Source organism: Phragmites australis, chromosome 22 (assembly GCF_958298935.1).
Source record: "Phragmites australis chromosome 22, lpPhrAust1.1, whole genome shotgun sequence".
Lineage (NCBI taxonomy): Eukaryota > Viridiplantae > Streptophyta > Magnoliopsida > Poales > Poaceae > Phragmites > Phragmites australis.
Window position 1 is genome coordinate 2721625 of NC_084942.1, and position 140087 is coordinate 2861711.

The 140087-nt window shown below is 45.5% G+C and overlaps 11 protein-coding genes and 1 pseudogene across 14 annotated transcripts; 6 read left to right on the forward strand and 6 right to left on the reverse strand.

The window, feature by feature from the left end:
* Positions 1-618: 618 nt before the first annotated feature.
* LOC133904388 (cation/calcium exchanger 5-like) lies at positions 619-4602 on the reverse strand. Its single transcript, XM_062345858.1, is given in 2 exon segments — positions 619-1407; positions 3866-4602. Coding segments are annotated over 2 exon segments (1236 nt in total). The 5' UTR covers positions 4337-4602; the 3' UTR covers positions 619-642.
* Positions 4603-12786: 8184 nt separating this feature from the next.
* On the forward strand, positions 12787-16771 carry LOC133904364 (protein trichome birefringence-like 10). The gene is made up of 4 exons (XM_062345830.1): positions 12787-13356; positions 14625-15020; positions 15546-15704; positions 15968-16771. The coding sequence occupies exons 1-4, from the start codon at positions 12920-12922 to the stop codon at positions 16344-16346; spliced, it is 1371 nt and encodes a 456-aa protein (XP_062201814.1). The 5' UTR covers positions 12787-12919; the 3' UTR covers positions 16347-16771.
* Positions 16772-19937: 3166 nt separating this feature from the next.
* On the forward strand, positions 19938-22836 carry LOC133904687 (uncharacterized). 2 transcript variants are annotated; one of them, XM_062346167.1, is made up of 5 exons: positions 19938-20619; positions 20738-20899; positions 21578-21788; positions 21895-22230; positions 22333-22836. In XM_062346167.1, the coding sequence occupies exons 1-5, from the start codon at positions 20041-20043 to the stop codon at positions 22482-22484; spliced, it is 1440 nt and encodes a 479-aa protein (XP_062202151.1). In that variant the 5' UTR covers positions 19938-20040; the 3' UTR covers positions 22485-22836. The 2 variants fall into 2 exon arrangements, with proteins under 2 accessions (XP_062202151.1, XP_062202152.1); XM_062346168.1 differs by having other exon boundaries at positions 20738-20890.
* Positions 22837-24088: 1252 nt separating this feature from the next.
* LOC133904686 (pyruvate kinase 1, cytosolic-like) lies at positions 24089-29725 on the reverse strand. Its single transcript, XM_062346166.1, has 16 exons — positions 29387-29725; positions 29176-29272; positions 28981-29078; positions 28685-28840; positions 28322-28399; positions 28051-28182; positions 27775-27855; positions 27487-27555; positions 27315-27404; positions 26614-26758; positions 26377-26465; positions 26137-26232; positions 25941-26008; positions 25764-25863; positions 25173-25232; positions 24089-24500 (listed from the first exon to the last, which is right to left on the reverse strand). The coding sequence occupies exons 1-16, from the start codon at positions 29453-29455 to the stop codon at positions 24348-24350; spliced, it is 1581 nt and encodes a 526-aa protein (XP_062202150.1). The 5' UTR covers positions 29456-29725; the 3' UTR covers positions 24089-24347.
* Positions 29726-50178: 20453 nt separating this feature from the next.
* LOC133905384 (uncharacterized) lies at positions 50179-52202 on the reverse strand (annotated as a pseudogene).
* LOC133904389 (DDT domain-containing protein PTM-like) lies at positions 51665-60702 on the reverse strand. 3 transcript variants are annotated; one of them, XR_009907480.1, is made up of 10 exons: positions 58899-60702; positions 58121-58792; positions 56711-58001; positions 54931-55219; positions 54710-54834; positions 54158-54618; positions 54026-54054; positions 53266-53877; positions 52146-53175; positions 51665-52059 (listed from the first exon to the last, which is right to left on the reverse strand). XR_009907480.1 is itself a non-coding variant. In XM_062345859.1 (9 exons), exons 1-9 carry the CDS (start codon positions 60212-60214, stop codon positions 52202-52204), a joined length of 5769 nt encoding a protein of 1922 aa, XP_062201843.1. In that variant the 5' UTR covers positions 60215-60702; the 3' UTR covers positions 51665-52201. The 3 variants fall into 3 exon arrangements, 1 of the variants encoding a protein (XP_062201843.1); XR_009907479.1 differs by having other exon boundaries at positions 52142-53175; XM_062345859.1 differs by having other exon boundaries at positions 51665-53175.
* Positions 60703-62623: 1921 nt separating this feature from the next.
* Positions 62624-64578, reverse strand: LOC133905122 (uncharacterized). Its single transcript, XM_062346835.1, has one exon. The coding sequence runs from the start codon at positions 64509-64511 to the stop codon at positions 62892-62894; it is 1620 nt and encodes a 539-aa protein (XP_062202819.1). The 5' UTR covers positions 64512-64578; the 3' UTR covers positions 62624-62891.
* Positions 64579-80245: 15667 nt separating this feature from the next.
* On the forward strand, positions 80246-81015 carry LOC133905137 (uncharacterized). Its single transcript, XM_062346846.1, has one exon. The coding sequence runs from the start codon at positions 80344-80346 to the stop codon at positions 80776-80778; it is 435 nt and encodes a 144-aa protein (XP_062202830.1). The 5' UTR covers positions 80246-80343; the 3' UTR covers positions 80779-81015.
* A 685-nt stretch (positions 81016-81700) lies between these two features.
* LOC133904801 (DEAD-box ATP-dependent RNA helicase 52B-like) lies at positions 81701-84689 on the forward strand. Its single transcript, XM_062346355.1, has 6 exons — positions 81701-82472; positions 82582-82670; positions 82810-82909; positions 83166-83420; positions 83844-84013; positions 84203-84689. The coding sequence occupies exons 1-6, from the start codon at positions 81786-81788 to the stop codon at positions 84468-84470; spliced, it is 1569 nt and encodes a 522-aa protein (XP_062202339.1). The 5' UTR covers positions 81701-81785; the 3' UTR covers positions 84471-84689.
* Positions 84690-95560: 10871 nt separating this feature from the next.
* On the forward strand, positions 95561-96507 carry LOC133904802 (phytosulfokines 2-like). The gene is made up of 3 exons (XM_062346356.1): positions 95561-95827; positions 95939-96021; positions 96164-96507. Exons 1-3 carry the CDS (start codon positions 95701-95703, stop codon positions 96275-96277), a joined length of 324 nt encoding a protein of 107 aa, XP_062202340.1. The 5' UTR covers positions 95561-95700; the 3' UTR covers positions 96278-96507.
* Positions 96508-108793: 12286 nt separating this feature from the next.
* On the reverse strand, positions 108794-115877 carry LOC133904803 (PAN domain-containing protein At5g03700-like). The gene is made up of 2 exons (XM_062346357.1): positions 115204-115877; positions 108794-110021 (listed from the first exon to the last, which is right to left on the reverse strand). The coding sequence occupies exons 1-2, from the start codon at positions 115815-115817 to the stop codon at positions 109130-109132; spliced, it is 1506 nt and encodes a 501-aa protein (XP_062202341.1). The 5' UTR covers positions 115818-115877; the 3' UTR covers positions 108794-109129.
* A 12867-nt stretch (positions 115878-128744) lies between these two features.
* On the forward strand, positions 128745-129907 carry LOC133905385 (seipin-1-like). Its single transcript, XM_062347140.1, has 2 exons — positions 128745-128778; positions 129029-129907. Exons 1-2 carry the CDS (start codon positions 128745-128747, stop codon positions 129691-129693), a joined length of 699 nt encoding a protein of 232 aa, XP_062203124.1. The 3' UTR covers positions 129694-129907.
* The last annotated feature ends 10180 nt before the right edge of the window (positions 129908-140087 follow it).

Here is a 140087-nt window from a genome sequence, read left to right on the forward strand (position 1 = left end):
CCAATCCACAACGACGAAGTTACGACCATCGACCGTGTAGCGATGTCAGGGTGTTCATTGTTTCAAGATTGCACGGACTTGTTCGCCGTGATGCACTTGTTGGTGAAAAACTTTGATGCTTCTTCGTCGGGGCAGGATTTGCCTTCGGGCTCCAACCAATCTTTGGTGTTGCGGGACGTCAAGCGGCGGCGGCGGCGACAACCTTGCGGACCCTCCTAAAGATGACCCTGGGTACTTGGATGTAAAATTTCTTTTTCACAGGGTCTGTTGTTGTAACATGGGGATGTATTGTGCTATTGTTTTAATATAATTCCATCCCTCCTAAAAAATAACTAGCATCTGCGATAATCCTAGTGTGTATAGACACGCGTGTGGTGTGAATGTGTAGATTGTGTACGTTCCCTTATACCCTCTCAAATAATAAAAAATAAAAAATCTGCGACAATCCTGACAGGCGACCCTCGGCGTTGTCTCCCAGGATAAAAGAACAAGGGTATTTGGAATATATTCGATCAAGAATTATACAGACATGCCACTATTCTTAGGAGCATGGTGAAGTTTGCTTTCTTCCACCCAAATTCTAGAAAGAAATCACCCAAATAGCATAACCTGAATCTGCTGTTTGTAAAAGAAAATCAAGTATCATCCAGCAGAGCTCGCAATAGCAATACTCACTATGGTAAACATGATGTATAGCCCCATAAGGCAGTAGCCCCAAAATCTGGGTACCCGAAACCTAGCCCAGCTGACCACCAACAGGGCGCCCATCAAGCTTAGAAGAAGAAATACAAATGCAACAACGATTCCAATATGGAATTCGAGTACATAAGCTTAGGGATACACTCTTGCTGTTTGTACTACTAGGGCAGTTCCCAATCCAACCAGCATATTGAGCATTGGACCAGCAAAGCAGCCAGCAATGGCGATCGTAGGTTGGCCAGCCTTGGCTAATGCCACATCAGAGACGAAGTCACCCACAGAATTCCCCCAAGCCAAGACCGTCATGCCAAGTATAGCCGGAGGGAAATCCATGATACCTCCAATTGCTGCGAGGCAGTTCAGGGGCTCTCCAGCCATGGTTGAGATCCAGATGACACTCATTATGAAAGAAATGAGGGTACTTGCGATGTGTTCTGTTTCTAAGGCTTCTTTCTCAAAGAGGACGTGGGATAGAGCCAAACAAAAGCTAGCAAAAAGCACAACAGACCATAGAGGGAAGCGGATTTGAGGGAGAAGAAACACTATTTGGGTATCCAAAGGAATGAATGAACTGAAAGAATACAGGAGGATGAGAGGGCATAGACAGATGTTCGCACAAATGTAAACTTTGTTCCATTCAGAAGGAAGGGTTGATGGTATTGTAAGCTTCAGAACAAATGCAATGGGCCACTCCCAAACTTTTGTTACCTGCCAGAGGTAGGGATACTAATCAGTACCGTGAAAAAAATGAAGAGAATGAGAGGAAAATGTTAATTCCCACAACCTCACAAGTTGAGCATACGTGAAGTGATGCAGTGTGAGCTTTGTTCCATTCAGCCTCACGGTTCTGAAGGGTTTTCTAGTAGTATATATTAGCATAAGTGCTCCATCCCGTCAGCTCATAATGGATGCAAACAAATCTTTTGCCAAGTTGAGCAATGTGCAATCTTCTAAAGCTCCATAAACTGCTAGAGAGGAACAACAAAATCTTATATTTGCTAGGGGCCTAAGCTGGAAAATACATGTGCTGGAAAATACTCAGCTATTGATGAATTTGGCAGAAGAGGAAGACAATCATAATTCACTTCTATAGTTCTATGCCTCTCACTTTCCCTCTACAAACATTTCGTTTTCTTTATAGTTGCTCCATCTAATCACCAAATGTCCAGTTTTTCTAGAGGAGAAAAAAGGGAAGGCATGAGGTCCAGACAATAGTCAACTTACCCCGAAACATACTAAAACCAAACACCTAACCTACCCATGCAAGAGTTGGATAAATCATTTGTCTGCTCATCAAAACTACGACTATGAGCAGAAAACATAAAAAATGTCAGCAAGACTATTGAATATTCACCCGTTCTAGATATAGCTGATACTGGCAAAGTTCATTTGCCCATAAGCTTGATTGGCTAGGTTGGGTGCTTGGTTTAGTAGTGATTCAAGGATATGTATTGGACCTCTTGGGAATAAGCGAAGCTGCAAAGTGGGTGGCATGAAGAAAGAGTAGTTTGTGATGCTCATCCTCATTCCAGTCAGTTCATAAGTTTTTTATTTGAGTGAAATCCACCAGAGGTCCCTAAATTTGTTCCGCATTCTCATCCAGGTACATGAACTCTTAAAATGCATATTGTGGGTCCATAACTTACTAAATGTACCATACGAGGTCAAAACCCCCTGTACCCCCTTGGATGTTGATGTGGACATGGCAATAATCTAGTATTTTCCTTTTTTAGCCCAAATTCCTGATGTGAAATGACCGTCTTGCCCCTTCCTCCTTCCTCCTTACTTCATCCCCTCTCCACCCTCGTCTTCTGTGAGACCTCGCCGCCGATGGTGCCCTCTTCAGTCTTCACTCCCTCCCTATCTAGGCCCTACCGCCGCAGCCCCTGAGCTGAAGATGCCCACCTCTCCCTGATGCCACTTGCGGCGCTAACCTATGGAGGAGGCTTGGGACGGCGGTGACCATGGTGAGGACTCTCGAGCGATTTGGATCATCATTCCCACCTCGTGCTGCTCCTCCGGTAGTGCCCCAACAGAGATCACCATTCCCACTCCACTGTCGTGAGTTGGATCTAGGCACTTGCCCATGCACCGCATCTGGTCAGGTGTACGGCGAAAGAGGGAGCAATCGACTTCGGGGATAACCATGGTCGCTTCGCTGCTACTCAGTTTTGTTTGGCACGACGAGGAGTGGCAACGAATAGCTAGCTCTCTGTTACCGGCCATGTCACCGTCAGGTAGAGTGGAGAAAGAGAGAGAGAGGAGCAGAGAAATGAGAGAGTAAGGAGATGTCCATGTTGTCAGAAGTCAACATGCCATGTAGGTGAGTAATGCTGACTAGGACATTTCGGACCTTACGTGGTATATTTAGCAAGTTTAAGGGCATCAATCTGCATTTTAAGAGTTTATGGACCTGGACGAGAATGCGGGACAAGTTTAGGGACTGTTAGTGGACTTCACTCTTTTTATTTCCTGTGATTAAGTAACATTGCCAAGTTGCTAGTGGATTAATACACTAAGGATTATGTCTTGAGGAATACTTTTCTGGCCAGCATGGAAAATGTATACCTCTCTAACTATTTACATTTTAGTGATCTTTTCCTGGAGGTTACCACTCTGCAAATTATAAAAAAATTGTTACCAGCTACTGAGATTTCTCCTAAACATTTGCTGCTTGGGGTAATTTATTTGACTGTTTCCCCACATTTGAATCCAGTCACTAAGTGTTCAACCCAAGCGTCAAATGTACTCCAGAAAAAGGGGGAAAGTCAACTAAGTGATGACAGTTGCAGATAAACAATCAACAACTTTCAACATTTTCAAGTGAGAACGTTCCATCTGAGGCTACAAGCACAACCAAACAGATTGCCTACATTAGAATCTCTGTCCCTGTCTACTACTAACACATTGGACATTAAAAACGACTCAAGTAAGCACACAGACTAAGGCCTTATTTGTTTTTTATTTTGATTCTAGATTCTAGCCCTAAAAACAAAAACAAAAATAAACGGTCAAAATATATAAGCTGATTCTCACAATCCATAAATCAAGTTGTATTGCGAAATTCCACAATCCATAATCTAAGTGGAAATAAGCTTCTATGAACTATATTCTCACAATTTGAAGCTAAAACAAGCATGCCCTAACTGTCATGTTGGATGCATACTTTGCTGAGCACCGCACACAAAGCAGGGTGTTGTTGGCTTGTTGCTTGTGATCCTCCACTGTCCATCGCAACGCGGCCACTGCCATTAGCCATCTCCAGCTCGGCGGCGCTCACGGCCTTCCCCTCCGCACCCAAATCCATGTAGAACACTAACCCCACGAAGACGACGTAGAAGAGCACGAGCCCCACGGCCTGGCACAGGAAAATCTCGGCGCTGAGGCAGATGTAGAACAGCCCGGACGCCGCGAGGAGGTAGAAGACCAAGTCCCGCGCGAACGACGCGGGCGGGACGGCGAAGGGTGCTGCGATGAGCGCGACGCCGCCCACGACGAACGCGGAGACGAACGCGCCGGCGGAGAGGATGGCGGCGAGCCCCGCCCTGGGCATCCCTCCGGCGCCGCCGAGCGCGGTGGCGGAAGCGAACGCGTCGGGCGCGCCGTTGCCGATCGCGAGGAGCGTGACGGCGGCCATGGAGGGTGAAGGGGCGAGGCGGGAGACGGCGGAGGTGAAGCGGGCCCCCGCGGCGGCGGCGAGGAGGCGGAAGTGGAGTAGGAGGAGGAGCGGGAGGGAGAGGCGGGCGTCGCCGCGGAGGAGGCAGGAATGGATGGCGGCGTAGTCGAGGAGGCCCGGCGGGTTGGCGAGGGCGGAGGAGGCGCTGCAGGTCTCCTCCGCGGGGGAGGCCACGCCATTTGCCGATGTGGGATGCCGAGCGCGTGGGGAGTGGGCCGAATCGAGGGATCAGAGAGGAATCTCGGGAGATGGCGCTATGGCAGCGACGGGAAGTTGGGGGGAGCGCCACGGACGCCGACGCGTAGGGCGCTCCCAGGCAGGAGGCAGCCGACCGAGTGGCCGCTGCCAAACTTGGTGGTGGTGGTGGGTCCCGCGGAGGAAGAAGGTCGTCCCAGTCTGACCCAGTACCAGGTTTCTCTGACCAGGAAGCAGAATTCAAATGGGCCTTTTTGTGGGCGTGGCTGCACCTATTGGGCTTAATCCTTCGGGGCTCCTGTTAACGATCTGGGCCACTCTGTCATTGTCGTCGTCATCATCATTATCGAAAAAATAAAAATAAGATCCTTCCAGTTCAGTTCTTAGCGTAAATAGTTGACTTCCTGCGTTGACTACTTTCCCTCTTCATCTTGATATATATTTAATGTGCTATTTAACATGATGCGCCTTAAATAAGTATTTAAGGCACCGGCGCCTAGACCCGCTCGATCCCGCCGAAGCGAACGAACTTGGCACTTTTCCGGTTAACTGTCAACATTTTTCCGATTAACAACCATGTTTTTTTAGTTAACGGTTAACATTTTTCTGGTTACAGCAAACACTTTTTGGTTAACGGATATCACTATTGGTGTTATTGTAAACCCATTAAGAAATCAAAAACCCAACATATGTTAACAATAATCACTTTTCTGGTTTACAGTAAGCACTTTTCCGGTGAACGGTCGTCACTTTTTTGGGAATATATCCATTGCGTAACCGGAAAATATGCTACGAAGATGAAAACAAAAAATCTGCACTTATAGATTCATTTGATAGCATCACAATATATGGGGTATAAGCATAACCACCTGCGAGATTTTCTATCTAAACAAGAAAACTAATCACGTAATTGAGAACAATATCTAGCTAATCAATGAAATAATCTTCAGCTAATTTGGTCGGCAATAATAGCCTATAAGATTTCCTCTCAACATAAGGAAGCTAATCATGTAACCTGAAAAACCATTCCCAGCTAATCAAGGAAAGGAATATCAGCCTCTAAGATTTCCTCTCTAAATAAGGGAACTTGTCACATAATCAAAGAAACCATCTACAACTAATCAAGAAAATAATCTCTAGCTTACCATCGTGTCACCACTTGTACCGATGATGGACCTCGATACCCGGCAAGCACCACAAGGACCATGGGTGGTACCACCATGGCGGTGCCTGCCAAGGTCTAGAAGCGCAGACATGGCCGAGCAACGCACCCGCCATGCCATCGTCACTGAGTATGTCGATTGGGTCCAAGGTGGAGATTGAAGGCGTGTGAGCAATGGACAAAGGTGTTGATGGAGATTTTATGAGTACAACCGCGCTTGCACCGATGGATGACATCTTGGCTCGTCGGTGAAAGTCGAGGAGCAAACACAGCAAGATGGAGAGATTCACGACCTTCTCAAATCGCTGGCACTAGCACCGGCTATAAATCCTAATTTGGAGATCTTCGGCGGTTTATAGGGTATTAGAGGAGAGAGAGGGAAATAATCGCTATTTAAAGGTTAACGGGATAGCTTTTTTGTTGTGGGAGTAAAATTACGGTCTTTTTTGGTTAGAAGTGATAGATTTTCCGGTTAACGACTAGCGAGAGATTACAATATTCATTTCCAATTGCACGACGTGCAAATCACGAAGCCAGCGGTTTTGATCGGTTGTGGGAGTGAACTTACTACTTTTTTCCAGTTAGAAGTGATAGATTTTCCGGTTGCTATTTAACTCATGGCTTTTTTTGGTTGCGGTAGTGCTTTTTCCTATTGCGGGATCGCTTTTCCAGTTGTGAGAGTAAATTTACTGTTTATTCCAGTTGCGAGAGTGGATGGTGCGTTGAATAGGAATACCTTTGATCATTTTTTGCCTCCCCCCACCTCCCACCACACACACACTAACAAATCAGAACCATCATCCCAAACTTGATGCTATCAAGAAATCGTCGAGAGCAACCAATTACTAGCAATAGCTTGTGAAAAATCAAATCAGCAGAGCCAGAACCCGTAAGATTACTGCAATACCGAATCTCACATCAAACACAAAAAAATCAATTGAAAAATCGACGAACAGACCTTTGATTGTTGGCCGCCCCCGATGCCTTAAAAACCTCGACACGGGACCGACCAAAACTCGAGCCACATAACCCTAACCCTAAAATTCGCAACCACCTTACATGTTGCCTGTTGTCACCACGACTGCCGCCGTCCTCATCGCACCACCACCGTTCGATGCCACACACAGCTGCACTGTTGTTAGGCCACCTGTGCTGCCCTGCGCCACCTACGCTGTCAGCTGCAGCCACCGGTCTCAGCTAGCCACATCGTTGCCCACCTGTTGCTGCCTCTTGCGCTGTCGAGCCACCCACTCGTTGTCACTCGGCTTCAACTAGCCGCACCGGCTGAACCACACCGCTGTCGTCGCCTGCCCACACCGTCTCCGGTCAACAAGCCTGCGGGCCTCTAGCCGCTATTGCCAAGGGGCACTTGCTCTCTGCCATCGTTGTGCAGGAGCGGAAGAGAGAGAACGAGAGAAGCAAGGAAGGGAAAAGGGGAAGAAAGAGAAAGGAAGGGAGGAGGAAAAGGAAAAGAAGAAAGAAAAGAAAAGGAAAAAGAAAGAAAGAAAAGAAAAAGAAAGGAAAGAAATAAAGGAAAGGAGAGAAATGGAGAATAAGGGATTTTTCGAGAATTTCGTCAGTTTCACGGATAATCCGTGATCTTCTCGCATAAGGTTAGGGTTGTGTAGAATAACTTAGGTTGCATTCAAGTCTAAAATAATAAGTATTTATGACTGATGGGGAGCATGCCACTTATTTTGGTAGAACCAGATTATAGCTTGGCATATTAGCTGAACATAGATATTAGTATTGCAACTACACATACAAACATATTTGTTTTAGCATATAGCAGTACAATTGTGTACGCATTTCGGATGGTCAGGGAGGAGTAGGAAACTAATCCTACAATTTCATTATGTAGTTTTGGGGCCTCAAGCAGGGATTAACTTTAAATCTTTGTGAAATTACTATTTCCCCAATAAACCTCTCGGTTTGTACGGTTTTCAATTTTTGGTTCGGTTTACAGGAACCTTTGTTTTAAAGACTTCAGTTTTTTCAGTATTAGCCAGCTGAAAACTAATAAATCGTTTTGTGTTGGGCCGGCTGTTACTGTTAGACCATTAGTCGTCCAGTCCGTTGTCTAGTTCTGGTGTTGTAGTGGTGCTGTCGTGCTGGGCTGCTGCCTGTTGGGCGTTGGCATGCTGGTGCGCTGCTGCTGCTGCCTGATGGAGTGCTAGGCGCGGGCATGCAGCATGCTGGTTAGCTGCTGTTGCTGCTGCCGCCGTCTTGGCTGCTTGCTGTTGTGCCTTGTGTTGCTGATGCTGTGTGCCTGAGTAACTGAGTAAGTGAGTAGCCTGACTACATGTGTGATTGTGTTGTGCAAGTGTGCAACTGTGCTGTGTAGTGTTCTAGATTTTTTAGTAACATTCTGTGACTGTGTATAGTTAGTCTAGGATTCGTGTCTTTTCAATTCGTGTCAACTTTGGTACGAATGGTATTAACTGATCCCGAACTGTATTTTAGAAAGTAAATTGGTATTTACTGATCCCGAATTGTATTTTAGAAAGTACCATATTAACCGAAGTAACAAAAATGTATTATACCAAACTATTGTATACACCGAACCGAATTAGCTGAATTAACCGAATGAACAGTCCTACTTAAGGTAACATCTTCTTAATTCCTAGTTGTTCGGAAATGGAATTTCGATGACCGGACTCGTCATCAAAATTAGGGATTATTGAACCAGTTCATGTATAACAGTTTCATATGAAATCTAGGGTTAGTTGAGGTTAAAATCAACCATGTGATTAAGAGAAACCTAGATTATTGGTCCAATTTATCGAAAAATGATAGAATCAGGGATTTTAGGATTCAGATAGAGAGCGTAGCTCGGATACTCAATGTATAGTCATGTTAACTTTTTTGGACAAATTCTGAGTATAATATATTCTTCAGATATAGGAAGTGTCAGTACTAAAGGTGTGAAGCCGGATCCTAACCACGGTTAAGGAAAGTGCATGACAAACCCGTGTTATGGCATGATTCGCTCACTGAATGTTTTATTAATCCACTTAAATTGTTTTCTTTCCATATCCGTATTCCCTTTTGTATTTTCTTATGTGTTCACATGTTTCAAGTTCATGATTGTGTTCATTTCAAATTATCAAGTTGCAAGTTATTCCTTTATATTTCATTCAAACGCCGGTGATACCGGAGGTACAATTTGGTTCTTATGTTTAGGATCCTATGAGTGAGTGTTAGCCCCACTCACTTGGTTTTACCGGTAAATGCAAGAATATATTCATGTCTACCCGTTTCAGGCGGAAACTATTGTTTCATTGCTATTTTTAAGAAAAGAAAAACTTTATTATTTCTCGTTCTTCATTGATTTCGGCATTGAGTTATTCTTTTAGGCTCTAAATTTTACTTGCTAAGTATTTTCACTTACTCCTATGTTTTGTTTGGTTTTTATGTACCCTATCATCTCAGCATGTTCGGAAAGGGATGTAATATCATTTGGCAGCATGTGCCAGCACCCATATGTCAATATATATGTTTCAATAATGTTTTAGCTAGTTTGACTAGTTAAATAGTTTGGGTTTTGTTTTTGTCAGCATAGCAGATCATAATCCTAGGTGGTGATGTTTACTTTTTGCGCTCTGTCTCTATATATCTGTGTGCGTGTGTGTGTGTTTGTGAATATAGTGTGTTTATTTGTTTGGAAAAACCAGCAGATACAGGGGAAACTTTGCCAAAATGTGTCAATAAACTTTTGTTTTGGCTAGAAATAGGTGTTAGTCAGTAACTAAAAGGATAATAATGTCACCTAGAGGGGGTGAATAGGCGTTTTTGAAAACTTCCTCCCCTTGTTTAATAGTCGTTCTAAACTTCCAGCAAATAAAACTAATGGATTTTTCATAAGTGAAAAATATAAATATGCTAAGCTCAACTAGTGCATAATCACCCTAAATAAATGTGAAGGTTATAAGTCTAGAGTGATAAGGATTATTCAAATATAGTAAGATATACGAGAAACGTTAATCGGAAGGTCCGAACCTACTGATCGGATGTTTCGATACTATTCATCAAATGTTGGTATTGTTTATCGGATGTTTCGATATATTTAAAAAATAGCTAGATTGAATCTCATAAAATTAAATCAAAGCACATACAAATAAGCATACAAGTAATTAAATCAATGTAATGTATAATAGTAAGGAAATACAGAGATAAATGATTTGTTACCGAAGTTCGGATATCCACCGATATCCTATCTCCGTTGAGGAAGCTTGATCACACTTCAGCCAGGTTTCTTTCAACCATTTTCCTCACGAGGTTGCACACATACACTCCTCATCTACACTATGGCTCACTCTTCCTCCATTCTAGAGATAGTGAGTTCCGCAACCACTTTCAAACCTCCTCACAATCTTCACTTTAGGAGATCGTCGACAATCCACCACCAAGCCGTCTAGGAGACGGTGGTCTTCAAGAGTAACAAACTCCCGAACTCGCGCTCGACCAACACCGAGTGCTCAAACACACAACTAATGCACCAACCATAGGCCACAAAGGCGCCACACCACTCTCTCTACTCATTAAGCCACTAAGGTCTTGAATATCACAAAAACATCCTAGAGAGAAGGGGAGCACTTAAGGTGGAACAACAAGTTCTAACACCTCTCAAGCCTTTGCAAGCACCAGAAAAACACTTTCAAACCCCTACAAAAATTTGCCCCCACGTAAGGATGCAAATGGATATAAATACCCTAACTCTAAAAACTAGCTGTTAGAAAGATTCTGCACTGATCAGAACTTCCAATCCTCATATTAGAACATCCGATCCTTCAAATCCCAACGATCAGATCTAAAAAAAACAACACATTGGAACATTCGATGTATGGATGAAAGCATCCAATCCAAAACTAACTCCAAATAGAGAACACCGACTTTCTTAAAATTGGATATGCCGACACATCGAAACATCTGAACTATTTATCGAAACATCTGATTAGCATAGTTGACACTCAGAAAAACAACGATAACTTTTGATCCTAATGTTCGATTTCGGTAATTTTAGATTCTATAAAAAGCTTATTCAGAGGGCTACACATCCTTATTGAATTAATGATCTCAACCACATAGGATCAAAACTAAGAATACTCTGAAAACCGATTCAGACACTTCCAACCATTGTACAAAGCTTAACCCTCAAGATTAAACTAAGTATCACATGGATCAGTAAGGACCACTCCACTAAGGCTTGGTCACAACTTCTTTTCGCTACTAAGATCCACAACAACAAAGGGTTAAATCTAAAACACCTTTTACATACCCCAGACTCCTAAAACGAAATCTCAACGCAAACCCATCCCATACTAAGCACATGATTTGAGCGCTCAACACAACAGTCGAGCAAGATTTTCGACAGCACCTCTTGAAAGTACGGCTATCGATCCTATAATTTAATCTCCCACTAAACTTCTTAAGACTGACAAAACTAGGAAACCTATTCTACTTATACTTTTACCTTGAGCAATCCCATCGAACTTGACGAGGATATCATTCAAGCCCCGATGCTTCTCATAGATATTCAAGGATCGTCATCAACTTATCTTCTCTTGATGACGATGATCATCACTTCTTCCTATCTCGATCCTCTCTTAATTTTTTGGAAGCTTAATGAAGTTCACTTGATTGTTTTCTATACACCAAGTGTGGAAGACTTCTCTTTTCACATCATATTTATTTGTTACACCACTAAGGTGTGAACTACAAATATCAAGCATACAAATTATCCACTAAGATTGTCTTGATCTTGCTCTTTCAACTTGGCATATTGACTATCTCAATTCAATTCATATATTTTTATAAAATCTAACCCCAACTGACTCTCAAGTACAAAGCATGTGGGTTAGTCTATAAAACCTAGTTGATAATTTTATACCTTAAGTCACTTGATCTTCATAAGCAACTTGGTCTTCACTCTTATTATCAATCTTTATATGGAACATAACCCCACTCACTCCAAAGCATATAGCATATGTGTTGATCCATAAAACTCAATTGACAATCTCATATATTTAATTACTTGATCTCCATAAGTAACTTAGCATTCGTGCCTATTATTAATCTTATTGAGATTATCCTCAACTTCTGAGATCCCTTCCACTCTAGCTTCTCCTTCATCATACGAGCATCATATATAGCTCATTAATCTTGATGCATCTCTCTTGATTACATGATTTTTCTTAATAAATTCGTATTCAATCCTCCATGCATCATATATGAAATAACCTACTAACAATTCTTAACATAATTATTATTCTATAGATATTGTCATTGATTACCAACACTACACTTAGAGACTAAGATAAACATTCAGTAACCTCTAGATAAGTAGATATATGAGGCGTTACGATTACTAACCGATCCTATTAGGCTAGGATTACCCATGATGACGATGATAATAATGATAATGAGGAGTATACTTAGATCATCTCCAACCATCTCCCCTTCATTTCGTTCCCTTCCCGATTTATCTCCCCGTTCTCGTTTTTTTTATTTTTTTCTCATCTCCAACAGTTTTCCTTCAAAAGGATTTATGAAAGAAAAAGAGAGAGAATTCCGTCCTAAAAAGAATGACCTTAGAAATTCCTTAACGATAGAAAATATGAAGAGGAAACGTTAAAATACTAAAGGGAACGAAAATATGTTTATAATTTTTTTTTATTCCTAATAGAAATCCATTAGAGGTAGTCTGAACAGCACTCCTACCTAGCCCGGCAAAGCCGGCACGTCCTAATTCATAGCCTCCTCACCCGGGAAGGAATCCACTTCTGCCTTACACCCAACCGACAACTGTACCGTAAATGGCGAATTGCAGCAAAACCTCAACAAATAAAGCAAATTTTACTGCAGTAAATTAATGGCAGATGCCAGTGCAGCAATTACTTCACCAACACCAAATGACGAAGCCCACACTTGGATCTCCAAATCAAAGCAGAAACCGATACGCTTTCCCATCGCCGTCTCATTAAAAAACACGCCGCGCCACCTCCGCCGCCCACTTCCTCGTCTTCATGTCGCGCACGCGCACGCGCCGCGACTCCTGCTGGGACTAGCCTACCGCGGAGGGACGAAGCGGGGCAGGACCAAGAACCCAAGTACCCAGGGGAGAAGCAAGAAATCCTTGCTTCGTTGCTTCTTCCGCGGGATCCTGTTCTTGGCATCTTCGGGCAGCAATGGTGTTGGGCTCGCCGGTCAAGCGGCGGGCCGTCAAGGGCCCGCTGGAGAAGGCCAGCCTGGCGGGCCTCGCCGCGGTGGCCGTCGCCGGCGCCGCGCTGCTGCTGCTCGTCTGTGCCGCCTCGCTCCGCTGCTCGGCCGCCTTCGGGTCAGCGCTGTCGGCGGCGCCCAAGAAGCTCTGGAGCGGCGGGGTCTCCATCGCGGCCGAGGCTTCGGCGGCGGCGGCGGCGGCAGCGGAGGCGCGCGGGAAGGTGGCGGCGGGGAAGGAGGAGTGCGACCTGTTCGACGGGGAATGGGTGTGGGACAACGGTTACCCGCTGTACGACTCCAGGGACTGCCCCTTCCTGGACGTCGGGTTCCGGTGCTCCGAGAACGGCCGCCCCGACGCGTCCTACACCAAGTGGCGGTGGCAGCCATCGCGCTGCGATCTCCCAAGGTTGGTTGGATTTGTTACCCAGTTCTTGCTTGCTTCATTGGCAGTTGCCACCCTTCCATTTGCTTACTGGATTTGGGTAGTTTTGAGGGTTTAAGTGGGAACTGCTTAGAATGTCTGGTGAGAGGAACCTACAGTCTCCGTTTAATTGGCAAGCTTGTTGGAATGAAGAAATCTGAATCTTGCTTCAAATCCCGTCACATTTTGATGGAATCAGGACTATTTTGACAATGCTGGTCCCAGTTTCCAATAAGTGCAATCTGTAGTTTTCACTGGTACTACTTAGTCAGATGTGGATCGATGGTTGTGCAATTTAAAAATCGGAATCCTTGTTAACACGAATCTGTCGACAAGCACCCCACCTCGGGAAGGCGTAGCGCGATTGGAAACTCAATGCTCTTTGCTTGCCACTCGGTCAGAAAACAATAAATGCACATAGTCAGTCCTGGGAAGATATATTAGTTAATTAAACGGTATTGCCATCTTGCAACCTCTGATGGAAACAATACTATGCACGTAGTCAGTCTGTCATGATGTTGCCATCTTGCAACCTTTGATGGAAATGTGGCGTCCACCCGTTATTTGTTGAGACATCAGTTTTCTGTTTACCTTTTTAATCTCATGTTCAACTGTCTTTGTTAACAGAAACGTTTGTTGCTTATGTCGCTTAGTTGTGAAATGAACCCATCATCTAATTCCAGTATGCCACCAGCAGCATTACACTATATATCACAAACTAACAATAGGGATTTACAGTGTCGGTTGCGTGGTGCTAGCATCAGTCATAATCATGTTGACTCGTCCATCACCATGATTGCAAAAATAGCAAAATCACAACAGATTGTGCTACTCTCTGCTACCATTAATTGGGCATGCCTTTCATTTGAACTGCCGATGGTGGCATTTAGTAGAATTATACATGTTTAGGATGTGCAGGCTGCATACTACAGAGGGCAGGTGCAGTTGCTGGATGATCTTATATAATGTATGGACAAAAGTTGCAGTTATGACTGTAGTAAATAGTTCCTTATGCTTAACGCATTTGTGTTACTGATGGACAGATGAATCATGATCCTTAATGGGTGAAATCTGGAAAATAGTGGCTTGTATTGAAACTGAAAGTAGTACGCAGAGTTTTGTGTCTTCGTAAATCATGTCTACCTGGTGCTTGTAGTTTGGGTTAAGGAACAATCTGGACAATCCACATTTCTGCTCTAGAATAATTGATTTTGTTTTTCTAATTTGGTTGTATTTTTTATTTTATTTGTTAGATTTGATGCCAAAAGTATGCTAGAGAAGCTACGAAACAGAAGAGTAGTATTCGTTGGTGATTCGATTGGAAGGAACCAATGGGAGTCTCTACTTTGTATGCTCTCTACTGCTGTTCTAAACAAGAGCTCCATCTATGAAGTTAATGGGAGCCCCATCACAAAGCACATGGGTTTCTTAATTTTCAACTTTAGAGACTACAATTGCACTGTGGAATACTACAGATCTCCTTTTATAGTCCTTCAAGGTCGTGCACCAGCTGGAGCCCCTGAGATTGTTAAGTACACAATTCGGGTGGATGCCATGGATTGGATGTCTGACCGGGGTAAGTGGAAGGATGCTGATGTATTGATCTTCAACACTGGGCACTGGTGGAACAATGAGAAAACAATCAGGGGGTAAGAATGACTTTTTGGATTATGTTGACTTAATGATTTTTCTTGGTAACAGTTTCTTTTCGGTGTGATCTTTTTTAGGATCGCAGTGAGCCAGTGATATTACCGTCAATGAAATTGTTTACCCTATCAGCTAGTTCTTTATGTCATAAGTAGTTTCTTAGAGAAATAATTGTGTACCCTATCTCCATACATTGAATATTTTTTGCGATATTGTTTTGATTAGTGAATGTGATCATCATGCTCAAGAACTCAGCTTTCAGTTTCAGACTTAATGTATTTCAAACTGCTGACAGTTATGTGACAGCATTTCTATTTCGTAAGGGTTAGTATCCAATTATCCACGCCCATGACATGTATTCACATATGATATTTGCCATGCAACATTGAGGATATGGAGTGTTGGGATGTGGACCATGTGGTTATAGTAGAATGCAGAAACCCTTAAAATTCCTTTGGTGCATCTAGAGCTACTTACTATAGTTGTTGAAGCAAGGTTTGCTGACTTGCTGTCATGTTTTATATCAGCGGTGCCTACTTCCAAGAAGGAGATGAGGTGAAAATGGAGATGACTGTTGCAGATGCTTACCGAAGATCGATACAGACATTGTCTGATTGGCTTCACAAAGAAGTTAACACAAGCAAGACCCATGTCATCTACCGTACATATGCTCCTGTGCATTTCAGGTTTGTGCGACCGCTCACTTACCAGTGCTTACTTCCCTCATCTGTTTCCTTGCTCTAGAATTATTCGACAGTGTTTGGGATTCTTTATGTTCTATCTGTTCTAAACTAAATTATGTTACTGTGAAAGTGCTTGAAGCCTTTAACAGCACATGCATTTGCTTCTTCATTCTATTGGAAGTTCTATCGAAATAGATGAGTAAGATGTGTTTTCCAGTGATATGTTAAACTGCCCCTTTAACAAAAGTGACCAATATGTTCTGCAGAGGTGGTGACTGGAACACTGGTGGGAGCTGTCACCTAGAAACTCTTCCGGATGTGACACCACTCAAGTCGCTGGAAGAATGGACTGACCTGCTTAAACCCGTGAATGATTTTCTTGGGGATAATCTCAGACCCAAGCTTCATGGGTTAGACATGCTGAACGTGACGCAGATGACAGCTCAGCGAAAAGACGGCCACCTTTCAGTATACCTAAGCCCTTCAGGACCTGTCCCTCGCTACAAACAGGATTGCAGCCACTGGTGCCTACCTGGAGTCCCTGATACCTGGAATGACCTTGTATATGCCCTCGTCATGAAAAGACATATGCGGACGGATCAAAATGTTCCCCTTGCTGGCACTGAAACGTTGAACACTGGCTGATAAAATACAAGGGGCGAGCTAGGAAATGCTATAATGGCGAAGACTGAAGATGGAAGTGTATCCAGCAGCAGCTCGTCATGACAAAGCAAGCTCATGGTCATCCTGGGCGATGACGCTGCTGATGACATACCAATTAGGATGCCAGAATCTTGGGTGTCTGTTTGCAGGAAGCTGCACCACCCTGCTGTGTCTGTTGCATATGCTGAGGTTAGTGACTAACTGAGCAGAGGTAGAAGTAGTTTAGCGTATGGTGAAGGGAATTTGTATGTTCCATTCCGTACAAAGGTTATTAGTGTAAGCTAGCGATGGTGAACATGGCTGGCCCTGCAGTGAATGATGTAAATATATAGCAAGCGGCGAAATCAGAGCTGCTGGCAACATGTAGCGTATGGTGAAGGGAATTTGTATGCTGTTTACATACTCTGCTAAACCTGTCGCTCTTTTAACAGACAACAAGTACCGATGGTTGTCCGCCGTGGTAGGTCATGTAGATTTATCGTCTGTTAGAAGGTTGATATATAGGTTTTTTTATCGCCGACACGACAGTAGTATGAAATTTTAAAATTTTAAAATAGATGTGTATATTTGTAATTTTTGGATTAAAAATATAAAAATAAAAAATCATTGGCTGGGACTCTTGACGCGAGAGCCGGATGGCAGCCCACCTCAGCCACTTTGGGCCCAAAAATACCTCCCCTTCCCTACGGAAAGCCGTCTTCTCCTCTGCTCTGACGGCCCCTCGTCTCGCCATTTTTCTTCTTTTTTTTACTAGACATGGCTGACCCAACTGGATCCATGGATGGATTGATCGAACTTTCAACACTCCTGCTGTGCCGCAGGTAAATTAACTGCCCAACCTTGGCTGCTCGTACCGAGTGACCATCTAGAATCTTCCTCGGGCCGTCCGCCTCCTAGGCAGCCGGCGCCCACCAGCATGTATGGCTCTTGTAGAAGAAGATGCGGCGCCTGCAGCCGCCACCGCTTCCGATCCCACCGCTGGTGAGGCCCCCTCCTCGCTCGCCGACCTCCTTCTATTCCTCGCCCCCACGTGTGACTGGTGCTTAGTAGACCTCCTTTTCCTCTCGCTTGTATTGGTGGCTCAGTTCAGTTGGAGATGGTGGTTTGAGTTTCCGTGTAAATAATTGCACTATCGCAGTGTGCTTTTCCTTGGGATTTGGAAGGCTAGAGGTGGTTGGAGTGGGCACTAGTTTGGGCTTGGGGATAGGTTTGCATTCTTGTAATGAAACAATTTCAAATCGTTGTCTGCACTTTGCACCTCGCTCAAATAAAATGATATACTCAATAGTAACTTTTTAAAGTAGTGGAACGAATTATAATGTGGCTGCATAATAAAACTGTAAATTTTTATCGGGACGGAGAGTAATTTCTGATACCTTATCTCTCTTCTTTCCCTTGATTCTTGACTTATGTTTTCTGGTTCTCAGGCTGTGAAAAATCCCTGCCATCTCAACATGGCGCGTGCCTGATCAAACTAAAGAGATTTGACGAAGCTATCGTGCAGTGTAGCATCGTATGTTATTCTACTATGTTTCATGAAATTCAGTTTTCGACTCACCATTTACATTCATGAGTACAATATTATGGTTTCATAGAGCTTCACAAAAATTATACATGATCTTATATTCAGATGGTAAAGACCTTTGTCCTTTTTTTAATGATGGCAAAGACCTGTGATAACCAAGCACATATGGCCATAATGAGTTCAAATATCAAGATGCAAGATTCTGCATTGCAACAGTCACACAGCCGATTTTGCACCTTTTTCAGCTCGTTTTTATTAAAAACAATTACTAATCTCGTGATGATTGATCAATTGAACAATCCCATGTTCCTATTTCAAGTTTGCCCTGCTTTGTGTGAAAAGGAACTAAGCAATTACTGATTCGATGATCGATCAATTTCGTAATCCTATTCTTCAGGTGCTGTCGGAGGACAAAAGCAGAGGTGGCTAAATGGATGCCCCAGTTCGCCATGGCACATGTTTATTGAGGTATGATCTGTTTAGGTCCGTTAGCTAAACGGGTCGTGTTATGCCGTCTTACGTGTCGTGACTTCAGCTCAGATACGGCTTATTTAAGATCGGGTCATGCCGTGCCGGTCTGCGGCACGGTAGGTCCGATGATCTTTTTTTAGCTCATTAATTCGCGAAAAATTAAAAAAAAAATCATAAAAACTTGCTTTCACTCGGAATCGAACAACAGATCTTCTACTTAGAAGTCAAATACACTACTATTACATCACATATCTTATATGTTATTAGATCTAAACAAATTATATAAAATATTAAAAAAATATAAACAGTTAAACGGACCATACCATACCGACCCGTTATGTCGCAGCTCTGACTCAGACACGATCCAAACCGTCATGCTGTGCCGATCCGACCCGTTAGCTATCGTGTCATGCCTAAACCAGATCAAAATAGTTATGTCTCGTGCTGATGCATGTGACTTGCCCCGCTTGACCACCTTTACACGAAAGTAACGTGAAAGCACTCTTCAGACGGGGAAAAGCTAAATCCGAACTTGGCCAGACAGAATCAGCGAGGGAGGACTTCCTGAAAGCCAAGAAGCACTCCCCAGAAGACAAGGAGATCCTTCGGGAGCTTCGGCTGCTCGCGGAACAGGATAAAACTCTGTACCAAAAGCAAAAGGAGTTATACAAAGGTCTCTTCGGACCAAGGCCTGAAACCAAACCAAAGAAGGCAAACCACCTTTCGTTTTCTCTGGCAGTGGCTCGTGTCCTTGATTAGTTATCTGGTTAGGATGTTCAAACGTAAGAATGAGTAGGATAGTTTACCGGAAAATTATGTAGAATTGGTGCTTGAGATTCTCTTGCAAAGATGGCCACCTTGTACGGTAACGATACGCCAAAAAATTTCTGTCGAACTTGAACTTTGGATTATTATATATTTGTATTCGATGTGGTAGGTACCAAATATTGTTGTCGGAAACTCTTTATATTCAACTAAAAAAAGGAACTCTTTAAATTGATATTTTGTGAGCATCGGAGCTGTTGCCGTGAGAATTGTAAAGACAATCAATAGTAGAGAAAATGAGATCGGTAGGTTCTTTCATTACACACATGTTTGATTTATACAAAATAAAAGAATAAGTTTATATTCTTTTAAGAAGATATCTCTTCTCAATGAGTATATGTTCGGAGACATCTCTCCTAAACAGTTCTTCTAATTGATCGCTAGGATTATTTCATAACAGCAGCCATAGTTCATATATACATAGATTTTTACGAGTGACCGTAGAATTTCAGAATTGTGTTGTGCCGTGAAGGAACAGGAAATGTAACTCCGCAATATATTGCGTATGTACAGACTATCTCGGTTATTTATCTATCTATTAAGTCTCTAATTTATCCTATAATTTTTTCATCTATTTTTATAATAAATTTCAACGTAAATAAATAGTCTTGATAAGCATTACATCCGTATGTCTTAGTGAAAATTTTCCTTCGCGAAGGAACTCCTTGACATTTCGTTCAGCATAAATTCAGTATGCTTTGACGCTTGAACTGAAGTTTTGAGCGAGCATAAATTCTTGCGTGCAAAAAACGAGCACAGCTGGCACATCAACGGCTCCATTATTATTATTTCCTCCCTCCCTTTCCAGCCGCCGACCAACGCACGCACGCTCGCGCCAGCGCCGACGCCCGCCCGATGGACGCCGTTGCGTTCCCTCCGGCCCCCGCGCCCTTCCTCGACGACCACTTCGACTTCGGCGATTTCATCTTCACCTCCGCGCCCCAGGCGCCCCGAGCCCCCGCCGCCTTCGCGGCGTTCGACGATGACTGGGGCGACTTCGTCGCCAGCCCGCTCGGATCCAACCCAGACGCGTCCGCGCCCCCGACGACCAAACCATCCTCCTCTTCCTCATGGGAGAAGCCGCGGGGCCCGCTCCCTCTCTCCATGTTCGGCGCCGATGACGACCAGGAGGATGGGCGGGAGGAGGAAGGACCAGCCGGGCCGCCGCCGACGGCCACGGCGGCGGCGCACCAGCACACCCCTTCCTTCTGTTCCGGTGGATCGCGTCCCGCGGATCTGAAGGACCTCATCGCCGGCCTCTACGGATCTCAGCCGCCCTCGGCCGCCAGCGCCGCGGACGCGGGTACGCAAGAGGAGGCGGTGGATGACGACGGGTTCGGAGATGATGGTTGGGAATTCAAGGCGGCGTCGGCCGCACCTGCCGGCCAGGATGGAGACGGACAAGCGCATGGGGATGAAATTGGACAAAATGAGGTGAGCGTGTAACAGGCGGACAAGCACAACTTGTGTGTGCATTATTATGTTGATGTGCATCAGCTTAAGCACTTGAAATCGTTCTTTTTAATCCATTTTCTACCATTTCCATTTCCAGGAAATCAATGAGAAACTACAAGATTTGTCACTTCCCAAAGGTTTTTGCACAGAACATCATCCTTCAAGGGATGTATGTATCACTGAACTGCTTAACAGTATCAAAGTGGAACATCGGAAGGATTTTGAGCAAGAATATCATTTAGCAGAAAAGGTAACACTGGTACGCATCATCGTCTATGTTACGTAATTTTCTGCTCATTATCAGTATGTCGTAATAGGAACTTTCCCTACTGTTGGCAATACAAAAATCTCACATGGCATTTTTCCTTTGTTGTTTCGTTAAATTGCTAAATCATGCAGTTTTAATTTTTATATTCTCGATATACTCAAGACCAATATAGTTGTTATCTCTCTGGATCATCCATTTTTCTCTGCTCAGTTCGTCAACAAGTGTTGAATCTTGATTTTATCCTGATGTCACTTTTGACTTTTATCGTCAACAATCCCTTCTTGTAAAGTGCTTCTTGAGAATTTTCTCGAGAATGATTATTAATTGTTTACGGTATGCAATATTGCTAGAATCATAACTTATACATAAGTCTCCTTGTACGATTATTATTTTTATTTGTTATTCTTACTAGTACATTTATTATTATTGTAGTTTTTTCATCTTTTTAATAGGATCTTATGTGTTTCATCTCTAGCCTATTCTAACTTGCTTGCGGCGAAAGTTTTGTCGATGTTGTCGTTGTCGTTGTTGTATGCAATATGAGCAGTCAATCTTGCAATTCACCTTCTGCGTCTTGTTCACATGATTGATGGACTCATGATATGGTTTCGAGCGGGGAAAACAAACAATATATTGACTGAACGTCAACTGTCTGATACTTAACTACAGGCAATGGACGACACGAGCGTGGCAGTTGAACTTTACAAGCACAGTGTGTCCACCCCACGTACCTTGGAACTAGCATCCAAAGAGGAGCAGTGTGATTATGTCAGTGCATGGTACAATATGCTTCTGTTCTGTGCTCAAGAGTTGCAGCATGGTGCAGCAGTTTGGCAACAATCTTGTCATGCAAATGTCTACGACCAAGTGATTTCTGAAGGTACAGATACTTTGAACAATGAGCATAGCTTTGACATTTTTTTTTGGATGATCATCTTCGTAGATGGAAAGTCAACCATAAACTGTCAATTATGTCGGTTTTACAGGTGGTCATTGTTTTATTGCTCTTGGGGAGATATATAGAGTTGCACAGATTTTATATTTCTCCTTGCAGTGTTTCAAGCCTTGGGTTCTTGCAAATCCTGGAATGTTGAGTAAATTGTTGGCTTGTTTGGAGAGCTGCAGTAATGCCTGGACTAGTTGTTTACAAACAGCTCTTAAAATGGTTGTTGACAGCGCTCACTTAGATGCATCTGTTGCTAAAGCTCTTATGGAGTCCATCAAGAATATTAATGAACTTGAGGTGTCCAATCTACAAAATTCTCTTCCCACTGACGAGATAACATGTAGACTAACCCTCCTGCCAGCTAGTCTTGTACCAGGTAAGGCTTATGCTGAGGTTACACTCTTCCCGAAAAGAATTCTTTCAGCTATTAGATGTTCCTTTCTAGAGATTAACTATTACTCTCGTCACTGTCATGTAGGAATGAAGGTGACCATGTGGAATGGTGATCACTATTTTGTTAAAGTTGCAAATTTGTGGGCAAATCGGATATCTTCCGATCCTCCCCAGCTGTCACAAACTCCCGTCTCTTCGACGAACAATGCAGCAACACTTGCCCATCATGTTGAATAACCTATCAAACTTGTGACACTCTTCTGAAGGAAGGAAGCATCAGAAGCTTTGAGTAAAACCTGTTCATCAAGTTGTCCTGGGCACATTATAGAGAAACTGAGAAATCATCGTGCCGACCGACCATGGGGCTTCTTTTGCCTTTTGGAGGATCGATTCACTGTTCCATTACTGGTCATTCTTTTGTACAAGTTGTAGTTTACAACATTCTTTCCGTAGTGACTGAAAATGGCACTAGTATAGCGAGTGTAAAAGGGCCGAGTTTCGGATATGTCGTGTATATCCTTGTACCAAGACTGGAGTGGAGTGTGATGTAGGATTATTCCAGCAGTCCATGTAGATCTTGTTGTTTCCAGGTCTAGGCCGTGGATCAGGTGCCGTGAGAGAGGCATGCTTGTCTCAAATCGAGGCGACGGATCTGGATCGCTTCTACGCACATGGAATATGTACGTCCCCCCGGTCACCATCTACCATCCGAATCCAAGGAAACTACGGCCATAGTTTGTTTTGCTCGTCGGAGCAGTGGCGGACGCAAACCCGGTGAGTAGCAGAGCTCTCTTCTTCCTCTACCCCAGTTTCCTCTTCTTTTTTTTCTCTTTTCCTCCTCTCTCTCTCTCTCTCTCTCTAATCTTCAATAAAGTTTCAACCAGTAGAGGGTGGTGGGAGCCCCCCTTAGATCCGCTCCTGCGTCAGAGGTAGCAAGTAGTGCTCTTGCGGCATCCATCTACAATGATGTAATATATCCTGATTAATTTTTTATATGCCATGGAACCTTAATTGAATAAATCTTGTGAACAACAACTTTGTTTGTAATGTTTCAATACGTATATAACTCTCCTTTAGACATAGACAATCACGTGAACAAAAAAAAGGCTACATATGCACGCTCAGGAAAAAGCAAATTAAAGCATGAAAAATACCGAAAACTAAACCACTGTGATCGATTGCACAGATTTTATATTTTTCCATGCAGTGTTTTCACCATTCTTTCCATAGTGCCTGATAATGGCACTAGCATAGCAGGCCTGGTAGGATATGTCGAGCTTTGCTAAAGTAGGTATTTCTCAGCTATGCATCGTGGTTCTGGATCAGTTCGATTGAGTTGCAATATCACAACTCGATCCTGTCAGTCGTTAATAGAAGCTCAGCTCAACGTTGGCCACTATCTGTCACATAGAAGAACAGATGCTGCACCTGATTATTTGGTACTATTACTATATGATCTGATAATGTAAATAGAGGATGGTAAAAGGATCCTGATATCGATAACCTTACTTGCATTTTAACTGATCAGAAACAGACATGACGACCAGCAAAAAACGAACAGATCTATTGATGTGAGCAATATCTATGTATATGTTTGATGTATCTTAAGCAAATTTTGATTCACATATGTAAGCAATATCTATGTAAGCAGATACATGCATGCACGTAGTAATAAACCGTGCTTATTACCTCACGCAACACGCTTAGAAGATCTGCCATATAGCAGCATAGGAAATCACTCTTTAGATCCTTTGATGTAAGCAATATCTATATATATTTGATATCATCTTAGACAAATTTTGATTCCGTTGCAATACACAGACTAAAAGAAAGGTCAAGAATAGCAGGGGACAAGGGCACAGTACAATTTCATTATTCCATCTGCCCGTTTAAGTGGTACACTGCAGTAAAATCTGACCAAACTTCCAAACTGCATCGTGGTAGTTTCAAATTTGAAAGAAAATGCTATTATGATCATATCATAGAAAAAATTGCTCATTTTGCAAGCTATAGGATTAATTATACATAGCCAACGAGTTTCAGCCCAGTCAAAAATATAGCAAAACATGCCATAGTATCAGACAAGCATAGGCTACTTGTCTAATCGTCCAGCTCAATGATCTTCACAATCGAGGAATCTCCCACTTTCTGGCAAACAACGACGCGATCATGGGACTTGATCGCACCGGAAGCTTTGCCGTGGTCAAGAGCAACCTTCAAAACTGTCTCATTTGTCGCGCTGGTAGATTCAGCCTGAAAGTGAACTCAGATCAGTACAAGTTCACCAGACAATCGGAGTAACATTCATTAGTTAGGTCAAAGCAATCGAGCAACTCTCACAACGCAAATACCCAAACCATTCAGAATGAACAAATATCTGCTCAAGAATCGGGACACAATCAGTAACTAAGCTGCCAATCACAAGCTAAAGGATAACCACTTCAATCCCACAATAAACTGCATTATTGCGCATATAGTATATAGGCTCAATAAACCAGCCAGCCAACAAAGTTTGAAAATATGCTTTGGTTAACCATGTTTATGAGACCTTGCAAACTGTTCAGAACTGATTTGCATTCTAGTGCTCTTGCATCCGAACCATTTACCATATAGATTTAAACCTGATGGAAGCGGGAAAATTAGAATCTGGTATTAATATAGGTGGATACCTGTAGAATGCTAGTAGCCTCATACTACATTCTGAAAAAAAATCATTTTTTTCTAAGACATCTTATGACAATAGAACTGAAACAATGCTACTACTCCTCTCCTTGAAGAATGCAAGGATGTTGATCTCCCATATGGGCTACGCACCAGAAAGATGTACTCGCCAATGATAGGGTTTCATGTGTGAAAAATCTACCCAGTATGTGAGCATACATATATTTTTAACTCCTGAACTAACAACAGGAAATGTTAACATACCGGATGTCGTGGATCAGCAAGCATAGGAAAGAGGCCTCTAACTATGAGTGATTGTCTTGCCTGCAATACGATACAACAAATATGAGTTACAAATACAATAGTACCAAATATCAGCACATGGCACATGCCAAGGCTCTTCCCTGCTGTTTTCAATTGAAAAACAATGCAAATAAAGAGAAGTGTCCAGTAGGTAAGGAAGACGCCACATATGCTGTATTGAGCAAAAATCCACTAGAATCGCATATGAACTAAGTACCAAGGGAAATAAAGGACCAATATCTATTAGAACAATTTCTAGAAAAGGGGAAGCTCGAAATGTTAATGGCCAAGTACACAGACTTTTCCTAGTATCCCATGTTCCCATGACACATACTGATATACTGCTACTCTGTTTTGAGTTGCACAATGTTATAACTTGTATGGCTAAATGCTAGATGCAAATAAGTAGAACTTCATAAGCCCATTAATGCCTTTTCCAAATAGATGACTAGCATGCTAATGTGAGATATAACCCAATGCGCAACTAGAAAACATGCACTGACAAAGATCAAGAAAGATCACAAATGTAGAAGAAAAAGGTTGTTCACATACCTCGAATGCACCAGTGAAACTCCACCTCAGTTGGTTTGTTTTTAGACGAGGAATAACAACAGATAGAACAGGCATGCTGGGCCTGTACTTGGAGATTAGCCTGCATATTATACAAATAATACATGAGACTAATTTCCAGTGTTCCACCAAACTATGATCCTATAAAAGTACAGCTACCTTGCAGCCCTTCCAGAAGACGTAAAGCAAATGATGACAGAAGCCTTAACTTTGATAGCAGCTCGTACCTAGAAAATAGGTATGAACTATTTCAGACCAAGAAATACATGTTTATTGAAGACTTTGTGATACTACATAGATGAAAGAAAGAAAATATTTTCCATGTGAACAGTAAACAAAGGCTAGAAACTCGTACTGCTGAGGAAGCAATAGACTCCAAATGGGTCATGGGCTCTCCCACATATTTCACAGTTCGCTTGTAGTATAAATCTTGGTTAAAGACCTTCTCAGCCTGCACAACAATTGACAAACACAAGCCACTAAATCAATGGTGCTAACAAGAAAGATGCAGAGTGAAAATGCAGGCAGCAAATTCCCAGTGAAATAAATATACAGATCTTCATCAAGAAATCACAGAACTAGAAAGAAACTTCACCTCAGCACAAATTCTGCCCACTGTTGAAATAGTCTCAACTGGATATAAACCACGGAGAGTCTCGGCACCAAGGAGAATGGCATCACTACCTAAAAGAAAAAGGAATTGAGATTCATGATTGAACTTAATATAATAGTCTTATTAGAGTGCACTAAGAAGCAGCTATATTGCCAAGGCTACTAAAGCCCAAGCCTACAGAAGATCTTTAAAAAGTAATCCATAGCATCAACAACTTACCATCAAGTACCGCGTTTGCAACATCAGTTGCCTCTGCACGAGTAGGCCTGAGGTTGTCAGTCATACTGTCCACCACACGAGTAATAACAGCAGGCTTTCCAGCCATATTGCACTTGTGCAGAGCAGACTTTTGAAATAGAAAGACCTGCAATACGGAGAGGTAAGGATCAAATACCAAATAAACTAGTCCAAAAGCAGGGGCAATTATCTCACCTTAAAATGGAAACAAATCAATTAAGGATAAAATGTTTCAGGCTCTGTCACTATTAAGTTTATGTATAATGTCTATCTTCCCTTAACAGCTTAAAATTTTGGCTGAAGTGGTGGGTGCATGAAACTGAATTTGGCATGAGTCAAAGGTCTTTGAGTTCAAGATCTGGCTGATGCAATTTTAAGGAAAAAACATTGTGACCCTGAATTTGGCATCAGAGTCGAAGGTCTTGAGTTCAAGATTTGGCTGATGCAATTTTAAGAAAAAATCATTGTGACCCACTCAAGTCCATTGTCTACATCGTAGGCCTGGCGGAGCCCAAATACGAGGGGTAGTATTGACCTATACTGTCACACCTTGCCTCTAAGGCTTAAGCTTTTAGATGAATAGGTTGGTGCATGAAACTCAAAACCAAGCTTCATAAAAAAAAAAGAAGTCAAAATTAAGTGAGGCCTCCTGAACTTCTAGAAAACTAGTCAAGATAGCCAACCTTTTCAGGTGGAAGATCAATTCCCAAGTATCCTCTTGACAAAATGATCCCGTCTGCTTCTTCCAGTATTTCATCAAAATGGTTCAGGCCCTGCAAAGCAGTAGAATGTGGATAGGTGGTATAAAACAAATTAAATTGGCTAATAATGTGAAAGAAGTATCTTGAAAATTACCTCAACATTCTCAATCTTGGCAAAAATCTGAGTTTGGCTAAGACCTAATGTTGAGAGGAACTCCCGTGCCTGTATTGAAGGGAAAATACTAGCACTGTTGAAACATTTTTCTCAATTATGAAATGCAAACAAACAGGAGATATTATATTTAATATAGTAAAGGTAATGCAATCTTTTCAATAAATATAACAACTGTGGAGCAACAGAAACATAAATGGTACTTCAAAAAACATCTAAAGAGGAATTATGAAATAACTTATAATGAATCCATAATATAGAGTTGCTTACCTGCCGCACATCTTCTGCAAGCCTTGTGTAAGATAAAGAGAGGAAGTCGATTTTGTTTGGAGCGCCCCATTTTCTGATAACCTGAAAACAGTGTATGCAGGTAAGTCTTGGGGCGGCTAGAGGAGAGGAGAGGACAGGGCTGCAACTAAACAAAAAAATTAGCTTCTGACCCAAAATTTTCAATTTTCCTAATGTTAAATGTGAAGTTCTGGAAGAAAGGGAAAGATAACAAAGCGACAATTACACAAAAAGAAATATTTCGGAGGAGTTTCATACATCCTTGTCCTCATCAGATAGTGTGGGTAAGTCAATATGTATCTGAGAGCAATGCAACGTGAACAGTGACCCAGCAAGGGTAGCTGTGTTCTTGATCACACAAATCACATTGTCTCCTTTAATTTCAGAAACCTATAGCAGGCAGATAAGAGTTTTGGCGTCAGAAAATGCAGACATTAGAGCAAATTCTACTAGCAGGCATACGACATATAAAAAATGCCTCACAAAAAGAAAAGAAATGCAGAACGCAGCATTCCAAAGACTGTTTTACCTCCAACCAAACTGAAGTAGTCTCGCTACCAGTGAACAAGTATTGCCCAACAAATATTGTGGCACCAGGTTTCACCACCTGCAAGGAACAAAGGGGATCTTTTTCAACTCTATGTGGAAACATATGACTAAATATTGAACACTACAGTGACATAACGCAAAGATAAAAAATCTATTGTAGCTAGCCGGGGAGTGATCTACTTGCAGTTGCATCTGCTCACATTCAAGTAAATATAACGTATGATATTAAGAACTGAGAAAAGAATTCAGCAAAACTCTAGCAGCGTTACTTAGTCATAACGCAAGACGTACAAACCAGTCGTACGTGGAGCACTCCTGAGAAAAATAACATCAAAGTTGTTACCTTGGCGAGTCCAGAGAAGTTAATGGGCAGCAAGTTGGAGGAGGCTTCTTGCCCCTGATGAGGCGTCAGAACAACAGTCCCATTCTCTTCAAGGGAGATTGGGGTTTCCCTCTTGTTCACCACCTGCAACTCTGGGCCAACGGTATCAAGCATGACCTGGCCAAGGAGGACCAAGCTGTCAGCTGATCGCACAACAAGAATCACATCGGTAGCATACTAGCATTAGATTCGTTCACAGTTATGCCACCAACTAGTTAACAATGATTGAATGATGCAATCTAGAGAGAATCACTTACGGCGCATAGCTTCTTGGTGGACTTGATGGCGAGCTTGAGGTTCTCGAGTGTCTCCTGGTGGTACGCGGCGTCCCCCCACGAGAAATCGAACCGCGCAACTGCGATCGAGCCACAATTACAACAGAAACGAAAAAAATCGGTTCCAGTCCTAAAAGCAAGGCGAGGCTGAGATGCCATTGAGACAGTGGTGCTTACCGGACATGCCGGCCTTGAGGCAGGCGGAGATGGTGTCGACGGAGCGCGACTTGGGCCCCAGCGTGCCGACGATCTTGGTCATCGCCGGGAAAAAGCTCTGTTTTTTCCCCACAGGATCCACCACGAAATTAAGCTAGGGTTCGTCGATCCCGCCCGAATTGACAACAAACCTGAACAAGGCGGAAGAAGCAGAGGAGGAAAGGGTTCTCACAGTCTTGGAGGGCTCGAGGATGGAGGCCATACGGATGGGCTCCTCGAGCAGGAGATTCGTCGAATGCATCCTGCCTCGCTGCGCTCCGGATCAGGTTGGGAAAGGTGCGAGCAGCGGCGGTGGCGGCGGCGGCGGTGGAAGCGAACAGCGAGAGCTCTCTCTCTCTCTCTCTCTCTCTTAATTACGATGCGATGATCGTTGCAAATCTCTTGTGTTTATAGGTCGGCTGGTGGCGTGGTATTTGCCGCCGCGGCCGGTTTGAGGTTTTCCAAATTCCAATGGGTCGTGGTTGGAAACGGTGGACGGTGACACGCCAATGGGTTTTGACGGCGGCCGCGGCGGCCACCGGCTTCGGCGGCGCCTGCTACATCGTGTTTGCTGGGTTGGCCCGAACCCAGCGATCCGACCCAAGAATTTGTTGCTGCTGTATTTGGGAGTCCGGCCATTTAGGCTTTTGCTATGTTTGGAGGGTTTTAAATCTTAAATTTATAGATTAAGATAAAATAATATAATTTTTAGGAACTGAAATCTTGGTGCTGCAGCCTCCAAAGAAAGCCGGATTCTTGCTTTTAAAAAAAAAAAACAAGTAGGGTAAGTTTTTATTTTTAAATTAAAATATAAATAAAATGGTTTAATCAAATATCTTTAATATATCTATAGCTTTAGCTCTATAAAACAGACCTATTGTTTAACACATTTCGTCGTCGTCGTCTTCTTCTGTTCCAAGTTGGACTTCTGTGCACTTCGAATCGTCACTTTTTCTTCGGATCCTGCTGTCATGGACCATGGTTGGGCACTGTCTTGTTCTTTCTTCTAGAACATTTGTTCACAAACAAGTACCCAATCAAATAGACGGATTGCACTTTTCGTCATTCTAGCGTGGAAGTTCCCATTCTGCAGTTCAGACTCTTCTGTTCCCGTGTTAGATCAGAAGTATAGCACGCAGAAACGTGTTTCAGACAAGGATTACAGGAACCCTGCTCTATGTGCCTTAACGCTACTGTACCAAAACTTTACTACCCATGTATATCCTATCAACTGTTTATTTGTGTTGAAATTTATACTAAAGTGATGAGTAAACAATTATGAAGTAAATAAGAAAATTAATAAATAGATAGATATTATATATTTAAAATAGATAGATGAGATCCACTACTACTATGAACCATTCTCGTTCTACCTTCGGAAGTTCACTTACCCATCTCCAGCTTTTTTCCCCTGATATTCTGAATTTCTGACTTATAAATTCATGGAGCAATACAATTGTTATTCGTCCACCAAAATTATAAGCTAAACGTCACCCTCAGGAATGAGCTATCCACGCGTCACGATTCCAATTGCTCCACGAGTACATTTGTGCGATGATGCAATCAATCAGCCTGTCCAAAATTTGTGCTAGTAGCTTCTGATGGTAGATAAACCTTATCCTCGTAAATATTAGAAAAACTTAATCATGGAAGAGGACGTCCTCTAACTTTGTCCTAACAGAGTATCAATTTTTAGAGATATTTATACGATCTACGAGAACCTAGATTCGATTCTAGATGGACAACCTCTTAATTAGAGACTCTACCAACCGAACTATTGTTCGGTTTACTCGTCATAAGTACTAGCACAATTTTGTATCTCAAGGGGAAAAAAGAAGAAAAAGGTTGACAAGCACATGTATAATTACAACCCTACCTCAAACGATCGAAAATGGGCCCACTGTCCCGGAGCGATCTCTGCCTCTGAAGATGTATCGAAGCCTTCTCCACTCGGATGTACGTCAGATAGCCTTCGTCCCTCGAGCGAAAGTCAGCTCGTATCTTCGCCCGCCGCGATCGCTCAGGACCGCGGGCATGGACTTCGCCTGTCGGTCGAAGATCGCCCTCGTCTTCGCCGGTACGGGAGATCGAAGATGCGGGCGCGCCTACACCATTCGACCGACGGCGCTTCATGATCTTCGTCGCATGCAGATGAAGTCCCTGAAACAAAGCTGCAATGGCAGGCATGCAATATTTCTAGTAGACTTCGTGGTACCCTCCGAAGAGGGGGGCGGGAGATCATCCCTAACAGTAGCCCCCTACTGGTAAGGTTTATCTTCGATAGGTCGAACCTGTAGTCTGCAAGATGTCTCAACGCCGTCCCCTTCGGCCTGTCGAAGTCTAATGGAGCAAATGCATGTCGTTGAAAATTATTATTATTATTGTGTATTTTTTTTTATTTTTTGTCATACGTTACCAGACAGCTCCTTGGTAACTGCCAAAAGGTTCCTTAGTAACTGCATACATTTAATGCTCTTGATGTACACCGAAGCATAGTTTTTCCCGTCGGTTCAATTTTCGACGCGGGCAGTTGTAACCGTCATCGCACTACACTATAAATATCACGCCGCTGTCAATATTTTTTACCACGCCTTTGCTGAAGCCGTTGCTCTCATACGAAGCCTCCTGAGTTTTTTCGAGCCTCTCGGAGGAAGCCCCGGTTTTTAGCACTTCGCGTAGTTTACTGTTCGAGTCACCCTCTTTGGGCCAAATGGCGCCGAAGGTCCGATCTTCTCACCCGAAGACGTACTGGATTGGGCAGTTCAAGGTGGATAGCGAAGTGCTAGCCAGCCTTGTGAAGGAAGGGTTGATTAGTGATGTTTCGAAGGTTCGGCTTCCCGGTCGACAGGAGACGCCGGAGCCTGCCAATGACGAAGCGGTTGTGTTTGTCCATTACTTCCGAGCGGGTCTTCTCCTACCATGCGATGACATGGTCATTAAAGTACCGAAGTTATTCGAAGTCTATCTCCACCAGCTGACGCCCAACTCAATAGTGAGGATGAAGCTCTTTGCCTCGGCCGCTCGGTCGGAAGGAGTGAAGGCATCCGCTAGGGCCTTCGCTGCCGCACACCGGCTTCATCATCAACCCAAACCGGTTTTTGCCTGTAGAGTTCAGAGCGAGGCTCACTACGGCTGCTTGAATTTCGGGTACCGTGCTGGGCTAACTACGCCTGTCGTCGTGTACAAGAATAAATGGCCCAGTGACTGGACTCAATGGTGGTTCTACCACAAGGTGGACGCCGAAGAATTTCTCGTATCGAAATGCGAAGAGGTTAAGGGAAATCGCGCACCAGACGTGCGATTGAAAGCGTCGCAACAGACAGCCCTCGAGGCCTTTGCTAGGTGCGCGAAATATCTGTCTACTCACGACCTGGTGGAGGAGTTCATAGCTGCTGGGGTTTGGCCCCTCAGCCGGTATTGGGCTATCCCGGAATTTGGGGAAAAAGGGCCCGAGGGGCTCTACCGGCCCCACCCTCCTGTGCACGGCTTCACGGGTACTCGTTTGCCTGTAAAACATTCATATATATTTTATGTCTTCGGCCTTATTTGCTTACTGGTTTTGATATTTTCCAGATTTGTTGGTGGCCGAAGTGGAGGCCAGAGTTGTGATGCTTGTCGGCAAGTTAACACCGGGCGAAGCACAGTTGTGCGCTGAACAAGGCCTCATTCGAACACTCAATCGAGTCTTTGAATACCGAGGCCTTTCTTATCTTGAAAGGCCGAAGGTCTCCACCGTGCTGCAGGGTGGTAGGGAAAGGTCTCCGACAGCAGATGCAGGCGAAGAGGCTACTTGTGGTCCTTCAACGAAAAGAAAACATCCTGAGCGATCGCCAAAGGGAGGTCGGATGAAGAAGGCCCTTGCCCTCCGGAAGAGGCCACGCGAAGCTGCCCCCGAAGGTTCCCATGCAGAAACGTCTCTGGAGGGTTCCGCCGCGTTGCGTGATGTGCCTAGGCGGGAAACTCCCCAAGGCACCCAGGAGGGCCGAGCTTCAAAGTCATTGTTCTGTTCGTGTGTGGACCTTCCAACGCTAATCCTGAGTGATGACGAGGAGATGACAGAGATGGGAACAGTCCTTGAGGCTACCACTCGGGAAACCGAAGTTGAGGGAAACGATAATGTTGAAGTGGTAGCATATTCTTCGGCCTCTTCGCCCTCGAGTTCCTCTTCCGGGACTGAGGCGTCGACCCCGAGCGTGCCTCGCCGCAGCGGAAAGGGATTGATGGGCCTTGGCGGGCTGCTTGACGCGAAGGCCATAGCGCCTAAGGCGTTCAAGCCTTCCTCTTTCAAACCAAGCGCCGGGGAGGTTGATGACGCGAAGAAGATTTTCAGCACCTTCGTCCTCCCCGATCTTGAAATCCCGCTCGGCCAGAAACCCGCCAACGAGCTTCTCGACGCTTCCGACGTGGCGATTGCGAAGGTATACCGGCATTTTCTGAAATTATTGTACTTAGTATTTTGCTCACATGTGTGCGACATTCCAGGCTCTGCTTTTATCGTAGGCTCAGCGCAAGCAAGCGGAGAAATCTGAAGCCCGTGCTCGGAGCGCACACACGCAAATTGATATGTTGCAAAAGCGCGCCGAAAAAGCCAAAGGCCAGAAGCGCGAGTTATGGCGTCGAGCGAGGGATGCTGAATCGTGCTTGGAACAGCTTGAAAAGGAACTCAGCACCCTTCGCTCGGAGAAGCAGGTCGCTGAAGATGAAGTGAACTGCCTGTGCCAAAACTTGCAATCTTCCGAGGCGCAAGTGTGTGACCTGCAGGTGCTTTGTGCGTCGAAGAAAGCTAAGGCGCAGCAGCTACAAGTCGAATTGAGCGAGGCAAAGGCTTTCTTCGAGGATGCTCTTAACGTGATTGGGGAGCTCGAGCCGAAGGCAGTCGCCGCATGCGAAGCCATCAGCCATACCTTCGAAGGTATTGGTGCCTCGGTAACTCCCCCAACAATTGATCTTGTCGGGCTAGGAGGACTTATAGGTTGGATCAATGAAACCAGCGGAAGCCTTCTCCCTGCTGCTCAGCTTTACGGTGACTTCTGCGCGATGGTCGCTGCCTGAAGTCTGGTGCAATCGATTGAGATGACGGGTTGTGACCATCATACTGCTCTTCAGAAACCTACCTTCCAGTATCCGATGGACTTGTCAACTTTGGCCGTTACGAGGGCATCAAAGAGCACCGCTCGATTATTTACCACCAACTACTGGTGTAAACACGGTCGCGAGCTCGCTCTAGAAGAAGCGGAGGTGAACCGGCAGCGGGTACGCTACTTTATATTACTTGTTCTCTTATTTGGTTGTAGCACATAAATATATATTTTTGTAATGAAATATCTCTTGCAGGACAAGGCGAGGGATGATCCCTTGTCTAAAGCAACAACTGCGACGGCCGAAGATACTGGAAAGGTGGGATGATTCAGCGCGAAGCGTCTTTCGTTTTTAGTTTTCCTTTTGTGATTGGGCAATGTAATGCACATTGGTGACGTAATATATTTTATATTTGTTACGAAGTGTTTTTGACTTGTTGCGCTCCCTGCGCAAGTCCTCCCTTCGGACACTGCGCAGGTAGTCGAAGAGGCTGTCCCCCTGACCATGATGAGGGACAATTTTTATGTGTCTTGGTCTTGCTGGGAGTCCTTTCGCTGCCGTCATGCCGATGTCAAGCTCGAGCGGTATTGGCATGCGAAGTGTAGAGTATATGATGCTATGAATTCTAGGACGGAGGCGTTTTGGAAATCTCTTAGCCCTTCGACGCTAGTTAATCGCCGAGCTGAGCGCGACTTGCGTCGTACCGTGAGGGGAGACGTCGAAGGTCCGTCTATGCTCCTTGAGCCGAAGGTTGAGCCTCAAGATGACGAGCCCCTCCTGCACCGGCCGCAACTTTGCTATCACCGCGGCCCTTCTTCGCAAGTAATAGAACACAACGGCGGCGAAGATGGTCTTCGAGCACCTCCATCGTATTCGACTCATGTTGGGGCCCCCCTGGCCCCAACCAAGCGTTTTCACGCAAACGAAGGCGTTGCTTTTCAGTTTGCTTTCAGTCGGTGGTATAAGGATTTTGTTGATCCTGATGTTGACCGCTCTGCGGAATAAATTTTGTATTTACATTATCACTTTTTTTTTCTTTTGGGGCACTTCGGCGGCACCGCGCTCGAAGCGGCATTTGCGATTTAAGATGTTTCCAAGTATTAAGGAGGGCCTCATCGATTATTCGCACGGTGTTATCTTTGGCGAATGGCATTCTTGATTGTTCATATGGGGCGTCGCGTCGGCCACGGTGTACCGAACAACGTCGTCCCCTCGATTTTTTGCCGCAGGTACCTGCGATTGCACAGGAATAGTTTTTGAAATCCCCCCCCCCGATTTTTTGTCATAGGTAACTTCGACTGATAGAAATTTATGTTGTTGATCGGACGCTTTTGCGTTAGTCATTTGATTTACTTTTCTCTCTCTCTCTTTTTATTTGCGTCGCCTTTTCTTAGGTCGGACGACTCTTTGACCTATCTTCCGAAGGTTTGTTTATCCTTCGGTGCGGGCGCAGACACTCTTAGCCCCCGACTTGTGCTCGAAGTGCGTCGCCTTTTCTTAGGTCGGACGACACTTCAGTTTCTCGTCCGAAGGTTTGTTTTTCCTTCGGTGCAGGGGTAGACACTCTTAGCCCCCGACTTCTGCCTGAAGTGCGTCGCCTTTTCTTAGGTCGGGTGACACTTCGGCCTCTCTTTCAAAAGTTTGTTTTTCCTTCGGTGCAGGGGCAGCCACTCTTAGCCCCCGACTTCTGCCTGAAGTGCGTCGCCTTTTCTTAGGTCAGACGACACTTCGGCTTCTCTTCCGAAGGTTTGTTTATCCTTCGGTGCGGGGGCAAGCACTCTTAGCCCCCGACTTGTTCTCTAAGTGCGTCGCCTTTTCTTAGGTCGGACAACACTTCGGCTTCTCTTCCGAAGGTTTGTTTTTCCTTTGGTGCAGGGGCATGCACTCTTAGCCCCCGACTTCTGCCTGAAGTGTGTCGCCTTTTCTTAGGTCGGATGACACTTCAGCCTCTCTTCCGAAGATTTGTTTTTCCTTCGGTGCGGGGGCAGGCACTCTTAGCCCCCGACTTCTGCCTGAAGTGCGTCGCCTTTTCTTAGGTCGGACGATACTTCGGCTTCTCTTCCGAAGGTTTGTTTATCCTTCGGTGCGGGGGCAGGCACTCTTAGCCCCCGACTTGTGCTCGAAGTGCGTCACCTTTTCTTAGGTCGGACGACACTTCGGCTTCTCTTCCGAAGGTTGGTTTTTCCTTCGGTGCGGGGGCAAGCACTCTTAGCCCCCGATGTTTTTTTTCTTCTTTTTTTTAGAGGTCGAGAGTGTACGTCTTTTTTCGTTGACAGTTTGCACGTCATTTCACGCCGCCCACGTGCGGCCCTCCAGTCGTCTATTGGTGCGCCAATCCACCCTTAGGTTGGTGCACTTCGACGATAAACTACTAGTACTCGAAACAAGCAGTATTTTTTGGTGGTACTACTATATCTATGTTTACATGGGTTCCTGCCTCGTTAAAACCTCACCCCCTAACGAAGGGGTCCCCCTGTGAGGAAAAGAGTGCAGTTCCCTTACAATTTGATTACACAAAAAGATTGCATAAAGAAAAATTACATAGAAGTCTTCGTCTTGGCCGCCGACTTTCAGGCGTAGAACTTGCGGAGATTGTCTGCATTCCAGGTGTGTGGAAGCTCCTCACATTCCATATTAGCTAGATGATATGAGCCGGGTCTTAACGACCTTTTGACTAAGAAAGGACCATCCCATTTACTCTAAAGTTTTCCCACCAATGTTGTTGTACCGAATCTTCGCAGCACCAGATCTCCGAGGGCGAAGGTTTTTTCGGATATATTCATATCTCTCCATTTTCTTGTCTCCTATTGATACCTGCCCAGATTTTCGGCGGCTTGCAATCTCACTTCCTCAAGGGCATCCTTCGACGATGACTCTTCGCCTTGCTCTGGTTTGTTTTCGACCCTAAATGATTTGGTTTTGCATTCCTCTGGGGTCATGGCCTATTCGTCGAAAAGGAGGCGGAATGGCGTGAATCCGGTTGGTCTTGCAACCGTTGTTCTTAATGACCATAATACCTTAGGCAATTCTTCGACCCATTTTCCTTTTGGCAACCCCTGCAGACGCTTCGCGACACCAGCAAAGACGATGCCGTTCGCTCTCTCAACTACCCCATTAGACTGTGGGTGGTACATGGATGCAAAAATTACTTTGATCCCCAAGCTATTGCAAAAATCCCTGAAACCGGCACTATCAAATTGAGTGCCATTGTCTACTGTTACTTCGCTTGGGACTCCGAAGCGGCATATGATACTTTGCCATAGGAATTTCTGTATGTTTCTTGATGTTATGCTTACGAGTGGCATTGCCTCCACCCATTTGGAGAAGTATTCGACCGCAACTACATCATATCGCAAATTTTCTGGAGCAGGTGGCAGCTGGCCAACAATGTTGATTCCCCACCGTCTTAGTGGCCAAATCGGCGGAATGCGATGTGTCTTCGTCGAGGGTCTGTTTGACCCCTTCGCCTAGAACTGACACTGCTGACAACTTCGGACCATTTGATCCGCATCATTCACTGCTGTCGGCCAACAGAAGCCCTGCCAATATGCTTTTTCGACTAGAGACCTTGTACCCACATGAGAACCGCACAACCCGCTGTGAATTTCTTTTAGCAGGTTCTGTCCTTATTTCTGAGATATACATCGCAAGAATGGTGCACAGACTCCGGTTTTGTACAAATTATTTCCCACAACTTTGTAGTTTCGAGCTCTCTAGGCCATACGCTTTTCCCCGACATGGTCCTCGATGTTGCCTTGACCACGAAGATAAGCCAGTATTGGAGAGCGCCAGTCTTCGCTTTCGATCATCGCGACGGGACGTGATTGCCTCGAAGTGTCCTCAGCGGCTGGTTCACTCAGCTTCTGGTAGAAAATGTCTGAAGGCATATGCAGGTTTTGCGAAGCAGCTTTTGCTAGCTCATCTACTTCGAAGTTATCATTTCTTGATATACTCTTGACTGTGAATCCCAAGAAGTATTTTTCCATTCTTCGCACCACTGCTCTGTACTTAACCAACTATGGCTCTTTTGCTTGGAACGTCTTGTCAATTTAGCTTGCTATGACCTTTGAGTCTGTTTTAACCAGCACTCTTCGGGCGCCCAAGGCCTTTGCCTTGCGAAGTCCGAGGAGGACCGCTTCGTACTCCGCCGTATTGTTTGTAGAACGAAACTCTAATCTGGCGGCATATCTCAGCTTTGTGCCCGAAGGTGAGAATAATATCGCCGCAACTCCTGCTCCTGTAGCTCCCCAGGCTCCGCCGCAATATGCGGTCCAGACAGGTTCTAGCTGTTTGTCATTCGGGGCTTCGGTTAGCGGAGTCCATTCCGCCATGAAGTCTGCCAATGCTTGCGATTTCAACGATGTTCTTGCCACAAAAACAATCATGAATGGGGCGACCTTCGCGACCCACTTTGTTATTCTTCCAATGGCTTCTTTGTTTTCAAACATGTCACGAAGAGGCAAGGAAGTCGGTACTGTAATCTTGTGAAACATGAAGTAATGGCGAAGCTTGCGCGATGCCATCACTAGTGCATATGCTGCTTTTTCCAATTCTGTGTACGTCTTTTTTGGGCCTGCCAGAGCTTCTGATACATAATATATTGGGAACTGCCGAAGGTTATGCCGCTATGTATAACAACAAATCCGCGCCTGGATCAGGGCTGGACAGCGCTGTAAGCTTCGTCAGGTAGCTTTTTAATTCATCGAAGGCTACTTGCTGCTCCGCATCCCATCTGAATGGGTCAGAGCTTTTTAACACTTTGAAGAACGGTAGACTTCGCTCTGCAGATTTTGCAATGAACCTGTTTAATACCGCTAATCTTCCTGCCAGGCGTTGAGCTTGCTTTCTGTTCTGTGGGGGTTTCATATCTATTATCGCATGTATCTTTTGAGGTTCCACTTCGATGCCCCTCTTCGACACCAAGAACCCTAGTAGCCTTCCGGATTGTACTCCGAAGACACATTTTTCTGGATTCAACCTTAGCCCTGCTCTTCGCAAGCTTCCGAAGGTTTCACGCAGGTCTTCGAGATGTTGGCTCCTTCTGGTACTCTTGACCACTATGTGATCAACATAGGCCAAGACATTTTGTCCTAGTTGTGAACTTAGTACTGTCTGCACCAACCTGGTGAAGGTTGCGCCCGCGTTTCGAAGGCCGAAGGGCATCCTCATAAAGCAGTATATGCCGAAGGAGGTTCTGAAACTTGTCTTGTCCTCATCTTCCTTCGCCATCCATATCTGGTGGTACCCTGCATATGCATCTAGGAAGCTTAACATTTCGCAACCAGCCGCGGAGTCTACCAGCTGATCTATTCTTGGCAATGGGAAGTCATCCTTGGGACAAGCCTTGTTCAAGTCTGTGAAGTCGATGCACATTCTCCATTTTCCGTTGCTTTTCTTTACTAACACTGGGTTAGCTAGCCACTCTGAGTGCATGACTTCACGTATGACACCGGCATCGAGCAGCCTTTTCACTTCAGCCTTCGCTGCTTCTTCTCTTTCACTTGAAGCTTTCCTAAGCTTTTGCTTCCTTGGCTTCGCTTTGGGGTCCACATTTAAGCTGTGCTGAATGATTTCCTGACTTACTCTTTCCAGGTCCTTAGGGGACCAAGCGAAGACATCGTCATTACTGCGGAGGAACATTATAAGTTGTTGTTGGTCCTCCGCTGGAGCCTTCGCTCCTATGGTGACTCTTTTATCTTGTTCTTCTTGAAGTAGCTGCACTATTCTGGTCGCTCGTTCTGGTGCAGCCTTCGCTACCTTGCTTATCTTCGACTGGTTGTAACTTTCCTCTCGATTTGTTGAAAGTTCTATTATCATGTGGACATTTCGTCTTCCTGGAGTTATTCCCACTTCGATTCGTCTGGCCACTCATTGGTATCCCAATACTGTTATGACTCCTTCAGGACCAGGCATCTTCATGCACAAGTACGCGTGGTGCAGTATTGCTCCGAATGTATTGAGGAGTCTCCTACCGAATATCGCATTGTATGGGTAATCAATGTCGACCACATCGAAGGTTATGTCTTCCATACGGAAACTCGTCCCTTCGCCAAACGACACTGGGATTATTATATTTCCCAGAGCGTTGATTGTATTTCCGCCGAAGCCTAGCAACGGTGATCCAGCTTGCTTTAAGTCGCTTCGACACAATCCCATTTTGTCGAAAGCATCAGCGAAGATGATGTACGCTGAGCTTCCTCCATCTATCAAGATCCTTTGCACTTCATTTCCTGAGATGTTTGTTGTAATGACGAAGGCATCTGTGTGTGGGTAGTCTAAGACCCTCATATCCTCTTTCGAAAATGTAATGGGAACGTTTGACCACCTTGAATGAATGTACGTTGGTCCCACTCTGACGTGGTTGACCCTTCGCACATATTCTTTTCATTGTCCCTTAGATTCTGTTTGCTGGTTAGATCCCCCTGAGATGGCCAACACCATGTTGTACCCACGATTTACTGTGTTCACGGACTTACTGCTCTCTGGTGGCGCTTCGATAGCGGGCCTCGGTGGTGGCGGAGGTAGCTCCCCCTGGAGATTCATTTGCCTCATTTGATCCAACTGAGCCGAGGCTGCAGGTGTATACTGCGGTGCAGGAATTTGTCGCCACTGGTTTGCAAACGCCATGTTCTGATTGTGTTTTTGCCACCCTTCGCTTCTCCCGAAACTTGCTGCATGGTGTACGGTCCTTGCGTGATCAAGAGACTGATTCGCCAAGCTCTCTTTCATAGCCACAACCTGCGGGCACTGCTTGGTCCGGTGCCCGGCTCCTTCGCCATGCAGCTCGCAGTAAAAGGTTGTTGGGTCCTGCGGAACCCGTCCTCCTCGACCTCCGTGACCTCTTCCCCTACCGGCTCGGTCTCCTCTATTGGCCGCACTATGAGCTTCGCTTGCTCCTTGAGCGACTTCGAACGGGATGGAGTTAATCTGATTGACTTCTTTTTGTCTTAGATAGTCAGAAACTTCGAGCTTTCTTGGATGGTGCAATCTATCTCTAGGATTGCTACTGCCTGCCTCTCTGGCTGATGCATTTGGTTTTACTTTGGAGGCTGCCATTTCGTTTTTCCTTCGGATATGATCAAGCTTAGATCTTGAGTACTCTTCCATCTTGTTAAGTAGCTCTTGTACGCTTCCGGGTCTTTTTCTCGTGAGCTTTCCTGCTAATAGCCCTCCTCTGATGCCCTGTATTGCCGCATCGATGATTGTATCTTCGCTCAGCCCCTTCGCTTGACAACGTATGTGCACGAAGCGGCGCATGTAGCTCTGCAAGGTTTCTATTGGTTGCTGTTTCAGTGCGAAGAGTTCGGTTGCGGTAATTTTGTCTGCTCGATTTCCCTGGAAATTGTTGTACAGTGCACTACGCAATTGCTCCCATGAGTATATGGATCCCGGGGGCAACGTAGAGTACTAGGATCTTTCTATCCCTTTTGTGGCCAATACAAAGGCTTTCGCCAATGTTGTGTCAACCCCTCCGGCAGACTCCACAGCCGCTTCGAAGCTCATTACAAATTCCCTTGGGTCTGACTCTCCATCAAATATAACCACTCTGGGCATCTTGAACCTTGGCGGCCATGGCTGATTTTGCAGATCTATGGCCAATGGGGACTCTGGGTCTCCCATGGATGGCCTCCGTCGAAGGTCCTGCGAAGTTTGTGCCATGTCTCCCGGCGGCATCGCTTGGCAAGACATGCCTTCCGCTTGGTGCAGCATATCGATTTCCTCTTGGATTTTTTCCAATGTTTTCCTAGCTTCATCTGCTTGCCTGCGGTATTCTGCGGCTTTTCGACTTGCTGCCAGGCCATCTAACATGCACTTCTTCTGCGCTATCTGCCTTTCCAACTCTTCGGCTTCTTGCCTGGTTGTTCTCTCTTCATTTGTTTCTTCCTCGTTTTCATACTCTGCGAAGTCGTCAAGGTCTTCCCATTCTTCATTTCGCGCCTTCTCGCCTTCTTTTGCCGCAGGCTCGGAGTGTGCATGACCTATTGGTTCCATGACCCGCATCAGCTCCCGCATTAGCCCGGACTGCTTTGCCGTGGCAGCCATCACTGGGTACTTGTGGCGCTACCTCAACTCCGTAACGTTGCTCTCGTCCGCCCGAAGCTCCACCAGCCGAAGCATTACTTGATCCTGGCATGGCCGAAGGGGGTCTTTCGGCCGAAGGTCCAGCTACGGCTGGAGGTTCTGGCAATGCTTCCGCTGTTCCGGCTGACTTCGATTTCTTCTTGGGTGGCATGTTGTCGAAATGTTTGGTCCCCACGGACGGCGCCAACTGTTGGGACCGAAATCCCAGACAAGGTGGGCCTTCGGATACGAGGATATCGAAGGGCCCTCAGAGTGACACGTGTGCGAGGTAGAACAGTCTTTCGATCCCCTTTCCGGATACAGTGTGGCCCTATTTATAGCCCGTACCCGGCCACCACATGTGCGGTTTACAAATCCTACCCCCTCACCTGCTACATTCTTGGAATATCTGGGGGCATTATGGTACAAATGAGCACAATTACATAATTACAACCCTACCTCGAATGACCGAAAATGGGCCCACTGTCCCACAACGATCTCTGCCTCCGAAGATATATCGAAGCCTTCTCCACTCAGATGTCCGTCAGATGGCCTTCGTCCCTCGAGCGAAGGTCGGCTTGTATCTTCGCCTGCCGCGATCGCTCAGGACCACGGGCATGGACTTCGCCCGTCGGTCGAAGATCGCCCTCGTCTTCGCCGGTACGGGAGATAGAAGATGCGGGCGCGCCTACACCCTTCGACCGACGGCGCTTCGTGATCTTCACCGCATGCAGATGAAGTCCCTGAAACAAAGCTGCAATGGCAGGCATGCAATATTTCTAGTAGACTTCGTGGTACCCTCCGAAGAGGGGGGCGGGAGATCATCCCCAACACTTCTGATGGTAGATAAACCTTATCCTCGTAAGTATTACAAAAACTTAATCATGGAAGAGGATGTCCTCTAACTTTGTCCTAACAGAGTATCAATTTTTAGAGAGATATTCATACGATCTACAAGAACCTAGATTCGATTCTGGATGGACAGCCTCTTAATTAGAGACTCCACCAACCGAACTATTGTTCGGTTTACTCTTCATAAGTACTAGCACAATTCTGTATCCTCAAGGGGGGAAAAGAAGAAAAAGGTTGACAAGCACATGTATAGTTATAGGTTGTTTCGTGTGATCATGAGCATAAGTTACTCCAAATGTTACGCATACACTATCATATTTGAAGCAGAGAAACTGCAGAAGCAACCAGATCATTACACTACAAGCTGTGTCACGAACCTAAGTGGATCAAGCAACCGAATCGACACACAAACGCCCAAATTCAACCAGCCGAGAGGTATATTGCGGTCTCTACAGGTTTAGCAGGATACAAATGGAGGAAGCAAGAGTTTAGAGCAGAGGTGGAGCCATAGATGGGAAGAGTAAAGGAGTCCAGAAGGAGAGCAGGAGAGAGGGGAAATGGAGGAGGAGCTTAGGAAGAAGCAAGAATGTGGAGCCAAGGTTGAAGAAGATGCTGAGGAGGAAGAAGCCAAAGGAGGAAGAGTTGGTTCTATATTGTTCGATGCCCTGAGCCTCCACTCTTATGGCCCTTTTGTATTCGATGTCTAACCAACAGGGAGGGGTGCCAGCCTGGCCCAACACAACTAGCCAATACATGACATTCCTCCCTGCTTGAAAAGTGGCAAGACATCATAGTCGCACCGCCTGGATCCCATTGGACGTCACGGTCAGTGAGGGCTAACATGTTGTACTCCAACACCTTCCCCTGCTCCCCCACGGCCATGGCCACATATGGGTAGTCCGTCACCTCCTACTGCGTGCACCAGTTTGGCATGATCTCGCGTTCCACCGTCTCGCGTTCAAGAAAATATGTCACATAAATTCTTCAGCGGGCCAACATGTCTGCATGCAACTCGTGCGCCACGCCAATCGAAGCACGCTCCAAGCTATCTGCTGCAGCTGGTGCCCCAGTCTCCAACCTAACCATGTACCATAGCCTTGCAGGTGCTCTCTAGTATCTCACCTTCACCTGTCCCGACATTACACATGTTGTTCAGTAGGCCTGTCTCCCCATGCACAATCTACGGGAACAACACTTCCTGCTGATCAAGCATATTCTGCGGTATGTCAAGGGAATAATCAGCCATGGTGTGCAGCTCTCCCATAGCTCCTCCCACGACCTCGTCATCCACTCTGATGCAGAATGGGCAGGCTACCCCGACACTCATCAGACTATTGCGTCATCCTCAGCAACAACATGATCTCCTGGTCCTACAAGCTCTAGCACATCATCTCTTGGTCAAGTGCTGAGGTTGAGTACCAAGATATTGCCAACATTGTCGCTGAAGTTTGCTGGTTGCGTCAACTCCTCACCGAGATCTATCACCCATTGACCAAGGCCACCGTCATCTACTGCAACAACATCAGCACTCTGTACCTCTCTACCAACCCAGTCCAGCATCAACGGACTAAACATGTGGAGATTGATCTACACTTCATGCGCAAACGAGTGGCCCTTGGAGACGTCCGCATTCTACATGTCCCCGACGACCCTTCAATACACAGATATCTTCACCAAGGGTCTATCAACCACGATGCTCTAAGATTTTTGCTCTAGTCTCAACATCCATGAAGCTCCAAGTTGATACTATGGGAGGGTGTTGGAATACCTATCTAGGCCCAGCTGCCTAGCCAACTGAACCCATCCTGACCAAATGGAAAGGATCTCCATGTATAGAAAGGATCCGTATGTATAGAAAGGATCTTTATGTAACAAAGGGAGGACTCTGTAACCATTTCATATAGTAGATAAGAAAATACATAGGACGTAGGGCTATTATCCCACGGAAGGCCCAAACCTGGATAACTTATTGTGTTCTTTAGTACCTTCAACACACACACGTCAGAAACATAGATCAACTCGCCCATCGCCCGATATACCCCAGATATATTGTTAGGGGTTAACCCTCGACAGTTGGCGCGTTAGGTAGGGGAGGCGTTTTTTCACGTTTTTGTAAGTGTTTATATTATGGTCGGGCTACCCGTGATCGGATCCATGACGACCGCTGAGTCCCGTTCCGAGGACCCCAGCCGTCTCGAAGTTTTTGTCATGAGGTATGACCCAGACGAGCTCAGTGTGCTCTGAGTTTGGGACACCGAGATGGAACCCGAAGACTCTTAAGACCCAACGTGAGGTTTGAATGATAGACCATGCAATGGAGGGCAGCAAAGACCCTCGTGTCCCGAGCACCAGCGGTGATCCCCAGGCCATGTGCCATGAGAGAAACCAACCCGGCACTAGACAAGGAGGCACTCCAATATTGCCCCAGCAAGCGAAACGCCGCCTAGAGGAGTGCCCCCTAGGGTGTAATCCTTGGCGGCTTCATCATCTAGGCTGTCACGCCACGCCATGGACGCACACTGTGCGCCAAACGTGAGCGCCGGGAGCTCCCTTCCTCGTGATGTTTCACCGCTCTGCGGTCAGCGGCTCGACTACTAGGCCATTACGCCAGCGTAGGAGTGTTTCTTACCCACCCGCCGGTGGTAGTACCAGAGGGTTCATCAGTAGCACCATGGCTGCGCGTCCTCAGGGCTCTGGCAACTCTGACATCTGACCTCGGGTGCCAGAGCGAGGAGGACGGTGGTGAGGTGACCGTCGTGGAGTGCCTCCAATTTGCCATGTTCTCGCTGCTCACGTACATGTGCTTCGGCCATAGACTGGACGAGCACCGTGTCAGGGAGGTCAAGGCCGTGAAGAGGGAGCTCTTCGCTTCGTACATTAGCTTCCAGGTTTTTGCCTTCTGCCCAGCGGTCACCAAGCGGGTGTTCTGGCGGCTGTGGAAGAAGGTGCTCTCCATCCGGCGGAGGCAGGAGGAGCTATTTCTGGCATTGATCAGCAAAAGAAAAGATCGAGACAACAATGTTCCTAAGGCTAATGGAGGAGAACACGAGAGCTTGTTGTCGATACAATTCTCGCCCACCAGTTCCCGAAGGAGGAAGGAGAGCGCGCGCTCACCGACACTGAGATGGTAAGCCTCTGCACGGAATTCCTCACCGCGAGCATCGATACCACAGTGACCACGCCCCAGGGTGAACCTGACGGGTAGTCCACCGTGAGGTTATGCTGTGCTGATACAAGCTAGCTAGTAGCCAGAAAACAGATGATGTGTCAATAGCATCGTGTGCGTTCGAGCGAGTACCTTGCAGCTGACTTAGGGGAGAGTTGCTATCAGTTTTCGTGGTCTCGTTGGTGTGTAAGAACATGGCATTGACGCATGACACAGTGTTGGATAAACTTGCATGCAGATTTGTTGTTGAAGGCTACAAATGCAATGCGTGCAAATGCGGGGTCTAGGGGGACACTCGGTGTCGTTCGCGAAAACAATATCACATGATGCAGGAGTTCTAAAAAAGAAAAATATTTTTCTATAATATAGTTCATAAAAATGAAAATATAGTTCGTCAAAAAAGGAAAAATATTGCAGAATTTTGTAGGTGAATGGACATTCGGCCCGGTTCTGGATCATTGTGGCATATACAAACTGGTCCACTTCGACACACCCAAGTCCATCTACAACTATCAACTTCACGTTAATAGCGCATCGACAATCTCTTGAGGCTCACGATGCGAACCCACCGTGTCAATGGGCTCTTTCTTCCCCTCCAAGCTGGAGCAAGCGGTCCACACTCGATATCATAGGATCATCTTCCTCATCTCGCACGTTTCCACTCCCCTTCCTAGCCGCCGAAGTCGATGATCACTGAACAAATGGGAGTGAAGTAGATGTCTAGAACCCCACATCCGTTCACCCTCGCCCCACATACCCCGGATCCTAGAAGAGTGAAGGGGAGGCCCCTAGTCATGGATCTGAAGAGAAATCTAAAGAGGGAGTGGAGAAATTTCCAAGAACCCGACGTTCGCACCTTACCCCAGCCCCCGCTCGTCATAGATTTGAATAGGGATCTGAAGTTCAGTCGCAGAAGAGGATGATGACCCGGATGAAGGGGCCGATGGGCCCAAATCCGAAGAAAGCAAAACAAGAAGAAACAGGAGTAGCTAGGGGGAACGGAGGAGTTGGTGGGAACCCAGCAGAAGAAGCATGACGTCGGCTGCAGGAGAGGGTTCCAGTGTCTCATTAGCTGACCCCGTCAACACCCCGCCACCCCGTATTCCTTTCCCAACATTCCCCACATCGGGCACGGTGAGGGATGTAGTGAAGTGGAGCAAGAAATGCAAAAAGATCGGCATGATTCTTGCAAAAGGTTACCTTATGAATTTCTTCATATTGTACATTAGATTGGTCATTTTTTAGAATGTACATCAGACTCTTTTGAATCCTTAGTATTTCTGGATTTTTGAAAGAATACTATGGTTTCGGGACATTCTTTGGTTTTGACAAACTAAAGAATGGGGAAAAGAACATTTTGGATATTACAATCTGAAGTTAAAAACGTTAGTTTTACTAAACAACAGTTTGTTTTTGGAGTTTTGGAAACTGCTACAGGGAGTTCTTTTCCCCTAGCAGTCCTGTCTCCAAAAGAAAAAAAGAAAATTTTATTCCATTTTCGTTGAGGAACACAGTGATAAACATGTGCAAATAACATGGGTATGTTGTTTCTTTGTATTTCTCATTCCACAGGAAGCAGTTCCATCGACATGTTATTATACTAATTAGCCAGACCCTTGGACTCACATGACTCCTCGACTTGCTAGCTGCGCGTTCACACATGACCTCTCAACGTACTACTTGCTCATTTACTTCTAATGCTTCTTGAGTACTTGTGCATCTAATCAATTAATTACTCTATGCGACTCCTTGACCCTGGTACAGTGGAATGCACATACACGTAATTAAAATCTGCTTATACCTGAAGTCTTAGATTATCGCCAACAAGATGTAGTTACATAATGTACTTTTGTGTTTGAGAATGATATATCGTACAGAACTTGCATCCCTCGTAAACCTAACTTTAACATAACGTCTTCTTTAGATCCTTGTAATTACTTTATCCATTTCATAATATTTAACCACGCTCACTATTACGTAGAAACTAAAAATACTAAAATCAAGTAAAAAAATACAGTAAAATAATCCTACTATCTCTAATCTAAATATATGTATGCACTCGAGAGCCTGAAAAAAAATAAACTATAAAATATATTTATTATCATAATAAATAAATAATTTAAAATAGATACTCTCAAAACTATGAAAAAAATTGCGAAACGAAAGAAGTATCTTCCTACCATGAGGGGTCCCAAGGACCCACACACCAGGGACGCCGTGCGGAGCCCAATGGACAAGGAGATGGTTCTGAGCAGCAACAAGATTATGGGAGCGTTGTTGGTTGCCCGTCCACGCACAGTTCTACGTCCGTCCGCACATTGCCCACCACTCGCCGTCCATCTGCGCGCAGCTCCCCGCCCGTCCGCTTGCCGCAGGCCTTCCATGGACTTCACCGGGGTGAAGGGGATGACAACTTCCTGCTGCGACACCTGCGCCATGTTGAAGCTCCAACGACCATGGCCTGGCCGCCCTTATCCCCCATCTCCGGCTCAAGCCACCGCCACCCGATCCCCTTCCATGGAGAGCCCTTCCTTTTGCCCACGGCACCTCCCTGACGTCAGGAATCTGTCCGCCGCGTCAATTTGGCCATCCAATGACCGGAGCTCCGCCGCGTGTCATCACCTGTCAATCCCGCCACCCTGCCTTCCGTTCGTTGTCCCGTTTGTCAGCACCATCGGATTGCTTGCGGCGTGGCGATGCCAATGCACCCTTCAAATGGCATTGGCTACCGCCGCACACGCAGAGGTGAGCCCCTCCTCCTCCTCGTCTGACCTCCTCCGGTGAATAAGTAGCAGCAACTTCCTTCATTTTTTTCTCAAGGGTATTTTAGTCCAGTTTCAAGAGCCCTGAACGATCAACAAAGGTTGACCGGATGGAAGGGGACGGAGATGGCATTTCCAAGCAGCAAATTGTGAAGCCGATGGCAAAAACAAGAATTGATAAAACACAATGGCATAAGCAAAATTCGGATCAGGTTAATGACAAAAACAAAATTGTCCTAGCCTTTAATACATATTATATGGTCACTACAGATGAACAGGAACAACATTTTAGCCTCTCATTTAAAACAGTCTAAAGGATACCACAAATATGTATAAGCACCTCATCTATTTAAGTTGCCTATTTGAATACATTTTTTGACAACCCAAGGCACAAAAGCACTTCTATGTGAAATATAGTACAGTCTCATAACCTGCTACGCTCTAAAAATTTATGTTCCTAAAACATTTCTTAAAAGCAAAATATAGAAAGAATTCTAATAAATTCTAGCCTTGTGCCAACTTATTTATAATGTTAGATTGAGTTGAAATACAAGATCAATAAAATTCCATCTAACCTCACAGCATCAACCTCAAAGGGGTGTAGTATGCACGACAGCCTCGAGTATTCTCTCTTCCAGTTTACCCTCAGCAACCCACATACCGCTCTTCTTGCGCAGGAGCTCCTTGTGCTCCGCCTTCTTCAGCTCCTTGAGCTTCTCCTTTTCCCCCAAGCTCTCCAGCTTCTCAGCTATTTCTTTGAGTGCTAATGGTGCCTAAAGATGCTGTTATTACGCATGCTTCTAAACTGAAACTAACATGGCTGAAACAGGCAGTTCTATGAATTACTACTAAGATGCCCACTTAAACCGAAACTGATATGGCAACTTACGTAATGGTAAGACTCGCATTCTAATTCAAAGAAGTCCGAACGGACGAGGCAATTCATCAAACAGGTTGTGTGCAATGGTGAACAGGGTAATGAGTAGGAGAACGTTAAGCAGGAGAGGGAAGGGGAAGGAGAAGGAGAAAGGGACGAGAAATTACAAGGGCCTGGCGGAATTTTTGCTCGAACGCGCGTCTGCGCGGCGGCGGCCTTGGCGGCCTTGCGGTCCTCGTTGGCGACGCAGGCGGCCTCGGCGCGGGCCTAGGCCTTACGCTGCGTCGGCTTCCAGGAGCTGCACCTCGTAGGCGTACTGCCGCCGCAGCTCCCGCACATCGCGCGCATATCCCTTGCGCAGCCGCTCCAGCTCCGCCCACGCCTCCCGGGGCTCGCCCGCGGGCTCCCAGCTGCCCAGGTAGCCGCTGGGCTTCGAGAACTCAGTGCGGCTCCGCTCGCACGAATTTTCTTTATTTTTATATTTTTATATTCTAATATTTGTAAAAATACACGGCTATTTAAAAATATTGCATATTAGATAGACGAAACTAAGATGTCACATTTACAACAGATAACAATTTTAAAGAATAAAGGTGACGCTCGTTCAACAAACGATACCTTTAAAAATTCAAAAAATATTGTGTTATATTGCTCTTAAAATTCAAAACAATATCAAAATTATCATGAAAAATTCTTAAAAAAAGTATGTTGTACAGGATTCTATAATCTATCTTAAAAAAAATCAACTCAAATAATAACTTGTACAATAAAAAAAAGACAAATTTCATTGTACGCAGTCTTAGTTTTGTCTGAATCTTTTAGAGATAAATTATAGAATATCAGAATTTTTCATGATAATTTCGATATTATTTTGAATTTTGAGAGTAATGGAACGTAATATTCTTTAATTTTTAAAGGTGTCGCCTGTTGAATGAGGGTGTTGCCCGTTGTAAGGGTGATATCTTGATGTCACCCATTGGATAGGTGACAGTAGCCTAGATATGTAATATTTTGAAATGATCGTGTATTTTTGTAAATATAAAAAATATAAATATAAAAAATAAAGAAAATTCTCGCTCGCGCTAGGCCTGCTGTGGAGGAGTGGAAGCCACGGAGGAGGGGGCGGAAGCTGCCGAAGGGGAGCAACTCAAGAGAATAGAACCCTCCTGCGGCCGGCCCGCTTCCCGGCTTTCCCTGAGGTACAGCCCGACCCACTTCAGATGATCTGAACTAGACTTGAGCAACGGTTAATTTTGGACCCGAAGCCGATGCACAACCCCAGCCTGTTAGAACATAAAACGGTTTTATTAGTACTCACAAGATAATTAACTATATTTAAGCATATATAATCTTTGTTTGCATTGAATATTATAATTTTTATATAGATACTTAACTCTATATTTTCTTAAACACCTAGTCATAAGCATCTATAACATTGTTCTTGCCTCAGGATATTCTGGGCCAATATTTTGCTGGTTTTTTGAATTATCGGCGCACCACGCAAAGAAAAAGGAAGTGTTTGTTAAGCCTGCATTCTCTGCATCACTAAAATTCAATTTTCTCAAATTAAAAGGCATACAACTAATGTTTTCTTCGAATTCCACATCTGTCGCATTCACGCCAGCATGTGCCAAAGGGCACGGGCAATGATAAGCATTTTCACATACTGAAAGGGGAAAAATGGAGACAATATATCAAGCATAAAAAATAGTCACTCTGAGAAAGAGGCACTTCTATCTGAAAAAAACAAGAAAGAATGCAAGATAATAGAGCTTTACATGAATATGGTTTTCCAGACCCATATAACATGTTGCTAACAGCATCCTAGCCCTAAAACTCCCCAAAAAAATAAACCGCCTAAAGAATGGAAAATGGTCTTCGTCGACCCATCCTTTAATATGTACAGTGTAAACTCCGAAACCGTCGTTGCTACTCTTAATGTATGATGGCTAAAATCATGTCAAATAATCAACCTCAACCTCCAAACGATCAGTAGCACTGCATACCATCAGCTTGATGGAAAAATGTTCATCCAGATTCCTCAGTGCCCTTCACGATATGCCTTCCACCTAAACAGAAAGCATGCTCAGGAACCAAATTAAACTCTTGTTCACAGAGATCTGGTGGGTATATAAATAGAGTCGTGTTTACTTGCCAAAACAATTAGCAGCTGCCACTCTGCTATTCCGGTAGCAAATGCAATGAAGTTCATCATCGCCACTCCCGGCAAGCACCACAACTCCAATTGGCACTCTCAGCAGGCTGTACACTTTCCTCCCAAGGTGAACAATGCCGGTGTATGTGCAGGCCACAGACCGCACATTTGAGATCAGGTGGTGGCTGAGAGATCTCGCACTTGTTGCACGCTACTTCGTCAGGGGATGGATCATTTGTTGGGAAATTTATATTTGAAGATCCTTCTTCTACCATGAAAGACATTTCATCAAAACAAACTCCTTGCTGATCAAAGCTTCCTTTGCAATTACCATCATCTTGCAGACCATTAGACATCCCAAATGCATTGTCAAGCTGCGAATCATCAGCTTCAAGCAGCTCGGTGAATGAGAAATAAGTTTGGGGTTCAAATTCCTCCATCACAAAGCTGCCACACCTAGTGTCATTCGACTGGTAATTAGCAGTGAAATCAGGAGGGGCAGCATATGCAGTTCCTTGGGAAAAATCCCAACCCAATAGCTCTGAAGCATCCACACTGTCAGCCTCTGACAAAGAAAATTCATTAGTATGGCTGAAATTGATGTTTGCATTCCCTGGAGTCTGATTCTGTATATAATAGTCATTCACAGGTCTGCCAGATTGATCAAGGTATTCACAATTTTTAACTTGTGCTCTTCTTATGGACAGCTTCTGGTTACTTCCTGGGGTAAAGCTTGCCATGTTCATTGATAAATCAGCATCTACTGTTTCTTCCCCAATCGGTTCAACTATTCCATATGAAGCAAGCAATGGGTCTTGGTCTGATAGAGCAAAAGTCTCCTCACTTGAGAGCATAGTTGACTGCGAAGACATAGCAAATGTTTGTTCACTGATTTCTGGTTCAGGCTTCATATAATCATCTGAATGAGGACATTGTGGTATGGCCCGCCTTCGGCACCTACAGCATCGGTATGCAACCAATTCAACTATTTTTTCTTCCTCAAGTTGCAAGGCATCACCATGAAACCAATCTGTATGTGGGGGGTATCAATAAGTTAAAAAACTGAAAGATAACACAAAAGGATGTAGCTCTAAGTTACAATAATGATAAAAGGACTTACTTCTGCACCTCTCGCAGCGGACATACAGGAAATCTGGAGAATAAGTTTTGTTGCAGAGACAACAAATCGGTTTTATTGACGAATCTATACAATCCTTGCTTTTTAGGATTACATCATTCGCCCTGAAATCACTTCCATCATTGTCGTTCTTATTTTTCTTCCACACGAGACCAAAATATGTGATTGCTTGAATTTTTTTAGGTTTTCTCGGTTTTTCTGACTTTGACTTATTAGTTTTAGCCTTTGGCTGAGCCTGCACATTAGCGATATTCTGAGTTGCCACATTCACAATTGGCTGGGCTTCCACCTTCGTAAATGGCTGGGCTTTCACATTCGCAAATGGCTGGGCTTCAACCTTCGCAAATGGCTGGGCTTCAACTTTCACGGCAGGTTCAGCAGAATGGGAAGAACCAACCTTAAATATTATTTTGGGAGCAGTCACTGGCTGCTGGCCATTACTCTTCTGTTGAGGCCGGATATAACTTGCATTTGTATTGTAACTTGTAAGCATAAGATTCCGCTTCTGGAGGCATAACTTGCATATCAAATTGAAAGTAGCATTGCCTCCTTTACTACCAACAGATCTGGCTGTGCACTCTTTATGACAATTACCTGAAAGTTACTTTTAGTTAGTAACATTGTGACTTGGTATCGGAAAGATCAGAAATCGATCAGTTATCGGCTTGTTACGAAGGAGGGGGGGCGGGGGGTAAGAGAGAGCGATAACAAACGACTTAAAGAGCGTGCCAGTAATACAGACCTTGACAAGAGCTGCATTTAACAACATCCCTGCACGTGGTTCATCCAAAATACATATACAAGAAGTGAAGAAAGTCAGTATCTTAAACAAGAATAAACATATGAACACAATAAAGAGGCCAGGTAGAAAAACCTGAAGGCAACATCCTTCTTGCATGAGGTGCAGGGATACACATCTCCCTTGTGAAAAAGATAAGAAAAGACATCTCCGGGAGATGCTTTCACTCGTCTTGGGTAGAAATTGGATAAACAATTAGCGTCTAACATTCCTGGTGTAGGCAAGGAGCTAATCCCAGCTTTCTGCTCAAACTCTCGCACCATGTACAGTGGCACATGGTTTTCAGCAAACCACAAATTGCTATTTTCGTCCCGATTACCTTCTGCTTCCAAAATATTCTTTGTTACACGAACAGGAAGATGCTTCTGGTTGGGAAACTTAAGTGCGTATCTTATCTTATTATCAACTACTTTTTTATCACAGATTACTGCATTTCTGAGAGCAGAAAAGTCCGCATCTGAACTTTTTACATCTGAAGGAATTTGATCTGGAGGGATGAATTCCTTCCATCTTATGTGGGCATCAAGATATCTAACCTGAGAGAAATGAATATTAGGATCATTGCTATTCTATAGGTTGATGTAGTACTCTTCTAACTATCACTCTATCAGGACAAAAGGTGCTAACCTGCAGAGCAAGTTGAGATGAATTCTGGCTTAATGCAACACATGCTCTCCAAGCAAATTGCCGAGTTCGTCTTGGAAAATTTGAGCCTTCATGGTAAGATAAACCTGCTATCCTCTTTTTACCACCTAGTGTATGACAAAACACGTAAACTTGTTCACATCCTCAATAATCATAGAGGCTGAAATAATAATAGTAGTAATAACAATAAAAATATGCAGTACCTTGACGAGCAGCTTTTCTTATGGTTGAACTTAGAAGAGCCCCCCTCTGCAAAATACGTTTTGAAATATTTCCCCTGCTCCACCAAGTCCAGCTGTTGTCATCATCGGTAACTGTACCACATTCAGATGCCATCAAACGTTTTCTGCCCCGCCTTCCACCAATCCCACGTTTTTGGTATGCAGCAGGACGGGATGCTCCAGTAGATACACCAGAAGGTTCCACAGGCCAGTCATCTATTAGCTTCGACCAGCTAGCAGAAAATGCCACTCCACGAATGTTGCTTTCCAACTGTGTATAACAGCAACAATTTTTATAAGATAACAATTGTATTTGTTTTTCACTGCCATTCATAGCAATAACTTTTCTGCAGATATTTTTATCTTTCTTTTAGTACCATTTATTGCATATCCAACTTGATTCTCCAGGTGTAATTAGTACACAATATTATTGCAGTAAATATGCTACTATATATTACATATTCTTTTCTTCTGCCTGCAAAAGACTTCATTGTCTAGTCCTTTTGATTATCCAAGAGTTACGCCTGCAGAAGCACTAGACGACATGCCACGAAATTTTTCTGTTTTGCTGTTACCTGGGTCTTGTTTTTTTAACATTGCCACTGATATTAGGGATATTCTTTTAAGATTGAATTAGTTTTTTTCTTGAAATATGCCTAGTCAGTTTATTTCTTGCAATAGATCATGTTTGTTTATTTCATGAAATATGCTTAATTGTGTTAGCCCTGTATATTGCCTCCAAGTCCTGGCATTGTAGAAACTATTCCATAATAAACTAGACCTATTCGTGGGCTACACAGCTACCAGGCTCAACTTTTACAGGTTCCAGTGGCGACTAGTCGCTTAGTCTAGACTAGAAACTAGCTCTCCTAATCATAAAGAATTTTGGACTGAACTTAGTGAATTAGCCCCAACCCAGACCAACATGCATGGCGTTCAGAAGTGTAGCCCAATAGCCTCTTGTCCTGGACTGACACACTGAATAGCACAAGCCCCTCATCGCTATCTAGTATAGTTATTAAAATCTGCCCATCCATCTATGAAATTTTTGCGATCTCAAATAATTTGTTGCCTAGTGCTTTGTTTCCCTGCTGAGTCAAATCTTAATGGTTTGTTGGAACAAGTTTTATTTCATTGTATTTCGATTTAATTTCCTTGATTGCAATAAACACGTGTAAGGAATTAATGTATCTAGCTCAGGCTGTATGAAGAAATCTGAAAACATGCTTCAAGAATTATAAAAAATATACAATACCGCCAGACAAGGGCAGGCTTTTGATCCCCCCCCCCCCCCCCACTTCTTCAGGCATGGCACCAGGCCCAGGCACTATAAGTAGAGGTCAGGTTTGAAAGAGGCCTAGCCAGAAACCAGTCCACACCTCAGGTTTTCATAATTAAAAACTGGAAACCCATATCCTGGTGGTTTTTTAGTTGTAAATGGAAACTACTACAATGGTATGCACTCAAGTTCATTATCTCGAGAGAACCAAGAAAATTTGCCTATTAACATATCTCTAAATGGGTACATGATTTTAGTACTGCACTCATCATTATATATACACTAAATAGCCTTCATATCACTTTAAATACTAATAATGTGCTGAACCACTTTCCTATTGTTAAAGGTACTGATGGTTATAGGTACACATTTGGATTATGTACAATGACACACTTCAGAATCATATAGTATATCACGAATTAGTTGTAGCATATTGAGAAGTATCAAAGAATGCTGAAACATGAAATGAATCCTATAACTCACTTCAAGCAAGAGGGGTACAACAGCTCTGCAGTTGGAAGCTTCTTGTAGCTGTTTATGCCACCGTTGTTTCTGCTGCATATCTTGCAGCGAACCAACCAAAAGGCCCCGCAAACTTTCCTCCATGTTGGCTAAATAAGCAACAATGCTGGGGAAATGGCTATCGGAATTTTTTATTAAACGCATGGTACTAAGAATTCGAGCAGATCCTTTAGCAGCATTTGCAGTGGCTACGTTAAGAAAACAAGCCTTTTTATTTCCAATTGCTGAACTTCTACAGGCAAGGCACCAACCACATCTATCTCTTGGGACTTCCATAAGCTTCTTTTCGGTACTCGGCCAAACAAACTGTGCGGCTGCTGGGGAAAATGCTTTCAGTTGTAGAGCATTGTCCGCAGCCATTTTCTTCCTTGGGTTTGCGGTCAGTTGGGATGCTGAAACCTTGCCTTCATCAGATGTAATAACAGCTAGATTGGCAGCAGCAGATGCTGCAATGTTACCATGATTGTACAGATTCATGTAAGCCTGTGGTTTAAAAGACGACAATTTTCCTGGCCTGCCACCACTCATGTTTCCAGGTCTTTCAGCAATCAGCTGAAGGTAGTTTTTACCTTGATAAGATGGACAAAATGATTCTGCCTTTGCAGAAATGGTGCTCACAGTACCTTCCCTAGGCATGCCATTAATTCCTGAAACGCAGGTGGATAAGTCTGTACGAAATAAGCTCTGTGCAGGCTGTGCTTGTGCTATGTTAGACACACCGGCTACAACAGACCCATTATGATGAGAAATTGAGGATACCACAGAGGGTCCAAAAGCTCCATTTCTGGATGCATTATGTATGTTGTTCTGACCTGACAAAGTTTGCCTGAAAACTTCATTATTCTTCTCGGTGACAGCACCTAAGCTAGTCATGCATTTTTGTTCTTCCAGGTGTTCAGCTGAGCACACTGTATATTGATTAGACACAAATTCCTGCTGAGCATTTGTCTGAGCAAGTGCTACTGTCTTACTGTCCCCACCATCTTTTAAAGTTGTCCAAACACTTCCATCTCCTGCTTTCCTTGGAGTAACACTCGACATATTGGATTGTGGAGTATGACTTGCACCGACTTCTTTACCTATTTTTGACCTCTCGCTCTGAGGTATATCAAGTAAATGCTTCCAGTACTCCTTTATTCTCCTGCATATATCCATATATGCATCTGAGGGAGCAAGTGTTTGAAGGACCTTGACAACATCATAATGATTGTAATATCTTGCATAAGACTCTGCATTTGAAGATGCTCCAACCCTGCAGTATTTGATAGAGTTAATATTGAAGGAAGTATATAACAAACCATAGAAGACTGGTGATGCAGAATGAATCATTAGTAAACCAAAGCATTATACAAATAATTTGCAAGAGCTTACACAAGCAAATAGTTGCAGGATCCTAAGAAGAGCCTCCTGCACATATCAATGCCAAATATTTGAGCTCCTCTTGCACCACGCTCAATTCTGGACGAAGTTGTTCCAAGCTTGTTAACCACACATTCTGGACAGAACCATTCTCCCTGGGGAAGAAAAGCTTTGTTTTGACCAATACATCTTGAATGATATGCCCATGGGCAGCCATCACAACATACCAAGGTCCCATCCATTCCACATATTCGGCAATCATCACTGTTGCCATCCTGAGAAGCGTTTGCTACAACAGCTTCTGTATTCGTTACATTTGGAGCAGTTTCCAGGTTCTGTAAATCATTAATCCTTTTGTAAGAAGAAGCCTTTGAGGCTCTAGTCGAGACTGCTCTTGAGCCAGCCTCCAAAAACGCACTAGACTCCATCTCATATTCCATCTCATCGTTGTAGCCTTCTCGATCCTCCAGTTCAGTTTTGAGATCTTCTGAATCAATGACATGATCACAGAGAATTTGCAGCACCTTCAGCTTCATGGCAACGGGAAGTTTATAGTATTCAATGGCTAGGAGGCTTCTACCAAAACCCTGCCCCCCTAGATTCTTAATGCAACCCATCACATAGAGGTACTCTAGTAGAAAAGTTGGCCAAGTCAATGTGTCTAGTAATGTCCAATCTAGATGCCTGCACGCAGTTCAAGGAAAGTGAAAATTGTCAGCATTTAAAGTAACAAGACACAACATTTACAAAGTATTTATTCTAGTTAAGAGGGGATTGATAGACTATGTACTTCAAGCAATTTGAAGCAAGCTGTGATCCATCAGCGGATTTAGTTACAAGATGCCGCCTTAGTGCCCGAAGTAGCGAGACATGTACAGCATCCAACAAGTTATTCTGTACAGTGCAATTAATGGCTGCAACAAAATCATCCAGCCCAAATGGACTCAGGAACAGCTGCACACTGAACGATCGCACGAAGTTATAGACAGAAAAGAGATAACTTATGGACTCCTCTGGCACAGCAATATCTCCAGATGATGGAGGCAACTCCACAGCCTGTATTGGTGGGCATGGCTCAGATGGTTCTTCTTTAGTGAAATCTGATGAATTGCTCGAAGATTCAACATCCTCAGACATATCCGATCCAGACCCACTCTGCTGCGGCGCATCAGGCCTGGCAGACATCTCGTATCCATCGACTCTTTGCCTAGTACTTGGTGGCCCTTTCACCTCAGACGCACTCCCTGATGAAACCAGCAAGTCCAGCTTCCTCTTCCTGCAGCTCACTTTCATGCCAGATGCACCATTCTCCTCAACCATGAGTAATTCCCGGAGCTGAGGAAGCCCCAAATCCTCACCATGTCCATCCTCAAATACCACAACATACACCCCAGTAGTGCTATCATAAGATGCAACCTTACCAATAAGAATCCTTCTATGCCCTGGAGTGCTCCGGCCGATGTAGCGCCCCACCAAGCGTTCCCCCACCTCCTCTTTAACCTGAAGGCCGCCAGCAGGTGTGGTGGTCTCTTGATTCACCGCTCTGCCCTCACCTTCCTCCATCTTAACCTCGCTTGCCACAGCTGCCGCAGTGCGCTCCTGCTCCGAGATGCTTCCCTCATTTACCTCCCCCGCCACCGACCCCGCAGAGTGCTCTTTCCCCGCGACGCCACCCTCATCCACCTCCATCTTCGCTTCAGACACCACAGGAGCCAAATCTTGCACTTCCCCCGGAACGATTCTCTCATTTACCTCGCTGGCTGCAGGCGCCTCTGGGTGCTCGTCGCCCGTGGCGCCGCCCTCATCCACCTCCACCTTCGCTTCAGACATCACAGAAGCCAAATCACGCGCTTCCCCCGAAATGCTGCCCTCATTCACCTCCATCTTGGACTCGCTCACCGAGGGCACCAAAGCACGCTGATGCTCCTCCGAGATGCCTTCGCCTATCTCGACCTCACTGGCTGCGTGCGCCGCAGCAGGCCCTTCCACCGCCGGGCTGCCATCGGCGGTCTCCGTCTTCGCCTCATCAGCAGCCGGCGGTGGGGCTGAGGCAGGGGATGCGTCAGGTATCCGATCGGAACCCTCCCGGGGCTCCACGGCGTCCATAGTATCCGACGCGAAAACCCTAGCGAGTGCGCCCTACAGAACCATCTGCATCGTGGATCGCGATCCACTAGCCGAGATTACGGCGGGATTGGTGAGGCCGAAGCGGAAGCGGAAGCGGAGCGAGACGGCGCCGATGCAGATACAAGGATGGGTGCGGTGGGGCACGAATCTGAGAGTTTGGGGAGGACGCCGAGGCGCCGATCCCGCCCTTCTGCGGCTCCGATGCAGATGCAAGGATGGGTGCGGTGGGGCACGAATCTGAGAGTTTGGGGAGGACGCCGAGGCGCCGATCTCGCCCTTCTGCGGCGCCGGCGACGGCGCAAGGACAGAGTAGGCGAATGGGACGGGCTGGTGGGACTAGGGCAGCGGCAGGGCTTGCAACGTTGCAACCCTATGGCGGCGGCGGTGCGGAGATGCCGAGATGATGGGAGGAGGAGGGGAAGGAGAAGGGGAAGGGGCAGGGGAAAAGGGAAGGGGGAGAAGTGCAGCACGAGGCAAAGGGCCGAGCCGCACTCCGACTCGCACCAGCCTGGCTCGCGACGCTCCGGTTCGTGCTTCCTTTCCAGAGTTCGGGTTCCGGGCCGGGTCGGTCGGCTCGCGCCCGACCCACACGTGGAGCGGCGGAGCGAGGCGGCCAGGTGGGACCCGTGGGGGCGGTTGGTTTTGTTTGGTTAGGTTAGGCCTCTGCTTCTTCGGGAGAGTTCGTGGGCGGGCGGACGGTTTCCGGGCTGGCGGGCGCGACGCGGACCGACCCGGTGCGCTGGGCGGTTCCCATCGTGTCCGCGTGAGCTGGCTGAACCGGGTCCGCCCGCGCGCGTGACACCACAGTCCAGTCCAGTCGAGCACGTACGGCGGCTGCCGGTCGACGGCGTGCTCTCCCGCAAGATGGAGGGAGGGAGGGAGGGAGGCGCCTCGCCTTTTTCAAATTCAAAACGGTGGAGGGAGGGAGTGAGGTTGCTTGCTAGGGGAGGAGGGCAAGGCAACGGTTTGCTCGCGCCAAGTGCCGGCCGGACTTGGCACTTTCAATTGTTGTAGCGAGCCCACTAGTGAACAGGGCAAGGTGTGCAAGTGTGACTGCACTTCGTGCATCCTTTGCGTAGGAGCTACATAAGTTGTTATACTTCGGTTCATAGTCACAAGTTGTTATATTTTGTCACGTTTAAGGTTAGACAGGTTTGATTTTTTTCTTGTTGTAACTTGGTAGCTCTCTTGAACTACTTGTCTACATGATTCTTTTTAAGGCTAGTTGTCTACATGGTTGGGAGGGTACGGCTAAACATTGTTAATATATTTTTTTTTGGAACTTTGATACCAAATTGTAATTCCGGGGGAGTGCTATATTACAACATTGCATCTTCAGAAGCAAGTTCGAGATTGGGCAATCGCTTCTATTCAAGATCACTAGGCCTCTGGTTCAATACTAGGTGAAGACTATGAATGTATCTGGGACACAAGGGTATCACAAAAACTTCAACATGAAGTATACACGTGCGCCAAACGAGACAAAAAGATTTGAGGTCTCAGAAAATTGTCCCTCAACAAATTGTAAGTGATTTTCTTGTTGTGCAGTCTTTTAGTGGCACACAAAATAATTAGTGAAAAGATGGAGGCCGTGTTTGGAGCGTGGAATTTTCCCTGAATCCTAGGAGAATTGCGATATTTCCTGTGAAATTAAAACTATTGCATTTCGAACCATTCTAGGAGTAATATTATGAGGTGAATAGCATTACAGGACACATGATAGTTGAAGAAACTGGTAAAACCTTTTTTTGTTTTTGCAATGAATTACACATAAAAATTTAAAAGTAAATTGAAACTTAATTTGTCAGTGTCTCAATTCATAGCCACCAAGATTATCTTTAAAGACTTGTGAACGTTTGTTTCTTCTAAATTGCTACAATAATTATCTTTTTTAACGTGGAAAATATAACGGTGAACTGTCTCAAGAGCATATCCACAACCAGGATGAACTACAGCAAGTTTACATTTTGAATTATAAGTGCAATCTGTGTTTCTTTGTTTGAAGTCATCTTGAGTTACTATGTTCATGCATCCTATTCTCCCTTGGCATTGAGAGTTTGAGACATCTTGGACCGGGCTAACAAAAATTCTGGCTCACCTCAGGCCGAAAACCTCTGCCCAGGCCCAGCTTTATAAGGCTGTCAGACAGAATTATCGAGTTGGGCCGGTTCATTTCAGACCTAAGCCAGGCCAGATTTGTCTACTTGGAACATATCTCTCCAATTCATCACTTTGCGTTCAAGAAAACAGAGAACATCCTATAAAAAAAAAAAAGGAAAACAGAGAACATCCTCTAAAAAAAGGGAATTATCTGATAAACTGTAAATCAGATGTGTCTCCATTTAGTAGTACATAACTACATAGATCTTTACAGGAATTATCTGATAAAATGTAAATCCCATGTGTTTCCATTTATTAGTGCATAACTACATAGATATTTACAGGAATGATCTGAACTACAGAACTTGACAAAAACAGCATCATCGATTACAAGATGCACTTGTTGATTGATGCATGTTTCTAAAAAAATGAAGCTGATGGAGAAAAATTAGCAAGTGATTGTTTTGTCTCAAAGATGCTATCTCTGCTTAAATATCCCCATCTCACATAATTTCATCTGACAGCCACCTGGATTTTCAGATATGGTATTGACATGTCACCCAACGTAATCTGCACAAGCATCGTAGTTTCCGCTAGCCACTGACTCCAATTTGGCCTTTGTTTCGAGCTCCTTGCCAGATCTCCACAGGTAATTCAGACCAACAAGCAGCTCAGTTACCGCGGCTTCAGTCTTCTCCTGATCTGCAAAATGGAGCGTCTGCACAAGCAGGACGCTAGCGCTCGAAGCGACGCTCCGCTGCTCAAAATTCCTCTCGGCCTGCCACCGTATCATGTTGTGAGCGAGCGGAGCTAGCCATCCTAGAATCCCCTGCACCGTGTCAGACCACTCGGCAGCCAGGATAGGATCACAGGACGTGTTCTTGACGAACGGCCTGAGGCGCGCTCGGAGAGACGCCCGGATCCTGTCAGTTAGCATGCCGTACAGCGCGTCCCTCTCGTCGGAGAAGATGTGGTGAGGCGAAATGGCGAGCTTCTCGATGAAGATGATGAGATTCGCGTAGTGCAACGCCAAGCCGGCGGCGCCGAGGGACGTCTCTGGCGCGTTCATCTGCACGCCGTGTGACGACTCGAACACGGACATAGAAGGCTTCGCATTTGCATGATCCATTTGGGATTGGAAGCAGATGCTACTGTAATCGTCGTTGCTGGCTGATACGTAGCTGAAACTCAGTGGAAGGTCGCCGTCTCCATGGAGGCACCTGTTCCTGACCGGAGACTTGCTGCCACTGATCACGCAGCCGATGATGTGCTTGCCAGACGCCGGCCACTTGAGCTGCCTCAAGCTCTTGCTCCTGGACATGAGAAACCGACGAACAGCGTCACCATTGGCAAGCTTACCAGATTTTGTGCGCGGCAACCTCTGAGCAGTGTCTGCGGCGACGACTTCTGAAGGATACACCATGGATTGCATGCTGCTCCCAACAAAGGAACTGCTCCATGAAAGCCGCGAGACCTTGGAGTCATCATCGATAGAGATGGAGACGTTCAGGGGTTCCAAGTCGAACACCTCTATGACTCTTGTCACGATGGTGAAGAGCGACCTGGCGAGCAGCCGGACGGCGTAGTCGAAGCTGCGGTTCCAGAGGGAGGCCGCGCGGAATCGGTCGACCTCCTGCCTCTGCCGCGCCACGCGGAGCGCGACCTCTGCTCCTCCGGCGGTCGCGGCCGTGCGCTTCCCCTGGCGGCCGCGGACCTGCTCCAGCTCGGCGAGCACGTCGAGCTCGTGGCACAGGTGCGCGGTGAACGCGACCAGGCGCTGCATCTTGCGCGCCTTCCGGTCCATCTTCTTGTCCGCCGCGTACCGCAGCCCGTGCGGGTCGGCGCCGCCGCCGCCCTTGACGAGGGCCGCGAAGAGGGCGTCGAACCGGCGGAGCAGCGGGTCGGCGCAGCGCTCGGAGAGCCGCGCCACGGCGCGGGAGAGGTCCCGGCAGGCGCCGGCAACCTCGGCAAGCGCGAGCGCTAGGAGCACCGCGTCGTCGTCGGCCACGAGCCTGCGCAGGCCCTCGAGGCGGATGGCCTCGCCCCGTAGGTGAGCGAGCTGGGCGTCCCCGAGCGCGCGCCACAGGGTGGCCGCCCGCGACATGAGCGCGGCCACCTCGAAGGCCAGCACGCCCACCCTCTCCCCGCCGCCCCTGGGCACGCTCAGCTTCCGCATCTCGCGCGCGGCGGCACGAGACGGCGCACCCAAGAAGATGAAGTGCAGTGGCAGGCCGGCAGCTGTGTTGTGTACGCGGCGCGCGTGAGGTCAAAAGCATCTCGCGCCAACGGTTTTAAAGCTGCAGTGTGCATCGGTAGTGTCACGGGGGAGGGCAGTGACCGAGCGCGCAGTGTAGGTGGGAGTTGAAACCGAGCGGCGGTTGCGGCATCTCGAGGGATTATTCGGCGCTTAGGGGCGCGGTGATGGAAAAGAGTTGGCAGATTTTGCTGGATTCGGTGGGTCGGGTCGGGAGACGAACGAGACGGGGGCGCGTTCGGCGTGTCGGCGTCCGCATGTCGGAGCTCGGGAAGTTCGCCGGCGCGGCGCTTCCAATGATTGGCACGAAATGGCCAGGCACGGCCAGACGCCCAGGCGGGCGTTTTTTCTCTTCTCGGTGGCTATATTCTGAGCTGGTCCTTGGAGCCTTTGCGCTGCCCACGGGTCATGGTTACAAGGCTGCATGGAATGGAACGCGGGTTTTGGCGATTTGCTGATGTCTATGGCCGACATGTATGACGCAACTTGTGTACGTCTCGTAGTCTCAAGGCTTTCTCGAGTGACAAATGCCCGCCGGAGAAACGATTTGCTTTAGTTCGGTTTTTGAAGGTAGACTTTTAACCATTATTTTTTCTCACAAAATATATAGTTTATAACTACAAAATTAATATAGTGTGAAAGAGTTTTGAAATATAAATCTAGTTGTATATTTTTATACATTAAACATACATATAATTTGATTAATTATTGGTCAAAATATATAAATTTTTGATATTTTTAAAAATAAATACACCTTGTATTTTTGAATGGAGGGAGTATAATATTGCATCAAGAAACGTTTAAAAATGGAAGTTGTGTGCAAGAATACTTACTGATTTGCCCGACTCTGCGAGGTCAACCTCTAACAGAGCAATTGTCATTGACCGATATGAAATATGAAAACCCCAATATAGAAACACTACTACAACACGCCACATATATGACGGATATCACATTCGGTTACAAAAACCCGACTGTGGTAAATATAAGGCAGACAGTTCCCCTTTGGAGTCGTCTGCTGTTAGCTCGGGGGAGCTCTAGGAGGGGGGGGGGGCAAAAACCGCCTGGGATAACTGGACATCACAGACTGGTCCCAACAACAATTGTCTGTGATATAGCCCCATACGATTGCTTATAGGAGACGTCTGTCATGATAGCCCACATCATAGACGGTTCTTTTAAGTGAACTTTCCATGATAAAATGACAGATAGATTTCTATAAGAGTCATCTATTATATGGTTGCGATCACAATCAGTTCCCACATGGACTTGTCTGGAGTATGAAGGGTCGAACCGGGAAGACAACACTTAACACTTTATATTCGCACGGGAGGCAGTTAGGGTTTTCTCACCCTCTCACTCTACTCTCTCTCTCACACACACTTGGTTCTCGACAGATCCATGGCGTGGACACCTCCTCCTCATCGTCGTCATCCTTCCCGCTTCCTAATTCACCACCGCCATGGGTTTCGCCTTTGCAATTTTTGTCGCCAACCTTATCCTCCGACTGTGACAGGGAAGGCGCCGACAACAACTGGTCGGTCGCTCTCTTCATCGAGCTCAACTACAGTGAGGAGGAGCCAACGTCCAACGACGGCAAGCCCAATGTCGAGAAAGAGTTCAAGGAAGAAGAGTCCAAGCCTAAGCCTAAGCCTGAGGAAGAGTCAAGCTACAATGGTGACGACAATGAAGAGGTGCCAAATTTGGGCGACATAGAGGTTTTCAACAAGTACAACAGTGACTTCGATTAAGAATGACTATTTCACTTGCTTGTATCATTACGAAATGGAAGGAGTAGAGAACATGGTGTCCCAAGCATAACTTCCTCTATTTTGAGACTAATTCTCGTTTGGTGGAGTTCTAGCTCCTAGATTCATGTGCGTAGTAGCAAATCGAGTGACCCGGGAACTATTTTCTATGTTTCAAAAGAAAAGAAGAAACTATTTTCTGAATATGATGTTGACATGGCTATGCTTAATACAATATGATTGCGTCGAATAAAGCCCTATCTTGCAAAATCTTGTAAAGAACCCTTGTAACAAAAAATTTGGTCTTATTAACTTACATCTAGAAATAAAATGACGCCTTTTGGCATTGTTCTTAGTGCGTATATGATCATTTTTCAGAGCTTTCTGCTTGTTTTTTTTTCTAGAATGTGAGCTTTCCAGTTGAGCTCAACCAGTACAGAACATGGTGTCCCAACACAACTTCCTCTATTTTTTCCCGGAACTGAGCTAAGGTGTGAATGTATGTCTACAACATCTAGATTCGAGATCTCTTCGACACGAATTTGAGTATCTATTTCTTCTTATTTATAATGTTATGTAGTTCTTTCTAAATTGGCTGAGTTTTTTTTGCTTGTGTTTTTCAATTTATATGAAATTATATTACGACAAGCTGTGTGTGAATATGGTTTCTTTTGAGGGTGCAAGCAGCTAGTAGCTTGACACTAAATTTCAAATGATGCCATAGTCGGTCCTTTTAAGAAACAAACTGTGTTTCAAATTTTAGTTCCTCTGCGACAAACATTAACGCTTCAAATGTCTCAAATTTGTCTTTCTTACTGTCATGTTGTTCACTGAACTAGGAGCCAGATGCATAATGACAGTTTATATTTAGAACTCAAAAATATTTTGCGATCAGAATTTACCTTCTGTGATTAGTACGCTGAAGTCTCATCGTCTTCTGGAAACTACTACAGAGTAGACCTTGGGGCGGTTTGGTTTGTATACCAAAACTTGCCGATGCGACTTAGCAAAATTGGTTTCATTGATCAACTCTGGTAAAAGTACGATTCCTTCCTCCCTTGGAACTCTATCAATGTCTTAGGCCATCCTAACCGTTTTCTGTTAGGGTCCAAAATATTTTTACAAAGAAATTTTCGTTCTTTCAACGCTTCAACGGTTTTCCTTTACGGTTCTCGTTATAAAGAGATTTTCAAGTTCATTCCCCTCAGGATGAGATTCTCTCCTTTCCTTTCACAAATCCCTTCGAAGAGAAACTATTGTAGATAAAAGAAAATAAAGGAAATATAAATAGGAAGGAGAATCGAGAAGGAACGAAATGAAGAGAATATGGTTGAGATGATCTTACCAATTTATACCCAAATTGGTGAATCAATTTGTCACCAAGTAAACAACCCCTGATTCAAATGTTTAGCGACACCAAGTAAACAGCCCCTTGAAAGCTTTTCCCGCGATTCTTATTCTCGTCTCTTTGGAAATAAATTTGGAAGGAACGCAGCACAAGAATTTTCTAACGAAAGGAATTGTAGGTGCCAAGCTTATTAGCAAAGATTAAAGAGGAAGTTTGGACGCGGTGCCTGGCGGGAGCCAAAGATCTGGACCTTGTCATGCAGAACTTTTAGTTTCTAGCATTTTCAAATCTCCTGAGGAGACTCAACCTCCGTATTTCTCTGTTTGGCTGGCCGGCAGCATAGGCCAAGTGCATCTCGCTCGTTTCCTTTTTGGGTTTTGTCGGTCTGATGGGTTGATGGATCTTTAGACTTTTATTGCTACACTATCAATATAATCTGGCGAAGCTCGCAACGATGTTCAAAAAGAAAAGGGTCCCCCAAAGAAAAAGGGTAAGTCGATGGGAGATTTTATTCCTTTTCAACGTTACCCGAGTAAGACCGACTCAGGCAGCACCAGTGCTACAGTAAAAAGGCCACCACGCCTACAAAACGACTCCAGCAGCATCTGTCTTTGTGCTACAATGTTGCGGCAGTGTGGGTTTGTACTCCAAATTTGGAGTACTCTCTTTGCTTCCTCGTCATTATTTATAGATGATAATTGTGGGTTTAAAAAGAGGAAGAAAGTAATAGGATGTAGGAAATATAGTAACTACTGGAGATAAAAAAATAAAAATACTGTAATAATGGTACGTAATATTATAATAGTGTTATAGGGAATAAATTTTTAAAATATTCGTTGAAGATAACCTAACGTTACTTTCGTCTAAATTATTGCGCTCATTTGAGTATATGAAATGCAATAGCTATAGGAACACACTGTATATCCATCTTTTGAGACCGCAGCTCATACATTTCCATCTTTCGCTGCGCTGCCATGCAACTTCAGTAAGCTTTTCTGTTTCCAAGGCAGGGACAGTGAAACATACCCTCTTTCTCTCTTCCTGCTAAGTGCATTACTGACGCGTATAGAACTTCCTGCACATTTCTATTTTTTTAGTATTTCCTGTTCTAAGTGTTTCGAACGAATTGACAGAACAGCTGCCGAATTATATTAATAAGAGTACCGACAGAAAAGAAACAACACCAAAAAAGGCAAAGAAAAAAAAGAAGGAAGACGAGCACCGCTAGGCCTATTCTCCGCTCATAAGGCGGCCTAATTGCTCTTCCTGCTCTAAGTGTTATCCTGTCTTCAGTTTCTTTTTTTAACGGGTGCCGCTCATCCGTTTCTTTCTTCCTCTCTGCTGTTCCTGATGTTCTTTATGGTTGGGTCCTCCTTACTGTTAGCAGAGTATTTATTTTCTCAATGGGTATATTACAATGGATAGCCTAGCGCCATCCTTCTTGTTTATTCAGGCCTGTTGCAGTTTTATGGCTACGAGGATTTGAGCTTTTACAGTTACAGCACATCATGGATTTGACTGCCTTTTTTTTCACTTTGAATTCCACTCCAGCTACTGATTTCCCAAAGAGGCCAAACATTTACCCATTCGATCTTATCTCCCAGTTGCACATCTGTGCAATGGACGGGGATCCATGACTTCACGCAGAGTGAACGCGGTGAGCCGTTCAGTTGAATCGTAATGGATGGACAAGATCACTGCTACAATATCCGATTGCAAATAACTGTAGCATTCACCCCTCTGACTTCAACCTTGTCAGGCAGGAGGAATTGGATCCCTGTGCAATGTGCAGTGCAGGTTGGCCATGCAAAACAAGTACTAGTGCTGCAAATTTAGGTGTGTAAGAGCAACATCAACAGCATATCCATATTTTACCCTCTATATTTCTATATGAATTACGATCTATAAAGATTCTCCCTCTATATTACTCCACCACTCCAACAGTACATCCATATTTCACCCTCTATATTCTTTCTCTTATTTTTTTAATAGTATTCTATAACAAACAATATATTCGTAACGACTATATTTTATAAATTAGTACATTAGTTTATATGAATATTCACGAATTTTTCCTATTTTTTGGAATTAAATTTATGCCTAAAAATTCAAGCAATGTACAAAAATAGTCAAATTTGGAGAATTTTCATTTAAAATTTGTAAGATATTTTTAGTGGGAACCGTTTAAAATGGATTCTTTATTACATATTCTATTAGTAAAAAATCTTTATGATTTTAGCAGCTTTACAAAGTCACTTTTTGAATTTATGAAAGAGGATAGAGGAAATAAATTTTTGAAGCAAAAGCTAATTAACTGTTGCTGGCCTCTCTCGGCCCTCTACAGAGTCTGCAGTTGCTAGATAGCGGTCCAGGAAGGACACACTAGATTTAGCGTGCGGGCAAGGCGATTTGAAGGGCATCTATAAACAGCGTATGCGTCACCATGTCTGTTGAAGGCTGGTTTTAGAGCTGCACATACTACTTTAAAAATAGAGGGTATGATAGCGTGAGTGTTGGAATTGCTCTAAGGCATCTCCAGCAGGATCCCTTTCTACTGCTACAATGCCCGCAAAACCCTGTAGCACTAATATTTGCCGATCGCGGAGGCCGGTTTCGCTCTCCAGCAGGAATTGTATTAGGCAATATAGTGAAGCGGAGAGAGAAACATATTCTCTAAATTTGCAGCTCCTCTCTCCTCCTCTTAACACTGTTTACAGATAATGACTGTGGATCCGAAAGAAAGGTGAGAGTGATGGAATATAGAAAATATGATAGCTACTGGAGATGAAAAAAAATAAGATATGATATAATAGTGTGAGGGGATACTGTAATAGTGAATGAATTTTTAAAGTATTTGCTAGAGATCATTAAAAAGAAGATGCCTCATCGTGTTTTGTGATTTTGAAAAACTAAAAAGAAGATGCACATCGGGAAAGGTGCATAGAAAGATGAGAAATGAAATGCTTTGTTATTGCTACTAACCGGTATTAGTAGTACTAGTGGTAGAACTACCCTATCTCAACTACATTAAAATGAGTACTCCCTCTATTTCTGAATAAATATCTATTTAGAATTTATGTTACTCATATTTTATTTACACACATATAGATGATCACATTTCATTGTGTCATTAGATTTTTTTCTGCACTTGCTTATTTATTCTTACTATTTACTACAATATTCGTCCATATATAATTGAGAAAAGCGATAATCAAAAGTGTTCAGTGCAGACATAGTAATATCATCTACAAATGGAGTGAGTAGTAATGAACTGTATGGTACAATCCCCGATGTGATTGCTTTTCTCTCGGCCCCTAGATTTTTTTTAGAAAACAAGAGGGTAGAGAAGACATACAGGACAAGTCGAGTATATTTACTATATAAAACACGAATTTATTCATATGTTTACTTTTTATCTCTTTCTTTATTATCATCGTATCTAATAAAAATCTCTTAAATTCAAATAATATTTGTGTTTTTTTTTTTACGTACGGGCATTTAACTAGTTTATATTCAAACATGAGTTATCGTGCTTATAAATTAAATTTTTCTAATTTTGGACTACAATGTCAATTAATACATTACAGTTGTTTTAGCTCTTTTCTCCTTGAGCCATCATCCGTCTCGTTCACTATTTTACTGTTCAATAAAAAAAACTGGAGGTTATGTTCGTCCTCTAACCTCTAGTACACTTTTGCAGTCCAACAAATCAGATTATTGGTCAAAGGAGAGAAAGGATCACAAAGAGCAGGAAACCCTGCCATTCTTGTACAGTTTCTGCCCCAAAGCTCCTATTTTTTATTTGTCATTTTCTCTTTGTATCTTATCATTCTCTCTGTAATGTTCTGAGTTAGGACCTACTGGCTTTTGTGAACTTATGGGAGATTGGAAGAACTAGAAGAACCGGTTTCTCTGGACAAAGTTGGTCTATTTGGATTTAGCACTATCTATAGGAACATCAAAATACCGAGAAATATCATATGGTAGGTTTTGGAGAAACACAAAGTCCTAACAAAGTACATTACCCTCATCAAGGATATGTACAATAACATTGTGACAAGTGTTTAGACAAGTGAAGGTGTCACGATGACTTCCCGTTTAAAATATGACTACATCAATGGTCAACTTTGAGTCTTTATTTATTTGTTTTGGTGATAGATGAGGTCTCAAGGGACATTAAGGGAGATATTCCTTGGTGTATGCTCTTTGCTGATAATATGGTGCTAGTTAACGAGAATAGGATTGAGGTTAATAGAAAATTGGATTTGTGAAGATATACTTTAGAATCGAAATGTTCTAGACTTAGTAGGATCAAAACTGAGTATATGAAGTACGATTTCGATGATACTAGGCATGAGGGAGAATGTGTTAGTCTCGGTTCTAAGAAGGATACCTTTCGATATTTGGGATCGATGCTATAGAGGGATGATGATATCGATAAAGTTGTTAGTCATAGAAGCAAAGCTGGATAGATGAAATGGCGCAAAGCTTATGGCATCATTTGTGACAAGAGGGTGCCACAAAAGCTTAAGGTAAGTTCTACAGGACGGCGATTCGACACGTGATGTTGTATGGTGCCGAATGTTGACTAACTAAAAGGCGATATACCCAACAATTAAGTGTAGCAGAGATGCGTATGTTGCGATGGATTTGTGGTCATACAAGAAAGGATCAGATCCAAAATGATGATATACGTGATAGGGTAGGGGTAGCACAAATTGAAGAAAAATTTGTCCAACATCGGTTGAGATGGTTTGGACATATCCAACGGAGGCCTCTAGAGTCACCTGTGCATAGTGAGATACTGAGACGCGCTAATAATGTGAAGAGAGGCAGGGATCGACCAAACCTAACATGGGAGGAATCTGTAAAGAGAGACATGAAGGAATGAAATATCCCTATAGAACTATCCACAGATAGAAGTGCATGGAAGTTAGCAATCCACATGTTAGAACCATAACTTATACTTCAGTCTTCTTGAATCGTTATTACTTTTTTTTTTACTATTACTAGTGCTTTTATTATCATTATTATTTTCTTATTACCTTTTTAGTTGGATTTTGTGGGTTTCATCTTTAGCCTATCCCTAACTTACTTGGGACAAAGGCTTTGTTGTTGTATAGGAACATTAAGCATAACGACTTTCCTGCCAGTGTCTTCTTTCCCTAAAAAGTCAACCTTAATTCGATCTATCATGTTGCGATGATATCAAATCTCTACCACCCATGCAGGGTGAAAATGTCTAGTTCTAGTTTCTGAAACATCATATTGTAGATTCACCTTCACCCAATGCAACTCGTATTCTTTGACTTCATTTTGATGAGTCATCAAACAGACAAATACTATCGTAGATTCACCAGCTGGTTGGCCTATTCTGTTGGAAAAAGGCTTCCCCTTCCACTTTCTTCTATGTCCATTACAGGTCTGCCTGATTTCAGAAACCATAAGTCTCCTAACTGTAAGCTAAACTTTATCACAATAGTAAAATACACAGAAACTTGTCAAAGGTATAAATGGCCATGGGACTTCTGTGTGGTCTCCCATCTGCATGAGAGAAATGGCAACAGAAGTCTTGATTCATTATATCGATATAGGATAACAGCGTTGTCATACATCTCACTACGCACATATATGTTTGTGTTTATGCTGCTCATTTTTAAACTGTATATAACAACATTGATGTGTTTCTGGTTTTCAGGGCCATTTTGAGATTCTGCAATTGATGGGCTCTTTTACAATGGCTGAGGAAGGTAGGAGGAGAACCGGTGGGCTCAGCGTCTCTCTTGTTGGTCCTGATGGCCGTGTAGTTGGTGGTGTAGTGGCTGGGATGCTGCGTGCTGCCAGTCCTATATAGGTAAAAACCTACTGGAAAATCTATACCAAATTACCAATGCTGTCACACTTAACTCATCAAAACACAAGCATTAATTTCTTGTTTGTTCATTTCAATGTGTAACTTGTTGCGTACTGATGACAAACTTTGTAGGAACTATCTTTTGTTTATTCTCTAACATAAACCTTTCGGATTGCAGGTGATTGTGGGGAGCTTCCTGCCAAACAGTCTGAAGCAGCATCAGAGGAGGATGAGCTTGCAGCAACAACCATCTGAGCCCGCACCAATGGCTCCCCCTCCGGTGCTCACAGCGACAATGCCCATTTCTCAGGCAGCTCCTGGCAATGGCTGCCATGCACTGCCAGTGTCCGCCACTCCTCAACAGGCCCATGCTAGTGTGGAGCAGCACAGTGCAACCAGCAGCATGAACCTGAACACCACCACAGGCTCCACGATGGTTGGCTGGCCTGTAACCGGAAGCTCACAGTCCATGGCGCACTGGCCTTCACCTAACATCAACATCTGCTTGGCTCCTCAGAAGTAGAACTTGTTATGGTTGTCATTTTTTGTCACCTCATCATTGACACATTTACCTATAGGGCATGGCTCTTATTGTCCATGTGATGTTTAGCCGACCAGCCTCTTATTGTCCATGTATGATGTTTAGCCGACCAGCTAAGTGCAGTATTAATTGGGTGGAGAAACTAATCTAGAATGGTGGACGAAGGACAATTTATCCCAATTAACACTTAGCTAACTAGCTAAGTGCAATATTATTGTGTCAGTTAACTTAATTCTAGTTCCTTTTATCAGTCAGCTATGCATGTTTGGTTGTGCTCTGTAGCCTGTATTGTTACCAGTGAATCTGTTGATAAAGGAATCTGGAGTTTTTAGAAATGTTATTCTTGATTAATGTTGTACATTAGAGCATAGTAATTTGCACCTGCGAGCTGTTAATGGTGACTGTTGTGGCTGCCCTTCAGTGGATGGGTGCCACTGTGCTCGATTGCCCAATCACTATCACTAAAGAAATGAGTCTAGCTCAGTTATCGCTTAGGAAACAATGTAGCTTGGTTGGTTGAGAGTATGGATATACGTCTAGAATATCTAAGTTCGAGTTATCTTAGATAGATTATCCAAGTTCAAGCTTTCTTGGATACGAATTTGAGTGTCTACAATTGGGAGGTAAAGATCTGAAGGTTTTAAAAAAATAACTATGTGTATTATAGATATATTGTTGGTGTCTGAAGATTCATTATTTTCAGTCCAACAATGGCTGATCAATTCACTTAGCCTATTCCTAGTCCTGCACCTGCTTCTGTAAATTCTGCCGCACGGCTGCTAGCATCTAGGCATTTGGTTAGGAATCCTGTTGCTCTCAGTTTAGCTCATGTACTTGTATAAATATCTGTTAATAGAATGAATACAAGTGTGTGTTGAATCTCTACATGGTATCAATTACCTTCAATTCATCCTCTTTGCACCTTCCGATGCACACCCCATGGCATCCTCTCCTTCCTCATCTGCCTCCTCCGCTGCTCCTTCCAATCCCTTTCTTCCCCAGCCTGCTAACCCCAATGCCATCTCTTCCGCATCCCTCCAGATCATCAAGACTCAATGTCAAGTCACCCTTGACATGGCCGAATCCAACTTTTCTCAATGGAGCACCTTCTACTCCCTTGTCTTCCGCAAGTTTGGCATTCTTGACCATGTTGATGGCTCTGTCGATGCAAGTCTAAAATTCGACAATGCGGAATGGATTTAGATCCATTGCTGCATCGTTTCATGGCTATATTCTATGATATCTCCTGAGATCATGAATATGGTCCTCTGGCGAAACAATTGCGTGTTCAATGTGTGGACTGCGATCACTGGGCTCTTCCTCGACAACTGCATGCAACGTGTAGTTTATGCCCAGCAAAAGTTCCACACTCTGTATCAGGAGTCCATGTCGATCACTGAATACTATGGTCGCCTCAAGAAGCTTGCTGACACTCTTCAGGATGCCGAATCGCCGGTCACGGACCAGGCTCTTGTCATCAAAACTTTGCGCAGCCTCGACTCCAAGTTCGCCCATGCCATCTCTACAATCTTTGCTCAGGTCCCGCCAATGTCCATTCTGCATGCTCGTTCCTACCTTATGCAGGAAGAAACGCACATTGCCCACACGACCAAGATGGAGGCCTCGACAGCTCTTCTTGCAGCTACTTCTTCCTCCATGTCTCCCACTCCGTCCAACAATAGCACATGCCAAAAGAAGAAACGGAAGAACGATGGTTGCAGCCGCCCGTCCTCCAACTCCGGTGGTGCACCCTGTCCGCCGACCACACCAGCTCCGTCCTGGATTCCTGTCGTCAACCCGTGGATGGGTGTTGTGCAGGCTTGGCCACTCCTGCAGATGCGCCCTGTCGATGCTGGTCTGCATGGTCCCCATCCCGACGCTGCACCTATCCAAGCCATGGCAGCATCGTACCTTCCTCCCGGCTCCACCGACACCAGCGTCCGGCATGCCCCTATAAAGTTATGAGTTTTAGCATATTAGTTAATTATAAAATTTATTTCAACTTAAATTTTTTATAAGTAATTAAATTAAATAAATGTCAAGTAAAAATGTATATGAATATATATATATATTAGGTTGGTTAAGTAATCTGAAATGCACAACCTTAATTTCTAAATAAACACATATATTGAGTTTATTCATATGCATTTGATTTATTGTTGTTGTGGTTCTTGGTGTGAAGATTAGAATTTAAATGTCTCTCAAATTCGAATCTACTCTTAGTTTTCGTTCAGCTCAACTCCAATTTGATTTCAAATTGTTTTGATTCAAATCATCTTCCAAATCTCAGATCTTTACTCCCAAATCCAAATTCAAATCCCTCATTTCAATTTATCCTAAAAGTATTTTTCCTTTTCCTTTTCTCTATTTTACCTCGGATCTAATCTCTTTCTCTTCTGGGGCCACCTTCCCTTTTTTTCCTCTAGGTGCAGCCCATCCAGGCAGCCCAATTGGCCTGGTTCCCTACCCCCTTCCTTCTCCCGCACCAGGACGCAACTGCGCTACTGGCCCAGCTCCTGCACGCGTTGCTTGCTCGCCCGCGCGCACGCTTGAGCCTAGTCATCCACGTGTCACCCATCCACTCATCGCTCGCGTCGTCTCCCTCCTCCAGCGCATCACTGCGAGCGCTGTCCGCACACTGCCACCATGACTGCCGCTCCCCCCCCCCCCAATGAAATATCACGATCGGCGCATTGAATGCGCCACAACGCCCTCCGCTCTCTTGCTCTTTCTTCTCTCTCTTTGCCCTCACAACATGTTGCCCATGCGCCTGCAGCCGTGCGACTTTTGCGCATGCGCATGAACGACGCAGTGTGGCCATGCCACGGGGATTAAGGTGGGCACCCCACGCCAACTCATTGCCACGTTGCTCGCTGATGACCGCACGAGATCATGAGCCCAACACCACCTCAAGCCGAGCCGTAGGGCTATAAAAGGCGTAGCCTCGACCTCTCTTCTCCCCCTTTTCCCCCTTTCACCGCCGTTGTGTCATTGCTCTCCACCATAGCTGTTTCTCCCCCAGCGAGCTACCGAGAAGCCCCACAAGCTCACCGCCGTCCCTGTGCTACTCTCCATCGACCAGAGGCCCGATGGGAGCCCGCCCGAGCCGGGGATCGAGTAGCACCGCTGCTGCCGCTTCGACGCATCCTGGCCCGTCCTGCCCATCACTGTTCTTGTGCTCGGTGAGCATCCCCGTCCTCTTGCGCAACCTCCTAGCTTGCATGTCATTGTTCCCGTGCCTTACCATTGTTTGGCGCCATGCAGCCGTGAGCTTTTCCCCACCACCGTGGCCATTGCTCGTCACCGGTGACCCTTAGCCCTCTCCTGAGCTGGCCTTCATGCCATGCTAGCCGCGTAGACTTAGCCATAGACTTGCGGGTGGCCCGGGGCACACTAGAAGAGGGGAGGTGCCACCCAATTTCTGTGCCACCATTTAGATCTGCTCTAGCCGCCGTTTGGCGCTGATCCGGCCATGGCTTGTCGTCGATAAGCCCCCGGATGGGTTAGCCATTGCGTGTATAGGCCAGATGACCATTCACCTTCGAGGACCCTTGGCGGGAGCGTGATTCTGGTGAGCTTGCTAGCGTGGCTCCGCCACCATTTCTTGTTGCCGCCCGATCCCCTTCACCGCTCTGCTCGCTCGCATGAGCATGGACCGGCCACAGGCCATTGGCTCGGCCCACTCGCCGCTGGCCTGCCAGACCAGACCAGCCTCCACGAGCCTCGCCCCAGTAGGCTGACCACTATGCAGTTCAAGCTTGGCCTAGTCCAAGCCCATTTCGGCCCAACCCATGTTACTATGTAGTGGGTCCCACCTATTACCGTTCATATAGACCCGAGCTACTGTTCAATAGGCCCCACCTATGGGTCCCACCCATGGTTTGTAAACCTTTTTTTTACTCTGAAACCTTAGTACTTTATGTTCGAGGTTTGATTGTGGTACCACGATTGTTATACTATGTGTATTAGCTACTTGATCCATGGATTAATACAGGAGACATAGGAGATCCCGGGTTTTGGATCTTACACCCCCTAAGCTCTCTTCTGCGCTCTACGGTATTTCTGCACAAGACCCATATGCTGGTGGTGGCAATTGGTTCCTTGACACCGGCGCCACATCGCATATGGCCACTCATCCGGGTATCACTTCATCCTATACTCCGTCATATTCCCATTCTCAAATTATTGTCAGAAATGGTTCCCATTTACCTGTTTATTATACCGGCAATGCTTTTGTTCCTACTACTAGTTCATCTTTGCAATTCTGCAATATCTTAATCTCTCCTACTCTCATCAAGAATTTGATTTCGGTTCGTGCCATTACTAAAGAAAACAATGTTTCGATGGAGTTTGACCCTTTTGTTTTTTCCATAAAGGATCTTCACAGCCGGAGAACTCTGCTATGCAGTAACAACATTGGTGAGCTTTACCCCAGCGTGCCACTGTCTCCACTGCCTCCACTGCATCTACTCACAGTCTGCATGCTGACCACAACCTTGATCTCTGGCACACCCATCTTGGTCATCCTCGGTAGGTTGCCACTGCTTGGATTTTATCTACTTTCGATCTCAATTGTAAGCCATCAAATAATCATACTTGTCATGCATGTCGCATAGGGAAAAAATGTTAGGCTGCCATTTTTTGAATCCAATAATATTTCCTCTGCTCCTTTTCATCTTCTTCACTGTGATGTCTGGACGTCACCGATTCTTAATAACTCTGGCTTGCAATATTACTTGGTCATTCTTGATCATTATTCTCATTTTGACTGGTCGTTACCATTGCGCAATATGTCTGACATTCTACGCACCATCATCTTGTTTCATGCCTTTGTGTGAACACAATTTCAGTGCTCCATCCTTTGACTTCAAACAGATAATGGGAAGGAGTTTGATAACCACGCTATGCAGTCTTTCCTCGCATCTCGCGGTATCGTGTTGCGCTTGACGTGCCCATAAACTTTGTAGAAAAATGGACATGTTGAACGGATCCTCCAAACCATCAACGAGAGCATGCGTGCGCTGATGTTCCATGCTTCTGTTTTGCCTCAATTTTGGCCCGATGCACTCCCCACCTCTATGTATCTGCTCAATCTCTGCCCCAACGTATCTGCTACGTCGACTACTCTTCTCCAGCATATTGTGGCTGATTTGAATCTTGCTTTCGCCATGAAGGACCTAGGCCCTTTGCACTTCTTCCTTGGCATACACGTGTGTCGCTTGGCTTTAGGCTTCTTCCTGCCCCAACAACAATACAGTGAAGATGTCTTCCAACGTGTTGCCATGCCCAATTGCAAGCCATCACCAGCACTGGTCGACACTAGACCCAAATTATCTCTGGCTTCCAGCACACCATATCCTAATCCATCAGGCTACCAGAGTATCATGGGTGCGCTCTAATACCTGACACTAACTCGGCCTGACATATCATATGCTGTTCAACAAGCATGTTCGCATATGCATCAACCACGGGATGTGCATTGGGATATTGTCAAACGCATCCTTCGTTACCTTTGATCTTGTTGCATACACTAGTGCGGACTAGCTGGTTACCTAGACACAAGACATTCTACCTCCGGCTATTGTATATTCCTCGGTGATTCGCTTGTGTCATGATCATCCAAGCGCCAACCTACTGTGTCTAAGACAAGTGCTAAAGCTGAATATCATGTCGTCGCAAACATTACTGCAGAGTGCTGTTGGCTGCGCAATCTTCTTGGAGAACTGCATGTCGACCTTCGCAAAGCAACGATGGTGTAGCCTCCACGATCCTGATGCAGGAAATGCGGGTTGAAGATTCACTATTTTCAGTCCGACAACAGCTGGTCGATTCAGTTAGCTTAGTCCTAGTCTTACGCCTGCCTCTGTAAATTCTACCGCATGGCTGCTAGCATCTAGGCATTCGGTTAGGAATTTTGTTGCTCTCGGTTGAGCTCGCTCTTGTACTTGTATAAACACCGGTTAATGAATGAATACATTATACAAGTGTGTGTTGAATCTGTACAGTGTAGATACTGGAAATTGTACTTCCGTTATTAAAAAAAAAATCACTTGTCGTCACGTGAGCATATGCACGTCACGAGCAGGCCGGACTCTAGATGTCGCCTTCAGCTTCGGCCACCTTCGCTCACTTTCTAGACTGCTCTCCGTTCCTCCACCGCTCACCCAGCTCGCACCTTCTATAAATCTCTCTCGCCGACGTGATCAAGAGCAACAAGGAACAGCAAGCAGCCCAATCCACTCAGTCCTCAGCAAGCCAGAACGATGCACCTGCGCGTGACGCACCGCGACGAGGAGGGCAAGAAGGTGACGGAGAAGGTGCCCATCCCGGAGACCCGGCGCCCGGACACGGCCAAGCACTTCGAGCGCAAGCTCGAGGAGCAGGGCCTGCACCGCCTCGAGCGCCACCCGGCCAACGCACCCCGCGGCGTCGGCATCGGCGCGCCCCCGCCCAAGTCAGGGCGCGGCGGCAAGTACACCTGGGAGGGGCCCGGCGGCCTCGCCGGCAGCGAGCTCGACCCGGCCCCGCCTGCTATCGACCGCAACGACCCCAACTACGAGGAGGAGGGCGGACCCGCGGCTGAGGACGAGGTGGCCAAGGAGGTGGTCGTCGGGGAGGTGGAGGTCGCCAAGGTGGCCGAGGCCAGGGACGGGGTGGCCAGGGTCGATGTCGCGCCGCCACTGCTCCATGAGGAGTAGCTGCTTCTCGTTGCTAAAAACTGCTCAACATGCGTGAAACAGAACTGTATTTTGCTGTACTAATCAATAATCCTGTGTGAAACAAACTCCTGCTATTAATAAAATAAAACAAAAATAGAAACGTATCTCACGGGTTCTTACGAGAATCAGAAATCAAACTACCCGTTTGTGACGGATCTTGGGTTTTTTTTTTTACAAGAATCAGAAATCTCCGGTTTCTAGCAAGAATACGTTCATGTAATTTCCATCGTAATCCAGTGGGGAAGTTTAATCTTGGTCCCAATTTTGCTATCCGGTTTCCTGATCTCTGAACTCTTGTCTCTGATCAAACGGCGTCTGAGCTCTGAAGGGACGATCATATCCTGTGACCCTGCTCGGTGTGGGCTACGGACTTGAAAATCTCGGTGGATTTGGCGAAACAGATTGGGTCGTGGATATTTTCCACGATCCAAATTAGGACCGCATCACGGCCCATTCTTTTCTCCGGTCCGCACCTGGCCTTCTACTGCTTCAATATGAATAAAAAATTTATAATTGTTTTGATAATATTTTCAATTTTAAGAACAATAAAATCTCTTCGTTTACTAATTTTCTATCGTGGTCTGCCGTTTCGGTATTTCCCGCGTGGACCCCTGTCCCGCGCGCCCGCAGCATTAAAAAAAACTAATTTAATATATTTTATTTGTTAAACCTATCACTATTGGGAGGGCGACAAGTCATTGTCACTGCACGAGTTTAGATGTACGATTTTTTAAAATGGATATGTATTTTTACATTTTTACGGTTTAAAAAATATAAAATACTTGGCCACGAACTGAATGCAGCCCATGACATCTCTCTGGGCCTATTCAAACTCGCAAGGTCAATTAAGTCCACCGGCCCGGCCCGGCCCAGTAAGAGAGGCTTTTGCTAGGTTTTGTCCCAGCTGCGCAGCCGCGTGCTCCTGTCTCCCCTCCCGGCGGCTGCCGTTTCCGTTTGCCTCGCCGGAGCGGACCACCAACGAGCCGATGGGGAAGGGCGACGACGCGTTGGCGCGGAAGCGCAACAAGGTGCACCGGAAGCGCCTGCGCAGCAGCGACAACGCCGTCTCGGAGCGGGTCGCGGCAATCATCGCGTCCAAGCGCCGCCGCAAGTCGGGAAAGCGCCGCGCCTGCGAGGGCATGTGCTTCTCCCTCCCCACCCCCGACGATCCCTTCAACGATCGCCACTTGAAGAAGCGCAAGATCGATGAGCCGACCGAGGAAACCGCTAACGCCGCAGCCAAGGACGGCAACCCCAAGAAGAAGGACAGGAACACAAAGAAGCAGCAGCCGGCAAAGGCCGGGGCCAAGGCCAAATCCAAGGCTGTACCCCGTGAGCTGGAGATGGAGAGGGAAGACGGCCGCGTGGAGTGCGACCGGCCGTCCAAGTTCTTGGTGGTCTGCCTCAACGCCATCCGCGACGCGGTGGCGCCCGAGGACGGCGCCGGCAGAATCCACGGCGCCGGCGACTGGGGCGTTGAGCTCTGGAGGTGCTGCTCCGCCGCGGCGCCGTGCGACGTGCTCGACACCAGCGGCGCGTGCGCCACGCTGGAGCAGACAGCGTGGCTCGTCTCCACGGCCTGCGACATCGTCGCTAGGAAGGAGAGGCTTGGGATGTTCGTCTCTTGCCCCTTCCTGCTGTATCTTGTCCCGTCCCAGGAAAAAGCCGTACAAGTTAGTGCTGTCATTTTGCTCTCCCTATTACGTTGTTCGTTGTGTTAGTTAATGATCATAATGTGAATGGTATAGTGATTCAATTGGTGTTGTTTGGGGCTTTGGGCAGGTGCGTTCGATATGCAAACCCCTGAAGTCTCTTGGAATTCATTCGGTGAGCTTGCATCCAGGCACTTCCATTGAACACCAGATGTTAGGGTATGTTTTGTTCAATTATTAGTATCATCCTCTATTCAATTTGAATGCTTTATCTGTCAAGGCAGTCCTTGTTAATACCAAATTGCATTTGGTACATTTAGTGTTAATTCTAATCTATTTCTCTCGACTGCTCTATCAGACTAAAAAGTTGTGAGCCAGAGTTTCTTATATCTACCCCTGAGAGGCTTCTTGAACTAATTTCGCTAAAGGCGATTGACATATCAAATGTATCAATGCTGGTGAGTAAATGTAGTAATGAAAGTCATTTTGATGATAAACCATATCATTTCACATGTATTTATCATTTTGTTGCTCTATGTAATTGCACTTGTAAGGTATGAATTTTGTAATAGTTTGAGCGACAATATAATCTCCCTTACTGTCTCCATAAAAAAAATCGACTCCTGGCACACTTAGTTCTAAAATCGTTCCTCGTTATAGTTAGCTATCCCTATCCTACGATCAAGTTTTGTCTAAAGATGGCAACTTTGACAGGTTGTTGACGGACTGAAATCTTTCGTGGACTTTAATGTCAGTAACAAACTTTATTCTATTAGAGATGCCATATTAAGCAATCCTCAGATAACTATCTTCAGCGATCCATATGACAAAGATGTTGCTATGATAGCAAGGAATCTCTTCCAAGGAAGAATTGCAAGGCTCTCTATCAATGACTCCATTACCTCCCGAAGTGCATTCATAGCCCAGTATGTGCACTTCTGTCCATCGGAGGAGCAGAAAACATTAAAGGTATTCGCTTCTGTTATTTTTCAAGTGCCTCTCTTCCCTGCTTTACCTTTCATGTTTTGGTTGGCTTTTATCTGTTGTACTTATTTTTCAGGAGAGCATTAGTGTATATCTAGTGAGCTACTGTAATTTTCTTCAGAACCTCCAGTCTTCCTGGCTTTAATTGTAACACTTGTTGTGCTTCCTGCATACTGGAGATAGTGCTGTTTAGGATGTCAAACCTCAAACAATAGATGTAGTATGACATTTTTAACCTGAGCAGGCATTTGGGCCCTGCACTATGCTATTTAGCTGCTCACTCTTACATGCCTCTATCAATGTCATGGCTGATAGTTTTTTAAGCAGGAGATGTTCAAAATGCTTGGATGATTGTGGTGTGTTGCCACTTTGGTGTTCTGAATTCTGATGAACTCTTTCTATTTTCAGGTCAAGGAAATTCTTGAGCAGATTTTAAAAAGTCACGCTAAAAAGACATCAAAGGTTCTGCTAGTAGCTGCAACCGATAAAAAAGCGCAGCACCTATCATCATCACTTAAACTGGAAAATTGCACAGTGACTGATGACTCACACCGCATCTCTTTTACCATATGCAGCAGGTGCAGTGAATCAAACAACATTGTTGTTTTTTTTTCCAATTTCTAATCTCTGCATGCAAACTGAATCATGCAACATAGCTAATTGCCATTTTAACCAAATATTTCCAAGACTGGGTTTCAGTTCTACAGAAATTTTAATCACCGCATTATCATTTGATTGAGTGTACTTACTAACTGCTATTTGTGCAGTCTGGGGCTGATGGACGTCCTTGTGAAAGACCGGGAGAACATCGTGATGACAGATGTTGAGGAATTTGAGCTGTTGTTGGTCGTGGATTTGCCTCCCTCAGTCGATGAATATGTTGAGATCCTCACGGGGATAGCTCGGCACGCCGTTGCAGGGGAGGTGCATAGTATATTTTGTAACGCTGATGCCCCTATTGCGAAACCTTTGGCTGAGGTTCTTTCAAAGTGCTGCCAGGTGGTTCCCGAGTTCCTCAAAAATTTGGAGCCCTAGTAGCAGGATTGGTTTCCTATCAGAGCGAGTCAAATCATGGTTACTTGGATTAGTCACACGGCCATTCATGATCCATGCATGGCACTTGTTGTCCCCAAGCAATTTTGATGTTTTTGTGTTCCCTCTACATGTAATTCTCATTGGTCAGCAGAACTGTGATATTCGTGCTTCGGCCTTGATGTACTACTAGCTCTTATCGTGAAATGTTAATGCCTTGAAGCCCTTTTCATGGTAGAACTGGCTCAGTCATTATTGTTAGGGACCGCCCTTTTCCCCCTCTCTTTTCAAAGGGAAGCGGAAAAGAGGCATACACCGATAGATCTCTGGATCCTTAAAGTGCATCAAAATGTCAAGGACATATCAAGTTCCTTTTACATGTGCACAGTGCTCATCGTGCTCGCCTCTCCCTCTGCATTTCAGCTCAATAGATTCTTCCGCTGAATGCTGCTGGAGTTGGTGGCAACAACTGAAGGAGCTGTGCAGTGCACCGGCAGCCTTTGTCATGCCGGATTGGTCCCGACTCTCGCACCACGAAAACTTTTGTGCGTGAGAGTGCTAGATTGCTCGATGCTGATCGGTCATCGGTGGAGGATCTTGGTGACTCGATTGGGACCATATATATATGCAGCAAATGGCATGCCGGTACAGGAAGAAAACAAAGCTTCTTCGCGCGAGTTGGCGTGTATTTGTACGTGACTAAGACGATTACGATATCTGTTTCTCGATCTGCTTTCTTGATTCCTCTGAAATCATACACTGACCTTTCCTTTTGCAGATCACAGGCATCTCGCGCTGTGCACGCAGATCTTCGCCGCCGATGAAACTCTTGTGGTTTCCAAAGAAGAAGAAGAAGAATACGAGCACACCCTTTGGTATTAAAACAACAGAGAGTCAAGCACACCTTTTAGAAGCATGCGTGCTTGATCGAGCTTATCTTTCTCTGAAGGCAGTTCAAGCTCGTCAGATGTATAGGAGGCTCCATTGAGAATCTACCCCAGTAATCATGCACGCTCGATTTCTTTTTGCTGTATATGCACCAGTGTCTTAGTTTTTTATGTGAAAATATGTGTCCACTCCTTTCCTACAATTTGAAGCCCTAGACAATGTTTCACAGCAAGGACAAACAGCATATGTTTCTCGACCTCAGATGACATGTACTATACTACTGTTATATGCTTTTCCTTTACATGCTTTGTTAAACATTCTAGCCAGTGTCCTATGGCATCAACACGTACCCCGAAGATTCGGAGAGAGAGAGAGAGAGAGAGAGAGAGAGAGAGAGAGAGAGGGATGAGCTTCTCATCACGCCAATCGCATTACGATCACGAGGATAAACGTTTACGTAAGTCTCTCAGCATGCTAAATTAAGTAAGCATTTTGCCCACCATTGGTGATCATGGAGCTCCACTGTCATCAACTCGATCGCCGTTGTAGTGACTCTCTAGAAAAGGCGAAGGGCCCCCTGCTGCATGCATGCATGCGTTCTTCTTTACACATCACGCGCCGCGATTGCCGCCTGCGATAAGCTATGATTGTCCTTTGAAAAAGGATAGGCAACTGCATGCTTGTCTCCACAACACGAAGGAAGATGGTGATTGCACAATGGTACTCTCGTACATACATATCATTTTAAATAAGACATCGTTTCCAATATATAGGTTTAATTACTATTTTTTATTAAATCAAATCTACACATATGATTTTAAAGTTTCTAAACTAAATATTTTAAAAGATATTGCTAGTCAAAGTTTTAAAAGTTTGATCAAATATTTTTCAAATTGATATGTATTTATTACCGGAGGGAGTAGTATTTAATCTACCTAGCTAGCTTCACCATTTACTAATATCATCCACGTGGACCTAATGCATGAGGAGATGGATTAGCATTTAAATTTTGTACGTGCTTGAGCAGATCAATCCAAATCAAATATGCATACGATATGTTTATATGCTTGGCTACTAACCTAGGGGCCTTCTAATTAAAGCAAGAATCTAAGGTAGTGTTTGTTTAGACGATAAGGTCGTATGGGATGATCTTATCTATATATTAAGGATGAGATGATTCAAAATACTTATTTGGTGAAAGAGATCGAACAAGCTCATTTTAAATCTCGGGCGCACCGTAATCCTCACGTCACGAGTAGGACGACTGCGTCCGAAATTTTTTCTTAGATTCACTCATCCAGTATCTAAAGGAATTCTCCTATAAGAGACATCCTATCCTATCATCTTCCAATCAAACGTTTAAAAAAATAGGATGAGATTATCCCATCCAGAGACATACACTACCTAAGAGACTCTGCAACTTGACGGAAGTATCAGCTGTCATCAGCTAAAGCATTTGAATTATCTATATGTGTTGGCATGCATGAATGTGTCATGTAGAGTGGAGTGTGTCAAGTATCATGCGTCAACCGTATGCGTGCAAAATATAGGATGTTTTTTTTTTTTTTTTGCGAAGAAGATATAGGATTTGGTTTGATTTGCTTGAATTTAGTAGCAAGATGGGTGGACTAAGAGAGGCATGTACCACTAATTAGATTGTGCGCAATGATCTTCACAACATCTCTTTGGAAACATATGATAAAATTAGAATGCAACAGATTGGAATTAGTCTGGCGAGTGGTCAAAATAGTCTTAACTATAAATACACAAATAAACATTATGCATATAAGGGGTAATTGACTTAAGGGTGTTGGACAAAAACAAAAGAATCAAATCAGTTGGTGTACTAATTTTATATTGGGTTGTATGGTTATATTGTAATGATATTACTTTTAACAACAAAACAAGTACTTTTTCACATCACTCTTCAGATGGATATATTAGCTTAGATATTGGAGTTTATTGCAGAAAGAGGAAGAGAGAGAGGGTTATTGCATAGGACGTGCCAACAATTGGAAACCATTATAATGTAAATCTTCGTTAAAAATGGATGGTAAACTAATAATAGATTTTGTGGTGCATGATGACATAATATTTATATAACTTTTTTTTATCGTAGGCCTTTTCAATTCCTATGATGTTGGCTGGTCGCAACATATTGTAATACTGAACAAACTCTGTGTGCACCGCAGGTGCCGAGCTCTGAAATAATGTTTCCATTATAAAAAAAAGCAAGACCCTGTGGAAGAATGACACTCACAAATCGAAAGCGGTCCAAATTTTTTCTCGTGGGCATGAAAATGATCATCACAACGGCCTATGCAATGGTGGATGATATATAGTGGGGAATTGCTAATTTTTAATCGAGTGAAAATAAGAGTATGTTTTACTTGACAATAGCAACCGTTGGATGGAGATCTAATGGATGAAAAAAAAAATCACAAGTGAATAATATTTTTCTATAGTAAAGATATATACAATTTTATGGTATATACTAAACAAAAATCTCTGACTGAGTATAGGTAAAAAAATAGACGCACGATTGAACTATCAGATAGACAACGCGTGTGATACGAATGAAATTTCGTGATAACCAAAAGGACGACCTTGTTAGTTAGGTCAAATAAATATCCTAACGCCTTTTAGATCACACACGGAGTCATGATCACCAAGATTATGCCATCTGCCCGCGTGCAGTTATGCGCAGCAGAGGCTGTGAAAGCAGGAATGATGCGACACTAGCTGAAAATGATAGGGCACGTTCAGCACTCTGAAGCTCCAAAGAACCGTTCGCAGACGTACTCCATTCCTCCCACTACGTACAATGATCAAAATGAAATTTGTCACGAGTCGTATAGACTCCTTTTTACGATGTCATGTTTCGATTAATTACTAGTTTACTTGCCAGTGATATCGCACGATCGAGTTGGTAATTTAAGTTGCTTCCGCATAGCTTTAGTTTTGGTGCATGCATGACAATCTGACATGGGCTCGCACAATCTTCAGTTCACGGGGAAATCTTCGGCAATTCTCATATATCCAATCATGATCTGAATGCACAACTTTCTCCCACCATACCACCAAGTTATTTTGCAAAAAAAAAAAAAACCCATGCGGCCCTTTCAGAAACCAATGTAGATGTATCCGGGCACTAGTCCGGTTAGCAAGGACAGCGTTTGTACGGTGCGAGCGCTCGAGTCAGTTCGCGTTCGAGCCCGAGCGCTCGTACGGGTATGCACGGAGCGGGCGTGCACGGAGCAGCCTCGTTCGACCCTGCCTCCAAAGAAGATTATGGAAATAAATCTTACTGTTAAAAAAACAATATAAATTAGGTGAGATGATGAGAGAAAGAGATGTTTTAGATCAGGATTACAAAAATGAGAATAAATATTTACATCTTTATACTGAATGGTTTGTTCGCGCTTAAGATTTCCCTCGATTCATTGGCTACATTACCTTTACAATGTTCACACACAATATATATTTTCGTTTGGATTTGTGTACACGCATCGGATATCTTTCAGCTTTCGGATGAAACTGCAGGTTCTGATTTCATTTCCATGCATCATTCCTGAGTTCGGATAAGGAAAACAGCGTATGCCTCCGCACGCCGTAATTGTAGACTTGTAGCGGCACTAGCTGTAGCTGCGCCGCCGAGCCGAGACATGCATACATGCGTGCGTGCCGAAGACCGCGAGCACTCTCCATAGCTATTTCCACCGTGCACTTCCTGCCGTTTCTCCCACGGAGATACCTCACACGCGGCGTGACCGGGTGTCGCACCCAATTTTAAAAGAAATAAATCAGATATATTATATATATATATATATATATATTAAAATTAATTTTATCATATATATATACATTAATATCATTAGTGATAAATATTACTATATCATATAAAAACAACATTATTGAAATAAATACTAGAATTTTAAACAGCAGTGGAAGAACAAGAGAAAACTTCAACAAAAACTTTAGGGCACTCTGTCTTTGGTGTAGTCTTCAGCTTCATTGATTTCTTTGTAGTTCTCCAACTGATTAACATTTATTATTAGAAATAGCATGTGTTTACTACATATCGTACTTCGTAAGTGTGAAAAAGCATGACATGAGAGCTTAAGTCAAGAAAGACTTGACTCGAATTTACTGCATATATATTATCCTAACCTATGACTTAAAAAGACACAACGATCCTATTTACTATATGTGATAACACCAAAATTAAGGGAAATAACTCATCAAATTTCACCTGACTACCGAACTCACAAGATATTACATATCCGACTATCAACTCATCGGATTACTACCACCCGACTACCAGAACTAACCATCCAAGATTCACCTCTAATCATGAAGAAGTTCAAGTTCGCTCTTGATCGTGAGCACGACTCATATATTAGTTTTACACTCTACAGAGATTACACACTTTACCCACGGGTCGTGATTCCCGTATTTCTTCACACTTATGAGGTGTAGAGCCAGGGTCTCACTACGAGGCATTTACAAAGCTCCTCCAAATATATGTACATCCACTAATGTTTCGCCACTAACAGGAGTTCCATACACTACAGAGGTCCTCTCTTGTGCCACCCAACAGCCAACTAGTGCGTACAAAATAAGGAGTACATCTAATTAATCGGTCAGGTCATACCCATATAAGCCTCGTGATTGTGTTGTTGTGCCGGGCTACATGTCCATAAACCGATCCTTAGGATCCTAAGCATGTACTACCATCAATCCACATTGCTTACCCGCACCATCATCATACCACCTCCAGCTCAGAATCCTAACGTTCCATGTTGCTAAAAAGATTGTCAGACTAGTTCATATTGCATATACCATTAAACAGATTAACATATAAACCACCTAACTTGACAGCATAAATAAGCAATTCTACCAACGATACCCAAACTACAACACAGGTGATAAGGATAATCAAGGAAGAATCTAGTAAACCCTAGTCATGGGATTCATATTGATAAGCATGCAATAGAAATAAAAGATATACTTTCCTATAATGGGGTCAATGTGATTAAGGATACTTGACTTTTCCGAGTGTTGCTCAGTGTTGTTGAAATATTGATCTTGAAGTCTCATGAACTGTTCTGAAACATGATCATCTACTGGAGAGAACAACACACTAAGAATAAGCGCAAAACAAAGCTAACATAACAAACAAACGCTAAGACTAGCTAGGTTACGATTTTAGGAAATTTGGGCGTAAGAATCACCCAAACCGGAGCTATGAAGCGAAATTTACGACTAATTGAATTTTTAAACAACTAAAAAAAGATGAAAACTTTTTTCTAAAATTAAACCAAAATTTTTAAAAGGTCTAAAATATTTATTTAAAATATTTCAGAATTATTATATATGATAAACTAATTAAAACAAATTTATAGAATTTATTTACATTTTTCTAGAATTAAAACTAATTTTGTAACCAACAAAACATATTAAAAGCATTTATTTTACTAAAAATATATTTAAAACATTATTAGAATTATTCTAGATTTTCTAAACTATTTTTCAAAATAAAAGCATCTATATTAACATTAAAAGTATTTTAGAATTAAAACATAATTAAAAACCTATTGAAAACATTTATTTAAAACATAAACTAATTTCTAGAAGAACAAGAGGAAACTTTAATGAAAACTTCATGGTCACCGCAAGCAATCGACTGGGGGCAATACGACCTAAGACGCTCCATTTTCCTCGTAATCTTCAGCTTTATTGATCTCTGTACAGTTTTCTCTAACTGAGTAATGTTTATATTGAAAATAACAAGTGTGTGTACATATCTTACTTCGCAAGTATAGAAAAGCATGATATGAGGGCTTGAGACAAGAAAGCTTGACTCAGATTTACTGCATCTATGTCACCCTAACATAGGACTCAAAAAGACACTACAATCCTATTTACTATGTGTGATGACGCCAACATTAAGTGAAACAATTCATCAGATTTCATCCGACTCCAAACTCACCAAATATTCTATATCCAACTACCAACTCATCGGTTTACCACCACATGACTACCAGAACCAACCATCCAAGATTCTCCTCTAATTATGAAGACGTCCAAGCCCGCCATTTACCGTGAGCACGACTGATATATCAGTTTTATACTCTATAGAGGTTGCACATTTTACCCACGAGTCGTGACCAATGTTACTTCACACTTCCGAGGTGTAGAGCCAGTGTCTCACTACAAGGTCTTTACAAAGCGTCTCCAAATCTGTGTACACCCACTAAGGTTTCATCGCTAACAGGAATTCCATCCACTGCAGAGACCCCCTCTTGTACCACTCAATAGCCAACTGGTGCGTACAAAATAAGGAAGACATCTAATTAATTGTCAAGCCGTACCCATATAAGTTTCGTGGTTGCGTTGTTGTGCTAGGTTATATGTCCATGAACCGGTCCTTAGGATCCCAAGCAGGTACTGTCATTAACCCACAGTGCTTACCCACACATATGCATACCCGCACCATCATCATACCACCTCCTACTCAGAATCACTACGTTCTATATTGCTAAAAATATTACCAAACCAGTTCATATTGCATAGATCATTAAACAGATTAATATATAAACCACCCAACTTGACAGCACAACTAAACAATTCTACCCACGACACCCAAACTACAACACACACGATAAGGATAATCATAAAAGAATCTAGTAAACCCTAGTCATAGGATTCATATTGACAAGCATACAATATAAATAGAAGACACACTTTCCTACAATAGGGTCAATGTAATCAAGGACATTTGTCTTCTCCGAAGTGCTACTCAGTGTTATCGAAATCTTGATCTTAAAGTCCATCAAACTATTTAAGAACATGATGGTCTACACGCGGAAAGAAAAACACACTAAGAACAAGCGCAAAACGAAGCTAACATGACAAACAAATGCTTAGGCTAGCTAGGTTACGATTTTGCAAAGATTTAAACGCAAGAATCAACAAAATCGGAGCTATGACGTGAAAAATACGACTATTCGAATTTTTAAACAGCTAAAAAACAATGAAAACTATTTTTTAATTAATCATAATTTTTTAAAAGATCTAAAAAAATTATTTAAAAATTTCCAGAATTATTAAATATGATAAACTGATTAAAACAATTTTATATAATTTATCTGCATTTTTCTAGAATTAAAACTAATTTTATAAGCAACAAAACATATAAAATGTAATTATTTTACTATAAAAAACATATTTAAATCAATATTAGAATTATTCTGGATTTTCTAAACTATTTTTCAAAATAAAAACATTTATATTAACATTAAAAATGTTTTTAGAATTAAAACATAATTAAAAATCTATTAAAAAAATTTATTTAAAACATAAACTAATTTCTAGAATTTTTTTATTAAAAAACCTATTTTCGGATTAAATCTATTTCGTGAATTATTTTCTAAAGGAAAATCCTAGTTACTGCACAATGATGACATCAGTAACTGACGAGGCTGCTGACTCATATCTGATATGCTGACTGGATGGCCACATCGGACAAAACGATGACATCGCGGCTTGCGTGGCGCTAACTGGATGCCAGGTCTAATCCTAGCCATTGAAATCAAATCGGGTTCGGTGCGACCACACTCGGCTGGAAAGTCGCCGGAGTTGAGCTTTGGTGGTCGGTCTTTGATGGTGAGCGACGGAACGCGGAGAGGAGACGACGGTGAACCCGTTTGAGGGGCGAGTTCGCGTTGCGTCGCAGCGGTCTCCAACGGTTCAGCGATGGCGATGATCTTCAGGGATGGTTCGGCGACGGCTAGAGCTTTGTGCGGTGGTCGGAGTTCAGTGGGAAGCGATGAACATCGATGATATGCGGTCGGCGGATGTGGGCATAGACTCAGACGACTCGGGGAGCGGCAGAGTGGATCGGCGATGGTGAATGGCAGCGGGAAACTTTGGCGATAAATTGATGGTGCTCGGGCTATGGTTCTGCGCGGGGGTGGAGTGGTGTGGGTGCGGTGATGCAAAGAGGGGCTCGACCGAGGTTTTGGGCGCTTTATAGCCACGGGGGAGTGGTGGTTGTGGTGATAGGATCGTGGCAGTGGTTCCGGTGAAGTGAGAGTGGGAGGTTGAGGATGACGGGTGCATACGATAGAGATTAGAGGGGAGGAGAAAAACAAGCGTGACACCAGGCGAGGAGGACTCGAGTGACCAGACACCTCGTTGTCGTATCAGGCCGGCGCCGTGTTGCGCTGCCCGGCTAGCTTCGTTGCCGGCCCTGTCTCTTCGCTGCCGCGCCCACGTCCCTGTTCCCGACTAGCTCAGCTCAGCTCGTATGGGAACTGTGCAGGCCAGTGCCCAGCGGATCTGAAAGCGGCAGGGGCCGGATCCAGCCGTTGACTCGTATGAATGAACCGATAAAAAGAAAAGAAAAAGGGGCAGAGAAGACCAGAGCAGGGCACCGTTGATCCGTCCATCCATCGACCACGCGCCGACCCAGTGCGTGAGAGCCAGCGAGCGAGCAAGCGTACTGGTGTCCCATGCTGGCTGGGCGACGAGAACGACGAGCATGACGCAGATGCAGATGCAGATGCAATGATGCACGCAACTTCCTCTCTTCTCTTCTCTCTCGCCTCTCCTCACTCGGTCAGTGGTCACTGCACAGGCGGCAGGCTCACGAGACGACACTAGTTGGCTGGTAGCACTAGAAGAAAGTGGCGCCAATGATGCAGGAGAAAATGGTGGCCGAAACATCCCACCAGCAGAGGAGCAGAACAGAGAGCATGGCTACTGCTGCCCAGTTGAGTGGGCAATGGCAAAGAGCCAAAGACTATCCTATACGTGAGTGGGCAATAGCAGCAGCTCTGAATCTGCTCGTCCCTCGGCTCTAGCCTTCGATGACAGAGCTGTGTGGAAATGAACAGAGCAAACCAGACAGCAGCAGCAGATTCTGGACAAGAGATATGCGAGCAAAACAGAAACGCATTTCCAGTCCCTGCTCCGTTTCAAGCTCTGCACGTCTCTGATTCACTAAAATGTTAAAAAGCGAGACACATTAAGCATGAGCTTTGGTTCAGATAAGCAAGGATGCGGTTTTTCCTGCATGCAAGCGGGTTTTCCGGTGGAAAAACAACTTCAGCGTGGCTCCCTCCCAAAGCTTGGAAAAGGTCCAAAAATTTCTACTTTTTCATGCTGCTTCTTGTTGCAAAATGGCTCAAACTCTGCATCCATCAACGAAACGCTGTAGTGGAGGAAGAGTTTCGTTTTTCTGGGATCAGACAAAGTCACGATTAACTGAACATTGACTCTTAGTGTGCCTTCCCTTCGTCTTTCACCATTTCTGCTTCCCTCCATCTACCGTTTCCTTATCCTTTCTCTGAGTGGCTGCAAAAGTTGAAGGGTCGGATATGCTTTGCGTTTGAAGGTGTACAACTGTACTCAATTCCATATTCAGATTGCCCACAACAACATTCACATGCAAATAAATTCTGGACAACTGGAAATGCCGGTGATAAAAAAAAATGCCAGTTGCCATTTTGTTCTATTGAATTTGTTTTGATAGTTTTCAACAGCCTGAAATGTGCCAAACTTTAGTCGCTTCTCCCAATAATTGGATCTCTGACTCTCGCAGCTGTTAGATTTATATCCAACCGTTCTACTTCCTCGCCCCTCTCCTACAACACCATCGATCAAAGCACAAATCATAAAGAGATCCAATGGCGAGGAAAGTAGACGGATAGATCGTAAATTTCCAGGCGATTGAAGAATAGCATGCAAGTCTCAACAAGTATAACCCACTCCTCCTTATTGAAATGCAGTGTATTTATTCTGAAATTACAACGAATTTAGCTGCTTCCGGATACTTTCTAGTAAAATTGTATCTATATCCTCAGAGCATCACTACGAGTATTCCTCTCATATTTATCTATTATTATTCTTATAATTATAAGATGATACTTAATATTTATAAGTCTAATAATACAAATCTGACTACAACTCTAACTCAAGTTCATCTATAACCAATTTTTATACATATATGTAACACATGTCACAAACTGAAGATTGGAAGCACATGCAAAACCTCTACGTGTTGTGAACGTACGTGTCGCCGACTCCAGTGCGCGTGCCACTTCTAACTGTGTGGTGCGTGCCTGCTTCGCATCACCACGCGTTACATCTTGCCAAGTTGCCTCTCTCGCTAGCAGCTAGCTTTCGCATTATAAATTTAGCTCCTCGCTCGGCACCACCTCGAGCACCCCCAACACTCGTCCTCCCAAAGCCACCAGCCAACCAGCCGCTTACAGCTCCGGCACAGCATAGTACAGCTTCTCCTCGATCCTCTTGCCCTTCGACGCAGGCAGAGGCAGAGATGAGGCGTTGCAGCAACACCACTTCACCGCTCGCCGCTCTTGCCCTGCTCCTCCTCGCCGTCTGCTTCTTCCACTGCGCGGCAGCGGCTCGCCTCCTGCCTGCTGTTCCTCCTCTTGCTCACCAAGGTGCGTGCTTCACTTGTAGAAAGCTGAAAGCATGCATATTATGCCCAACCTCTTTGCTGACCGATCCTACCACCTTAGCTGCTTCAATCAATGTTTCTGAACTATTTGCAGAGAATGGTGCCAAGGCTGCTACAGATGGCCCGGTGCTTCAGGAAGGTACCGCCGGCAATGGCGACGAGCTCGCAGTCTCCGAGGTGAGAACATAAACCACTGAATCTGTACTTGTGCTTTCAATTTGAGCCGTCCATTAGATCCATCAGCCGTGAATGATATGCCAAATTGCCAATAGCCTAAGATGTAGCAAGCTTAGATAACCTTTGTGTCCTGGTTCTGCAGATGATGGGAGCAGAGGAGGCGTGTGAGGAGGGGAACGACGAGTGCATGCAGAGGAGGCTGCTCCGGGACGCGCACCTCGACTACATCTACACCCAGCACAAGGGCAAGCCGTGAGGATGAACATCTCATCTTCGTCTCGGTTGCCGCGGCTGGGTACGATGGTCCGGGCGGAGTACATGCTGCAGAGTTGATGGAGGGAATCACATCTAGTATCTCTACCTGCTGCTAGCTTAGCTCTGTTACTAATATGTATCCGTGATCCATCTAGGAGTATATGCGTGTGTCACTGTCACCTCGTTTGTACATCTCTAAGTCTAATACATGTATGGTACCATTTTCTTCAAGTGTTTGCTTGGTGAAATGTGATGATGAGGTTCATATGTAGTAGCATGCAAGAGTGGTTTTCTAATTAACGTAGGTGTGCCGATACTAAGCTAGTTTGGCTTGGTGTGATGTGAAGCTGTGAACAATCTTATAACCGTGCTTTTCCTTGTTGTTAACTATTTACACACTTGCATTTGTTTTCTGGTCTACGTCTGAATGCCGTCTCACTGTCTGCCTGTGAACACTGTATGAACCTCTGACTCCTTCCTATAAACATTTCTCCCTAATCTTCTTAATCCAAGAGATCCAACAACCATTTTTTTTAGTAGTCCAAGAAAACAGAAATCCATTGTGATCGATCGACCTGTCCACAGTGCTAAATTATGGGCTTATTTCGTATCTGTTCCCCAAGATTCCACATGATGGTCGGAGGTTGCTCATAAAAGTCAACACCGTGCAGCTACAACTCACTTCATATGTCTGAGGCTCTTAGCTGCTCGGGCAAAGAGAGACATGCAAAGATGCTCCTCGGTCCCCACATGCGCTCGATGGCAATGGTTCAAAATTTCGCACACAAGTATCACTTATTAGGATTTTAACAAAAACATCATCAAGATCAATAAGTCAAGTACAAAATTAATATATAAGATATAATATTTTTTTAACAAGATTTAGCTAACTTGTCTACATACACGAGGCATCACTACGAACGCTCCTCCTCAACTATTTTCTTCGATCTGCGGTTACAACGATAATGTCTAATATTAATAGATCAGAAATAAGAGTTTGACTACATCTTTATTAATAGTCAAATCTAATTGTAACTCAAATGTAGCCGATCCTGTACATATATCCCAACACCACTCGATTGCAAAACTGTATAATTTTCATACCAAAGTATCGAACTAATGAAGTTTTTCTTCTCACAAAGAAAGATGCTGTGGTATAGTATCCGTCAAAGCCCTCGATCCATGACCATGAGTAGTCAAAGTGATACTATGAGACACCACTTACCAAGCCTAGCTTGCTACTGAGTCACCTGCAGTTCCATTTCCAGACAGTCCACTTGGCATATTCAGGTTCTGAAGGCCAGGGAAGCATGGCGCGATCACTTGTTTACTTGAATTCATGAAACGCATGCGTTTGGTTTGTGCAGAGTGACCAATAGTGCCCACTAGCTCCATTATCTGACCAAGCTAGTGAGTCATCGGTCAGTGCTGCATGCAGTGATCTTAAACTACTATAGTGCTGGTACTAGTTTAGACTAGCTAGTGGTGCGCAGGGTTGGGTTTTAGATTGATTAAAATTAAAAAGAAGCAGCAGCATGCATCTCAGGTTGTTGCTTTTGAGGATGGTGTACAGAAACACTTGACACTTTGTAGTTGCTTCTTTTTCCGGCAGGTCCGTGTGAACAAAGAGGCCGGCCACGGCCACGGCCACTTGCAATTGGAGGGAGCACTTTTCGCCTGCACAACATCTATCTATCCGATCCCCTCGTGCACACAGATTCGTCGATCTTCCACAGTGCCTGTGCCTGTAGATCATGCATGAGATGTGTCTGTGCAAGGGAAGTCCAATTCAGTTAGGTCAGCCTTGGGTACGTAGGATAGATAGAGTAGGGTCTTAGGATAAACATGATGCATGGTCAATACATATGTAGTAGTGGCAGGTCATAAGTGAGTGGCCAAATACTCCAGTGGTCGGCAACTCAGCAAAGTACATGCATGCAATATGGAAAAGAAGAAGAAGACGTGGTAGACTGTAGAAGGGCGATATATACACTATGCGTGTAGTTCGTACATCTGTGCAGATCAAAATGAATGAGTGGTAGTACTATGTTTGACGAAGTGTAGGCACATTTGTCCATTTGGGTGTGTTTGGTTTCATCCACGATCCATCCATCAATATTCAGACTAGAGAGGCTTTTCAGTACAGGTATCAGACTAGGACGACGCGGTTTACGTTCTTTCAATCGACCGCGACAGTTACCATACAAATCAAAAGCTTGTCGTAAGATAAAAAGTATAAAATACTTAATCAACAAATGGCAGGTATAACGGTGTTGAGAAAGACAAGGTGGCAGCCTCCAACCTGCACTTTAGAACAGAAGCTAGCATCGCTTTGTACCCGTCAGCTGCTGGAAGTCTCCGGGGGAACCATGCGGCCTTCCTCGTTGCCGGAACGTCGTCCACATTCCGAGAACGCGTGAACAATATTGTCAAAATCTTTCACAAGTAGCGTATCATGTTACTATGTGCTGGCGTGCCCAGTGAGCGAGAATGACGATCGATCGATGCATGCAAGAAGCGAATTGAACAACTTGCGCAAGCCTCTGCTTCTCTACTGAACACCACCAGTATAGCCCGCAGTAGCCTGGAGGTTCGCATGGATGCAGTCATGGAATGCAGTACCAGGCTAGCAGGCATGGAATGCGGATGAAATTTTATAACATTCGACCTTTCGAAAGACCGCTATACATTTTCTTGCCCGTCCCCACCCGAATTTCTATCCGTCAATTTCATGCTCAGATCTGTGCAAGCTGTTGGACCATTTGAAACTCGGGTGTTGTTGTCATAAAAAACACCTTAATTCTTTACTACTAACAACACATGCAATATCTAGATCGATCCCCGTTAATTTATATTCAAGTTATAGTTAGGTTCCATTGGAGCTACATTTATTTTTTTTATGTAACTTTCATATAAACTTCACTATTACGAAAGCAATTTTTAGAGGCAGGTTGTAACATATTTCCATAGTCGTTTAGCCAACCCGTCTGGGATCGAAGGCCTGTAGAATGAACGATTTCCATAGTTGCAAAACAGACCGTCTGTGAAAAACTATTTCCATAAACGGTTATCTTACGGAACCGCCTGTGAAAACATTTTCCACAGACGGCCCACTTTAGCTTCCGCCTATAGATATAAAGATTTCCACAAGCGGGTGACATAATGACCCGCTTGTGGTATGTATTTCTTTAAAAAAATAATGAGTATATATTTTATTCCCTCCAGATTTTACACAGTTTCAATACAGATTTCAACATCACAGATTTCAATAGCATCATAGATTTTAATATTTAACACAAGTACAATAATATTCACAAGTATTTTTACATCACAAGCCTATATTGCTAAGAGTCTTTCTTCTCCCACTCATAAAGCCTCGGATGGCTAGCTAATTCGTCTCCGAGATCAAAGAATTTGCCACTCTTGTGGATGACTTTGTGCATAATAAACCGGCACATGTCACGTTGTACGTTTTGGATATCTTTGTTTGTAAGAGAGAGGTTGGTACATTGGATCATCTGTGCCTGTAATGAAAACACAACTAAAAGAGTTAAAACACTACTGACTATCAACACATACAAATTCGGGTGCTAGTGTCATAAAAATCACTTTGATTTTTCTACTACTACCAACACATACAAATTTCAGATCAAATCTAAGCCATAGATCTTAGATCTAATGGTTACAAAATTTGGATGCTGCCTCCTTAAAAAATGCCCAAGCGAGCTATAGATGACCCTTTTTAAATGATACTAGCTAAGTACCTGTACGTTGCAACAAAAATATAAATATCAGACGCAGTAACATCAATCATAAACTCAAGTTATAGAGATATGAATGTGTCATGGGAGTAACGCCGAACGAATACATCGGGAGCGATGTTGTAGTTTGATTGCAGATAGAATCCAAAAATAGAGAAGGAGATTATCCGCTAATTTCTCTTCTAATTTTTTCATTAGGGAGTGTAACATCCCAGTTTTAGCCAAATCAAAATTTCAAAATTTGTTCAAATAAAACTTTGCAAAAACCATCTCAAAAGCATTTCCAAATCCTTTCCCCTTTTCCCTCTCTCTTCCGGCAGACTCCCTTTCCTTTTCTCTCCTAGCCCGTCTCCTTCTTCCTCCTACCATCGCGCACACCGCACCGTGCTGCCGCTCCCACGTGCGCCATGGACCCCACCTCTGCTGCCACCAGCAAGTTGTCGTGCCGCCCTTGCCTAGCATGCCCCCTCCTCCTTCTCTGCGTGGTCGCCGCGCACAGCGCCGGCGACGAACGCACAGCTTCCGCTCGGACCAAGCCGCGTACGACCGCCATTTAGGTACGCCAGCCACCGTCCTCGCCTGTCCTTCCCTCCCTCACTCACCGTGCCAGCACGAGCGCGAGGACAGCTCGAGCTCTGGCGCGCGTTGACGTCGGGACCCACCTCAGCCAAAGCCGCACACCACGGCAGCGACTCCACCACAAATCCCGCCCACTGCCTCCGCCCTTCTCTCCCTCCCCCACCTATAAAAGGCCAGCCAGAGCCACTCCACTCCCCGCAGCTCGCCACCCACGCCGATCCGGTAAACCTCTCCCCATCTTCCTCCTTCCCCTCCCTCACCCAAAGCCACACATGAGAGAAATCCCACGTACCTGGTCTCTTTCTTCGCGAATCCCCTCCACCATGGTGTAGATCCGGCCATCCCCACTTCATTTTGCTGGTCGCCGGAGCTTCTTCCACCTCAGCATGCCACCGGCCACCACTGCCTGTCTCCATTTCTTTTCCTCTCTGTCTTGCTCTGTCTCCCTCTCCACACGAACAGAACGAGCTCGAGCTCTATTCGTATCAAAAAGAATAGCACGTTCTTATCCCAAGCAAGCCACATCCTTATCCAGTGAGCCAAGCCACCACACCAAGCTGAGCCAAGCCAAGTGCTGAGCCAAGCCAAAACTGAGCTGAGCCAAGGAATATTCCAGGAATATCCTTTTTCTTTTTCCCGAATTAACCTCCGATAAAATCTTCCGAAGCTCATTTATCCTCCGCTTCAACTCCGATTTCGGCAATTCTTTCACCAAATTCATCTAAATTCAAAATCTGTCTTTTCATACCAATTTCATATTTATTCCAAATTTATTTATATTTTATTTGTATTTAATTATGTGTTTGCTTTGTTGATGTCGCGAGTAGTCGTCGGAGAGTTCGTCGAGGAGGAGGAGGAGCTGGTGCCAGGAACCCAGGAGTTCGAGCAGGACCCCCTTGAGGACTTCAACGAAGGAAAGTCTCAATCCATTTTCCCTTTGACCATACTGAACCCAGTTTTATCAACACGACCCGTAGCAGTCGTTTTACCCGATATAGTGCATGCAATATTATTAGTTGGCATATTTTAAACTGTTGATCTAGTTGAACCTAATGTAGCTTAGCCAGCCATTGTATATATCTTGTACGCTTGACTTTGTTAGACCTAGGATTTCGCCATAGCTGATTTACTTATGCATAGGCGATTACCTTGTACTAGTATGCTTAGGAATGATAATCCTTACAGTTACTTTATGTTTAATCATAACTAGCTTTTCAAAGGTGTAAAACGTGGTGCTTGGTGTTGTGTGGGTTATGGTTGGGTAAAACAGTGTTGGATAATAATGTTAAACACCTGAGTTGGGGTTAGAGCTGGGGCAAATCAGGGTTCCTTCGGGAATGCCTAGGGAGTTGAAGTGCTGTCCGTGTGACAGGCTTCATGGGGAGTGATGTTCGAGTAGCAGGCTACATGTGAAGATGTTTGCCATGGCTCGTTTAAGGATCGAGTTGATGTGACATCCTACCTAGTCTTTACAGTACAGCCACTCGACCCTGTATGGGTAGGACTTAGTCTAAATCTCCCCAACCAGTCTACTATCGCCTGTAGGCAGGTGTGTAGCGGGAAACCTTGGAGCAGATGCAGACGGTACAGGCTTGGCGACCCGGTTGGAGGCCTAGCTAAAGGTCATGAACCCCTGGTTAGATCATGTAAGCGGTTAGTGGGATGATGCTGTGGTGGGTAATGACTTTGTTGAGTCGCGCTTCCACGGCGGTGGATTGTTGTCGAACTCAGCTGGTGGGTAAAATGTACAAACTCTGCAGAGGTAAAACTATTCGAATAGCTGTTGTCCACGGTCATGGACGAGCTATGGTTCGGTCACAGCAACTAGCATGGGTTGCGCGCGTTCCCTTGTGAGTGTGTGGGCAAGGTGTGCCCGATTTTGGAATATAGGTCCGACCGTGTGTCGTGAGTTGCTGTGGACGGGGTGTCCAGCAATATTAAAACTTAGAAAAACCCCCTTTATGTTTACTGATGTCGTTTTTCCTAAACTTGCTTTATATAAAATAAACCTTGCATGTGTAAAACTTAGCTTTCTGCGAAACATAACCTTACAGCTTATCCTTGTCTTTCTCATATACATGTATTTATACCCCTACAGTAGGGTAAGGGTTGAGACTTGTTGAGTACTTTGTACTCACCATTGCTTGTGCTTTCAGAGGATGACCCGAACTTCACCTCAGCAGACGGTGAGGTTGACGAGTAGGCTTGGTCGCGTCCGCACCCGAGTTGCCTGTGGAGTGGCATGTTCGTCATGCTGTCTCCGCAGTGTACTCTGTTGTCGTGGGCTTATGTTTTAATGCACTGCTTTCTGGTGCTCTACTGTCTGTTTAGTTGGTGGCATATATTTACCACTCCTCGTGTTGTATGACTGTGATGACATCTATTGTAAGACTTTTATTTACCAGCAACTAATCCAGGGACTGGTATAATAATGGTTTTAAGCACCAGGGATAACCCTGGGTGCTTTAGGGAGCCTAAAGGACGAGGTTGATGATAAAAGTGGGTAAATTATTCAAATTTTAGGGGGTTTTATTAGATGAGAGAAGAGAGTAGAAGGAAGAGATGACGCGAAAACCAACTCATCTTTATATAGTAGAGATATACCGGTTGTAGTTCAATCGGATGTTACCTTACTCCAAAGCCCAGACAATCTGACTGGGCCAGTCCAAGAAGGATTCTGCAGTACTTGGGCTCGCTGAATGGAAACTGACTATTGGGAGCATGCATGGGCCTTAGTCTAGTCTGGCCTGTTCTTAGAGCATATACAATGGGAGTGCTTAGAGGAGATGTGTATGAAAAAAAAATAGATTTTTTCCTCAACTACAGTAGCACAGGTACTTAGACGGAGGACAAGGTGATTACTTAAGCATCACTGATTATATTAGTGCTAACAAGATAGTTAACCATATTTAAGCACCTTTAGTCCATATTAGCATTGGAAATTACATTTTTTTATATAGATGCTTAACACTCTCTTTTCTTAAATCTAGCATTGTTCATGCCCTTAGAGTACAGGTACAGAACGACCCAATTTGTAAATTGCCTCATATGAATTTATTTGTAGTTCAATTGATCTTCCAATATGGAAGCAAGAACATATGATTTTTTACAAACACAAATACAACACGTAGACACATGCACACACTCACACCATCATATGCACGCACAAACACAACATCTACTGAAGTCCGAAGATGCGAAGCGTGAAGATTGACAAAGTCATCATGGGCGCCTTGTTGTCGGCGGATACATCGCCTACCATGGAAAGAAAATTTCGCCTTAATGAGACATACAAGGTGCAAAACCTGTAGTTTGATCCCTAATATATAGGGATACAACCAACTTCACTAACTATCCATGCCAATGCATGGTTATCAAGAACATAAGTTTGTGCAATAGCAAAACTTCATAAGAAATTAGGTGATGAATCCCGACGCATTCTTGCTACTCGGTACACTAGGGGTGGATTTTAGGCTTGGGCAACTGGGGCGGTGGCCCCAGTCATGGCCAAAAAAATGAGTATCCCCTTGATTTTCCAGGCCCAAGATGCTATTTCATTAGTTGGCCCAGGCTTTGCTTAGCCCATGGCCCAGGCGGCGAGCAGACTGGTCAGACCATGCCCAGCTTCCCTTTGGGCAGGAGTCCATGGTCTCGGCCTCCAGAGTTGCATGCTGACTCGCTCCATCTCTTGGTCCCCATTCCTCAATTGGCAACCCTAGCACTGTCACCCATTGCCCGTCGGTAGGGGTGGATTTTGGGCCTGAGTAACTGGGGCAGTGGCCCTAGTTGTGGCCCAAAAAACGAGTATCCCTCATGATTTTTCCAGGACCACGATGCTAATTCATTGGATGCCCCAGGCTTCGCTTAGCCCACAGCCCAGGCGGCCAGCGGACTGGCTAGGCCAGGCCCAGCTTCCTGTTGGGCAAGAGTCCATGGTCTCGACCTCCAGAGTCGCACGCTGAATGGCTCCATCTCTCAGTTCCCATTCCCCAACCAACAACCCTAGCATCGTTGGCTGTCAGTAGCGGGCACAGAGACATGCAGCACCACAGTAGCCAGCAGGGCCAAGGCATTGGTCGCAGGGCACAACATGCCAACAGCAGGGCGCATCATCACTGCAGTAGGGCGGCACGGGGTAGCACAAGCCAGCTAGGAGCAGACGCAGGGTTAGGGCGACAGCCGACAAGCACCAACAACAGCGCTAGGGAGATGGAGCTCTACCAATCGGCCACGGTAGATAGCGGTAATCGGGGGCACGACACTGCAGGTCTGCAGCAAGGTGCCAGGGCATAGGGGCAGCAGCAGCCAGCTGGGTGCAGGCGCAATCGCGCAAGGGTAGGCCGACAGCCGACAAGCAGCAGCAGCAGGGCCAGCTGCCTAGGGAGCTCGGCATGCATCGGTAGCTGGCGCAGGGGGCAGGTTGGGAGCTCGGCAGACAGTGAGGCAGGCAAGCAACTTCAATACCAATACATTGTCATTTATTGATTAAATTTATCTTTTGACATTTATCTTTTGGTAATATAATCTGATTTAATTACCTGCAAGATGACATTTATAATTTTGTATCATTTGCACACATTGAAATGAAATTTGATTATATGTATGTTGCATCTTCTAGATAATTGGTACTAGAATTACACAATGAAGAGGATCAAAATATTGTCATCTTACTATGCTCCTGCTCCTACTCCTGTAATACGATCAAGCCAACCTCCTCTAGAATTAGAACATGAAGAATAAGAAATAGTACAAACAATCGGAGCTAGCAATGCTAATGTCAATCCTCATGTTGTACCTGATTCCAATCAAACTGTCGTTGATCCTGGTGGTGTTCGAATACCAATTGAGCAAAGAGATTTGAACATTAGGGATGCTGTCAAAAGGGAGTATATTTTGATGGGTCCATGCCAACCAAAAGGTTATATTTATCCATAAAGTGTAATAAACAAACACAATATGAGTTTTCATGAAGGATGGTTCAAAAGTCATACTTGGTTGGAATAGAGTGTTGCTAAGGATGCTGCCTTTTGTTTTTATTTTTTACTCTTTAAACAACCAAGAGCTGAAAACTTCGGTATTGAATCCTTCACCAATGTTGGGTTTCATAGATGGAAAGATGGAACTACAAGTCTGAATGATCATGCTAAAGGCATTGCTCACAATAATGCAAGAAGCCATTATGAGGCTTACAAAAATCAAAGGTAAAGTGTATCATATGTGATGACTAGTAGAAAGAAGAAGAAAGATGATGAATACAAAGGTTGTATGCTTGTTATATTAGGAGTTGTAAGATTTCTTCTATTACAAGCACATGTTTTTAGTGGACATGACAAGTCTTCTAGCTCAAGCAACAAGGGAAACTTTTTAGAGTTGATAGAATGGTAAAAATCCAAGGATAAAATGTTGCGCATCTGCTTTGTTACAATCAAATGACTTCACCGGAAATTCAAAAAGACTTGTGCACAAAAACCCACCCAAGCCATTATTGTAGATATTAGGTATAGTCATTTCTCTATTCTTGTTGATGAGGCTCGAGATGGATCTACAAAGAGCAAATGACTGTGATTTTAATGTTAGTATATAATATTTAATTTGCTGTTTTTTATTTAAAGGCTCGCCATATTAATCACTAGCAATGTTTCTTCCTCCATGCAGGTATGTCAATTCACAGGGTCAAGTGATTGAGAGATTTCTTAGTCTTGAGAATGTTGCTGACACAACATCATCTTCTCTAAAGGAAGCTTTGGATAATATGTTTGCTTTTCTATAGTTTGTCTATGTCTAAATTGCACGGGCAAGGATATGATGGGGCATCAAACATGAGAGGAGAATTTCATGGGTTGCAAAGACGGATATTGGATGAGAATCCATATGCTTTTTATATACATTGCTTTGCACACTAGTTGCCATTAGTAGTTGTTTCAGTTGCCAAGTGTTGTTCTTCTGTCTTTGATTTCTTTCACACGTGCACTTTGATTGTGAACACCGTTAATGCTTCTTGCAAGAGAAGGGATCAATTGGCCCAACAACACCACGAGAATCTTGTGAGCCAATTGGACAATGGTGACATTTTTTCAGGGAGAGGGAAAAACCAAGAAAGCAACCTTGCATAACCTGGGGATACTCGATGGGGCTCACACCATAAAATATTGTGTCGTATTATTCTCATGTGGGATGCAATTCTAGAAGTATTAGAGGATGTGGCTGATGATGCCTCCAACGGGGAAAAGAAATAACTTTGCATTTGTTGAATCAAATAGAGTGTTTTGAATTTGTGCTTATATTGCATCTTATGATCATATTGTTGGGCATAACTAATGATTTGTCACAATACTTGCAAAGAAAAGACCAGAACATTGTTCGTGCAGTAGGCTTGATTGGGACCATGGTGCGGAACATTAATGAAATACGAGAGAATGGTTGGGAAGACCTATTTGAGGAGGTAAAGACCTTTTGTCTCTTACATCACATCATTATACCAAATATGGAAGATACAATAACTGTTAGAGGTCGTTCAAGGGGTCATGGTGGATAGTTGGTAACTTACTATCATCACTTCAAATATGAAATCTTTAGTGTGGTGCACGATCAAATTTTTGTGTAATTAAACAATCGCTTTGCTGAAAGATCTACTCAATTATTGAGATGTATTGCTTGTCTAGATCCAAGGAGCTCTTTTGCCACCTATGATAAAGGTAAATTATTAGAATTGGCTAAGATTTATGCTGTCGACTTCTCCAAATATGACCTTCTAGTCCTTAAGGACCAACTTGACATATTCGTTGTTGATGTGAGGGATGATCCTAGTTTCACAAGTTGTCATGACTTTGTTAATCTTGCTATTAAGATGGTTTAAACTAACCGACACAATGTTTTTCCATTAGTTTATCATCTCATCGAATTGGCTTTGATTTGCCTGTTGCAACTGCCACATTTGAAAAGGCATTCTTAGCTATGAAAATTATTAAGACTGAATTGAGGAATAAGATGTCGAATGAGGGGTTGAATTATAGGATGGTTTGCTATATTGAGCGAGGTACTTTTACAAGCATCAAAGATGAAGATATTTTATACCATTTTTAAGAACTAAAGAGTCATATAAAAAAGCTACCTCGATCTCGATTACCTCCCGTTAGTGCTAGTGGTACATTGCATTCTTGATTACTAATTTTTTTTATTAATCAATTATAATTTTGCATCCTGATTTTTTACATATGCAACTTGTAATTGTAGGTTCAGTTTCATATGCTATTGTTGATGAATACATAAGAGACAGATGAACAAAGTACTATTAATTAGGTAATTAATTTTGTATCATTACATGTTTTTATATAGTTTAGTAGTTCATTGTACCGTATAAATATGGAGTTGAAGTACTATCTAATTTGTACACTTTTTTCTTTATTTTTGTTTTATATTTGTATGTAACTAAGTTAAGGTAGTTTAGACGCTTAGTTGTTGGTCTGAATCTTACCAGAGGCAGAGCTCTGCCACTGCAGTACACAACTAGGAAGCCTGGGGTTCAGTCGAACCCCAAAAATTGAAAAATAGACTGGTAGGTGATAGATATGTTAGCACTCAATTACACGCAGCAAACAATTGCAGCGAAGTGGATAGATTTAGGAAAAAAAAGAAAGGCAGCGGGGCATAGGTGACTCTCCTGATGGCCCTGATGCCGGCAAGCTGATCGGCAGACATGTAAGTTTTGTATTGTTTAGCCATTGGGTCGATTCAAAATTAAAAGAAAATAAATTAAAGATTCATATTCATTTAATTAAATTAAAGAAAAAATAAATTAAATAGTATTTTAGAACTACAAATTAGTTACCCACTTGCATACTGATCAGTATACACAAAACAGATTCTGTGTGGAGTATGATTTCAGCAATAACCGCAGTCGCTAGGCTCGTCGTGGGCCGCACGCTTACTTACAGACCTGAAGCTTGGCCCAGAAGAATCAAGGAGACACAAGAGATATGGAAACTAAACAGGCCATCGTATATCGACCAATCTAATTTGACTACTCTCTATTATAACTTTATATTAATATATATTAAAAAGTTTATATTTTTAGTAAAACATTTTAAAAAATCTAATGAAGTAATTTTAATATAATTAATCTTAATAACTTTAAACATATTAGTCGCCAAAGGTATAGATTCTAAAATTTTCCCTAAAAACAATGATAGGAATACTGTATTTCTTTACCGATCGGCGATCGGTCATCGGTACTTGCACAGGTACACGTATGCTGACATACAGAAAAGGTGAGAAAACTCTATACATCAATCGCAAAGCCTAAGCAAAAATGTTTATTAAGGCAGGTGAAAACTATAGCGTGCGCAAGCTTAGCAACCCTGACCACTCCCTGTATCTGCAGCCATTCTCTCCGGCAAGCTCTGCAAGGAGCAGCAGAGCTACTTGCATCGCATTCTCTTCTCCATCCTCTGCAATTCAGTAGGCGGCGGAGCGCTGATCGGACTGTTTTCCCGTAGCCCTACTCGTCCTGCGATTCATGCCCTGAACGATTTGTTCGAGCTGCCCATGGACTTGAGGTCCTTGTATGGCCCCGGCGCCAGCTCCTGCTCCATCCCCGCACGTCGCCGCCTCTTCCTCTCCCACACCCTGTCCCCGATGTACACTCCGGCCGCAGCCAGGCTCGCCAGGACCAGCGACAGCACTGCCGTCGCGGCGGTCACGCCCGGCGACATGCCCGGCCGCGCCGGACTCGGCCGCTTCCTGGCCTTGAAATAGCCCACCTTCCGGTCGTCGGCCTCGTACACCAGCGTCTCCACGGGGAAGTCGATGAGGTAGCAGTACCCGCTCGCGCCGTTGTACAACGCGCCCCAGCAGCTGCAGTTGGCCGCGCACGCCAGCTCGCACTCCGCCGCCGTCTTGTTCGTCTCGAACGGAAGCTCTTCCTTGTACGCCACGGACACCCGCTTCCGCCGCACCACGTCGAAGTCCAGCTGCTGCCAGCCGCCGTTGGCGGAGCAGAGGTCGGTGGTCTCCTCGGCGTGGCACGGCGGGGAGGTGCTCTTGCTGTTGGTGAGGCACTGGCACTGGGGCTCCCCCGGAATGCACAGACCGTACGCGCCGCACGTGATTGGCAGCTCGCATTGCTCGGAGATGGCCTTGTAATCGGAGGTCCATGCCTTCGAGCCGTCTGTCCAGTAGTACGCCCGGAGGTTGCCGTCGTCGTCCAGCGTCAAACGCTGGAAGACGCCGGTGATGTTCTGCGCGAACGTGTCGAATGAGAGCACGTCGACCCTCTGGCCGCTGCCCTCGAGGTACAATCCGAAGAACCCGCGGTCGTCGAGGCGTCCGTACACCGGCGGCTGCGTGGCGTTCTCCGGCTGCGCCTTGAGAGCCGTGTGCTGCCAGTACATCGGCGTTGTTGGCAAGCTGAACGCGCCGGTGACCGGAGGTCTCGCCGGCGAAGTACTGAACACACACGCGAACACAGTTGGAACTCAGTGGATTTGCGCTGCGAACTTCATACAGCCTTTTCTGTTTTCTTCGCTATTTATTTGCGGAATTGGAAGAGGATCCCGGTGACCACGGAGGCCACCGGCTGACGCGCGCCACGATCCTTCACGATGTGTGCCATCCCACACACCAGATCATGCCGCGCGGCGGCGCTCGACGCGCCCGACGTGAACGCGCACGCCTCAGGCTCCACTACTGCACTTGGCGCAAACGACGCGCAGTGCGACTGAATCAAAAAAAGCAAAACTAACTAACTGAGCCAACTAACTAACCAACGGCACAATGGGATTATTCAGCTAACAATCTTCCCCCTAATTCTGTTGTGCCGAGGTGATGTTGAGGACGCCGCTGCGAGTGCGAAGCTCCTGGAGTCGATCGCGCCCTAGCGGCTTGGTGAGCATGTCCGCCAGCTGATCGCCAGTGTTGATGTAGTCCACCGCCACTTTGCCGTCATTGATACAATCTTTGAGAAAGTGGAAGCGAGTGTCGATGTGTTTACTCCGTTCGTGTAGAACCGGATTCTTGGCGAGCGCGATGGCGGACTTGTTGTCGATGTAGAGTAGGGGCACGGAGAGCTCCTTGTTCAGCAGGTCTGCGAGCAGCCGTGAGAGCCAGACGCCTTGGCACGCCGCCGACGCCGCGGCGATGTACTCGGCCTCGCATGATGAGAGTGCGACCACTCTCTGCTTCTGGGACTGCCAGCTGACCGGACTCTCGCCGAGGAAGAAGATTACCCCGGAGGTGCTCTTCCTGTCGTCGGAGTCACCGGCCATGTCGGAGTCGCTGTAGCCCGTCAGATGAAGTTCTCCGTCGCCGCGCTTGAATGTACACCCGTAGCTGCGCGTTCCAGCGATGTAGCGCAGCAGGTGCTTCACCGCGCTCCAATGCTCGGTGGTAGGGACCTCCATGAACCGGCTGATGTACCCGACCGCGAACGCGATGTCCGGCCGGATGTGTACCAGATAGCGCAAGCTTCCCACAATGCTTCTGTAGAGCGTAGCGTCCATCGGTGGGTTGGTGCTGTTCTTCTTGAGCTTCAGCCTTGGTTCCATGGGGGTGTTGCAGGGGTTGCAGCCGGTCATGCCGGCCTTGTCGAGGATCTTGTCGGCGTAGGCGCGCTGTCTGATGGAGATCCCTTGGCTCGTTTGGGCGACCTCGATCCCAAGGTAGTAGCTGAGGGGGCCGAGGTCACTCATCTTGAATAGACGCTTCATCTCGGCCTTGAACTTCTTGACCTCGTCCTGCTGCGCGCCGACGATCACCAGATCATCAACGTACACGCCGACGAGCAGCAGTTCATCTCCAGTGCCGCGTGCGTACACGGCGTGCTCCTCCGGGCTGCTCCTGAAACCGATCGACAGCAGAGTGCTGTCAAGCTTCACGTTCCAGGCTCTGGGCGCCTGCTTGAGCCCGTACAGCGCCTTGTGTAGCCGGTACACCTTCCGCTCCGCGCCGATCTGCTCGAAGCCGGGAGGCTGCGCGACGTAGACCTCCTCGTCGAGGATGCCGTTGAGGAAAGCGGATTTCACATCCATGTGATGAACCACCCAGCCTCGGTGCGCCGCCACGGCCAGCAGTAGTCGCACGGACTCGAGACGGGCGACAGGCGCGAACACCTCGTCGAAGTCCACGCCCTCGCGCTGCACATATCCTTTGGCCACTAACCTCGCCTTGTGCTTGACGATGGTCCCTTGTGCATCCCGCTTGAGCTTGAACACCCACTTGAGGCCAATGGGCTTCTTGTCGCGCGGGAGGTCGGTGATGGACCAGGTGGCGTTGTCGTCGATGGAGCGCAGCTCGTCCAGCATCGCGCGCCGCCACTCTGGGTGCCCGGCTGCCTCGGTGACTGACCCCGGCTCGTCGTCGGAGGTCAGGTGCAGTTCGTCGGCGTCCGGGAGCGCTGGACCGGCGTCCAGCACGTTTTGGATCCGCCGGAATCGGAGAGGCGCGCCATCGTTGTCGATGTCGACCGTGGCCAGGGCGTCGGACGTTGGGGACGCGAACTGGACGCCGGTTGGCTCACGGGGCGGCGAGCCGTCTGTGGCGCGCGACGAGCTCACTGGTGTCGATGTCGATGCGGCCGGAGCCGGCGAAGGGGGCGCGGCTGTAGACAGCCCTTCCGGTCCTTCCTCCGCACCTGGGTCCACCCAGGAGTCCTCGACGATGAACGTGTCGTAGCCACCGCTGAGAGTCTGGCTGCTGTCGACGGAGCTCCAATCCCAGGCGGCAGCTTCCTCGAACACAACATCCCTGCTCACATGTACGCGATTAGTGGCGGGGTCGAGTAGCCGGTACGCCTTGGAGCCGCTCTCGTAGCCGATGAAGACCATCTTCATGCTCCGGTCTGCCAGCTTCCCTGTGTGTGGCTTGGTGACCTTGACGTGGGCGATGCAGCCGAACACCTTGAGGAAGTGCACGGCCGGCTTGTCACCGTACCAGGCCTCGTACGGAGTGCGCCTGGTCAGACTCTTCGTCGGTGCGCGGTTGAGGAGGAAGACGGCGGTCATGACCGCCTCACCCCACAGCCACGCCGGGAGGTCTTTCGCCTTCATCATGCTGCGCGCCATGGCCAGCACGGTTTGGTTGCGGCGTTCGACCACGCCGTTTTGCTGTGGGCTGTACGGCGCCGTGAGGTGCCGCTTGATGCCCGAGTTGTCGCAGTACTCGAGGAAGCTCGCCGATGTGAACTCCCCCCCCCCCCCCCGCGGTCAGTGCGGAACGCGCGGATCTGCCGCCCGGACTCCCTTTCGACGCCGGCTTGCAGGCGCCTGAAGGCCGTCTCGGCGTCGGACTTGTTCTGCAGCAGAACGCCCCACATGTACCGAGACATGTCATCGACGACCAGCATGATGTAGCCCTTTCCGCCGGGAGTCGGGGGAGAGACGGGGCCGCACAGGTCTCCATGAAGGAGCTCAAGCGGGTTCACGGCGCGGTACTCCGATGCCCGCGGGAACGGCGCGCGCCGCTGCTTAGCGACGAGGCACGCGTCGCAGAGGTGCTCCTCGTGCTTGATCGGTGGCAGCCCGTGGACCATCTCGCCGGAGGAGAGCTTGTGTAGGGCCTGGAAGCTGATGTGGCCGTAGCGCGCATGCCAGCGCCACGGGCCATCCTCGAAGCTCATGGCCATGCACACTGGCTTGGCGGGTGTCAGCGGCAGGATGTAGAGCTTGTTCTGTGTGCGGCGTACCTTGGCGAGGAGGTCCCGCTGGCGATCCCACACCCGGAGCACCCCGTCTTCAATCAGCACCTTGCAGCCGGACTGGTCGAGCTGGCCAATGCTGAGGATGTTGCTTCGGAGTCGCGGGATGTGGTAGACATCCGTCATGGCGCGGTGCGCGCCCTTCTTTGCCTCGAACAGGATGGTGCCTCGCCCAGCGATCTCCACGACGGAGCCGTCCCCGAAGCGGACGGTCCCGACGATGCTGGTGTCGAGCTCGGCGAAGACGGAGGCATCTCCAGTCATGTGGTTGGAGGCTCCCGTGTCGAGGTACCACGTGGTGTCGCCGCGCGCCGCGTCGCTGTCGAGTGCCGGCTTCACCTTCTCTTCATTGAGGAAGACGCAGTGTCCGCCGTGGACGTCCTCTGTGACCGGGCCGGCGATGGCCATGAGGAGGGCCGGCTCATCTTCATCGGCCTCCGCCAGATGAGCCTGCTCCCTCTTCTTCTTGCGACACTCGCGCTCCCAGTGCCCTTTCCTGCCGCAATAGTGGCACTTGGTCTTGTCGGTGTCGCCGTTCCCGGCGCTGCTGCCTGGGTCCTTGGTGCCCTTGGCGTCCTTCCCGCGCTCTCGCCCCTGCGTGCGTCGTGGGCGGGAGTTCGAATATTTGTTCTTCTCCCCGGAGTTGCTGCCGCCGATCTGGAGGCGAGAGGACAGCCGGGCGAGCCATTCCTCCTCAGTGAGGAGGAGCTTCCCGCCGGTGTTAGCCGACAGGGTCTGCTTTGGAGGTTCGTCATCCTCCGCCGCCACCAGTCTACCGGTGATTTCTTCCACGGACAAGGTGGAGACATCAAGCAGGGTTTCAATCGAAATCACGAGCTGTTTGAACCTGGGCTTGGCGACGCGCAGGTACTTCTCGACGACCTTGTTCGGCGGCTCCGGATCACCAAGGACTGCCAGCCGGCTGACCAGGCTGGTGAGGCGCATGGCGAAATCCTCGGCGGACTCCCCATCGCGGAAGTCGATCAGCTCGTACTCCCGCCGCGCCTTCTGGGCAGTCGACTTGCGGATCCGATCGTCGCCGATCCGCGCCGTCTTGATGCTCTCCCAGGCTTCACGCGCGCTCGTCTTGTCGATGATGGAGGACAGCATCTCCGGAGGCACGGCGCTGGTGAGCGCGTCCAGCGCCATGCGATCTTCATGAACCGGGACACCGCCTGGTTCGATGGCGTCCCAGAGGCAGCGAGCTTGCAGCTTGATCTTCATCAACCGCGACCAATCGGAGTAGTTCGTCTTCGTCAGCATGGGATAATTCCCCGATCCGCCACCTTCCTTGACCACGCGGTGTATGACCAGCCCGCGGTCGCTCCCGCCGCCACCATTGGTGCGACTGCCGGAGCCCTCAGGAGGAGTGTGTGGCGATGGCGACGCCGAGCGCGTCGAGCGCCGCCGGTGAGGGGAATTCGTGCGTCTACGAGGCATGAAGATGCCCGCGAGTACGCGATCACGGGTCCAGGCTCTGAACTTCGCTCTGATACCAATTGTTGGCAAGCTGAACGCGCCGGTGACCGGAGGTCTCGCCGGCGAAGTACTGAACACACACGCGAACACAGTTGGAACTCAGTGGATTTGCGCTGCGAACTTCATACAGCCTTTTCTGTTTTCTTCGCTATTTATTTGCGGAATTGGAAGAGGATCCCGGTGACCACGGAGGCCACCGGCTGACGCGCGCCACGATCCTTCACGATGTGTGCCATCCCACACACCAGATCATGCCGCGCGGCGGCGCTCGACGCGCCCGACGTGAACGCGCACGCCTCAGGCTCCACTACTGCACTTGGCGCAAACGACGCGCAGTGCGACTGAATCAAAAAAAGCAAAACTAACTAACTGAGCCAACTAACTAACCAACGGCACAATGGGATTATTCAGCTAACAGGCGTCGCTCGGCCGCCGTAGAACTCCATGTGCAGAGCCATGAACGTCTTGCCGAGCCGCAGCGCGAACCGTCGGTTCTTGGAGATGAGCGGCGGCGACGAGACGGTGAAGTTCTGGTCGAGGACGAGCGTGTCGGACGGGTTGTCGAAGCTCTGCCACGCCGGCATGGGCTTCGCGTAGCGCCGGACGACGAGGTTGGAGGAGTTGAGCAGCACAACGGTGTCGCCGTTGGTGTTCAGAGTCTGCCACAGCACGCCGTGGTCCGGGTCGGTGAGCATCAGGCTGCTGTCGAAGGTGAGCGTGGCCGGGCGCGACCAATCCCCGAGGCGGGCCGGCGTGGCGCGCCAGAGCGGGAAGGAGGACGGGAGGTGGACCACGGCGAGGTCGAGCGACGCCGAGCCGACGCGGAGGAAGCCGAACGCGAAGACGCCGTTGGGCGTGCACAGCACCGGCTCGAACAGGGCAGACGCGCCCGCCGCGTGCGTCGCGGCGAAGCCGTTCAGCAGCTGCGTCGCAAGCTCTTCTCCCTGGGCTCCGTCGACAAGGAGTACCGCCGATGCCACGCAGAGCGCCGCGACGATGACGGCGATCGCCGGATCACCCTTGCCTTCCCTCATTGCAGAGAGCGAACGCGATGGAGGTCAAATGTTTGGGAGAGAGTAGTGCATACTGCATACTACATATGCGCGTAGGGATTGGCTTGTGCATTTTGGGGAAGGTCAACGGTGTGGACGCAGATGCATATGCCTAGTTTTGTGGGCGAGATGAACAAGCATAAACCCAAACTTATTTATCCAGCAGCGAGCAATTGGCAGTTAAGCATTCAGCCGTCACAATCCTTCAGTTCGTCAGCTCGTGTCGCTAACCGGTGCAAGCTTTAGTTTGTGGAGGCGTTTACTTCGATTAATTTACTTGCGGATGCAAACGGAGTTTCCCACGGTTTGTTGATATGTGCTTTCGTTGTATCGCCCTTTCACAATTAACGTGGAACTATTTTAACGATCTCTATTTTTAAACATAGGTGTCTCTCAATCCTTCACTGCTCTTTCACAGGATACGGAAGGTCCCTCACCATGCCCCATCGGCACAAACGGGTCATTTGATCTTCACACACTGGTATCTATCGGGTAAAAGATTATTGTCCATGCCTTATGGATTAAAGCTTTAATACTAATTGTAAGATTGATTATGCAAAAAATACAATTAGGGGTGAATGATTGCGAAAATCAAATTCAAATTTTAATTCAATGTAATCAAATATTTAATTTAATCTTAAAATCAGTTCGAGATAGATTGTTATCACATAAATAAAAAAATTATGTATAGAAAGATATGACGGTCCGATTGCCCTCAAATTTTAACTATAGAAACTAGATAGTTATACAAAACATTCCAATAAAAATCAAGTCGATCGGATCTTTATATAAAGAGTTATGAATTTCGCAAACAGACTATGATAAATAGCGACGAAAATAGATTAAACACTAATATTGCGATTATGCAAGAATTATAAAAATTCGACTAATCAAACATTTCATAACTTTATCTTGATGCTCTATGATGATTTTGTATGAACCCTAAGACAAATTATGACGATAAAAAGATCCACCAAAATACCGAACGATGAAAACAAAAATCATTACCAACCCATCAACTTAAAGAAATAATCTTTATTGAATAAATGAGTTTACAAGATGTATCTTCGAAGTATCCTAATTTTTTTTAACAAAATCTAACCCTAGATATATTTCTCTTTTTTTGCTAAAAAGAAAAACCTCATCAAAATATCTCTCTGTTGCCTTGTGTTATTTTACCAACGCAACCAACAGATCAATTTCTTTTTCGTGCCTCTAAATTTTAGACGCCAGCAATTTAGGAGTTCGCTCAGGTGACAGCTTTCTATCAGGGATTAGGGGAGTGGATTGATTTGAGGACTCCTTCATCGTCGAAGTTACAAAAGATGCTTGGAAGAGAGACTGGCCTGGTGGAGGAGGTGTGCACGGAGGCAGATCGGCGATACAGTGGGGACGCCGCTAGCCACGGGCGGTAGAGGACGGTCAGTAGGCCAGTGCAGGGGCGGGGGAGGTAAGGACACTGGGTTAGCATGGCGGCAATGGATTCGGCAACGGGAGACAGGTGGAGGAGGCAGTGCGCAAGCAAGAGGAGGAAGAAAGAACCGTGTCTGTTCAATTGAAATCCAACGGCTCTGAAGTGTCGCCGAAAAAACACCCGTTTTCAGACGCACAGGGATAGCATGAGCCTTTCTTTTTATATTCAGCCGTCCGCCCAATTCCAAAATCAATTCGGCAGCCCAGCCTCAACCGAGTCCTTCTAGACCTCGGCCTGCATTCCAGCCGGCCGACTGGGCCTCCTCACGTCGCCCAACTGACCGATCACCCCATGCCACCTGGGCCGCCTACCCCTCATGGGCCGAGCACATCCGAACCACCAGGTGAGCACTCCACCTTGCACACGCATGCATAATGTTTTTTTAATCCAAATACATGGTAGCCGATGTATGTTGAATTATTTAAAAATCAAACACATGCATGCACTCAAAACTAATTGTTGTTAGATTATATGGTAGTTATGCCATAGATCACGCGTATCCTTTTGTATTCCACTTTTCTTAATCTCTCAGGTATTTGTTTCCATAAACCGGTCTTGAGATATGAAAGGATTGGGTCTATATATATGTAACCCTTTGTGCTTTCAATCAATCTATCGCGATATTATTTCCACTTTCATGGTATCCGAGATAGTCGCTTCCTGTGACCTCCCTCTACCGCTTCCGCATCTCATCTAACCCTAGCCACTAGCTATGTCCATCGAGGTCTCTCCCGCGGGGAGGCCAAACGCATGCACCAGGAGGCTGAGCGCTGCCAGGAGGATCATGCTCATCTTTGCGAGACGAAGGCTGAGCACCATCGCGCTGAAGACGCTGAGCGCCACGCCAAGAGGAGACGACCGATGCCATCATCGTCGCCAACCTCCACATGTAGGCAGTCTCCGTCCTTAACATCCGATCGCTCATCCCCACCGTCCTCGACCTCGACTCTCCGAGATACTTCAAGTGGCACGGCCTTCACCTCATCACTCTCTAGAAGTACGCGCTCACCAATCACGTACTCTCTGACGAGGCCTGCCCCATGTCGCACCGTGGAAACGTATGGACTACGTCGTCATCTCATGGTTGCATGGCACCATCTCTGCCAGCCTCCTCGACATCGTGATCACCCCCATCACCACTGCCCGTCGAGTTTGGCTCGCTCTCGAGGAGCAATTCATCAGCAACATGGAGACATGTGCATTGCATCTCGACGTGGAGTTCCATAACTTCATTCAGGGTTCCCGTCCTTTGTTGATGTCCACAATGACCTTCTTCTGGAGGAGATCACGATGACCACCAAACAGGCTCGTCCTCCACGGTCCTTGTCGCTGGTGCTCCTCCTGTCTCCCATGCCCCCATCTGCACCGGTGTGCAGGGCAACTTGTAGGGTGGCACCCAGGGAGGCATCCATGCTGGTATGTAGGCCACATTGGGCGACAACCACCCCAACAACTGCCATCGCCGCAACAATTGCAATAACAATAGCAGTGGAAATGGTAACGACGGCGGTCCCTCAGGCGTGCAGGGTTGGGTGGCTCCCTCCTTCTTCAACCCATGGACAGGCACGGTCCTGGTGTGACCTACAATCATGCCACGCATGTCCTCGAGAGGCAACATGCCATGGCCTCCACAACAACAGCAAAAATGCCCCCATGCGCTGACAACAGCGCACCAGGGCCTGGTCGATTTCCCCTGCGTACCTTACTACGACGCAATGCCTGCAGCACCGGGTTACACGCTGCTGGACCCAAATGTCACGCCACATCAGCAGCAAGTGTTGGCCCTATGGAACCCTATGTCCGGGGTCGGCCCCTGGGATCAAGCGGCCCTCACCAATGCATTCAACATGATGATGTTGACGCTGACGCTTCTGTCCACTACAGACTGGTATATGGACTCATGTGCCACCTCCCACATGACATCGGACTCTAGTAACCTCACTGTTTCCCCTCCTCCATCTTTTCCTACTCCATCTAATATCATCGATGGCAATGGCTCTACGCTTCCTGTTACGTCCATAGGTTCGACTACCATTGTAGCCATACGCGGTCGTTTTCATCTTCGAAACATTCCTGTCACTCCACACATTATTAAAAATTTAATTTCTATTCGTCAGTTTACCATTGACAATAACTGTTCTGTTGAATTTGACCTCTCTGGCCTCTCTGTGAAGGACCTGTGAACCTGGAGCGTGATCGCCAGGTGCAATAGCACTGGCCCCTTGTACCCACTGCTGCCACCCCATCCCAGTCCGCATGCTTTTGTTGCCAACACGTCTCCAACTCTCTGTCATTGTCGTCTTGGTCATCTTGGCGCTGAGGCTTTGTCTAAATTAGCTAGCACGTCTGCAATTTCATGTAAATAATGGTGTGTCCGAGTCTGTCTGCCACGCATGTCAACCTGGTCATCACATTCATTTACCATTTGCCACTTCTACTTCCCATGCTATTAAGAATTTCGATTTAATACATTGTGATCTTTGAACCTCACATGTAGCTAGTGTCTCTGGTTACAAATATTATTTGGTTATTCTTGATGATTGCTCATACTTTCTTTGGACATTTCCCTTACGCCTCAAGTCTGACGCCTTTCCAACTATCTCTTATTTCTTCTCTTTTGTTCATACACAGTTTGGCTCCATCATCAAGTGCGTGCAGTGCGATAACGGCTGCGAGTTTGACAACTCCTCCGCCCACACTTTCTTTCTTACTCACGGCGTTGCCCACCGCATGTCGTGCCCATATAATTCTCAGCAAAACAGCAAGGCCAAACGTGTCATCCTCTAAACCAACAACATCATACGTACCCTGATGTTCTAGGCTAGCCTCCCTCCACAGTATAGGGTTGAAGCTCTCCATGCAGCCACATACCTCCTTAATCGACAACCCCACCAAAACACTGATTTTTTCCACGCCCTACATTGTTTTGTAGGGTGTTTCGCCTACATACTCTCATCTCAGTACCTTTGGTTGTTGCTATTATCCAAATCTTTCCTCCTCCGCTGCACACTCCTCCTCAGTCCATGTTGTGCGTTTTTTGGCTATCCTTCGGAACGCAAGGTTACCAGTGTCTTGATTTGGTGTCCAACTAGATCATTGTGTCGCAGCATGTCCCATTTGATGAGAACTCATTCCCATTTGCTGATTTGGTGACCTCGTCATCACCCACTAATCTTGATTTTTTTGTCGGCCATGGACTCTTCTCCACTGCATATTGGGCACCGGCTTCCTGCAGGTGGCGTCACCCCTGCCAGCTCTGCTGCCTTGGTTGGCTTCATGCCATGTGTCATTTCCAGCAGCGCCGGCCCTGCCGTTGCTACTCACGTGCCCGGTACCGAGCCCGTGTCACCCTCTTCTGTGACCACCTCTGACCCCCAGGTGCCTAAGTCCAGCACGCCCATGTCTCCTGCATCTGGAAGGCCCATCTACATGGCGCACTCGTTAGCCGTGCCCATGCCATTGGTTGCACCCCCTGTGCCAATTCCGACTGCTCCTGCTCTAGGTGTTGGCCCGGCTGCCCTTGCTACCCCTCCGATATAGGTTGTTGCTAGCCAGTCTGGCCCCCTCCCACCGACTGCTATCACCATCTGCCCCTGTGGCTAATGACCACTCCATGGTCACTCGGGGGGAAGTCGGGTTTCGCCTTCTTGTGAATTGGTTGAACCTTCATGCCACCGTTCTTTTGTCAATCCCAAAGATGTACCGTGTGGTGCTCTCTGACCCTAATTGGTGTGCTGCTATGACCGAGGAGTTTAGTGCTCTCCACTACAATAACACTTGGGATCTTATTCCTCATCCTACCAACATTAACATAGTGACTGGCAAGTGGGTCTTTCGTCATAAGCTTCATCCAGATGGGTCTCTCGATCGATATAAGGCTTGTTGGGTTCTTCGTGGGTTTACGCAGTAGCCTGGCATCGACTTTGATGAGACCTTCAGCCCAGTTGTGAAGTCTGCTACTATCTGCATAGTCCTTACTTTGGTGTAATCTAGAGATTGGCTCATTCATCAGCTTGACATGAATAATGCTTTCTTGCATGACACCCTCACCGAGATAGTCTACTGCGTGTAGCCCTCCAAATTTGTTGATTCCGCTCAGCCTGATCATGTTTGCCAGCTCAACATATCTCTCTACGGTCTCAAGCAGGCTCCCCGCGTATGGTACAGTCGTTTTGCCTCACATCTCTTTTCCCTGGGTTTTGTGGAGGCTAAATCAGACACATCCTTGTTTATCTTTTGGCAACGGGAGGAGACTGTATACTTGCTGCTCTATGTGGACGACATTGTGTTGACTGCTTCTTTCGATGGCCTTCTTTATCGAATGATTTCCACTCTCCAGCAAGAATTTTCTATGAAGGATTTGGGTCCTCTTCATTATTTTCTCGAGATTTCAGTCAGCCGTTAGCTTGGTGCTCTTCACCTCTCTCATCTTTAGTATATTTTGGAGATATTGGACCATGTCGGCATGTCATCCTGCAAGACTTACAGTACTCCTGTTGACATGCACTCCAAGCTCTCCAGTGATGGTCCTCCATTTGATGATGCGACGCATTGTCGTAGCCTTGCTGGTGCACTGCAGCATTTGACATTTACCCATCCTGATATTGCTTACGCTATTCAGTAGATGTGCCTCTACATGCATGACCCACATGAGCCACACCTTGCCTTGGTCAAGCGCATTCTTCGGTATCTTCAGGGCACACTCGACCACAGATTATTTCTTCACTGGACTTCTCTTTTGGAGCTAGTTGTCTACACCGACACTGATTGGGCAGACTATCCCGATATGCATAAGTCCACTTCGGGCTGTGGTGTTTTTCTCGGGGACAACCTCATCTCTTGGTCGTCAAAGTGCTAGCATACTATCTCCAGGTCCAGTGCAGAGGCTGAGTATCACGTCGTGGCTAACGACGTCGCTGATGCTACTTGGCTACTTCAGCTGCTTGCAGAGCTTCACACTCCTCTTCAGCGAGCCACCTTGTTCTATTGTGATAACGTCAGCGCCGTCTACCTCTCCACCAACCCGGTAAAGCACCAGTGGACAAAGCATGTGGAGATTGACTTACACTTCATGCGTGAGCGTGTGGCTCTTGGCGAAGTCCGTGTCCTACATGTGCCTACCACATCACAATACGTGGATATCTTCACCAAAGGACTTCCCACGTTTGTCTTCACGGCGTTTCGGCCCAGTCTCAACATTTGTCCTTGTGCCATTGCGACTGCAGGGGAGTGTTAGATTATATGGTAGTTATGCGATGGATCATGCATATCCTTTTGTATTAATTCCACACTTCCGAATCTCCCGGATATTTGTTTCCATAAACTGGTCTTGAGATATGGAAGGGATGGGCCTATATATGTAACCCTTTGGGCTGTCAATCAATCTAGCGCGTGATTATTTCTGCTTTCAATTGTAGAACCAACATAAGGTACAAAGATGCTATAATGACATTATTATTATTTTCTTTGTCTTCCATCCTTGTAAATAAAAAGAGAAGTTTCTTTGTCTTTCAACCTTTTTATTTTACTGCATCCCCTAGCGCCCATGCCCCTAGAATTGCAGCTCGTAATTTCCCCCCTAAAACAGGATACCATATGGATATTCCTACAAGCCTGCAAATCACTCATTTGGTGGATAGTTCCTGTTGGAAACTTGTGTAACTGAACAAAGTGATCCGAAAGCTTAGAGGATGACACTCAAACTGGGGAACTGTGCACTATAATAAATGTCATCTATCTTTTCGATTACAGTGCCACCTTATTTATAGGCCGTACCCAATCATTCTCTATTGCAATGTACAATAATACCCCTCCAACTGCTACATTCTAAGCATATTCGTGGGTATTCTGGTACTATCCTAAGCTCATCTGTCCTATTTACAATCATGCCCTTCTCGGTCTTCAGTTACCAGCGACGATCCTCCCTTTGCCCAGGCTCCCGAAGATCTATAGCCAATGGCATCTTCGGCGCACCTTCGGTCAACTTCATCGTCGTTGTGTGTTCGATTCCTGACTAACTTCCAAAGGACCGTTGCATGCTTCGGCTGCGATGGCACCTTTGGCATCCTTTTGGTCATTTCCGCCTCCCCCCCTGCGAAGCCCATCGAAGGCCTTCGATCACCTCCAGAAGGCTCGATACAGGCTTCACCGATCCTGGCATTAGTACATGCTCCGGCAGTGCTGAGCGCTCGGAAGATACCTTCTGCATGTCCGAAGGGTTCCTGCAACATTACAAATCCATGACAGACGTACATTTTTTCAATAAACATTGCCACAGAGGCCTTCGACCCATGCATCCGAAGGGGCCTGTGAGACCATCCCCCAACAGTAGCTCCCCACGGGCAAGGCTCTTCTTCAATGGGCCGAACCCATGAACTAGATGGTACCACCGAACGCTGTCTCCTTCGGCATGTCAAAGGACTCGTGCCCCACGATTTACTTTCGTCCAAGGAGATTCCCTTCGCCTGGAGGGTCTAATCTTTCTGTAATGATTCAAATCTCGAGGAGTCGGCTACTACTCTTGTCCTAACTGCTGTAACAGAGACAGTTTGGACCCCAAACTGATGCCTCCTCAACTGACTTTAAGGTTTTTTTTACAGTTACGATTGTTGTCTTAACTACCATAAAGGAGAGGGTTTGGATCCCAAATTGATGTCTCTTCAACTGACTTCAAGGTTTTTTTACCGCTATATATATCACCCCGCAGGTCATTTTCACCATACCCTATCCTGCTTTGCACACAGCTTTTCATGCTCTGTATGAAGGCGTCCCTAACCCTTCACAGTCTTGACCCTTCGGGACAAAACCCAGACAACCTAACCCAATGGCTCCAAAGAGCAAGTCTGGCAAGCCGAAGACATACTGGATTGGGAAGTCGAAGGTTGACAAAGAAGTTTTGGCAGGTTTAAAGAGGGAAGGCTTGATAAGCAACGTGTTGAAGGTCAGGCTTCCCAAAGATGAGGAGACACCAAAGCCAGCAAATGATGAGATGATTGTCTTCGCAGATTATTTCAGAGCTGGACTTCGCTTACCATGCGACGAGATGGTGGCGAAGGTCAACAAAGTTTTTGAGGTTTTTCTCCATCAACTGACACCGAACGCCATCGTTCTCAGTCTCTTTGCCTAGGCAGAAAAATTGAAAGGAGCGAAGGCATCAGCAAGGGCCTTCGTTGCTACTCACTAGGTTCACCATCAACCGAAGCATGTCTTTGTTGACAACATGCAGTCCAAAGCTCACTATGACTGCATGAACTTTACCTATCGAGGAGGTCTGGCCATGCCTACTGTAGCTTATAAAAACAAGTGGCCGAAGGATTGGACACAATGGTGGTTCTACCACAAGGTAGACATCAAGGACTACCTTGTGTCGAAGTGCCAGGAGCTCAAGGTAAACTACACCCTGGACGTGGTGATTAAGGGCGCCCATCGGGAGGCCTTCAAAGCCTTCACAAGGTGTTCGAAGCATCTGAGCACCTGCGACCATGTGGAGGAGTTCCTTGCCATTGGTATCTAGCCACTCAGCGAATGGTGGATTATCCCGTCGTTTGGTCCGAAAGGACCGAAAGGACTTTGCCGTCCCTAATTTGATTTCACAGGAAAACCCGGTGTGTACCCTGGCTCAATTTCTCTTGGCCTTCAATTTGTTACTTTTCCTAGTTCGCTTGTTCTTTGCAACAACCATAACCGTTGCCAAGGTGGAAGCCGGTCCGCCTCCTCCTGGGTAAAGTTATAGTGGCCAAAGGCCAAGCCTGCACCAAACTGGGCCTCGGCTGTTGACTTAACAGGGTCTTCAATTTTTGAGGCCTCAGCTATGGAGATAGACTGAAGGCCTCTGGTCAATCAACCGAAGCTGTCGAAGGGGCGGATGATGCCCGAGGCAAGGGAAAGAGGGAAGCTGGGAGCCATTTGTCCTGTGCAAACCCTTTGGCCCGCGGGACCAAAAAGCTAAAGATTGGTGTATCGAAGATGTTAGCTCACGGCGGCGCAATGGAAGACCTTCGCAGTGACGCAACTCTAATATGTCGGTGTCTTTATTTACCAATGGAGTACATGTCATCTTTTCATCTAGACGATGGGAGCATCAGTGTGATCGACTTCCTGGATGGACCAAAAGGAAGAGGTGTTGTCAGATGCACAAATTACACAGCCCATCTAGGAAGGTGGTCAATACCCATTATGCTAGTCAGCACATGCTTGTAAATACCCTACAGTGATGTAAATAACATCTAAATATCTATGTATATGAAAGCCTATTTTTCCATACTATGTTAATGCCCAGTTGACTAGCATTTAGTGTTCTACTGTGTTCTATTGTGAACCACTTTGTACTTCTGTAGCAAGCAAGAACCCTGTTGTGCAGCGATGCAGATTCATCCATTTATTCACAGTACAATATGAACTTTGAAGCTTTCAAGTTGCAACACCTTTTTGCCACTAAGCAACTAGATGTATATGTTCGCATGATGTCAAGTGATTATCAGTTCAAGGGAGTGACATGGGTTCATGGATCGATATGAAACTGACAGAAGCGGTTGCCATCAGCAATCTGCATGGAGGAAGGCACTCACAGGCATGAGCATGACACATGTCTTTTGCTGGCTCTCGGCGGCACCCAGGACCATGCGCACGACCAGCTCACCCTTCCGACCACGCGATCGACTAGTCGTACGACCAAGTGAGCGAGTAGTACTTGCTCGACCAGCAAGTCCGACCACACGAGCGACCAGCAAGACGTGATGTGCTCAACCAGCTTCCGACCAGTACCACACGCGAGCTTCCAATATGTGCACGACCACGCAATCCGCCAGTGACCACATAATCCACCGATTACGTGCTCGACCACCCTATCCGACCTGGTGAGCGCCATGACCACTCGAATAACCCGATGAGAAGCAAGACAGATGATCCGTCAACCTAAACTCGACGAGAGAACATAATAACACAAAAAAATTCTGATGCCGCGACAGCTTAGCCTTTTCTTCTCTTCTATTTTTTTCGAAGTCTAGATCCGAGATCCAAGCTCACTGAGTACTTAACCGAGTACTTTGAGCTTTCCTTGATGCAATCATAGATCCGAGCTCTCTGAATACCTAACGAAGTACTTTGAGCTTTCCACGATTCAACACCCTGAGGAGATCCGAGCTCATCGAGTACTTAACTAAGTACTTTGAACTTTTCTCCCCGATGTATCTAAACTCCTATTACATGCCCTTGCTTATATAGGCCCTAAGTATATGACCAGCTAGATATACAAGCCATCGTCTCCAACTTGTATATGATCTGGACTCCGTGCACCTACACGTGTACTTTACCATACAAGCATACATACTCCGACTCGAACTCTACGACCTGGACACATGCAAGCATACGACTCAGACTTGATCGGCTGTCGTGTATCCCGCGAACTCGTAGACCTTCTATACGAGTACGTATATGGCAACTGGCCAACCAAAACTATCCTACCTTTCTACATGAATGCATCTGACTTGTCTGTACTAAATACTTAACTTATCTAAAGACACCAAAACAAGATTAATTTCCAACACTCCCCCTTAATCTTATTTTTCTTCACGTTAGAGCAACGCCGGGTGGTCATCCTCCCCTGCAACCATGAACAATGCCTTCTCCTGTTTCTTCAACTTCTTGCATTCCCATTGGAAGTGCCCAAATCATTGCATTTGTAGCACCTCACTTTAGCCTTATCGACTTTCCGATTCTTGTTACCTCATCCACCGTTGTTGGAGGAGCCTTCACCACCATCCTTCTGCTCATTGGCCCTCCATTGTTCTTGGGGGAGCAACAGATGCTCATCTTCATCCTTGTCCTTAGCTCTCCATTGGGCTTTGGCGAGAAACACATGCTCAGCATTGATGTCGATGTCGTCGTCGTTGCCGCGCAACCTTTCTTCGTACGCCCAGAGCTTGCCAAAGACCTCCTCGACTGTCATGGTCTCGAGGTCACCGAATTGCTCGATTGAAGTGACAATCTGCAAGAACTTGTTCAGTGTGGCTTTGATGATCTTCCTTACCACATACGAGTTCTCCATCTTGTCACTGAGCCCACGAATCATTTTGACGATGGAATTCACCTTCGTTGAGAAGTCGTCGACCGACTCCGTGCGCTTCATCCGCAAGCCATCTAGCTCTTCTCTAAGGGTTTGAACACGAGCATCCTTGACGCGTTTGGCACCTAGGTACATCACCTTGATACACTCCCATGCCTCCTTGGAAGTTTCCTTCTCAGATATTGCCCGCAATGTCTCCTCCGAGATGCCTTGATAGTTGGCGGCGAGTGCTATCTGATCCTTCTTCATGTCCACCTTTTCATTCGGGTCATCGTGCTCGACAGTGTCCCAAACGCCTTGTGCACGTATGAACACCTTCATCTTGATCGCCCATGTTGTGTAGTTGCTCCTCGTGAGCATTGGATAGTGTAGCGACACCAATGAACTCTCTTTCGTCGGTGCTCCCGATCCAGACATGAACACCTTCATCTTGATCACCCATGTTGTGTAGTTGCTCCTCGTGAGCATTGGATAGTGTAGCGACACCAATGAACTCTCTTTCGTCGGTACTCCCGATGTTGATTCGCTACCTCTGCTATCCGTCGATCACACACAACAGATCTCTTAGCTTGTCGAATAGTTCGCCAAGGCTCTAATACCAATTGTTGGCTCTCGGCAGCACCCAAGACCACGCGCACGACCAGCTCACCCTTCCGACCACGCGATCGACCAGTCGTACAACCAAGCGAGCGAGTAGTACTTGCTCAACCAGCAAGTCCGACCGCACGAGCGACCAGCAAGACGTGCTGTGCTCGACCAGCTTCCAACCAGTACCACACGCGAGCTTCCAATACGTGCACGACCACGCAATCCGCCAGTGACCACACAATCCACTGAGTACGTGCTCGACCACCCTATCCGACCTAGTGAGCGCCACGACCACTCGAACAACCCAGCGAGAAGCAAGATGGATGATCCGTCAACCTGAACTCGACGAGAGAACACAATAACACACAAAATTTTTGAGGCCGCGACAGCTTAGCCTTTTCTTCTCTACTATTTCTTTCGAAGTCTAGATTCGAGATCCGAGCTCACTGAGTACTTAACCGAGTACTTTGAGCTTTTCTCGACCCAATCGTAGATCCGAGCTCTCCAAGTACCTAACCAAATACTTTGAGCTTTCCACGATTCAATAGCCTGAGGAGATCCAAGCTCGCCGAGTACTTAACTGAGTACTTTGAACTTTTCTCCCCGATGCCATCTAAACTGATATTACATGCCCTTGCTTATATATATAGGCCCTGAGTACATGACCGGCCAGACATATAAGCTATCGTCTCCGACTTGTATACGATCTGGACTCTGTACACCTGCACGTGTACTTTGCCATACAAGCATATAGACTTCGACTTGAACTCCACGACCTGGACACATGCAAGCATACGACTCGGACTTGATCCGCTGCCGTGTATCCCGCGGACGCGTAGACTTTCTATCCTAGCTTTCTACGTGCATGCATCTGACTTACATGTACTAAATATTTAACATATTTAACTTACCTAAAGACATCAAAACAAGATTAATTTCCAACATCTTCTTCCTGCCACGTGTAGCTCTTCACCCTAGAGCAGCACTGCACTCTACAGGCTACAGCAACCCTCGAATCTTCGCCGAGTTTGTTCCATCCCTAGGGTCCTACAACTGCAAGCTTCTAAGGATTCAGCGTCACACCAGGTGTCCAGATACCAGCACGATTACTCCTTGCCGGCAACGGCCTCTACACCGGCCGGCCAAGAAGCACAGCCGCCGGGGAGTCCAACGACGATGCCCTCCTCTTCCTGGCCGTCTCGGCAGGCTGGCTCGTCTGGCTGTTCACCTTCCTCGGGGAGCACGTCGCCTCTGCCATCCTCAGCCTCTTCTTCCCCTTCGCCGCTCTAGTCGGCGCGCTGCGCGCCCTTGCTGCGGTGGTCGCCTCTAACCTCCGGCGCGCGGCCTTTGGGCTGCTCGCCACGGCGTGCGCCTTTGCTGTCCTTGTCTCTGAGTTATTCGTGTCCGTGCTACTCGGCTTTGTTCTTGTCCGGCACTGGGTTGAGGAGCCGGTGACCGTGCGTCAGCCGCTCTACTTCGTCTACACCGAGGCGCAGCCTAGCGCCGCGGTGGTCCTTGGTAGTGCGCGAGGCGCCGCCATGGCGCTGCCAGCAGGGCACTCGGTGAGGGTGTCAATGGCGTTGCTGCTGCCTGATTCCTACCACAATCGTGAGGTTGACATGTTCCAGGTATATGTAAATGCTTATTACTTAATTTCGGATCCAAAATTCTTGGAGCTAAGCAATTCGTTTGCTGATTTGCATCTCATGATAAACTTGTTTTCGGTATATTAAAGCGGAGGCGATCTCTGTAAGTGGAATCACCATGGCATCTGCTACACAGCCATATATGCTTAGGTACAAGAGCACCCCAGTCCGGCTGGCGCAATCTGCCCTGATGTCACCGAGAGGCGAGAGCCAGACTGCAACACTCGAGGTGCTGCGCTAAAGGGAAGGCCATGGCCGCCATAAGATAACAGGGCTCATCAGAGTTTTGCTGCAGCCAAGAGCAAGGGGCGGATCCACCTTGTGTCCACGGGGTGCACAGGACACCTATTAAATTTTTATTTTTCCGTGATCCATCTTATATAATAGATCATGTGACACTCTCTAGCTCAACAAGTGAGACATCTGGACCAGCTGCCCCAGGTGTACACAGCAGAGATTCTTGTGCAGACAACTCTTCCGTGGACAAAAGGCCTGGCACGCAGCTTGAAATGGACATTATGTGTGTGGGTGTCTTTCTCTGTCTTTGCTGTCCTAGTTGGTCTTGCTATTTGTTGGGTCCGCCCCCTTGCGGTTTCTGAGGAATAGGAGGTTATCTGAGCTTCAGGTCAATGGAAAGACAGTTTCTGATTTGGGTACAGGAGATTTTGGTGAGAGACCAACCAAGGAATTATCTGAAAGTGTTGTAGTGAAGTGTAGGGAGAGAAGAAGCAAGAGGAAGGCACAGTTTCGCACGCAGTTACATGGAGGCAGCGTGGAGCTCGAGTTCGCTGAGGGTTCAACTTCTAGTGTTGCGGTGGTGGAGACTAGTGAGGTCATTAGTGATCCTTGAGGGTCCGATTGTGCCCAATCGTCACTATATGAGATCGGTTAATTTGATCAAAGGGGTTCCTATGAAGCTTGTGTTTACTGTTAATCAAAGTTCTTAAAGCCAACCTTTTGTATATGAGATCTAAATGGTTTCCATACGACATTACATACGAATATACGATACAAATGATGGCAATCATGTGTTGATGGATAAAGTGCATGGAATTTGTGTTCCTTATATATTCATGTGGTTCCCGCACTTTAGTTGTTTGGGCGACTTATATGCAGGAAAGTTGTGGAGTGTCCCCTTCATGGTTACAGATGTTGCACATAAGAGCATGGATCAACATGTTTCTACTTTCTACAGGCTAGTATCTCTTAAGTTAGGCCACTCTCTCAGTAATCTGTGTATTTTCACCCTCTTAAGCCAATAAATTATCTAGTTCGAACCATTTGCTTTCCTGCAATTATGTATCATTACCTTTCTTATTTCTGTTCTTTTGTTGGGTAGGATGTAGACAGGGAAAGATAACTGATTTGTTAGATAGGTCCTAATTATCACAGGCACTCAAAATTGTATAATATAGGGCCATTGTGTGCCTCAGGCAACTGATTTGTAAGTCTTTGTACACCAATATTTTGTGGCGTCCACAAAGTAGAGGACAAAATAATATATTGAGCACTACATAATCATGTTACTGTAAAAGGATTGCCAAGCCGTTGCATGCTAAGCTAGGACCAAGTGGGCTCATGATTAATTAATTTAATGGGGACTTCTCATGTTTATCAGAAGATTATAGTATTTTGAGTTGTTGCAACTTGCAGCTAGCATGGGCCGTTCCAACTACACCAGCACAGAGGAAGGAAAATTCACTTCCATTTGGGAGCAACCTGCTATCATCCTTCCTAGTGAGTGCAATATGCCAATTTGGAAATATGAATTTGCATGCATGCTGATTTTTCTCTCTTTTTAGTTTGATAAGGTTAGAGAAGTATCTTTACCATTTCCTCAACTGCCTTGCTGCTGTCAGTTAAGAGTAATATATCTTCTCCCCAGCAGCACGGAAGTATCTTGTTAGCTGGTCCAATAGTAGGTTAGCGACAGAAAAACCTCTTTTGTCAACTTGTGTATTTTGCATTTATAAACCCTTCATTGTCAACTTTTTCTAGTTCAACAAGAATCAAGAAAGCATGTCTAATGTACATAATTCATCTATCTATCACGCTATCATACAAGTATACTTGAACTGCAGCATAATATTTGTTTCTCACACTTCTGACAATACATTTTGTCCTTACTAACTGGATTATATATGTGGTCCATTGTGCGTGAAGACCCACGTAATCTGATTTGCCAAAAGAAGGAACTAACTAATTTGCAGTATTACCATTTATTTCTGTTTCTGCCCGTTGCCAAAAGCTAAAAAACGGTTGTCTATTGTTCTCAGAGATCACGCCTTCTTATTTTGAGGTGAGTGTCTCATTTGGTCACTTCTGCTCTACCAATCGAGTTCAGTGTGAGGCTACTAGTTTTTCCTCCTCGAATCTGAAAACAAAGTCAGCAGACCATGCACCAGTTTTATAATGCTTCTGGGATCAACGATTGGTTTGACAATGCATGTATCACGTTCTCACATTGTTCCATGATTTAATGTAGTATATTTAAACTGAGAATTTTTAACCATATTTCGCATTCTCATTTCTCAGATCAGATCGGTTCATGATTCATGGACCAATGGATCAGGACCTTGTGGAGAGCCTGCATCAGCAGTAGGTGAGTCCCTGGCATATTCTGTCTGTTAGTTAATACAGTGGACTGGCAATAAGGGGGCAAAATTATGAGATTAAGGGCACATTCTCACATTCTTTGTTGGAGTGCTGGAATTTAAGAGCGGTTAGTATATATAGAGTTGCTACCTTAAATGTAGTCCTAGTCCTATGGGTAATATGAGCCGTTTTTGACAAAAATGGAGGCACTAGCCATGTGACAAGGGAGCAAAGCTTTTGCTTCGTTTCTAATCCTTCGTCTTGCTTTCCTTGATGTTGTTTATTCATTAGTTAATCCCTCAGTCATTGGAAGGTGAATCTGTTTGTTTTAATACTGAATTTGGTAGGTAATAAAGTGACAAACTTGCCACTGTATTCCACTGGATTTTGTGATCTTGGGAGTTGTTAGCGCTGGTGTATGCCTTGATGCATGACGGTACTAGAATGTGTATATGTTCTTTTCACTGATCATATATCTCACAAGTCAGGGGACCACGAGTGATCCATGATCCACTTATCCCTCCCCCACATTGTTCATCCAATTATCAGTCTGATCTAGCACTTCACTATTAATATTGCTGTTGAAATTTGTCCACCTAAAATGTACTTATCACACCTGGTTTAAAAAGAACAAACCATATACATTCCACATATATGTCAGGATCAAGTTTCATACATACGGTGACTTTATAAATAATAATATAATAGTGTTATTACATAACGGTAAGATTCATTACAAAAGTATTAGTAGGTCTTAAAGAAAACACCAAGATAACTTTCAGCGATAGTGGATCTTCCATCCATCCACAGACGTTGTCCGGAGGAGCGCTAGCCTAGGACATGGTCTTCAGGTCAAAAACTTTCTTTGCCTAGAACTCAGCATCCATCATCTGGGACATCCTCGAAGTCTTCACCTTCTGAGCAGCATCAAGAGTTTGGGAGAAAGCAAGCGTGAGTACATAGAGTACTCAGGAAGTGTGAAAAAACATGATATGAAGCCTTAAGGCAAGAAATGTTCGATTCAGGTTGATTGCGTCTATATCATCCTAATCTAGGACTCAAAAAGGACATAGCAATTCTATTTACTATGTGTGACGATACCAACATTAAAGGAATAGCTTATCGGATTCCATCCAACTACCCGACTCACCAGATATCCCATATCCGGCTACTAACTCACTGGGGTACCACCACTTGACTACCCAAAACCAACCATCCAAGATCCCCACTAATCATGAAGAAGTCCAGGCCCTCTTTTGACTATGAGCACGACTGATCAATCAGTTTTATACTCTACAGAGTCTGCACACTTTACCTACGAGTCGTGATCAACTCTTTTGCTGGTACTCGTCAGTACCTTACACACTTCCAATGTGTGCGCTAAGAGATCACTACAAGACCTTTACAAGGTGTCTCCAAATCCGTAAACATCCACTAAGGTTTTACCGCTAACAGGGATTCTATCTACTGCAGAGGCCACCTCTTGTGCTACTCAACCGTCCACTGGTGTGTACAGAATAAGGAGGGCATCCAATTAATTGGCCAGGTCATACCATATAAGCCTCGTGGTTGCCCTGTTATGTTGGGTTACATGTCCATGAACCGGTCCTTAGGATCTCAAGCAGGTACTCGCACATCACCCAATATGCACACAGCAGCCATACCCACCAAACCAACATGCCTAGATCCCTATGTTCCATGTTGCTACAAAAGATTACCCAAACCGATTCATATTGTAGAGACCATTAGTCATATTAACATTTAAACCACTCGACTTGACAGCATAACTAAGCATTTCTACTCTTGACACTTAAAATACAACACAAGTGACAAGGATAATCATGGAAAGTATTAATAAACCCTAAACATGAGATTCATATTGACAAGTATGCATTTAGAAAGTAAAAGACACACTTTCCTATAATAGGATCAATGTGATTAAGGACACTTGCCTTCAACAGCGGGCTGCTCAAACTGTTCAAAAGTCCGGTCCTATAGATTCACGAATCGTTCATCTCCTATTGCAATCACGCACACTAGAAATAAACAAGTACAAACATCTAAGAATAGTACACTAAACAGAAGCAAAGCGCTATGAAAATCCTACTAACGGATAATACTCGCTGCTACGATCGTGTGAGCGCAAGAATCGCCTAAAACGGAGCTCGTATGAAAAAGTTATGAGGATTTTAAGCTATAGGGGCTTTTCTGAAAAAGAACAGGGGCTAATTTATAAAAATAGAAAGTTATAGGGCTTATTTGTAAAATTTAGGGACCTATTTATAAATAAGTAAAAGTTCAGAGGGCTAAAAGTAAAATAATGGTATTGACATGGCATAATTATGAAAAAAGTAAAGTCTAAGGGTCTAAATGCAAGATCACCTAATTTCAGAGATTAAAGGATTTATTTTTTTAATTGAAAAACCTAATTAATGCATCAACAGGCTGACTGGGCTCAGGTGGGTGACGTGGCCCACACGTGGACGACGCATGATGCTGACATGGATCAAATAATCTGACTGGGCTTATGTGCCACGTGTCAAAATCCTATTGGCTCGCGAAGGATATCTGGGCTTCTAATCCCGATTGTCCATCTACGATCGCTCAGCCGAGAGCAGATAGTGGGGAGACGAGCTGCCGACGGTGGCGGGAAACGGCAGCGTCACCTCGGACATGGCCGGAACATCGCCGTCGACGCTCAATAAGGGCTACGGCCTACCAAACGCGATGGGAAGCGGTGCAAAACAGAGACATGGCGACGAGGAGTCTCACCAAGGCTTCACAACGGCCAAAGATGGCTGGCAGCGGTGATGATCGGCACTTGACGTGAATGCAGTATGGTGACAAGGAGACGAAACCGAGGACTAGGGAGGCTTCCTAGGGGTCAAGCAGTGCCGAAGGGCGGGTCAGTGGGCGTCGGGACGCTACGGGGCAAGCTAGCGACAAAGAGGAGCGGCGGCGCTTACCGGAGCTCGGCGGAGATGGCCGTGTAGTGGCAGAACGGCGTCAAGGAGCGGTGGAGAAGAATTCCCATGCTCCTACGGTGTCTGCGACGTCCTCAGACGCGACGGGGAGGGCTCGGGCACAGCGGTCAGCAGCGGTGGAGCTCCGAGCGGCAACAAGGGCAGCTCTGGCTGACGGGGTTGAGCGGGGATGGGAGAACCGGGAGCACGGCGGGGTTGGACGGCATTTATAGGCGCGAGGGAGTGCGTGCCATTGCGGAGATGTGGGGCGCAGAGTGGGGCGTGCACTGGTGGTTACGAGCACGGCGCGGCTGGAGCAGAAGAGGGAGATGACAGGCGGCCCCAGGCTATCGGTGAGAGGGAGCTATAGAGTGGGCTGGGCTTCGGTTGGGCCTCAAGAGCGGGAGATGGGCCGGACCGCAGTAAAAGAACGGGCGTCATAGTACTCAGGTTCAAACTAGATTTGGACGTGTCGTTGCAAAGTTTATTTTGATTTGCCAACTAGATAAAATGTACTGTTTTAGAACACGTGAATCAAATAGTTCAATTATACCGTATCTTCACATTGGCCATATGAAAATAGTGTGAAGATTTATCTTGAAAATATTATCATGGTATTGTAATTTATTAGGTTTTTAATGCAGCTTGCAATATAAATGGAGGTTTAAAATTGTCTTTGAAGGCATACCTGTGTATGTTCAAAATGTTAATCTTTATGCAACACAACTTTTTCCACCTAAGGTAAGCAATTCGGATTAGGTAGATGAGGCAAACTCTGTCGAAACAGTAAAGTACTAATGCCATCATTCTTTTTATGCACCAAGTAAAATACCAAGTAGTTCAGACCAGCAAGAGGAACAAGCTGACATTGTGAGGGGAAATAAATAAATAAATAATACAAGCGCAGAAAGATTGGCAGAGGATCAGTTAGATGGTTGTCGAGAATTCAGGATTTGTGCCCTGCTGTATTCTCTCAAAACACCTGAACTCCTACAAATTTGACCTCGCCAATTATTTAGACGACAGACCTAGAGTCCGTGTATTAGGACTGGCACTATTCGATTTTTCTGAGGACGATGAACTCGCCTCATGATATCATGAAGAGCCGGACAAAGTTGCTCAGGAACAGCTTTCAGAATGCTCGTGGAAACACGCATTCTGCATCCCTGCTGCCCCTTTTGCTCGAACACTTCATCCATGTCCTCATATCTCATAGAAGGTGCTGAAAATTATTGATGAACAGGATTTCTCATTCTTTACACAACTAATTTGAAAGTTCTAAAGGATGCCTGTTTGTGTCACTTCCAACAATGATGAATCTGTCATCTTGATTCCGCTGCATCAGTTTAAACAAGGTAGTACGGAATCGTGTACTGTGGAATGATTCTTCATTGCCAAACCGCAGCATTCCAAAGTAGGACCAACTGGGCTCTTGATGGAGTGGAAAATTCTCATGCTGATCAACAGTTTATATCATTTTGAGCAGTTGCAACTTGCAGGTAGCATGATGGGCCATTCGAACTAGAGCATAGAAGAAGACAAGTTCGTCTACAATTGGCAGCAAACTGTGCCCTCCTTCCTAATGTACCTGAATTTTCGCTGATGCTTCTCTTTCTTCTGTTTAGGTACCTGAATATTACAAAAGGCTTTGTGCCCCCTCAACCGCTCAACTGCCTTTGTGCTCTCAGCTAGAGTAATATGACTTTTCTTTAATTGCATAATATTATTTTGACAGTTGATTCTATAGTAGGTCAGAAGCAGAAAGGCCTCTTTTGTCAACTTGCATTTGCTGCATTTGTAGAACTTCATTGTCAACTCTAACAAGAAGAAAATAAATCGTGTCCAATGTACACAATTCATACAGATATGATCGAACTGAGCAGAATACTACTCGCCTCTTTCCCTTTCCTGACAATACAACTTTTTCTGTTTCGATAGGATTAGGTTATGTAGACTGTAGACCATTGTGCATGAATACCACATTATCTAATCTTTCAGGAGACGGAACTGTATTAACAATTGGTTTCGATTTTGCCAGTTGTTGAGAGCTTAAGAGGTGTCTATTGTTTTCAGGGATCCTGCTTTCCTTGTTTTCAGGTGAGTGTCTCATTTCTGCTTTAAGTATTCAGCATGGGACAACTATTTTTTTTCACCCGCTAGAACCTAAACAAAATAAAGTCAACAAACCATGCATAATTTTTAGTGCTTCTGGGATCAGGTGCCTGGTAGTGCCGGCGTTCTCAGTTATCGAAGTAGATTACTCCATGACTGATAAACCTACCAGTTTAGTATATATTCCAACTGAGCTTTTTTTATTCATACTTCACATGCTCACTTGTCTGATCAGATTGGTTCATTACCGTACTCATGGACCAATGGTCTATGGGCTTGTGTAGTCCTGCAATGATCTGCTACTCCCATTACTGTTGCTTAATCTGGCAAATTCTCACACTTATTTAACGCAATGATCTGTCAAGATGCCCCCCCCCCCCCCCGCAAATTTATGAGATTATGGTTCCATTTTCGTGCGACTATGACACATTTTATGTGCTGCCATGTGTGTGCTGGAATTTTGCAATTGAAGAGAGATCAGCACAAAGTTTGTAACTTAAATGTTGAATCACCTCACTAACTACTAAAGATTTGCAACCGCTTGCAAATCTCTTAAGAGGCATTAGCCAAGGGACAACGTAGCAAGGCTTTGCTTCATTTCTAATTCATCATCTTGCTTTCCTTGACGCTGTTTATTCATTAATTAATCTCCAATCATTGGGAGGCGAAACCATACTTTTAAAATCAGGTAATAAGGTGACAAGATTGCCATTGTACTCCACTGGATTTGCGATCTTTGCAGTTGTTGGCATTGACATATGCGACGGGACCATCAGATGATGCATGCATGATCCTTTGATCCATCCCCAGTTTGCCATCATTGATCTGCCCGCCCGAGCCGACACTTCACCCTTACTGTTGCTTTAGCTACTTTTATTTGAGCTTTTTTTTTGTTGAAACTATGTCGACCTAAATCTTGTACTAATGGTATCTCCAACAATTTATTTTAGCTAGCTATAATGATATTCACATTAGATTTTTGTTTACTAGAGGAGACTTAATTTAAGGAGAGAGAAAATTTAGTTACTAGGATGTAGTCAGTCTATAGTGCAGACGTATAGACTTTTAATACCATACGCACATTACATGTGGACCCATATAATATTAAATTTGAAGGAAATGTTGTAGCTAGTTCATCAGATAGATTGTATATTATGTTAATATAGGTTTTCATCTGCTTTCTGTATCAGTCCCTGGATCAATAGCTGATTCGTATAGATTACAACAAAATAATATCATAGTCACTTTGAATAAAATATATGAAGCCCCTCGGGTCATCACGTTGCTTAAAACTTTATTATACTAATCCCTGGATCAGTCACTGGTAAATACAAATCTTACAATAGGTGAAACTGTAGTCATACAATAAAGAGTGTAGTGAAATAACTCCACCAAACTAATAATATATAAAGGATTATGCTAAAACCTGCAAGAAACATAATCCACGACATCAGAATGCACAGCAGGGTCAGCATGGTGAATATGCCACTCCATAAGCAACTCGGGTGCGGATGCGACCGAGACCTACTCATCAGCCTCACCGTCGGCGTTGGTGAGGTCCAAATCTTCCTCTGAAAGCACAAGTAAGGGTGAGTATAAACTTACTCAACAAGTTCCAACCTTTACCCTACATCAAGGGGTATAAAAACATGTATATGGTATAATAAGGGTAAAGTTATAAGGTTAACTTTTGCGAAAAAGTTGAATTTACACAATGAAAGGAGTTCATTTTTATAAGATGGGTTTTGTGAAAACATTATGTCGTTATTATTAAATAAAGGGGGTTTCAGCTATGGTGGAAAGTCACCAGGGTCTAAGTTTTAATGTTGCTGGACACTCCATCCGCGACAACTTACGGCAAACTGCTTGACCTATTTTTCCAAAAGGGGCATACCCTACCCACTCACACTCCAAGGATAGCTATTAGAATAGTTTTACCTCTGTAGAGTGGTACACTTTACTCATAAGCTGAGTTTAGCAATAAACTACCGTCGTGACAATGCGACTCAACAAAGCCATTACCCACCCAAGCATCATCTCACTAGCCGCCTACAGGAGCTAACCAAGGGTTCCTGACTTTTAACTAGGCCTCGAACCGGGTCGACAAGGCTACACCTACTTGCACCTGCTCCATGGCCTCCTGTTGCACTCCTGCCTCCGAACAACCAGTAGACTAGCTAGCGGTGTTTAGACTAAGCTCTGTCATATACAGGTTTGAGTGGTTGTACAGTGAAGACTAGGTAGGATGTCACACCAACTCGATCCTTAATTGAGCCAAGGCAAACATTTTCACACAAAGCCTGCCATATAGGCAACACTTAAACTTTCAAGGCATTTCCAGCGAGAACTCTAATTTTCCCTAGCTCTAATAGGTTCTCATTGTTATCATTATCCGGTAAACTTTCCCATCCCAATACTCACACAACAATAAGCACCAAATTTCATCAATTTCGCAAAACTAAATGTGATTAAGCATGAAGTAACAGTAAAGATTATAGTCCTAAGCATACTAGTATCAAGGTGTTAGTCTTAGCGTAATTAGAGTAGCCAAGACGAAAGTCTTAGGGTTACCGAGATTTTATTCAGGTTGATAACAAATAGGCCAGCTAGTCTACGGTAGGTCATAACTAGATCAATATTTTAAATTAAGCTGACAATTAATATTTCATAAAATTAATTGGTGAAAAATGACTGCAACGGGTTATGGTGATAAAACTTAGGTTCAATATAATCAATGAGGGAAATAGATTAGAACTTGCCTCTATTGAAGTTCTCAAGGGGGTCCTGCTCGAAATCGTTCCTGGCTCCTCC

What these genes read in the sequence shown, in the direction of transcription:
- LOC133904364 (XM_062345830.1), top strand. Translation starts at nt 12,920, where the DNA reads ATGGTGTTGGGCTCGCCGGTCAAGCGGCGGGCCGTCAAGGGCCCGCTG. An exon ending in AATGAGAAAACAATCAGGGG is followed by an intron (nt 15,021 to 15,545) that starts GTAAGAATGACT and finishes GTTTTATATCAG; the next exon opens with CGGTGCCTACTTCCAAGAAG. An exon ending in TATGCTCCTGTGCATTTCAG is followed by an intron (nt 15,705 to 15,967) that starts GTTTGTGCGACC and finishes TATGTTCTGCAG; the next exon opens with AGGTGGTGACTGGAACACTG.
- LOC133904687 (XM_062346167.1), top strand. Translation starts at nt 20,041, where the DNA reads ATGGACGCCGTTGCGTTCCCTCCGGCCCCCGCGCCCTTCCTCGACGAC. An exon ending in TAGCAGAAAAGGTAACACTG is followed by an intron (nt 20,900 to 21,577) that starts GTACGCATCATC and finishes ACTTAACTACAG; the next exon opens with GCAATGGACGACACGAGCGT. An exon ending in GCCAGCTAGTCTTGTACCAG is followed by an intron (nt 22,231 to 22,332) that starts GTAAGGCTTATG and finishes ACTGTCATGTAG; the next exon opens with GAATGAAGGTGACCATGTGG.
- LOC133904686 (XM_062346166.1), bottom strand. Translation starts at nt 29,455, where the DNA reads ATGCATTCGACGAATCTCCTGCTCGAGGAGCCCATCCGTATGGCCTCC. An exon ending in ACTTCTCTGGACTCGCCAAG is followed by an intron (nt 28,400 to 28,684) that starts GTAACAACTTTG and finishes TGTTCCTTGCAG; the next exon opens with GTGGTGAAACCTGGTGCCAC. An exon ending in AGTCTATTGCTTCCTCAGCA is followed by an intron (nt 26,009 to 26,136) that starts GTACGAGTTTCT and finishes CCTATTTTCTAG; the next exon opens with GTACGAGCTGCTATCAAAGT.
- LOC133904389 (XM_062345859.1), bottom strand. Translation starts at nt 60,214, where the DNA reads ATGGACGCCGTGGAGCCCCGGGAGGGTTCCGATCGGATACCTGACGCA. An exon ending in CTTGCTTCAAATTGCTTGAA is followed by an intron (nt 58,793 to 58,898) that starts GTACATAGTCTA and finishes AACTGCGTGCAG; the next exon opens with GCATCTAGATTGGACATTAC. An exon ending in AAGAAAAGCTGCTCGTCAAG is followed by an intron (nt 54,835 to 54,930) that starts GTACTGCATATT and finishes GTCATACACTAG; the next exon opens with GTGGTAAAAAGAGGATAGCA.
- LOC133905122 (XM_062346835.1), bottom strand. Translation starts at nt 64,511, where the DNA reads ATGCGGAAGCTGAGCGTGCCCAGGGGCGGCGGGGAGAGGGTGGGCGTG.
- LOC133905137 (XM_062346846.1), top strand. Translation starts at nt 80,344, where the DNA reads ATGCACCTGCGCGTGACGCACCGCGACGAGGAGGGCAAGAAGGTGACG.
- LOC133904801 (XM_062346355.1), top strand. Translation starts at nt 81,786, where the DNA reads ATGGGGAAGGGCGACGACGCGTTGGCGCGGAAGCGCAACAAGGTGCAC. An exon ending in ATTGAACACCAGATGTTAGG is followed by an intron (nt 82,671 to 82,809) that starts GTATGTTTTGTT and finishes CTGCTCTATCAG; the next exon opens with ACTAAAAAGTTGTGAGCCAG. An exon ending in TCTTTTACCATATGCAGCAG is followed by an intron (nt 84,014 to 84,202) that starts GTGCAGTGAATC and finishes CTATTTGTGCAG; the next exon opens with TCTGGGGCTGATGGACGTCC.
- LOC133904802 (XM_062346356.1), top strand. Translation starts at nt 95,701, where the DNA reads ATGAGGCGTTGCAGCAACACCACTTCACCGCTCGCCGCTCTTGCCCTG. An exon ending in TCCTCCTCTTGCTCACCAAG is followed by an intron (nt 95,828 to 95,938) that starts GTGCGTGCTTCA and finishes AACTATTTGCAG; the next exon opens with AGAATGGTGCCAAGGCTGCT. An exon ending in ACGAGCTCGCAGTCTCCGAG is followed by an intron (nt 96,022 to 96,163) that starts GTGAGAACATAA and finishes CTGGTTCTGCAG; the next exon opens with ATGATGGGAGCAGAGGAGGC.
- LOC133904803 (XM_062346357.1), bottom strand. Translation starts at nt 115,817, where the DNA reads ATGAGGGAAGGCAAGGGTGATCCGGCGATCGCCGTCATCGTCGCGGCG. An exon ending in TTCTACGGCGGCCGAGCGAC is followed by an intron (nt 110,022 to 115,203) that starts GCCTGTTAGCTG and finishes CGGCGCGTTCAG; the next exon opens with CTTGCCAACAACGCCGATGT.
- LOC133905385 (XM_062347140.1), top strand. Translation starts at nt 128,745, where the DNA reads ATGCAAGCATACGACTCGGACTTGATCCGCTGCC. An exon ending in CTCGGACTTGATCCGCTGCC is followed by an intron (nt 128,779 to 129,028) that starts GTGTATCCCGCG and finishes CAAGCTTCTAAG; the next exon opens with GATTCAGCGTCACACCAGGT.